A 144,179-nucleotide genomic window follows, 5' to 3' on the forward strand; every position below is an offset into this window, starting at 1 on the left:
GAACAATGGTTAGGATTTTTTTTCCTTCCTTCATCACCTTTTCCTTCTCAATACAGAGCAATTAGTAGAATTTAAGATTTAAAAGATCAAGGGACCATTTTTCAAACCCATTCCACTCTCCCAAATTCAACCTCAATAATTATATATACTTGTTTATGTAACTGTATTTAAAGTATTTTTTTTAAAGAGAGAGTGAGAGAGAGGGAGAGAGAGAAAGAGAATTTTAATATTTATTTTTTAGTATTTGGCGGACACAACATCTTTGTTTGTATGTGGTGCTGAGGATTGAACCCGGGCCGCACGCATGCCAGGCGAGCGCGCTACCGCTTGAGCCACATCCCCAACCCCTTAATGTATTTTTTGATGTGCCATATTTAAAGGTAGGTAACAAGATAGATTTACCAACTTGCTTTCATATTTTGAAGTTTGGGTTGTTGCAAGTAAATGAAAGAAAACCAACCCACTACCTCTGAATACCTTTTATCACAAAGTATTTATTCAACAAAAATAATATTACAGTAAAAATGATACATATATGAAAGTGAATGAAGATTTGCAATCATAGAAAAGATGTGTACAAAGAGACCAATGTTCAGGTTGTATAGTTCTAACAAACTTTAGCCATAGCAGTTTAACACTGATCAAGTAAACATTAAAAAGATGCCGGGGTAGGTAGGTGGGATGGGATTTGCTATTCTTTGGAAACTGTTTTTTGATAAAGTATTTATTTACAAACACACACACACACACACACACACACACACAGCATGAGGCAGCACTCTGAGAGTTATTCTTTCATATCTATAGTTCTCCCTGCATTAGAGCATTCTGATCCGTCAAAAATTATCTTTCCATTTCTAGTAAATGGATCTAAAGTTTAGTTAAACACAGTATTTGGAGCAGGAAAAATACCAGGAATCAGATTTCTGGCCATTTTAATATTTCCAATCAGCATTTAATTTCAAAAGTATGTTAATTTTTTTTTGGTTGAAATTATTGCACAATGACTTCTTTTAGTTTCTCTATAAGAATCTTACATTTTATATATATTATTTTATTTTACAATTTTTTAATGCTGTTTCTTTACTTAACATAGTTTTGGACCAGTTACTTAAAGATAGGCCTTGGGGAAATGAAATTGGAACACCAATTCACTGTTCCACTTTGAATGAGTTTGGTGGCCCCAGGCAACTCTCAGCTTCTCTTGCATACCTGTCCTGATCTAGAAAGCCGTGGAGGAAAGCATTCTCAAAGACCCTTTTAACTCTTCTAGCTCACACATTTTTCTTTCAGTAATTATCAGTTCCCTGAACCAGCTCCTCCTATTTTAGTAAAGAATTAGCCTATGAGGGAGTAACAGTAGTGTTTATTTGTAGTTTGGAGCCAGTACCATTACTTTATAGTTAGAGGCTCATTGGAGTGATTGAGTTTTTCCCATAAAAGCATATGTCTCCACATAATATAGAGAAGCTCCATTCCAATTGAAAATCTGAATTTCTAAAGTAATTTCAGTTTTTAAAAATTCAAGAATGTGTTTTCATAAAGTTTATTGTTTAATCTTCACAATCCCTGCCATTTAACGCCTGGTTTGGATCAGCTATTTAGTCACATTTTAAGTCGGTTTCTGTTACTTTTTAGTTAAGGATTACAGTTAACCTAATTTTAAATGGCACTTTCTAGTTCTGTTATCTACTTTGGAACATTCCTGCTTTGTGCATAGGTGTGGTGCCTCTGGAATAGTGCCTACTGATTTTTTTTTCTTTTTAATAGAACAGAAAATGTTTCTTTTATCACTGTTCTAAACTATACTACACAAAAGAATTTCTGTTATTTCTTCAGTTAGTTCCACAGTGATGAGATTCCTGAAGAATTTTGTCAAGTTTTCTTCCATTCTCACCATAAAAAGTAAAATACAAAGCAGTTTATCCTATGTCTCAGTTTCCACAAGCAATGCCTTCAATACCTATAGTACTGTATTTATGTTACAGTACATTTTTTGATCCATCAAAAATTGTGAATATCTGTCCTTATGAAGGTTTTACAAAATTGCTTCTTTGTTGTTTAAGTTGGCACCAGTGAGCTGCTTTCAAAATGTTAATTAGGTTCCAGGCATTTAGAGAAAACCTAACTCCTATTGATAGAGTAAATATATTGTGTGGATGTGATTTTTCTCTTGGAAGAACCAGGGCTAATCTTTTGAAATAAGAATATGCTAACCTAAGAAATACTATAGTAGTTTAGATGATATGGACTGGTAACTTTTTCCATTTCAGATTTTTGTTAGGGAGGAGAAAAGACATTATGGACATCTAAGAGGCTTCAAAGTTTAAAAAATGCACTTTAGAACATTTTCTTTTATGAATGTTTATTGTCTAAATATGGCTTAGTTTATTTTTATAAAAATGTTACTTGGACATTACATTTACTGAATTTCAATTCAAAAGATTCTAAGGCAATTCTCATACAACTGAAAGCAAAAAGGAAAAAGTGATACGAATATGCTTTCATATTTTTGCCTACTTGTGAAAAATAATGAAATTCTACTAAAGAGCTGTTTGATACTAATTTTTGTCTTTCAAACATTTTCTCTTAATACTAAAAAATATATAAATCATTTACATAAAACTAAATGCAAAGGAAGGCACAGCTGGTTATAGTGTGTATATAAGCACAGTTCAGCATACGCAGAATTAAGGAGAAAAAAGGTTCACATCCTTATTAGTTATATTGAAAACATTAAGTTCTTCACTGTCAACAGTGCTCAACACTTAAGAGCTAAGAGGATATAAAAACAAAAACATTAAAATTCACTTAATGCAAAACAGATTTCCATATATACTTGAATATATAAAAAAGTTTTTTAAATGCTAACATAAATGTAGACTATCCATGATATGAAAAGTGCAAACCAAATTAACAGAGGGTTTCACGAAGTCCTTCTCATGACACAGGTAAACTAGCCCATGGGGACAAATTTGATCAGTTATTGAGTTCTTAATTGTAGCCAGACATCATCAGGATTTCTGAGAGCTTGAAGAAAGCAGTACTGGAGAAGCAGCTCTGTCCAGACTGGGGATTGGCACTGGCATGTGGCTGTTAAGCAGTGTGGGGAACTGCAGGGCACACACACACAAAAAAAAAAAAAAAAAAAGATAATTATTACATATCACCAGGAAAAACTTGGGTTTCTTACATTCCCAAACAGACCACAGTAGTTCAGTTCTCTCATCACCCCTATAATGGAGCAGTTGCCAATCTATTTTATAGAATAATTTAAAGATGACAATTGCAAGATTACCTAGAGCAAAGAAGAATAAGGCCCAGAAAACGATAGGCTACTAGAAAAAAGTACATAAATTAGATGTTGCTAAAGCATATTCAAATATCATTTTTAAAAGGTTCCAAGTTATCTAGGAATGCCAATCTGCTTTAAATATTGAGAAACTTTTTTTTAAACAGACTCTTTATAAATCACTAATTTCTAATAATACATTTTGGAATTTGTCATCTGCTTTTCAGAGTACCACGAAGATGTTTCTCAGTAACTTAAAAATATTTACCTTGAAAGATTTAGAAGAAGTATAGAGTTGGAAAAGTATTTTCTTTGATAAATAATATCAAACTTATTAGAAAGATGACTCATAAGGAAAGAACAGTATAAAGTTAATTTCTGTACTGCTAAGCAACTAAGATGATAAATAGCAGGGTAAAGGTATATGTTATAGTGACAAGTATCAGGTCTGAAGCAAATGCATCATCTATGCTTCCAACTGAATAAGCAGACGAGAAGGCCTCCAATACTTGACTGTCTGCACCTAGATATTTTATTGCCTAGGATGGTATGTGTCAAAATGATTTCCTATACTTCCTTGAAGCTTAATTCCCATTTAGTCCAGAGTAAGTTTAAATATTAAACTTCAAAACTAAATGTCAGACTACAGAGCCTGGCACCTGTTGGAAGTACAACAAATATTTGTAGAACAAGTAAATATATTTTTGCAATGTTCATACTATTTCGGTAACTTATTTACGCCTGTGCCTTCTTGCTTATCAAGGGCTGTCATTTCATTTGATACCTAGGGGCTATGAAGTAAGTTTTGTTATCTCCATTTTACAAATGAGAAAACAATTAAAGTTCTGATTACCCAAAGGTCACAACTAATAAGCAGCACCAGCTAATTTTAAGCTCTGACTGGAATTTTTCTGTACTAAATTGCCCAACTTCTTATTTTGGCAGGGGTTAGGGGATGTCTAATTACTGTTTCAGTTTCTTTGATGGTTATTGGTATATTCACGGTTCTGTTTTGTTCCTGGTTCTTTGGAATTTTAATTTTTTCTAAAATGTTATCCACTTCAATTGTGTTTTCAAATGCTATACATATATTTATATTCATATTTACGCTCCTAACCAAACCACTGTTGTCATTGACTTGGAGTGAACACCAGAAGGAGAGCAGGTCTTAAAATTTTATTGTTAATCTTATGTTTTGGGTTTTTTCCATCCTGTTGATATTTTCAAAAGAATCCCCTGTAGTTTTATTAGTCTTCTCTGTTGTTTTAAAAAAAAGAGCTCTGATTTCTGCCCCTCTTATTTCTGTACACTCAGTTGTCACAGTTCTCAATTAGCCTGGTTTTATACCCATGTGTTTCTTAGTCATTTTTATTGGCTCTTTCCTACTACAGAAGTACAAGTTACAGTGAATACTGCAGAGATCCTACTGGTGGTCCAGAAAGTAGCTAAGGTCTGGCAGAAGCCACCAACAAAACTCGAGCCCAGTGCTCTAGATGTCCCTGGATTTTTATTCCCTTCCATTCCCTGTCCTTTAGCATTTAATCTACAGAATAGGAATGAACAGGTCAACGCTATAGAGTCAGAAGGATGTTTAGCATGGCTGGCCTGAGATAACCTGGGGCAGCTTTAAGGAACCAAAAGGAAAATGTGCTTGATAGAAAGGCAGACCAGGTCCTGACTGAGAACAGGATATATGTTGTGGGGGTGGGGAGGGATCACTGTCTTTTTTAAGTTGCAGCATATACCAAGCTTCTGTCAGCCATACTTGGATTTGATGACCATTTCCATTTTAGATGTCCCCAGCCAATGCTGCTTTTCCAAGAAAGCTGTTCTTCTCTGGTGCTCTAAGTTAGTGAGAGTAGTGGTTAGGGATACAAACTAAATTTGGACCAGGGTTCTGCTACTTGTCAGTGTGTGATCTTGGGTAAACTGAGCAATGTCTCTGCCTTATTTTTCTCATCTTTAAAATAGAACTACTGATAGCATTAAATGAGAAGCCATGAAGAGTGGCCCAGAATGTCTGACACACAGTAAGCCCTCAATACATGTTAGCTGTTAAGTGTTATCACTTAATCATTTTGCCTCTTCCTTATATTTACTACCTACTTACTCCTAAAACCAAACTCAAGGTCTTCTCAATCTTGCCTCTGAAATGTCTTCCAAATTGATTCCTATGTCCACCATTCTGTTCTAAAAGATGACCGTCCCTTTAGTATTTGAAGTAGAGAATAATTTTCTAGTATTTGAAGTAGAGAATAATTTTCTCCTATCTTCCTGATCTTTCCACTTTCTCTTGAATTCTTCCTTCACATGGATATCATACCTAACAGTGTAACAACGGATTAAAAAGGTGGAACTATTGAAGCCCACACCTCCTTTTCAGACCTCATCTATCATCGGGTCTCCTCCTGAGAATACTTTCCATATCCAAACCCAGGAGATCTATTAAGTTCTAAACTATGCTTTGCTCTCTATCAAAATCCTGTCCCTTCTCCCAGCTCAGCTCAGGTAGCACTTCTTCCTCAGAGTCTGTCCAGTCCCTGGATGCAAAGAACAACTCAGTCCCTCAGTCCCTGCAGCACTTTGTTTGTTTACTTTCCTGTTTACATTGTATAGCTCTTTCAGCCCTTGCTGCAGAACGTTGCAAATATTTACTGGGTTAGATTTATTGAACAAAAAATTTCAGCACACAGTCTCAAATGAAAATTTGAACTAGCACCACCTGGTTTCAACATGTATCCGTACCTACTGGGTACATTTCAAATTTGATAAAAATCTGTTTGAAAAGTTGGAGTAGAACAGAAAAGTAAGTTCAAATTGCCAAACTATCCAACTGAAAGACATTTCACTTTATTTGTAAATCTGCATCCTTGACATTCAACACTTAGCACAGTGTCTTTGGCATCTTGTCTCTTTACTGAAGTATTTCTAAGTTAGAAGCATACCTCTTCCAGACTGGCTAGTGCCTTTTCTTCTCCTTTGAAATTATTTAATATCTGCTATAATGATTGTACATGAATGAACAGTGAGTGTACAGAATGATCGTGTGCAAAAACTCCTCAGCTCTGCCAGCTATCAGGATTCCAGCCTACCTTTGCAAAAATCACAACAGGAAACCTGCCAGCATCACTTGAGTTTGTTGTAGGCTGAGTCTGTTTTTTTTTTTTTTCTTTGCCAATACATTAATAGTGTACATGAAAGAGGTTTGTTATTTTGAAAAGAGATGATTTTCATTAGTTTAATAGAGACTAAATCATAATCTGAATGCTGAAAATTTATCATTTGTAATATCTAGTTTCAGAAAATCTTCCTCTTACCATGTTTTGTTTACCATTTTAAAAATTGCTACATTCAACTACTCTTTTCATTTGAAGAATAATATTTTTAAAAGTACAAAATTGTTTTCCCTTAGTTTCATGGATCCAACCAAAAACAGAGGGCCGAAGGCCATATAACCCATCCCATTCAAACTGGAATGTGTTTTTTCGGGGCTGCCTTTTGAATGACACCAAGAGGAAAAATACTGGTCTATTTGGTGAAATTAAAATTGAAACTCATAGGCAAGTAGCCTTTAAATGCATTAACTAAGCCAGATGCAGTGGGACTTGGTTGTAATCCCAGTAACTCAGGGCTGAGGCAAGAGGATCACAAGTTTGAGGCCAGCCTCAGCAACTTAATAAGACCCTGTCTCAAAATAAAAAGGGCTGAGTGGGCGTGGTGGCTCTCTTTAGCTCACCATTCTTCCAGTGAGACCCTAAATCTCATCTTGTACATTATGCTTCTGACACAGAGAAGGTACTTGGCATATATTAATTTTGACAAGCAAAATGACCAACTCAAAAGATATAGAGACTTGATCATTTTAACACTTATCTTTTGTTGACATTTCTTTGAGTTTTTAGCATCTTTTCATTTAGACAGTCACTGATAATTACTGACATCATTTGTAAACCAAGCAACATGCTAGATGCTGGGAAACACCATAGGGAACAGGATACAGTTCAGTCTTGATGGCACACAGTCTACTGAAGTTTGCCAGTTTAACAGGCAAAATGCTAAGTGCTAAATGCAGTGGGAATGAGAGACCTGCAAACTAGTTTGCCATGAACCACACTGGGGACACAGGATGCGGTGTGGATGAGACAAGGCTAGAATTAGGTAGAGGGAGTTTGCACTGTGTTTATCCCTGCTTCATTCCTGTCCCTAGGATCTGTCCTACCTATATGCACATATACAAACAATAACAGCTTGAGTGGGTAAATATCAAAGAAAAAAATCACTAATATCCACATGATAGTGATACTACTGCAAGATTCTAGCATGTAAGTGAATAATAAATATATTTTCTGAATCCAGAGAGTTCTACAAGATAAAGCAACTAAGTCTTCATTGTTTTTTTAACCCAATTCCCAGGATACTTTTTTTTTAAAAAAATAACAGAATAAGAAGAACTTGATTATGATTCAGAAGTATTCAGGTAACTTTTCTACCCCAGTAAGGAGAAACTGCTATTTTTAGTTTTCAGTTTATTTCAAGTAAATCAGTACATTGAGTAACTGGATTATCACTTTGAGGTCTTTGATTAAATTTTTTTCTTGAATTTTATACTTTCCTAAAAAATTTACAGTTTTCATAGTCAAAATTTGCAAAACACTTAAAGAACTAATTGTTGCATTTATGGACAGCTGACCTACATACACCATTTCTGCTTCAATAAAAATGTCTGCCTCTTAAAGAGTATGCAGCCCTGTCCCTATGAACACCCTTACAACTGAACATATTAACCAAATATTAGGCAGAAACCACCATCTAAAACCTCTGCAAGATTGAGAGAAAGGATATCCCTTAGAAGTTCTGTTTAAAAATTCAGTTCCAAATGCTCACCTGGAACAGCGTGTTTGGCCCTTGCAGCCTGGCAGGACTCAGTGGAGCAACCGGACTAAGGCTGCTCCAGAAATGTATGCTGGAGAGCAGTGGACTTGGGGTCAGAAGCAATCCATTTGGTGTCTGGGAAATAAAACAAATAGTCAGTTCTTGGTAGAGGTTCACCTGACTCTATCTGTGATCAACAGAGCAGCACAGTGATTAGGTTCACTTCCATGGCCAAGAAGCAAACCTCGCCATCTTGAGAAAGCTAGGCAAGTTTATTTCTGCAAGGCGGTGAACAGTTTAAATTTTCTTCAATGCTAATTTTATTAGCAATTTATAGAGGAAAAGAGGTTATTGACATTCTGGTGGAAAACAAGTTTGTAGCAACTTTTGTCCAAAAGGTCTTTTCAACTTGCTCCTCTCCTAAATTAAAGAAAATTTAGTATACAGGCAAAATAGGACCCCAGGAAGGGGCTTGATTTTTTTATTGAATTGTTTTTTTACAATGGAAACTCTATTTAGGTCACAAACACACGAGGGCACACATACACATTTTAAAATTATTTCTTCACACCTTGCATTATCGACCAGCCCTTTAATAGATTCTGCTGTTAAAATACCCTACTGCAGCTTCTTAACAAGCTCTCAGCTGGGTTTTCCAGATTTTTACTCTGGAAGTGGGATTGGTGAGAATTCATTACCCTGGCAATGGTGAGGGGTGTATGGGGGCAATTCTTGTCAGGTTGGATGCAGACCCAAAACTCTTAAGAGAGTACCATGCTGGCATTTGCTTTCACACAGGCAGCAGGAGTCCTGGCCCACAAGCCAGAAAGAGGACAAGAAACAGCCTTCCTTGGCTGGTGAATCTGCAGGGCTTTTATTCTCAGCAGAGGCAAACTCCCCAGCCCAGGGTGGTTTTGCACCTCTGGTGACTAGAAGTCCCTCTGTGGATCTGTGGTGTCAATACGGTGCTTTGTGTGAGAACCATAGCAAAGGCGCCAGCATTTCAGACTGCATCATGCTGGATGCTAACGTGTTATTTTTCCCTAGAACTGGCCTCAGCAGCTTCATTAATTATCAAGAGCATTTGGGCTTAAACCTGAATTGAAAGTCTGCTCTGTTCAGTGGAATAGAGACAAATATCTAAAGGTCTTCAAACCATGAAGTGCTGAAAGGTAAACAAGTTTATACCAAATTATTTGACTCTGGCATTTCCTACATATTCAATGACCTATGAGGTTACTAGAATAAATACATGTTTTGAATAAGCTCTTCATTTGTTTTAGTCAAGGCAATTTTGCAAGTATGCCAGGACCATCTGGCCTAACTGTTGAGAATTAACAGCTCAGCATGAGCTCTGCCTGGGTTCCAATCTCAGAACCATACTTACCAGCTAGGAAACCTCAGGCAAGCTACCTAACCTCTGTGCCTCAATTTCTATATCTGTAAAATGGGGAGAATAAAAATTAGCTATATTACAGGGTTGCTGGGAAGATTAAATAGGATAATCCACACAAGCCCTTAGTATGTTCCTGGCACCCAGGAATGTTAAATAAGTTTTAGAGACTATAGTCACACCCAGTGTTTAATAAACGTGTTTGAATGAATAAATGAATCAGTAATTAAAAGTCTGCCTTACTAAATGTATGTCATCTATTTATGGGTGAAATTCTCAACTGTATATTGAGAAGTACTCATGCTCTGAAACAGATGGACAAAACTGAGTCAGCCGTGCTTTCAGCTCAAATCCCCAGGCTCAGGTGACCAGAGAACTGGTATTTGCATGTTACTTCAGAGCCATGTTCCAACCACAGCATGTTATATTAACTTTTAATAACCAGAGTGTTTGGGGCCTCCTGGTTTATTCATCAGTGAAGGCTTCTCAAAGTCTAAAAATAAAGACATTCTTCAGCCTGGCAGGGTGTCACACATGCCTGTAATCTTGGCAACCCTGGAAGCTAAAGTAGGAGGACTGCAAGTTCAAAGCCAGCCTCTGAAATTTAGCAGGGCCCTAAACAATTTAGTGAGACTCTGTCTCAATAATAATAATAATGAGTAAGGGATGAAGTTCAGTGGTAAAGTGCTCCGGTGTTCAATGCCTGGTACCAAAACAAAAAACAAAGACAAGTTTTTAAAACCACAGAACAGATACCTTTCTCTCAAACAAGACCAGAAATACACACCTATTGTTTTCAATCCTCTAGGTGATACTTAAGATTTAGAATTTAGAGGGCCAGGGTTGTGGTTAGTTGGTAGAGCACTTGCCTAGCCTGTGTGAGGCACTGGATTCAATCCTCAACACCACATAAAAATAAATAAAATGAAGGTTTTGTGTCCATTGACAACTAAAAATATTTTTTAAAAAAGATTTTGAATTTAGATATCCATAATCTAAAATTGGCACCCATAACTGTCTGGATGTGTTTGAACATTGGTTTCCAAGGGATACATACATCAGAATCCCCTGCCTTGTTTAATATGTTTGAAATGCCTTCTATAATGTATGCAAATAAACATGGTGAAATGATATCACCCACTCCTCTCCCACACATCCCTGTTCTCCCTAAAGACCGTGTGGCCTTAGAGAGCTGTTTGTTTGGTTATTTTTTTAAAGGAAAGGTCCTATAAATCCTGTTCCGAGTTATCTCTGGAACAGTGTGAGCTTTTATAATCTCTCTCTGTATGTTTGTGGAGCCAGGCAGGCAAGGCTGACCGAGGGAAGGTGGTAAAGAAAGTAGCCACAGGCAAAACCCATGCTTTCTCTTCCTCTGCCTGGAATGCCTTTATTTTAACAAGTGGCCACAGGGAGTTCCTGATCCTGGTGGCTGCCAGGGAAGGAAGCAACTGGGCATTCATTTACAAGGGGAAGGACCCTGCTACCAGATCTCATTTTTCATCTTCTCCACTCAATTCTTCTAGTTAATACTGAGTCAACTAAAAAGCCCACGTATTCTCCAAAACAAGGTGAGTTGGCCTTGTCCAGACTTGCCCACCTGGGCCCTTGCCCACAGCCCTTTGCCTGAATTATGCCCTCCAGTGACCTTTTCTACTCCTCCCTCCCTTTGCCCATCAAAATGCCACCTCCTCAAAGGAGACTTTCCTCATCTTCCCTCATCCAGATGGGCTTTCTCTCCCATTGTATCTTTAGAACACTGTAACCAATTTTTTTCCTTAACATTTAGCATGTTCTGCCTCATGGTAATTTGCATATCTTTCTGCTACCACTTTCTGTAGTCCTTAAAAGGTATTTGCTCATTGTTATTCCTCCTGTAGTACTCAGACCCTCAATATTTGATAGGCTGAAGCCATCTGCAACTCTGGGTATGTCCCATCCTGTGCCCTCACTCATCACTGTCACCTCTATTTGCAATGCCCTTGTTCAAACATGAACTCATCTTCTTTCCACATCCAGTGCTTCTTAAAACTCATCATTTTCTGTCAGTCATACCATTTATCCCCTCCATGAACACTGGCTGAGAGGGCAAGTATGTTTCAGGAGCCAGCAACAAGGTTGCTATACTCATGGCTCTGTCCACCACCCCAGGTCCCCATTGCCAAGATGCATAATACTGTGGCCTCTGGAGCCTTCCAGAACTCACACTTCTGGGGAGCTCCTCATTCCATTCCTTCTGCATTCAGGCCCCTGGCACTTTACAGAAGGCATCCTCCCACAGCTACCTAACCCAGTCCACCTGCCTCAGGTCCCACTTCCCCATCGGTTCTACACACTGCCACCAAACTGTTACCTTAAAACAGCATATTCCTTCAAAAGTCACAGTTTCAGGGAGGAAAAAAAAAAAAAGAGCCTCCTTAGGTTCCCCCTTAACCTGGTTTGGGTACTTCCTAACTTCCCTAGGTGAGTATCGCTTTGCTTGATGTATCCTGAGCTCCTCTAACACACTCGGAGAGCCACAGAATTCTAACCCAACAGTCATCCCACAACTTCCCTGACCACCCAGCCCCTAGTTCCCTGGACTGCAGACCCTCTCCAAGAGTGACAGTATCCATTTCCATGATTTGACCTTCCCTCACATGTCGATGACTCCCTACCTTCTCTTCAGCCCCAAACTCTCCTTCGCTCCAGCTGCAGCTGGATATTTCTACCCAAATGTCCTGCAGCCTCCTCAAACTCAATATGGCCCCAACTGAACTCTTAGCTCTTTATGCATAAGCTTACACTGGCCCTCACCCTCTTCATACTCAACTTCCAGCTTGCTCCCACCCCCAGGTTGGTCCCCATGTCCGGTTGATGGCATTCCTTAAGTCTCTCAGATCGACCTCCTCTGACCCTGTCCCACTGTTCACAGCCTTTCATCCTGACAGCCTTTTACCTGAATATTATGATAGCAACCTGATTGGATCCGGCCTCCTCCTTCCCAATCCATGCCATCAGGGTGATTTCTAAAACGGTATAGACTCGTGTCCCTTCAATATTGGCTACTGAATTATCTCCTGCACTCCCCTTCCCTTCTGATTTATCCTCCAGTCTTACCGAGCCACTGCACCTCCCCAGTGTGTCTTGTCTCTAGCTGTTCCTTGCCCATAATGCTCTCCTCACCCCAACAGCCAGAAAAATTCCTCTTGATTCTTCGACACCCAGCCCCCGTGCAATTGCACCCCCTCCATGAAGTCCTTCCTCCCTTCCTCCAGCAAAGTTAATGCCACCTTCTTAGTGTTCCTTGAATGCCTCAGTATCTTTCTGTATTGCATATGAGATGCTATATTAAGTTACTTGAGCTAAGTTATGGGCACCTACCAGGGACTATTTATCCATGTTTTTATACCCAGGTATAAGCACAGCAGCTTATACATGATAGGTGCTCAGTTCATACTTATTGAATTCAGCTGAGGTGCTTCCCTACATGGGTGTATCTGATTCTTGTCACATGTTATCTTATGTGTAAGTGTCTCGTTGTTATGGATGGGTTCCAAGGTCATAAAAAACACTTGTACTTCTGGTGTCTTTTCTATGTCTTGCAAAAAATGAACACTCAATAATTATTTGTTGATCAGTTCTCATAATGAATTTTTGTTTCCCTTTAAACTCATTTCCTGTCAAGTCTGAATTCCTCAGTTTTAAGGGTCCTCCATAAATTTACACCACCCTAAATTATATACTGCCCCATATTCTTTACCTGTTGGACAATAAGCTCCTGAGAATAGGCCTGTGTCTATCTATCCTCTGAATCCCTAGGTAGCTAAAGGGCCTAGAGGTTCAGTGATTATCTCCAAAATTAATTAATTAAAAATGGTAGGCATCTGGGGGGCTGGGGTTGTGGCTCAGTAGTAGAGCGGTCGCCTAACATGTGTGACACACTGGGTTTGATCCTCAGCACCACATAAGAAAATAAACAAAATAAAGGTATTGTGTCCATCTGCAACTAAAAAAAAAAAAAAATTTAAAAAATGGTAGGCATCTGTTAACTTGGTCAACTAAAGAGGATATGGATGAGCTGCTAAACCAGTATTTGCCGGAAACTAGTAAGTCATACAGGCTTTAGGAAAACTGAAGGAAAAAAAAAAAAGTCTACTGAGCAGCTGTACAAATATCTCTGATCTTATACTTAACACAGATGCCGAGAGAATCCATGACTGCCACCTTGGGATTAAAAAAACAAAATCTCAAAGGTGACTATGAATCTCTAGAAACCCCTACAGTAGTCTTGATTCAAATTAAGACATGGTTTTAAGAACTTTATCCAAACTTCCCACAAAAGTTTGTGTAGCACTGATCTTAAGGAAAAGGGGACAAAATGGAGAATCTCATATGAATGTAGAGTAGACATGGAAAGTGTTAGGAGAAAAACTGGGGACAAGGCAGTAGAACTATGAAGGATGAACAGAAAAGGCAAGGAGAGGGGAGAGGAGGCAGAGCCCCGGGTAAAAAAAAAAAAAGAAGAAGATGTCTGTTGAGCAGATTGTACAAACATCTCCAATCTTATTAAACTTAGATGCCAAGAGAGTCCATGACTGCCACCTTGGGATTAAAAAGAAAAAACCAACTCAATAAAAGGTTGCCATGATGGGCTGGGGTTGTGGCTCAGTGGTAGAGTGCTGGCCTAGCACATGTGAGGCCCTGGGTTCGATCCTCATCACCACATAAAAATAAATAAAATAAAGGTATTGTGTCCAACTACAACTAAAAAATAAATATTAAGGAAAAAAAAAAAGGTTGTCATGATCTATCTGGGCAACTCAGAACTGGAGAAAACCAAGAACCACCTCCTGGAGTGATACCCCCACTACACAGAGCTCTTCCTGTAAGAACATCCTCCGCCATAGGAATGACCAATGGAGAGAGCTGGGGCTGAGCTGGGGAAGTGTTGTAGAGAAGAAGAAAGTTATATTCCCCTGGGGAGAGGAAAAACAAACTTTTTCCTTTTAATAGCAGTGGCAAAAGAGATAGTAAAATGAGAAGCCACACCCAGATCCATAGGCTAAGGAAGGAAGGTCCCTACCCAGGGACAGGCTGCCCTTTTCTCTGACTACTGTTCACCACCCACATCTATGCTGCTCCAAATTCTCACTTTCTGACTTTGGCTCACAGCTGTTTCACCAGCCAGTAACCAAGGAAGGGAGTTTTAGCATTTTGGACCTCACTAGGCTGTCTCCACTCCCATCATTGCTAATCCTGGGCCACTGCTTATAAAACATCCTGGGGCATGCATATTCAGACCTTAATGGTGAATGCATGCCCAGTGCCCGCACATATCTGAGTTCAGCATCTTACACAGCACAAGTGATGTTAACACAGGTCTTGGCATACATGAGGGGAAATGAAATGTACCAGCCTCAGGTTCTGAGTTAACTTCACCTTGTTAAGATATGATGTGGGAGAAACGGCATACATGAGGGGAAATGAAATGTACCAGCCTCAGGTTCTGAGTTAACTTCACCTTGTTAAGATATGATGTGGGAGAAACTGCACAGAAAGCAGACAGTAGGAAGAGGGAGAGAAGATACAAAAGACAGAATCACAAGTTCCAGCTGGCATCTCTCCGGCTACCATGGTGCCTGGCCAAGGACCAGGAAGGCTTCACGTCCTGGCTCGTCCCCCATCTCAGTTTCAGTAGCCTGTGCCAACAGACACATCAGCCTTGCTTTTCAGCAATTCTCAACTGTGACCTTGGCAGCTGAGCTCTAAGGTCATCACTCCTTGGTACCTAGTTGGCTTTTAAGTTTTCCAGTCTCTGGCTAGTCCCATGTTTGAGGGGCTTTGGCTGACAGTCCTATCTACATTAAGAATCTTCTTTACAAACTCAAATCCAAGAGTCATCTCAACTGCACTCTGTACAGCTCCCAGCAGATGCGCCAGATATTTCTGATGCAAGCAGTGGTTGGGGGAGCAACAGAATGAGGCTGATTTTTTTTACGCACACTGTGTTGTGGATCCCAGTTTTTCACATCTGTATTTGGGCCTCCACGGAGCATGCGGTTCCATAAGTTTACTGCAGAGAACTGTTACCACATGCCACAGTCAAGCCCAGGGTCCTCCACCCTTCTTCCTGCCATGTTTGTAGCTAGAAATGACCAACCTTGTAGGGTATCAAGTTATTACATTTGTAGGGTACCAGGTTATGACAATACACTTTTCTTCTAAAACTAACTCTTGGGAAAAGTTTATAGGAGGTTCCCACAGGTTACCAAATGCCACGTGCTCAGACTACACCCAGCATACCCCAGAGGAAAGGAGCCAGTGTCTGTGATGGATGGAAAGTGCTAAGGTTGCAAGGAAGCCATGGGAGAACAGGCCTCAGGCCGAGGCCCAGTGAGACGCAGGATGCCAAGCTCTGCCCTACTGGTTCTGAAGGGTGAGCTAAAGGCAGCAGGGTGAGTTTCTGGGGTACCCCAGTGTCGGGGAGGGCTTCTCTTAGGACCCAGGACTTACATTGACTTCAAGCCTGCTCTAATTCTAAAGGGCCCAAGCTCATCAAGTCAAAGTAAAACCTCGTGAATATCCTGTTGGACCTCAGGTAATCACAGGGGGAGCAGGCTCAGATTTCAGCTTTGGATGCCACATGACTGGGTCCTGCCCCATCTCTGCCTCTTTCCCTTGGCCATCCACAGCCATGCCAGGTGCAGTGCCTCAGCGAATTTCAAAGAGGGATTTAGGTCCAGAGGCTCCACTACTACCCTCCTTCCCCGCAAGCACCGGGTGACTCTTTTAGTTCTACCTGGTTTCCAACACTACCTCACCTTCCCTGGGATCTGGAGGCCTGCCCTCAGCCTGGGCCCAGCTTCCGCTCTCCCACCCTTTGCTTCCATCCTTAAGGAAGCCCTGATCCCATTTCTGAACTTCCTGGCACTAACTCAAGGTTCGTGGCCCCACCCTCACAGTTCGTGCCTGCGGAGTGTTTGCTCCCAGCTGCCACTGCACGTGTCCTCCACGGCAGCCTGCCTTTCACACTCTCTCCTCCATGCTTTGGGCCATGCCAGTGAGTACTGTCCCTTGAAACTGCATTGTTTCCGTTAATGTGCATGCACCCTTGAGATCCCTCTCTCCCTCCTCTCCCTAGTCCAGCTATACCACCCTCAGCCCCACTGAGGGGAGCCACCTCCAAGTTCACAGCATGCAAGTCCACAACCCCAGGGTGAGGCTCAGCTGACTTCCTCAGACAGGGCTGGCATGATGGTTCAGGCTAAGAGAACAAGACACTGAAATCGGTGGCCTCGCCCAGGCCTTAGACCCCTCCCAACTTCATGGCTGCAAACTTAAAGGCAAGGGAAAGAGTGGGTTAGAGGGTCCACCTGGGCTCCTTCCCCAGCTCCTCCCCTGAGCTACCATGGGAGCCACTGCTCTGAGCCATTAAGCAGCAGGCTTTCCCACCAGGCAGTCTCACTTGGTTAGAGAAGGCCGGGTTTGGGAGCACTCCTTCCAATCTGCCAGTGAGGCAGGGACTCTCATGTCATGGCAGTACAAGTATTTCCAGCTCTTATAAGCTTGAGTTAGCAGGAAAGCTGTGGGAAGCCAGGTGGGGCTTTCAAGCTGCCCTGCAGACTCCCATAGATTGCCACAACAAGGGACGACATTTGGCTTTCTCCAAGTGGGACAGGAGAGAACATTTTACCTCAGGGCACACATTCACTCCTACCTACTAGCTGGGGGATGCTGGACAAGAAGAGTCACCACTGTCCACTCACCTCAGCTAGGCTGTGGGGTCTACACCATGGCTGCTAGGGGAGAGCTCCACACCTGCAGTTGCTGCTACCAAGGACAACCCTGTTGACAATGACAGAGCACAGCAGGAGTTCCTGCTCACCTCCCACACATCCCCCATGGGGAGCCACAGAGCTCCAGGATAGTATATCCCCTGGGTAGCGGGAGCTAGCTCACCAAGCACCGCCACCATCAGCTCATCCTCACAGTATCCATTTCACTTAAGAGAAAAATCATGTAAGGTCCCACTCTTAGGAAGCTGGGATGCCAGGAACTGAATCCATGGGGATCCAGGATTGGTGACCCCCAAACTGGTCCTCTTAACCTCATCCACTAAACTGTGTCCATGTTCAAGAGGAAGCAGAAACAGTTTGTCAGCAGCTAGCAGCTGGACCAGACAGCTGCTGGATGTTTCCTTTGAAGGAAAAGGCTGCCTTCTCCCAGTTAACTGCAACCAGGAAGGACATCTGCATCCTGCTTTCCAACACTTCCAAGAATCAACCTCCTGCTCAGGGTGGACCCTGAGTTTCTTATTAGAGACCAACGTGAGCACAGAGCTTCACACTCACAAATGCGATGATGGTATCCATGAACATGAACTTTCTTGTTAACAGGGAAAAATGGCTACTAAGTGCCCCCAGGCCCAAATGCTCCTGAAGTATAAATGTGTCCCCTCAATTTTCCTTGGGAAATCATTCCTTACATCTGCCTTGACGGCCAGGGTGCTTGTTCCACCTATTGGTCCCTTTAGACCACTAAAAGCAAGAACCCAATCAAGCATCCCTCTGTTGTCAACATACCAAACCTTCTCTCGTTGGTGAACCTCAGTCTGAGGATAGAAAAGTACCTTCCCTTCCCATTTACACCATTTCTGGGAGACTCTCCTGAAGGGTGGAAGGAAGTGGCTTTGCCTGCTCTTCTTCCAAGCAGTGAGTCTGGGTGTGGTCAGGACCACAGGAAGGGCTCTTACCTGTGCAGTGAAGAAGGCTGGGGTGAGGGATCCCGAGGGCAGGGCTGGGCTGTTGAGAGCGATGGAGCCAAGGTCGGTGCCAGAGAGCACCAGCGGGGGCGCAGAGATTTCCAAGCCTTTGGGCTTTTTGCCCTTTGGGGGAAGAGATGGAGACTTGGTCTTGGAGCCTGATGACAGGTTCAAGGGCTCCAGGGAATCCGAGTCATGACAGGCAGCCTCCAGGAAGAGGCTTCTGTGTTCAGAAGGGAGCGGTGAGTTGGGGGACAGGGATGGGGACCGAGAAGAGGAGGGTGAGGCTGAGGAGATGCTGGCGGCATTTGGCAACATTAAAGAGGAGATCTTGGCTGAGACGGACGAGGCCAGGAAGGCGGACGCCGCAGCAGCCTCGGGCGTGGAAGGCAGGGACACCACCGGCCTGGTGATGTGCTTCTCGGTTTTATTGGTCACAAACCTGATCACAGTCCTGACTTCTTCCACAGGGGGACTGTCCTCAGGCGGCTCCTCCAGCTTCTCTGTCTTGATGGCCTTGAAGGTCTCCGGAGTGTTCTGCAGGGAATTAATGGTGAAGGACGAGTACAGGCCTGAGTGGATGTATTCATTGCGGCTCGTGCTTTTGAGGGCGGACAAGCCGTGTTTGTGGGCCTCGCGGCCCTCGGGAGGCACCTTGCAGTCACTGTCCTGCAGCAAAAGGCTCTCCCTGCTGATCTCCACAGCGTGAGGATCCATCTTGAGGATCTCTGGGAAAGAGACGAACTTGTACACAAACTTCTGCCCAATCACCTTCTTGATGATATTCTGCAAATAAATACAAGAGTAGACATTGAAAACGTGAGTGCACCCGAGATGCCACCTAAGGGGCACACTGTCACGGCCAATGTTGCCAGAAGATGCCCCCAAATATCCCTGATGAGCACATGCTGGCTAAAGAGGAGGGGGAGGAGAAGTCAGAGGCCAAAGGACCGGACTTACTTTCCCATTCTGCCAACTTCAGCAAACTGCCATTTGTTGTTTCCTGGTCTGGAAAGTGAGGATGATTATTCCCAATGATACAGTAACAGTTGCTATTTAGTAGGTAATTACTATGTGGCTGGGATTGTTCATACCTGATCTCATGCAGTATGAAAAGCAATCCTAGGAGGAAGACGTTAGAATTCCTATTTTAAAAGTTAGGAGGGCCGGGGATGTGCCTCAGTGGTAGAGTGCTTGACTAGCATATGTGAGGCCCTGGGTGCCATCCCAGCACTGAGAAAAATAAATGAATGAAAAAACAGGAGATAAGCTTAACCCACTTAAATAACTGCACAGCCACCCAGCAGATGGGTGGTAAGGCAGCCTTTGCAGAACCATGATGTGGTACTGTCTTACCAGAAGTCAAGAGAAGAGGGTGAGACAGTAATGGGGAAGCACCCTGCAAACTGCAAAGCAGTAAAGAAAGACATCACCAAATGCTGCCATGCTTTCTCAAGTCACAGAGCCATTGTTGCCACTGGAGGAAAAACCAATCACCTACTTAGACATCTGTGACATTCATATGATGTTCTAAGTTCCTTGTATCTGCTTCAGGCTCTTCAGTGTATCAACCCTCAAACATTAAAATGCAAACAAAAAAAACAATTGCTGCAAAAGTTGAGAGCTCGTAAAGGCTATACTGTGTTGGAGATTTATGAAATCGATAAATTCCCTGCAGAGCCTTCCATATTTCACATTTATCTGCCAAAGGCTTGCTGTGTACCCCACTCTGTGTTTGACTACCGGGATCCCAATGCTCAGGGGAGACAAAGATGGCGCCCCTCTAGCACCAAGAGCTAGCACCATCCTATAGGGAAAGGAATGTTTCTTTGTAAACTGTTCCTCCTGCAACTTGGGTACTAGTTTCAGGAAAAATAAAATCATCTGGAGAAAAAGAGCTGTAGAAACAGCTCCTACTGAGTGCCTTGCTGCTCTGGTCATCCTGTGTGCAGGCCACCCCTCAGGGTCCCCAGGCCCACCTTCTTGGAAAGCAAGAGGTATCATGCTTCCACCTCTAAGTCATCACAAGCTTGGAGACAGGGAGTCATCTGCCCCAAACCACCAAGATCTATGGTTCTAAAGCCCGAGGCTTTTCACATTTCCATTCAAATGTGGAGGGAGAGCATCAAAGAAACCCCTAGGAGAAATGAGATTGAATGAAGTTTGTTTCTTTTGCAAACATGGTTGGGTTCTAGATATAGGCATGCATGTTGGGGTTTTGCTGTTCTCTTGCTACATATGGCATCCGATCTGCCTTTTGCTCCCTTAAGTGAAACAGGAAAAGGTGCATTTATCATGCCAATGAGATTTTCAAGAAAGGTAACTAAGAGAGGGACAGGAAATCCCACTCACTTGAGTCTGGGGAGGCCTTGCTCAGCACCAGCACTCAGGGGGTTTGTCCTTGCCAAGGGACATATTAGACTGGATTCCAAGCTGCACCGTCCCAGCCTCCTGGGCCCTGGCCTGTTACCTACACCACACCATCCCACCGCTCCAGGTGACCCCATTCCCACACTCACACTGGCACACCTTCAGAGAACTGGGGAACTGAAAAGTTCCACCTGGGCCTGGCAGTGGACAGCAGCAGCTGGCGAGAGAATGTGCCAGGGGACACCAGTTCCCAGCGGGACCCCACCTGACCCAGTATTGGTTCCTATTAGAAAGTAAGCATGCGGGCCTGGAGTGCTTCCCCTGAAAGAATTCTGGGGTATTTTTTTGGTTTACTCATAATATTTTCCTCTCTAGGGAAACACTCTATTTTTTCCTCAGCCAGTTTGAACCCTCATCTAAATTGAGGTTTTTGAGCCTAAATAATTATACAGAAGAAAGCAAAAGAGAAACCATACGTTCTGAGTTTTTTTCTTTTGGCAAATATAATGTTCAAAAAAAAAACCCACTTTCGTTTTCTTACAGGCTCAGAACATAAGGACTGAAGAAGGATTACATTCATGAGCAAACCAAGAGATAATTAAGGGCTGCGATAAGATTGATTTTAAAAAGTCTCTCCTTGTCAAAAAATGGTAGGCAGCTGAGCGTGGTGGTGCACACCTGTCATCCCAATGACAGAGGCTGGGTCAGAAGGATTGCAAGTTTGAGACCAGCCTCAGCAACTGAGCAAGAATCTTGACAACTTAGTGAGACCCTCTCTCAAAATAAAAAAATAAAAGGGCTGGGGATGTAGCTCAGTGGGAAAGCAACCCTAGGTTCAATCCCCAGTATGGGCCAAAAAAAGTTAGAAATCCAAGAAAAAGGACCTGACAAACATCCCATGTGACTTCCGACTGACCAATGGATAAATAAATGTGGTGTATCTGACAATGGAATATTATCCAACCAAAAAAAAATATCAATGCATGCTACAGGAATGAGAATTCATTATACTAAGTAATTATAAAGGCCACATATTACAATTCTGTTTAAATTAAATGCCCAGAATAGCAAAATCCACACAGTCACAAAGTAGAACATGGTTACCTAGGACCCAGGGGAATGAAGCAATGGAGGACTGTGGCTTAAAGGGCATGAGGGTTTCCTGTTTGGGGTGATGAAGATGTTCTAAAACTGATTTGGGTGATGGATGTGCAATTCTGGATAGAGTCAAAGCCACTGAACTGTATACTTTACATGAGTGAATTTTATGGCATGTGAATTATATCTCAATAAAGTTGTTTTTTAAAAAAAAAAACACAAAAGAATTTTGCATGTTTAAATGGAAGACAGTGGGCACCTTCTCCAGCTAGATGGTGACTGCTGCCACCTGCTCACCCCGACTCTGCAGATAAGGAAAGGAGACATGGGGAAGGGTCTGTATCAGTAGCTGCTGCTCTGCGGTAAGGGCAGGTCATCTGGGCAGGTTTCAAGAGCAAGTTCATGTGGCGATGGGCATGGAGCCGATGTAATAAACTGGCCAAAAGGAGGAAGTATGATCTTTGGAAACAACCAGGGTGGGTCTTGCTTCCTGGACACCAAAGGAAGAGGTGGATTCGATCTGGCTTCCAAAACCTTTGCAGGGGCTGATGGCTGAGAGTGGACCAGGGCAGGAGGACAGGAGGGTCAGACAGACCACACAGGTCAGGGGTGTGCAGCCCAGCATGGCTGGGAGCTCAATGCAGCCCCAGGGATGCCTGCTCCCACGACAGCAGCTGGTAGGGAAGTCCTTCCACATCAGTGAGGATGCCTGCAGCTGGAGAATGAGAAAGAAGGCGGGTGGAGGGGGTGCGTCCTGGCAGCCAAAACGATAGCTTCCATGTTTTTTATGGGGTGGTCGGGTGGTGGGGAGTACTGTGGATTGAATTCAGGGGCACTCAACCACTGAGCCTCACCCCCAGCTCCATTTTGTATTTTATTTAGAGACAGAGTCTCACTGAGTTGCTTAGCACCTCACTGTTGCTGAGGCTGGCTTTGAACTTGAAATCCTCCTGCCTCAGCCTCCTGAGCTTCTGGGATTACAGGCAAGCACCACTGTGCCCAGCTGATAGGTTCTTTTTACTTATCTTCCTGGGCAGACCCTGGGAATGTAGGGAGGATGGGTCATGTATGTTTGAAGGCCTCTGAGGTCTCCAAAGGGAAATTTCTTTCCAAGACTGTCTGCTGAGAAAGCTCACAGCATAAGCAATAATAACAGCTAGCACTTGCTAAGCACAGGTTATCTGCCAGGATCTGCTTGAAAAACCTGATGCCCATCATCTCATTGAATCCTCCGGGAGACTGGAACCTTATTATGCCCATTTGAAGGATGAACACACCAAGGCTCCAGAAGTGTAAATTATGTGTGGTTACAAGCAAGCACGTGGGGAAGACAGAGGGCACCCAGGCATTCTGACTCCTGAGCGTTTGGCCATGACGGAGGGTGATGCAAGTTAGCCCAGGACACCACAGCGCTTGGGTAGGGTTCGTATTATGTGAAGTGATGAAGACATTTAGAAAAAGTCTGCTTTTCACCCCTTCGATCCCAGCCTCACAAGTGTTTGTTGCTTCTAGTTGCCTAGCAACCTGACAAATCTGGTGTGTGTCCAGCTGGGCCAAGGGATTCTCAGCATGGTTTGAGAGAGAGGGCCGCACATCTGCCTCCTTTATGTGCATGGGACCAGCCTCTCTCCCATGAAGTGAGTACTGGCTACCGGGGCCACCCCCACCCCCCATCCCCCCACTCCCCACCCCCCCACCCTGCACTGCAGGTCAGCCAAAGGCAGCAAGGGCGGGGTCAACTCAGAGAAAGGCAAAGCAACAGCCTCCTACAACAGACCCGAAGGGAAATAAGAGCAGACAGGAATGACTGACACCATCACCACCACAGCCACAGTGTCATCAGGCAAAGCAGGAGCCCAGGCTGCAGGCAGTGCCCAGGGGTGGGGCATGGGAAGCCCAGGGAACCCTCCCCAGCTCACCTCCCGTGACAGAATCTCTGTCATCTCACCCATCCAGGGCACAAGACAGAGTTGGCAGATCCTATTTTGTTTATTTGTGTGCTGCCTACTGCCCTGACAGGTTACAGGCTTCCCTGCAGGAACAGGTGTGTCCGTGGGTGTGCTTAAATACGTATGGGCACACAAACCCACAAGCCTACTCTGCCATGTAAATCATCCCAAATAGAGTGATCCCATACCTAGGTATGGGGGGGAGCTGTTCAGATGCTCAAAATTCCTAAGGAACTTTAAAAAATATTTTCATTATATTTTATATAATAATTTTAATATTATATTTACATAAATTTTTTAATATTATACTTTATGTAATGAAAAATGGCATAGTATTTGCATGTCACCTATGCACACACTCCATATATTATAAGTCATCTCTAGATTAATGACAATCCCTAATACAACGTTAATGCCATATAAAGAGTTGTTATACTGTACCGTTTAGGGAATAATAACAAGGAATAAAATTCTGTTTATGTACACAGATGCAATTTTTTCCTCAAATATTTTTATTATTGTAGTAGACAGATAAGGAATATTTCTATTAAGTTTTATAATTAAAAAACAATTATATTCAGAAGTCAGTAATGAAGGGATGCTTTTAGAATTGAACTTACCTCCTTAGTTATAATGTTGTTAGGCTAATATTAAAATAGGCTAACTAAATGTTTATTGGATACAGGGCTCTTTAACTCTCTGTAGAGAGAGCTGAAAGAAGTTCGAAGTCAGAGGCTTCAAACCCCAACAGACACAACTTTCTAAGGCTCACTCAAAGTTCCGTGAGTATGTGTCCCACCTCCATATGCTTTTTTACTGGCATTTTAAAGCTGAACACTCCCAGGCACTGAGGCCATATGCACACCTACAACCTCACACCTCCCTTGAGAGCTTGATAAACTGTAATTTCATCCATCCACCGACTCAGCAAATACCTGCTGGATGTGCCTGTCCATCTGTGCTGGTGTGGCACCCTGATTCTGATCTAAGGTCATGCCTCTGTCTGTCTGGTGCTCTGACTTGTTACCAAGGCTCCCATTTCTTCCCCAGGGAGATTCAAACCTGCGATGGGATCCCCCTGATATGCTCTGACTGCCACACTGGTCCAGAGAGCTCCCAGCTCTGCAGACCTCCTGCCCTCTGGCTTTGCAGGTTTGCCACCTTGCTCTCAAAAGTGAAAAAAGCCAGAAGCTCACTCTGCGAATAAGAAAAATTACTTAGAGAACCCTTCCTAATGCCGCCTGGGCCTTTTACTCCACACTGATAGTAGACCTGGGTAACCGCGACAATGAAAGAGATCTTTCCAATAAACACCCACTAACCACATCACAAGGGCCGCTGCTAGGATTTAGTTCAAACACTACTCCTGTCTCATACTAGCCATGGGCCTCAGTTTCCTTATCTATAAAATGGGAACAAATCTACCGACCTAAAGCCATATCAGAATGCCCAATACATTCAGGCATCGTAAGTTCATAACATGTGTTTGGCTATGACTGTTACTCCCATTATTTTGACTCTTCCATTTAAGCAAAAACAAAAACACCTCTGTTAGCCCTGATGACAATTTAATAGTCCATACGAACCCTCTTAGAAGGCTGTGAATATGCCACTTGCTTTATCCACAGTTCTGGGTGACATGATCCATGGCACAGCAGGCAGAATTACTTGTGGTTCACATCCCTCAACCAAGCTGGAGAAACATGATGCTTTATTTATTGGGTTCAGACAAGAAATAGACGCAAGGCTTACAGGACATCATGCTTAACATGGCCAGCGCTTGATATTCACCAGGAAGAAAACCTCATACAACCCAGTGAATTCCAGGATGGGCGGGGGGGAGGGTAGCCCACAGGGAGCAACCCCTGAATCCAGGTGAGCCACACAGACGCCAATCGCATCCTACAGCAGAGATGTAGCACCAGGCCCTGGAAGGTGGCACAGACACTAACCAGTCAGCCAGCTGATCACACTGTTGTCCACTGCCTCTGAGAGCAGGAAACCTGCTCCCTGGCAGGGAGGAGGAGCCTGGCTTCATGGTGTCAGCTGTGGCCAGGGATTTTGCTGGAGCTCCTGGTGGAGGCCAATGGAGACCCCTAGCCCTAAGCACCTGCCATTAAGGTCCCTGGCACAGGGAACCAGGAGTTTGAGTGTCCATCTCTATCATGGTAGGTGTCCTGTGGGGAAGGAGCCTGTGGGTGGGGAGGACAGAGGAAAGCAGGGAGCACTCCTGGGGGCCCCCCTCTTGCTGGGCACACACAGCCATCTTGCAAGATGCACCCTCCTGCCCTGTTTTAAAGATGAAGTGGTCAAGGGTCACCACTTTTGCGTGGCCAGTGAGGTTACATCCATTTTCTACCACGTAGGGTGGGTTAGACATGGGGAGAGCCCTATAACGGAGCACCTCATGCTGTTTCAGAGGTGAAAGATGACAGTATTTATTGGGGGCACCCTGTTATTTTAATGAAATTATTTTCTTTATAGATCCATATGTTTAAATGAAAAGAGAAAGAAAAATTAATCTTGAAAGATGTATAAAATGTTTAACAGTGACTTTAATATTTCTTTTTGCTTACCTGCATCTTCACATCAAAAAAAATAAAACTAATATGCATGTATTCTGTATTACTTGTCAAACTAAGACCCTGCCCGGGATCGTACAGCTTGTACTTGGTGGGGCTGAAGTCTGAACCCAGCTGTTCCAGAGCAAAGCCCCGAGCCACTGCTATTCCACCAGCAAACCCTCTTCAAGAAGGCAGCGGCACGGGGCCCAGAAGCTGCAGCTGAAGATAATGTGCCCTGTGTTCAGAGGACAGCAGCGCAGGCCGAGGAGGGCCTGGGAGCCAGCTCTGAGCTAAGGAGGCTTGGCCCTGCCTTAAGAGTGGCCTCTTCCAGCTGCTCCTGAGGAAGAGCCCGACACTGGTCAGGCTGTTTGTTCTCCACACCCAAACAGAACTGCCACTGTGGGACAGAGCAGGGGCCTGCTTTGAGGGTCAATGCTGGCACAAGACACCAGGACCCAGCAGGTTTGCAAACCTTCAGAGGACAACCTCTAAGCAGCACAATATCCAATGGCTGACGGTGACAGCAAACAACAGGAAGCTCCTGTCCACCATGCAGAGTGTGGCTGTGGCCCCCACGGCCCAGCACCTCAGAGCACCCACCTGCCCAAGCAGAGCATCAGCTCACACAAAGGCAAGGCCAGGAGTCCTGATGGGCCAGAGGTTACTTGGAACCAATGCTGGCATAAGCAGACCAGGGTTCAAATCTTTGCCTCTCTACTTACCTTGGGAAAGTTGAATTTCTGTAAGCCTCAGTTTATACAGACTTAAAATGGGAATAAAAATACCTCATAGGGTAATTTTGTTCTAAAGAATTACATATGCCAGTGCCCTGCCCATACGGGTCCTTAAAACATGACCCTTCCCAGAGGAACCTGCTAGCGATGATCTAAGTGTACAGAATGCTCATTATGCCACACTGTCTTGTTGTATTCTGCCTTCAAGCAACCAGGATTCCTTAGACAGTACCTCACTTCACAGCTGACAGCAGCTTACACATGGTTTCAAGTGAGCCTCCATTTTTACACCTGAGGGACTGTAAGCTCGGAGATGGGTCCCCACCATTACCAAGCAAATGAGGTGGAACTCCAAGCTGGGACCCTTCTTCTGCTCCTAGTCTGGTTTCCCACCCAGAACACAGTCTGACTCCCACTTTCCTGACACAAAACCCAAATCACCCTCTCCTTCTCCTTAACACCTAAACACTCCTCCAACAAGGAGAAGAAACCTTCTATGGGGAGACTCCATACTAGGCTCTGCTTCCTCTCCATCTATGCCATCTGAGCTGGAGGGGACACCGAGCAGTCAGCTGGCCATATGGGGCTTGGTTACAAATTTGTTGGGGGCAGGGTCCCTTTCCACCTGTCCCAGATGGAGGATCTGATGACAGGTGCCTTCTCTCCATCCACCTGAGCTCTTTCTAACCAGGACAGTCTACCCGCCTCTCCCTTCCCAAAGTGAGCTGAATGATGTCCCCACAAACTCATGTCCACCAGAATCTTAGAATGTGACCTTATTGACAAATACAGTCTTTGTGGACACATTGATTAAGGGTGTCAAGTTGGAAGCCCGTGGATTCAGGGTAGGCAGTCAATTCAATGACGAATGTCCTTATAAAAAGAGAGCAGGGAAGGAGACCACAGAAAGACGGAGGCAGAGACTGGAGCTGCTGGGATGAGCAAGGAACATCCTACTGTGGGAGCCGCCAGGGCTGGAAGGGGCCAGAGAACATTCTGGATCCTGCAGAGGGAACTGTGCTCCGTAACTCCCTGACTTCACACTTCTGACCCCCAGAGGCATGGGAGAATAATGTCTGATGTTTCAAGCCACCAAGTCTGTGGTCATCTGTTATGGCAGCCCTAGGGGACTATTACACACCCTTTGTAAAGTCACCTCTGCACAGTGGGACAGGGGAGGCTGAGCCACAGGTACCTGAAGTGTCCCTCCTGCCCTTCCCTTTCCCCTGTGATGCTTTGACACTGTGGTCCTAAGCCCTGGGCCGCCCTTTGTCTAAAGCTCAAGTGTGGAATATGCACCCTCACACCTGCCCACACACTCCGCTTGGAACTTCTAAGCATACAGTGTTGCCAACCAAGGGCTCTAACTGCATCTCCAAATTGGCCAACTCCGCCAGCTCCCGGGGGAGGTTTTTTGGTAGTTTGGGTTAAGATTTCTTTCTTCTTTGGCACTGGTAAGCTGCAGTGTGAACTGTCACACCAAATTCAGCTGGCCTGGGGCTGGGGTGGGAGGGCTCCTCAGCCTTGCTGCCTGAACCACGGTGGTCCCCAAGGTGCTGCAAATGAGAAGAGCCATCTTGCTGGTGTGGCAGGACACCAGACCTGGGAGGCTCAGACTGGACACTGGACTACCTTCCTCTGTGGCAGCACTGACCTTCTCCGGAACTGGCAGCCCCTGTGGGGGGCCTCCGGGGACACAGGTGGCCTGGGAGCATATTCTCATCCTGGCTCTGCCACCTGTTTACTTAAGAATCGCCTCCCGGGCTGGAGACAGTGCTCAGGGTAAAGCCCCGGATTCAATCGCCAGCACCACACACACAAAAAGTAAAGAACAAAAATAAAATGAAATAAAAATGGTCTCCCCTCTAGGGTCCTGGGGTGGTTTCTTGTGTCCTTTCCTGCTCTGACATTTGAGATGACTGTTCCTCTGTGACAGAAGGACAGATGTCTGCTTGCTCCTCACCCATTCTACCTGTATCTGGCCCAGGGAGGTAGACAGAGTGACAGCAGGAGAGGGGAGGGACACAGAGCAGGCAGGTGGTCACTGAGTACAGGCCACCTGGAGAGGAGCAGGCAAGAAAGACAGAGGGATGAGGAGGCCATGCTGGGGGAGGGCAGCTGGGGGACTTCCGAGGCAGTGGGACTGGGGCTGGGTGGGGAAGGGTCTTTGGAGTCTATCTGGGGACCACAGGACCCTGGGGAGGTGCACAAGCAGAAGCCTGCCCAGTGCCGACCTGGCTTTCTTTAGGGTGTTATGGGGCCACCCAGACCAGCACCTCCCATGCTCAGCTGCCTGTGGATCCTGCCAACAGCCCTTCCTCTGTCTTAGTCAAAACATGTGGGAAGGGCGCCTCTTCTTTCTGCCGGCCTTGGGGTAGTACCCAGCAACACGAGGAGTGTAAGATTCCAGTCTGAGCCCTGGGACCTTAACATGGGATCCTGCAGCTTCATAATCCTGAGTGTGGACTCCTAGGCTGCTGGGCACAGTGGCACAGGCCTGTAATCCCAGTGGCTTGAGAGGCTGAGGCAGGAGGTTCACAAGTTCAAGGCTAGCTTCAGCAAATGAGCATGGTCCTAATCAACTTAGTGAGACCCTGTCTCAAAATAAAATATAAAAAGGGGTTGCGACTCCCTGGTAAAGCACCTCTAGGTTTAATTCCCAGTACAAAAAAAAAAAAAAGACTTCGAGGTCGAGGCTGAAAGCTCTGTTGCTGGCCAGCTGCTTCATCATGGATCTGTTATAAACCTCCTGGAGACTCAGTATCCCCAGTCTCTCAAATGGGTCCACTACTGACCATGAGGACAAGTGCATCAGGACTTAGAAAAACGAGTTAATAAATGTAAAAATACCTAGCGCAGTGCCTGACCAAAACCACAGCTCTCCATACACGTGAGCTTCCCTCCTTATGTTACCAATTTGGGGTAGGAACTGAGCGCAGGCAGGAGGTGGGACAAGGCTGCACGGGAGGAGCAGCTGGTAGATGGTGGGTGGCGGGTGGTGTGATGTGAATGTGAGGGTTTCTGTCACTTTGTCTACACAACCCCTCAATTTTCCTGCAGCTAAAAGCCTAGAAGCAGGACCGCTGGTGCTGGCAAACGCAGACTCGGTGTGGGCTTGGGCAACAGCCTGACGCAAGTGGATCTGGCAGGCTGCGCGCGGGAGCTTTGGCAGGAGCCTGCTCATCAATGCGGTGTTGACGGTGCTCCCAAGGCTCCGGCTCATCCTTGTTCCTTAGCAACTGCCCTATTTGGGGGAACTCTGTGTGCCGTGGGGAATCTGGCTTGGAAGCCCAGGCAAGGCAGGAAGCACCCCCAGGTGACATGCAGTGTCTGTCCCCTCCCCCTGTAGCCCAGTCCCCTTATGCCGGCTGCTATATCCCAGGGCAAGGTGACCAGATTGGAAAACCTCCATGAGGCAGCTCAGCCACTCCACAGGTCTCAGGCAGCTTCCTGGCCCAAATGCTGCAGAGAGGCCCTGGCTACCCCTTTGGCCCCCAGACAAAAGCCCAGTTGCCATCTGTTGTCCTCTGAACCATCTGAGCAACGGAAATGGGAAAAAGGGAAAAGAGACACCCAACAGAACACACAGGCTCTCAACACTTGGGCCCATGGCTAGGCACTGAAGGTTCCGTCCATACACAGGACACCACCAATGGAGTCCAGGACAGATGGGTCTTCCGTGGAATTCCACAGCCAACAAAGATGTTCTCGAAAGTTCTGTGATATGAACATTTGCTGGAGTTTTGTTCTTCCTCTGTTGTGACAACGTACCATTTTATCTTCACAAAATTTATTTGGGGGATTTAAGAATCCCACCAGGGCCAGGATTCTTGGCACGGGCAGTGGAACTCGGGACTTGTAATATTAATACTAACGTTCTCCTGCCCTGGGCGCACACCCAGTTTATAATGAATCACCCAATTAAGTTGAGAAGGTGATGCGTTCTTCTTCCAGGAATACGTTGGCAATGACTTTGTCCCCACTGTTGTCCCCTAAACCCCTTCCAATGAAGTAAAGATGACCCAGGACACTGTGAGGCTAAGCGGTGGACAGGGGAGGATTTCTCATTCTATCACCGTAATCATCTGCTGATAAGAAGGGAACTGGCAGAGTGTCCAGCCTCCTCCTGGGATGAGCATTCACTGCCAACAACCAGGACAAATGGTCTGTTGGATGGAACAGGATGAAGGATTGTCTGAGCTTCCAGGTCTTTCTGCAGCCACCTAGAGAGCCTGTGTCTCTGGCCCCTCGTGAACAGAAGACAGCTGCCCACCTCATGTGACGCCAGCCTCCACCATCTTCCTCTCCCCGCAGGGGTTTCTGGAGCAGGGCCCGAGGGCCCTGGCACTGCAGGTGTGGTGGGGCCAGCTCACCCGGTGGGGAGAAACGGGTTCGTAGCCAAAAAGATCAGAACAGTAGGATCTGATGTGAAATGGTCAATGCCAAGAAGAGGAAGAGGAGACGCAGATTTTTATTTCTAAAATGTGTAATCTGATCACGGGGCACTCCCTTGCTTTCACGGCTCCGTCAGATCTCGCCAGAAAGTGTCAACGATAGCATGATGTACCCCGTGTTCCACTCCCCACTCACATTCCAACCTCGTCTCTCCCTGGGTCCCTAAATAAATACTCTGCGCTTGGAAAAGTCACACTCTTTCACACTCCCTGCCTTGGCCCAGGCTGTTCCATTCTGGTATATTCCTTTCCAACTTTTCCCAGCTGGGTAAACTCATTCTCAGGCCTGGAGGCCCAGGCCAAGTGTCCTGACCTCGGGAAGCCCTCCGTCTGCCTTCTCGGCCAATCCCCAGGAAGGCCGAGTTATCATGTCCACAGAAGCACTTCCCATGATTGGGGGGAAATTTTTGGATTTGCACTGTTCTCATCCCCCATCAGCTTCTGAACAACCCCAGGGTGGGGAAGGGTGTTGTCAGAGGAATGGCTGAATGAACGGCAGAGGTAAGGGAAAGGGACCCTGTCAATCAGAGGCAGAAGCCGGCTAAAAGCAACCCAGAACTTCTTTAAGAAGTGCAGAGATGCCGTGAATCCCAGGAGTCCCTCCTGCCCCTTGGATCTGGTGCACAGGTGAGTGGCGGTTGTGAGGGCCAGATACAGGCACGCTCCATCTCACCCTGAGACAAGAGATCCAAAAACTGATCCTGCCCAATGTTGTTAAGCAACAGCAAAAAAAGGAGCTGTTCGCCTGTTCATAAATACAATCTCTGGAAGAGATCCCTAAAATTACATCGGTAAATTCACCTTTCAGAAAACTCCGTTTAAACCTAAGAGGGGAAAAGAACAACCCCACCCCAAACTGCCAACAATCGCCACTACATTAACAAACCCATCTCCTAGGACTTACAGTGACACTGAGGAAAACACGCTGTGCGGTAGGGGGCGACTGTGAGATGCCCTGGCTCAAAGTAAATGCCCTGTGCAGTCTCCACCAGCTCCCGCTTCTGCACCTCCATGTGCAGCCACAGGTGCTTTCTGTGCCTACCTGTGCCTCGGAGCTGGCCAGAGGTCCTTCAGTCCCCAGCCCCCCAGGAGAATACAGCATGCTGCTCCTGGCCTGGGCATCTCTCCTGTCTGCAATGCTAACTGGGTTTGCCCAGCAGCCTTGTCAAAAGCTGCGCTTGGGGAAGGTCATCTTTGGCAGTAAAACCCTGACCCTCTGACCTTCCCTTGTATGTATGTAGGGAGTCCGAGAGATGCAGGTGGAGGAAGGAACTGCAGAAACTGGAACTAAATCTCAGCCACTGCTGACCCAAGATTGGAGCCCACGGGGCCGGCTTCTCCTCCCATTTCAGCTGTCCATTAAAGTCTTTTGCTGTTCCAGATCAGCCCAGTTCCCAAAGACTCCGAATCCCTCCAAGCCACCTGGTTCTTCTCCACCCTGCCTCACTCTGGGGACCTAGTGGTGGCACAGTGTGATTCACCTGCTGTTGAACTATGGCTCCTATCACCAAGTCTACTATTACCCCTGCTGCTGGGTTGAGCTGCTGTTTCTCATGAGGAGCAGCTTTCTTTTAGGATTCGCTGAATCTGAACCCTCATCTGCAAAGCTCTCCTTTTACTATGTAATTCTGAAAATCCAAATAAAAGCCCAGCAGCATCTGAAATGTAGGGACATGTTATAAGTAGAAATGTGTCACCCCTGAAGGTCCTAACTGCCGGTACCTGTGACTGTGGCCCTATTAGAATCTTTGAGTAGAGAGAAGTGATGGGAGGGGAGGGGAGGGGATGGGGGGAATGGAAGGGCAGCAGAATAAAACAGACATTATTATTGCTGTGGGTATATGGGTGACTGCATGAGCAATGTGATTCTGCAACCTGTACACTCAGAAAAATGAGAAATTATATCCCATCTGATTCAAATGTATAATATGTCAACATCATTATACTGTCATATGTAACTGATTAAAACAAATTAAAAAAAATAAAATACAAAAAAGAAACAGGATCTTTGCAGATGTGACCAAGTTAAGTTGATTCATACTGCATTAGGATGGGCCTTCATCCAATGACTGTGTCCTTACAAGGAGAGTCACAGAGACACAGAAGGAGAACACCATGTGTCAACAGAGGAAGAGAGAGTAAGGTGGCTACAAGCCAAGGCATGCCAAAGACTGACGGGCACACAGAAGCAAGGAAGAGGCCAGGAAGGCGCCTCCAGACATTCAGAGCAGCCCAGCCCTGCAGCTGCTGACACCTTGACTTTGGACGTCTAGTCTCTAGAACTGTGGGAGAATTCATTTCTGGTGCCTGAGTCCACCCAGGGCTTGTGGTCATGTTACAACAGCCCCAGCAGCCTAATGCAGCCCAATAATCAAAAGGCAGTGAGGTGTTTTTTTTTTTTTTCCTTAATTGATGCAACTTCTATGACACGAGTGATTTGTACCTGAACAGAACACATCTGCACCTTTGTTCAGCATTTACTGAGCAGCTAATATGTGCCAGAGGTTGTGCAAGGTATCAGGGCAACAAAAGAAGTTCTGCAAGAAGGACACCTGTGTAAACAGATGACTGTGACATAAGGGAGCAGGATTGACAAGCAGGAATGACAACTGGCATGCACTTGGTGTGGCGTGTGGACCTACTGAGTACCTGACCCTGTGCTGAGTACCCTGCACATATCCTCTCTCTTAATCCACAAGCCAGGCAATGAGGGGAGGCGCTGTGATTGCCCCTGCTTCCCCTGGGGGAACTGAGATGGCTGGGCTCTAACTGGGGCACTGAATGCACAGCCCACAGGGGCGCCATGGGGCCCAGGAAGCTGGGAGCTTGCTCCAACTTAGGGTGCCTGGGGAAGTGTCCGAGCTTGATTCAGAGGGCAGGAAGGTCATGCAAATTTGAAAGGGCCTCTGTGGAGCTGTCGCAGCAGTCCAAATAGATAAACAGATCACAGATAGAGAATGGCTGCTGTCCATCGTGAGGCACTAAGGAGCAGGACAGGGCTCCTGACATATCCACAGTGAAGGCAGCCGCCGTTCCCAGGATCTGGCACCCCCACACACATCTGCGTGCCTGTGCAGGAAGGGGGTGTAAAGGTTTTTATTTCCTTCTCTATATTCATTTGAATTTTGCAAATTAGTCATAGAAAATATCACCACCCACATTATTACTCTGGCTCATGCTTTGTCACCCTTACTGTGTCCTGGTCACTGTTCTCATCACTGCATGTGTGTCATTGTGGCTTATCCCCTGCCGCCCCATGGGGTAGACTTCACTGAGGCCCAGAGAGATGGGGAGAACGACCTCCACCAAAGCTGGACTCCACCCCAGACCACCAGCCCTGCGCTGGAAGCACCTCGCTCTAGTGACCCCAGGGTGCTGGTGCCAGTTTTAAAGGAACGATGATGAAAGCACCTGAGCCCAGTGTGACGTCAGGAGCACATACATTATGTCCCTCTGTCTTCAGCTACACATTTGCACTTTTTCCCCCCCTCTGCCCATTTTTAATATTCTGGAATGAGCTAAAAATATAACATATAACATATAAAAATAATGATATCCTCATGCTTGTCTACTCTGGCAGGGAAACTTCCCTATTAGGACAAACCCAGGGGTTGCAGTTTCAGCCAAGAGTGAAAAGATTAGAGCTAGCAAAGGACAGAAAGGGAACTGCCTGCCAGGCTAGGGAGTGACCCCCTGTGTCCCTCGAAGGCTCTGGGAAGAGTGAGGGAGACGGAGGAGAAAGAGGGGGAAGAGGAGAGGGGGGAAGGGGATGAGGGAGAGGAGGAAGAGGGAGGAAACTAGAAGGGAGAAGGAAAGGAGGAGGGAGGGGGAGGAGGGAGGGGGAGGGGGAAGAGGGAGGGGGAAGAGAATGACCACAACACTGACAAGTTGGATCAGTGTTGTGTCCTCAGGGTCAGCCTGAGGACACCAAGGGCACCCACATGGCCCTGAGCTTCACATTCACAAGGACCCTGCACAGACATGTCCCTCAGGTTTGAGGTGCGGCCATTACTGTAGGTCAACAATTGTCAGCCACTGGCAGTTGGATCCAGTTTGGTCAGTTATGCAACGGCTGAAAGTGTTCACCATAAAATGTAAAATAAAGCATCCCTTATGTCGCCTCCCTTTTTCCTTATCTCTCCCTTCCCTCTTTCCTTCTTCCTCCTACCCTCTTTCACTCACCTTCCTTCTTCCCCTTTACCTTCTTCCCTCTTCCTCCTCTTCTTTTTAAACTGTATGAAGAGTCTGCTACAGGGGGGCTGGGGTTGTGGCTCAGCGGTAGAGCGCTTGCCTAGCACCACATACAAATAAATCAATAAAATAAAGGTACTGTGTCCAACTACAGCTAAAAATATATACGTGAATGAAAAGGGTCTGCTATGGCTTGCAGATGGCTTGATGTGTCCCCCAGGAGTCTGTGAGTTGGAAGCTTGGTCCTCAGTGTGGTGATGTTGGGGGCAGGGAACCTTTAAGAACTAGGCCTGAGTGTGAGGTACTAGGTATTGGGAAGGCTGCCCTCAGGGGAGATTAATCCTCTTATGGGACCTCAGTCCTGTGACAGTGGATTGTTATAAAAGAGTGAGACTGACCCCAAATATTTTAGACTTCCTGTCTTATCATGTAATTTCTCCCTCTCACACATGTCATCTTCCATGTTGGGATGCAGCCAAGGGGCCCCTCACCACATCAAGTGCCATGCTCTTGAATCTCTAAAACTATGAACGCAATAACCCTCTTTTCTTTATCTAGCCCCAGGTATTTTGTTATAGCAATACAAAATGGACTAATAAAAGTCTAACTTTCAACCTTACTCATCCCTTGAAAGCCCTTCATGTGGAAGAGTCAAACTGCCATGTGGGCATGCATGTGTACATGTGGGATGTGGAAGGAAAGAAATGGCACATCCTCTTCTGGTGTCCAAGCCTGAGATGACATAATAGGACAACAGGCTTCTCCTGCCCAAAGAAGCTCCTGTGGTCACTGTGAGGTCCAGGCTGCTGCTCAAAGGCTGCTCCAAAGTCACATATTAGGTCCCTGCTTTGCCCCAACAGGAGGGGAAATGGAAAAGACTGGCAAGCAACCCCCAATGTCTGCCCGGGCCCCAAACCTTGGGCTCAACATTCTACACAGCATGTGCTTGGATTTTCCAATACTGGAGTTCTTGACAACAAAGAACAGGTCCTTGTTGTAATTTCTAGGTTCTGATGCCCTTGGGCAGCCTGACTGCCTATCTGGAACTCAGATGTACCAAGGAAGAGAATGGCCCAGAAGGCAGGGTGTGCGCGTGCCTTTGGCTAGGAAACCACGCACACCAGCTGGGCTCAGATCTGGGCTCTGCCACTCACAGGCCGCCTGAGCAGGGGCAGGTCTTTCAATCAAAGCCCCATGTTCTCTCCTGTGCAAGGAGGCGGCCCTGGCAGCATGGGTCTCATGGTTTAAAGCCGACAGGGGTAGGAGGTGCTCAGCACGGAGCCTTGGACGCCTAGTAGAAAGTACCCAATGTACTTGAAGGCTACGGAAAGCACTTTCTCTACAGACATGAAATATCTGCAACGGGGAATCAGGTGCCGTGGAAATGGCAGTGAGCTGTCATGTCCACCAGGAGATCCCTTCCCACTGCAGAGACACCCCTCAGCCCCACTCCAAGCCCCAAAGAGGAAGAGGTGAATGGAGTTGCAGACAGAGGCAGCACTGCTCTCCTTTGACACCTTGAATTAAAACAATGAAAACACCAAGCTTTTAGGCACGGGGCCAGCAGGGAAGCCGGACTGTTTTCCTTCAGGGCGCCCCCGATTCCCAGGGCAAAACTGAGAACCTGGGGGAAATGCAAGGCACCACACCATCTGCCGCTTTCAGACAGTGCAATTAGCAAGAAGTGCTCTTCCCTCTTAGTGGGACTCTGCATTAAGTCAGGGTTAATTAATTGCCACATTAAAGGAAAGCACCTTTAGCATTTCAATGACATAATCATATGCAATTACGATCATATAAAGGCACACTTTATAATTAAAGATGTCTTCACTTCCTGAAATGTGTAATCCTTATGTCTTCAATTCCAAAGAGGTTGGCAGACAGAAGGCACTAAATATAGATCAGGGTCTACTATTTAAATCAGTTTTTAATTCACCTTTCAATAGGAACGGTAAACCAGAACAAAAGCCGACCATTACGATGACTGTAAGTCTTCATGTCTATGAGGCTAAATATTCAGCCACAAAAAGATTTGAATAGAAACGGTCAACAATTACAGGCCTAAAGTGGTTCTCCTAAATGGCGGTAGCTCTGCCCCAGAAGCACTTGAACCACTTGTCCAGGAATGCATTAAAACTCATCCCAACTGTCTCTGGCAATTATGCTGTATTTTCACTTAACCAAGCATTCTGTTTTATCTCTGTGACTCAGAAATGAAAATAGGCTTTCTTGTGATCAGAGAAGCTTCCCATCAAATTGCAAACACCACGCACCAAACACGGTTCAAAATACCCAACCCGGAATGGACAGGTCAGTCTTCACAACCCAACCCGGAATGGACAGGTCAGTCTTCACAACCGGCCTGAGATGGGCACTCTAAGGATCCCTATGTTGTACATGGGGACACTGAGACTACGGAACCTTAAAAATCATGTGTCCATGCCCCGACTGCTCAGGAAAGAAGTTCCTGACCGAACTGCAAACCAGAAGGGAGAAAACAGACTTTCTAGATTTGAACACTCCTTACGTCCCTGGAGCAAGTCAATGTTAGAGAAGCCCCGCAACCTCCTGACTTCTAATTCCTGTGGCTAGTGAGATTCTTCCACCAACTGCAGGTAAAAGACAGAGAGAAAATAAAACCCGACCCACAGTAACCTCCAAAAGGCTCCAGAGAAGGGAGAGAGATCCTCCAACGGGTCTTGTTAGGAACGGCTCTAGGGGCCCCTCTCTCATCTTCTAACTTGATTCATGAAGCACCACTATCTGCTTTCATCCCCGGAATAGGAAGGGGACCCCCTCCCCCCAGGCAGGCTCACGCAAGGTCAAGGGTTTACCTTGTCATAATAGTATCGCAGCGCTCTGCTCAGCTTGTCATAGTTCATGTTTGTCTTGTTTTTGCGGAGTCCCCACAGCTTGGCCACTTCTTCTGCTTTGAGGAGCTTGAATTCACCATCGTTGGAGGTCCAGCAGATCAGATGCTCGTGTTTCTGGTCCAGCAGCAACTGCAACAGGAACTGCCACAGCGTGATTGCACTCTCCATACCTGGGGGGACAGGGGGCCAGGTCAGGGGCCACCCGGCTGGCAGGGGACAGGGGCTGCAGGATGCCCCACCTCCTCCAGTGCGCCTAAGACAAAGCCACCTCCCTTCCACCCCATCGGAACCCCATCGGAACCCCACCTGGAACCCGGTGCTTTCTGGCTGCATTTTAAAAAAAAAAAAAAATTTGTTTGTCCTTTTCATTATCCATGACAGCAGGGATTCCTTTCAATATATTCATACAAACATGGAATATGATCTCTGCATTTTTGTAAGCAACTTCGATCCAGAAGTACAGGGAAACCCTGTGACCCTGGGATTCACTACACATGTCCCAGCAAGGAGCAGTAGGGCACTGGGATTGATACAGAAAAGATGAACGAAATGAGCACATGCGGAATGAGTCTCCAAGGTCTTCCTGACTTAACGCCAGGGCTATTCCTGCCCATACTGCCAAAGCCTTTGTTGGCCAGTCTCTAACCAGTTATGTGCTGAAATGCGGTATATGTGCTAAGTGCATTTATACAGGGGCCTCTAAGCCCTCTGTCACAGCCCTGGGTGTGACTGTCCCCTCCTACAACATGCTGAGCTTCCAGAAGAAGGGACTCTGCACTGCCACTCTGTACTGCTGCCATCTCATAACACAGCGCAAGGCCCGAGCGTAGCCTGTGCCACCAGCAGATGCATAGAACTGAAGAACCAGTCCTGGCCAACGGAAGCCTTCCCCAGGCACTTGTCCCGTTTGCAGGTACACACATGGAGAAGTGCTTTCTCCCACTGGGAGAAGAAACACTAAAAAAAAAAAAAAAAGGCTTTGCTTTGACGATGGAGGAGAGTTTGTAGGTGCTGTTCCTTCTTCCTAAAATGCTGTTCCCTTACTTCAGAGCCTGGTGAGAATCTACTGGTCCATCCCGACCCAGCTCCTGGGGGACCTGCTAGAGTCTCTCAACTTCTGTCCCTGGAGGACATTTGTTATCGATCAGTACTGGTCCTAAAATAATTACGAAAACAACAATAATGACCCATTTGTTTGATCCTTGTTTGCTTAATTAGGAAGTAGGAAATGGCTGGGCTGGCCTCAAGGGCTTCACTATAGGTCGGCTGTCGGGAGTGGATTCACAAGAGCCCCCAGTTTTGATCTGTGCAGGATGGACTGACGTCTCAGCACCGGGCCAAGGAAACCAGGGCAAGACCAGAGGGCAGAAATCTGGCTTCCAGAATGGAAAACGCACCAGAGAGGAGTCAAGCCTGACAGAAATGAGGGATTGTCCTCTACTAAAGTCAGGGGACAGTGAAGTCCTCAGGACAGTCCAGGGGACAGCAACGGGCAGAAGAAAGAAAGATGCATGACTCTGGGAGATCTGGCAGCCAGAAAATGGCCTTGGAAGGGTTGTTTGTTCTAATTAGTTTTTATTGGTGCATTACAGCCATACAGAATAGTGGATTCAGCGGGACATGTTCACACACACACACACACACACACACACACACACTAAAATGTGATCCTCCTGCTGGGCGCAGTGGTGCACACCTATAATCCCAGCAGCTCAGGAGGCTGAGGCAGGAGGACCGAGAGTTCAAAGCCAGCCTCAGCAAAAGAGAGGCACTAAGCAACTCGGAGAGACCCTGTCCCTAAATAAAATACCAAACAGGGCTGGAGATGGGGCTCAGTGGGTGAGTGCCCGTGAGTTCAATCCCTGGTACCAAAAAGAAAGAAAAATGTGGTCCTCCCAGCACGGGAGGGTTACTTGTATCCATCATCAACACCACAACTCCCCACTCATCCGAGACAGTGACGACCATCATCCTTCTCCCTCTGCACAAGGGTGCAACACTAGGGAAGGGAAGCAGATGGAGGACGCGCTCCTAGTACCCCTGGGGCCTTTTCTGTATGGTATTTTTAAGGGAGTTTATTCCTTGATCCAAGTCAACATTCGCCACAATGGTCATTCGGTCCACACGACAGTAATTCATTTCCCTGTTGCTCAGAGCCACCCCCGAGTCCGGTCAGGCCGACTGCTGGGCTCCGCAGCACCTCGTGGGCTCCAGCTCTGAGCGTGGTCCGCCCTGCTGCTGATCTGCAAGGGGGCCACCCGCGTTCTTCGTCGCTGGTACTAAGAATTGCTAACCGTTGCCTTGGCCAAACACTCCAGACTGAGCTTTTAAATACCTTGAAAACTTCAGGGGATGCTCAGAGGAACTCACCTAAAAGCCCATCCCGTGGGCTTGGGATGTGGGGGGAAGGAGGTGCTGGGTGGGAAAGGGGTCGGCCACCAGCCCCCTCTCCACCTTCAACTGACAGGGACCATCAAGTTCCCAGTGGGACAGGAGGCCACAGAAACATTGATGCAAATGTTTGACCCTGTGCTTCCACCTGCCAGGCCTCCCTGGAGCTCTGGGAATTCCTCATGGTGTTCCAACACTGTGGATTAGAGCCTGTAGGGTAGGCCCTTCTCTCCTTCCCAGGGTCAAGCTGCTGCGCAGTACCACACACGACAGTGGACGTGGTACTTTCTTCCCACCATGTTAATACCGGGGCTTGGCCACAGGCCTTGATTTGGCCAATGGACAGTTGGGTATGTGTAGCACCATCCTCATTCGGAGTCAAGGTCTAAAAAGTGTCACATCTACACTTTTCCTCCTGAGTTGTGTGAAGTTGCTGACCCAGAATGAGACCCTGGAGCTGGCCTGAGCTCAACCCAAAGCCTGGAGCCCAGGTTTACCAACTCAGAATGTAAAGCAGTTCCCCTGAGGCTGACTGGTGAGAAAACAAATGCCACCGTAAGCCGATGATTCTCGGGACCATTTGTTACGCGGTACTGTGACAGCCAAAGCTGACTGTTACAACACCCAGCCCATTTGTTCCTCCCTTCACGGGGTGCCACTATCTTCACACTCCTGAGCTCACGAGCGCAAGGCTGCAGTGTGTCCGGACTCGTAAAAGCATGCTACCAGATGTGGGGGCACCAGAGTCGTGTCTCTACTCAGAGGCCCCAAGTGGGCTGAGTGGAAGCCAGGGATGCGAAGGCCACAGCCTGAGGCCAAGACAGAAGGGAAGTGGGGAAGGAAAAAGGAGGCGCCCAAGAGCAGAAGGGGAACGGGCAGAGGAGGGCACGGTGAGCATGAGGACCTCCTGCTTCAGGGGCTCCCTGCCTGGATGAGAGGAAGTGGGCCTAGAAGACTGGGAACCAGGAGTCACAGAGCGGCCCCTGACAACTCTCAGGCCCCAGCAGGGCTCGGGTGGTGGCTGGGTGCCTGGGGACTCATTGGAGGATCATTCAGAGGGGCGGACAGTGAGCGACTCAGTCCACCGGAGGTGACTCAGGGAACAGGCCCCAAGTGTCTGCCGCGGCCTGCCCAGTACAAGGGCCTGTTCTGCTCCGGAGCTGTCTTCAGCCTCTCCTCAACCCTCCTCAGTGAGTCACTTAAAGCTCCTCTATGGGAAATCCTGCCATGCATTACTCAGAGACCCATCTCAGGCGGTCCCCTTGAGCTGATAATCCTATCTGCAAAGATGAGGCACTCCTTCCTGCTCCCAGCAGAAGGCATTCTGGGAGGGAGGCCAGGCTGGCCCTGGGCAGCTCTGCCCCTACACCTCCCTGGCCAGAGCCATCTGTGTGATTAAAGATGGGTGCTAGGGGGGCGGGGCACAGTGGGCAGCAGGCCACCAGCTGACCACAGGGCTCCTGTCCTCTCCCTTTGAGGGAACAGACTGTGTTTCTTTGACATCTAGTTCCACTGTTGATTCTAATGATGATGAAACTGAGTTTCATAATTTACTGTTGTTTTCACACATAATCACACGTTCTGTTCTATCACACCTCTGCCAGCTGTGAATTTTGCCCTCTGGGTTGTTGGAAAAGAAAAAAAAGTTTCAACACTGTGACTGGGGAGGATGCCCTTCTTCTCCGGTGAACACGGTCCACGTGAGCAGATCCATCTGAAAGAAATGATGTATCTCCTAAATGAATTCCTCAACACCTATAGTCCTGAAGATACCTTAACACACTAATACAATAAAGTCGCCTTTATTCTGAAAGCCACTAGAAAGGAATGTACTTCAGACCACCTCCTGTGGCGCCAATGAATAAAATGTCCAAGAAAGCTGTTGAACTTGAGACTTACATGTGACACATGATTATGTCAATGGAGGCCTGAAGTTAAGAGATGTCATGAGCTTAGATTCATTTAGTTCACTGTCAACAAAGCCCAGCTTAAAATCTATAAAACATATGAAAGAAATGCTACAAGGCTTTAAAAAATGTTTCCCAGATAATTTTCTTTTGGTCTTTAAATTAACATGTATTAACTCACACATTAATGGGGTTCAGCGTCTCAACACATGCATACGGCACACAGCGATCAACGGGGTAACTGGCATTTCCCTCTCATCTCGGTTTATGGTGGGAGCATTGGAGCACCTCACATAGGTCTTCATAAAATACACCCTAGGTTGTTGTGAGTGACAGTCAGCTTTGGGCTGTAGAGCCCCCAAATTTATTCCCTCCCTCCATCCGTGTTTCGGCCCCCACCTCATCCAGCCTTTTTCCCACACCCCTAGCCTTCCCTTCCCAATCTTGCCTTCTACATCCAGGTCAAGATTTCTTCATTTCTACATTTGCCCAAATGAACTCTTTTTTCCTAATTAGAAAATGTTTTTCTTTCCCTTCCTCTGTCCAGACCTGATTTTGAATGCAGGAAATTTTATCAAGTTTTTTTTTTTTTTTTTTTTTTTTTTTTTTAGGTACCAGGGATTGAACTCAGGGGCACTCAGCCACTGAGCCACATCCCCAGCCCTATTTTGTATTTTATTTAGAGACAGGGTCTCACTGAGTTGCTTAGCGCCTTGCCCTTGCTGAGGCTGGCTTTGAACTCTCGATCCTCCTGCCTCAGCCTCCCCAGCCACTGGATGGCAGATGTGTGCTACGGCGCCCGGCATTGCCATTCTTTATGGAAAATCGAGCACGGCACTTTCCTATGAGGGAGCATCAGTCCACTTTAAAAGGCACATGGCTCCTACAGGAAGAGAAGCCCCTTCTTTTCTGACTTCCTCTGGCCTCACCTCCACCTGTTCCTGCGGGGCCTTTCTATCTCTAGATGGCCTCTTGCCATTTCTACTGGAGCTGACCACAGATGACCGGCACAGCAGTTGGCGTGGACCCCTCTCCACTCCCACTCTCCAAAGAGCAAGGCTGCTGCTCTCAGCCCCCACCCCCACCCCCGCTCCTTCTCCTTGCTATTGGTCAGCTCTTCGTCACTATGACGAATACCTGAGAAAAACGACTTAGAGGAGGAAAGATTTCCCTGGGCTCATGGTTTCAGAGGTTTTCCGCTGCTTCCCAGGCAGAGAGACAAAGAGAAAGGGGGGAGGTGCAGAGGGGCAGGCCAGTGACAAGAGAGAGTTCCCAAGGGCATGTCCCCAGTGACCTACTCTACCCAGCCATTCCCACTGACCAGTAGTTTCCACCAGCTCCATTCAGCCTTCAGAGTCCTCCGACTGTCACTTCCCCAGCTTGGTGGAGGACACTGGCTTGTCCAGTGCTGGACAGAAAATGGAGAAACAGGAACCTTTACACCCTGTGGGTGGGAATGTAAATGAGCACAACCACTACGGGAAGCCCATGGAGGATCCTCAAAAAACTAAAAATAGAACTATCATACAACCCAGCAATCCCACCGCTGGGTACAAACTCAAAGGAAATGAAATCAGTGTGTCAAAAGGACATCTGTCCTTGCCGGTTTATTGCAGCACTATTCACAACAGCCCAAGATCTACAATCTCCCTAAATGACCCAATCTGCAGATGAACAGTCAGACAATGTGGTGTATGTACACAACGGAGTACTATGCAGTTCTAAAAAAGTGAAACCCTGTCCTGTGTGATACTAAGGATAGACCGGGAGCACATTATGTCCAGTGAGATAAGCAGAAAGACCAACACTGCATGATCTTAGTCACAGGAGAAATCTAGACAAAGTCAGTCTCACGGAAGTGAAGTAGCACAGCGGTGAGCAGAGGCTGGGGAGAACAGGGACAGGGAGGGGCACTCGGTTGCAGGTAGACAGGAGGAACAAATTCTGGGGCCCTACTACACAGCTGGGGCACTGCAGCCAACAATAATGTATTGTATATTTCCAAATAGCTGGAAGGGGATGTTGGATGTTCTACCACAAAGAAATGGTAAATGTTGGATGTGATGCATATACTAATTATCCTGATTCAATCATCCCACAGCTACGCCTGTATCAAAACAACACACTGTGCCTCATAAATATGTACAATTATGATGTCAAGCAATTAAAATAATAAAATAACTTGTCAAGTTTGAATCATATACAGACCACCTTTAAAAGAGCAGGGAAACTGACAAGTTCTCCCTATTATAATTTTTATTTTAGTCTCCCTTAAATATAAACAACAAAACTAGATATGAAGCTTCTCAAGATGATTCGCTTTTTGTTTTGTTTTTGTTTTTTTGGTACCAGGGATTAAACTCAGGGACACTCAGACACTCAACCATTGAGCCACATCCCCAGCCCTTTTTTTAGTTTTTAATTTTGAGACAGGGCCTCACTCCTGGGTAATTGGGACACATCAGTGAACAGAAAGCACAAGGGCTTCTGTCCCTCTAGAGTTCACAGTCTGGTAAAAGAAGCAGGCCATGAGCAGCCAGTCCTGATGAACTTAACTACATATGCGGGAAGATAAGGGCTATGGAAAAATGAAATCAGAGCCAGGTAAGGGGCCAGGAGAGCAGGGCACGCCCGCAGGGGGTGGCAGAAGGATCGAGGTGGTCATCAAAGGCCTCATTGAGAAGGTAAGGGAGGAAAAATTCCTGTGTTAAAAAAAATAATAATTTTCAAAAGGTTGTAAAAGCATGGCTGCCGTACAGACATAGAAATGAACACATGTCAAAGACGGTATTTTACCCATTAGCCATCAAGGGAACCGGCAGATGTTATAATGGGTTCAGGAAAGAATTTGAATAATAGAGGCATTTATAGATTAGAATTGCTGAAAAAAATATGCTAATGGAGACAAAACTGAGGTTGGGAGGGGAGTCAATGAAACACTGTGAGACAGTACAGAATTTGCATATCTATAGAAAAGAATTATTTTGCTCCCAGTTCTCTATAATTAACAAGGTTGTAAAATAGCTTCCACAAAATCAGAATTATATCAGGGGTCTAGACAATGCAGAGTCTAGACATGACAATAGTTTTGGGGTTTTTGTTTTTAACTAAAACATTATTTTTTATATATCTGGAAAGTGAGAGAAGGAACTACTTTTGTCTATCAGAAAGGCTGCTTAGTGGATAAGAACAGATTCTGGAGCCAGACCGTATGGGTTCAAATGCAAGCACTAGTCCCATCTGGCTGCTGGTCTTTGGGAAAGGTACTTAACCTCTCTGTGCCTCAGTAGCCTCAAGGGCAAGATAAGGATAGTGATGAAAGTATCTCCTTTACAATGTTGCTGTAGGGATCACAGAAGTTACTGATACTCTGTACCTGGTACACAGTGAGCGCTACTTCGATGTTAACTGCTACTACTGTTTAAGAAACAAGGAGCCCTCTTCATAGAGCAGGCTGATATCATGTGGCCTTCACCTGGCTCACAGGCATCATTCAGAAACTGTATCCAATGTGGTTCTTTGTTCATTGGCCAATGACCCCGATACGGGCACCAAGCACCCAGGAGAGCTCTGAACAGCATGGCGCCTGCTGTGTGTTTATCAGGTGCCCTAGTGTGTGCTTCTGTTTATTTTTTCAGACTCTCAACAGAAATGAAAACACCCTTGTAAACTCTTGCAGATAATCCAGATTCCAGAGCACCTGTTCTCTGGCTCCAGCCTAAGCAGCTCTGGTGAAGGTGCTGCACCTGGTGCGGTGGGGGTCCCACTGTCCCCGGGGCTAGCCCTGCTCCCATTCATCTTGTCCCCTGAAAGGGGCCAGGGAGCCAAGTGGATGAGTCTGTGGGATCAGAGAGAAAAGATGACAAGGGCCAGTGATGATTAGGAGGGATCCGGGGAGGCAGTTGTCAGGGCAACAGGCAGAGAAGTGGGGAGGTGGCCCACAGTCAAGAGGTGGTACCCCTGGCCCCAAAGGGGACATTTCTGTAGATTCTAAGTGATTGTTTTCTGCCTTCTGTGTTTAAACCTCCTGGATTCATTCTTTAATCTGGACAGAGTCTCAAAGTGAAAGAGGCTACAGACGGAACACGGTGTGTTGTCCCAGTGTCCCTCTCTGCCTACTGGAGCTCTGCTGGGTCACATGACACTAGCTCATCCTCAGGTGGCCTACCCCTCTCTGCCTCTTAGGAGTCGCGCTCCTCTTCTTGGAGGTGGGTCTCCTCCTGTCCGCCACAAGGTGGCGCCAGACGTCCTAATGTGCTTTGGCTGCACAGAATCCTTAGGCGAAGTGGGGTTTTCGCTTCCATTCTCAGATGTGGAAATACCCACCTATTTGCTTTTCTATTGATGGCAACCTGGCACTTCTCCTCGCATGTTCCGGGTTTCATTTTTCAAGTTTCACTGGGGTGGGGCTGAGGAGGCAGAATGATCATCTTTGATTTTCTTAAATTTTTATGTTGTGAAAACTAAAGAAATTAACCAATTAAAAAGAAAGAAAAATTAGTTATGAGAGTCCCCAAGAAAGGAAGAATATTCCTGTGCAAATACACAGAGTAGGTGCTCAGTAAGCATGTGTGGTTTTGTTTATTAAAACTTGCAGGGTTAGTAAAATGAGGAGTCTGAGCTCTCCTGCTGAAAACCGACCAAGGTTAACTTTGTAGTTTTAAGCATCTACTTGTTTCTTAACCACTATGTTATCACTGTCCAAGAAAAAGGGCAGAAACCATTTTGTATTATAAAACAAACCACACTGGAACCAAGGAACTGGAAGAAAATATTTTGTATTATGTGGAGTTTGCAATAACTAAGCACAGAAAAACCTTAAGGCATTGAGTCAATAAGGATAACTTGATAAATAAAGCAGCCCTTACAAGTTTAGAATTGTTTTTGTTATAAATAACAAAAAGTCTGTGAGATGAAGCTAAGATTATTAAAATTTATTTTCAAAAAGCATTGTAATCATTGTCCGTGATCACACGTAAAAAAAAAAATCTATGCATGAGACCAAGTTCACGTCCCCCAAAGCTTTTCCATTAATTAAAAAAAAATTGTATTCTCCTCTGTTCTAAAATATCTACAGATTGTTCATTTTTTAATGAACAATGGGAATAGGAAAAAAGGAGTAGATACACATGGGTCCTTCTGTGGATGTACCCTTTATAATTTGCATTGTCTTTTAAATAACGCTTTCAACTGAGGAAAGAGAGACCTCTCAGAAGAAATCACTGACTACCGCTGTCATAACAAAATACAGAATTTCCTGTGTGTATGAACCATCCCTCTCTCCTTCTGACACTGGGTTGTTTCTGGGTAAATTAGAAGCAGTTCAGTTAGTTCACTGGTGACTTTTATATGGGTGAGTTTTCTCTGGAAAAGTAAATGGATGGTTACACTGACTTCTGCTGAGAAAGTATCTTTGGGCCCTTCTGACTTCCTCCGGCACCCTGAAATTCATGCCCCTTCCCACCCCCACCCCTACCCCTACCCCCTGCACCACCCAACCCTCTCTTATCCCACATTTTCAGAGAAGGCCCACATCAAGATGGGCAAGGGCCTATTCTCAGTCCAGCTTTCCTCACCAGGTACCTCTTTGATCTCTAAACTTGGCAGGTTCCCCAAATTTCTTAAGGTTCCTGATATAGAGTTTATTCTTCCTGGGCTTGGAGAAGAAGAGATACTCATCTACAGAGTAAAAAAATAACTGCTTGTTCCAGAAGCATACACCTGTTTGTGCCTCAAAGACGCAAGTCATTTAAATAAGATGGTGTGTGGGGAAAGTCAGAACAGTGTCCTGTACGTGACATTACTTTGCCTTCACATTGCCTTCTTATCTGCCTGATGGCAGCTTCCAACAAGGTTCCACAGCTGAGGCTAAGCTGGGGCTATTTATGTATTTATTGGGTACCAGGGATTGAACTCAGGGGCACTCAACCACTACCATATTCCCAGCCCTATTTTTGTATTTTATTTAGAGACAGTCTCACTGAGTTGCTCAGCACCTCACCATTGCTGAGGGTGGCTTTGAACTTGAGATCCTCCTGCCTCTGCCTCCGGTAACACTGGGATGACAGGCGTGTGCCACCGTGCCCAGCTGGAGCTATTTATTTTCATCCATCAGCATCACCCAGCAAATTCCAAAACAACACTGACATACAGCAGGTGCTCAATAAAATGGTGTGCAGTGAGTCAGTTACTTTGGACTTCAACTTCTTTACCCCTACAGCGGGACTGCACAATCCGACTCCTCAAAAGAACTAAAGAGCCTGGAGGCTTAGTAATTTCCCCGCTCAGAACAAAGATGGACTCGCCCACTTCCCCACCAGCTCTGATGGCCAGAGCCCTGCATGTCCCCACCTGGATCGCCAGGTAGCCATACAAACAGAGCGTGAGAGATGTCACCGTGAACATTCACACCTCCGTTCAATCTCTTATCTGAAAATATCAGGTGAAGATGTTATGGGGCAGTTAAAGGAACGCAAGCCTGCCAGATCAAAGCAGCCAGCAGGTCACCCAGGATTCCATTCTGGCCACTTGGTTAACCACATCCACCTCCCCCATTCACCAGTGTGCCCAGGAAACAGATTTAGAAGGCCTGGTCACTGCAGGGAAAATCTTTTCAAGTAACCCGTCGCATTAGAACAGCAGACCCTGTCTTGAAACATGAGTCGGGCTGTAAAATCCTAGGTCAGCCCTGCCCCAGGGTCTCCCGGGGAAGAGCAGGTCCGTGAGAAGGCTTTTTCTTTAAGCAGATGGGCTATAACTTCCCAGCTGTTTTTTGGATGAAATCCTGAACATTCACTTTCTTTGCAGGGGCTTTTGTTGTCCCCGTTGTTGGCATGAAACTTTTCTGGCTTGAAGCACATCCCCCTCCAGTTCTCGAACTTGGTGACATTAAGCTTCCTCTTCTTCTGCAGGTTGCAGGCAGGAAACTGGAAAATGGGCCACAGGAAACCTGGCCTCCCACATCTGTCCCACTTTGTAACTGCAGCTCTAGTTTCATCTGTTCTTGTGTGTCAGATGTTTTAACCCTCAACACGACAGCCAAACCCTGCTTTCTCAAAGATCACTGATGTGCTGAACTGTCCGAGAGAACTCTGAGGATTTCTGGCCTCCCCAAAGGACTTAACCATATGAATTCAACAGGGGGAAAAAAAAAATCCTAAGCAGATTCTCCTAAAGTCATTTGGATCAAGAGAGCATGGAACTAGGAACAGGATTCATTGGATGTGTTATTTACACATAGTTAAATTGATCTAAAAAATCTTATTTTAGATAGCATTATATATATAAAATATAAAAATACTAGTGGTCCAAGGCTGCCTGATGGATTTTAATTTGGTACATTCGGATAGATAACATGAAAATAAGCTGTGATCATACCTCATTATAATTAATCTCATTATGATACTATTACAAATTGTTTCCTATCACCACAATTAGGTTGAACTAGATGAAATTACAGTTTTTAAGACCGACAATCTTAACACTTACCCTAAAATATGTAATCATACACATAAAACAGATGTGTGTAGACATACACACACAGACACACACACACTCAGTCACAACCCCAGAGCAGGATCTTCTTCATGTATTTGGTTCATGGATCCTTTTGAGACTGCAAGAAAGGGGGAAAAATGTGTGTATACATACAGACACAATCCATGTATCAGTCAAGAGCCCTGTTCTAAGGAAATGTTGGTTCTAGCCTCTACCACCACCAATACTGAGATTCCGTGGAATTCTCAAGGCTCAGACCAAAAAAAAAAAAAAAAAAAAAAAAATCCACTCATATAGAAGCTTTTCCTTTTTAATGCTGACATGTAATGACCATGTATGTACCAGGCATGGTGCTGAGTGCTTTATACATGCCACCTAAATTTCATGCTTAGTTCACTATGCTATGAGAAAGCCAGGACTTAAAATATGAAAGCAGACACTGGGCCCCAGGAAGGAGAAGGACAGACCGACACACATCCAGGAGCATCTGACTCACAAGTCCACGTTCATGATCACCACGCATCCCCCGTGGAGGATTCCCTTCTTATATGCATGGCCACTGCTACTCGGAGATGTCTCCTGCTAACGTCAAACCCAATGCAACATTCCCACTGGGGATCAAGACAGGAAATATCCTTGTTCCTCTCTGGGTTTGCCTCATCTGTGACTCCAATGACTCCGATTGAGTTATGTTTCAAGAAAGAACCTTTGAACTGATCCCTGCCACTCCTTTCTGACCAATTCCCTCTGTTGGAAGATGTGAATGCCGGTTTAGATAGGTCAGGTGAGCCTCACGTGAGATGATCAGCATTGGCTCTGGAGGACAAGAGATGCTAAGGATTCTAGAACTCGGTTCCTCCTCAGATACAGAAACAGCTGTCCTTCCACGGGGCGTGTGCACACAGAACAGCGGAATCATCACGGAGCTCATAGGTACCTAAGGGAGCAAGCCTGACCCCTGAGAAGGGCCTGAAACACATGGGTGTGTCCTGTCACTCTGAAATGAATCATGGCCACCACTCCACATGGGAAGGAGGCCATGCTGAGAACCCTGAAACTGGGCGACAGCACCTGGATGGCACCCGGCCCCCCGCGGGGCCTCAGCAACTTTCCTGGGAAAAGAAACACCTCAAAGAAAGGCCTGTCCCAGGTTCTAAGAAAGTGGTGTCCAGGACTGCATGGAGAAACCAGGCTGCCTGGCCAGCCAGTGAAACTTTTGAAAATCTTGCCAACTGTCCTGAAATCCAAGCTTGAATGAGTTCCCCCATCTCCAGCACTAACCTCCCCATCCCATAATACTCTTGACTCGTATGTTTTGGAGGCCTTTGCTTGAATGGAAAAATCTTTTGCCCATTTTCTGTACTATTAACATTCATAAAGCTGGATCTGTGCATTCAGGGGGAAAGGGGGAAGTTTTACTCATTCTCACACTGCCCAAGCCTCAGCGTCTGTGCCATCTGAAGCAGAGGGGTCCCCTCCTCCCCTTGGGGTCTTCTTGCTCGTAAAAGGGCAAATCAGGCCAGCCCCAGTCCTCTCCTTACATACTAGCAAATCGTTTTTAAGATTATTTTGAAAGTCATCTAGGCTAGAGATGTAGGAGTGGTAGAACGCTGGCCTAGCATGAGATCCTGGGCGCCATCCCCAGCTCCGCCAAGCAAATAAACAAAGGAATCCTTTTGATCTATACATTGTGGAAATGATTTTTGAAATAAGAATGGAAGACTGTCTTCAGCTCCAAATAAAGCCTTAACAGAGATTTTTGGTTTTTTTTTTTTTTTACCCCCCTAACATCTATGGTTATCTTACCATTGAAAAGGTATTTACTTAGAAATTTTAAGATGGCTTTACAAAAGTCAAAATAAAGGCAATCTCACATCCCACTTCCACAAGAAGGAAACCATAATAATCTTTTAGATAAACTTGAAAGCTGGTAAAACTGGTAAAGAAGCTGGTAAAACTCAAAATATATCCTCGGGGCCACGAGAACACTTCTGTGTGATACAGAATGATGGTGGTTTTTCCACATTCAGAAACTGAGCCATTTCCTGCCAGAGCATCCTCCAAACTCTTCTATTGTGTAGAAACTGTAAAATCTTTCTAAATCAGGACTTCCTCCTATTATGCTTCAGAGGCGTCTTTCTGGGAAGGGTAGATCCAAGGCAAAAGGTAGGAATTCCTGCAGCACCACCCAGTGGAAACATGAGAAGGGGGGGAGAAAGATAAAGTGTGTTTCAAGAAAGGAAAGCCATGTCTCGGCTCCTCTAATGGAGTCGGTCTCTGCTTCTCTGCATCCATGGTGAGTCTGCAATGGTTTCTGCCTACATGTGTACACACCCGGGGCCACACCTGGGTCAGGAAGGATGGATGGCACAACCCTGGGAGGAAGAAGTCCCAGGTGGGGTCAGGTGTGAGCTGTGACACCGTCCTTTCCTTTCAGAAGGATCCCCAAGGGACCCTGGGGATCAGGAAGTCTGCACAGCTGTGCTCAGCACCCCAGTCCTGCTGCAGCAATGGGCGGGGGTTTCCTGGCAGAGGTACCCAAACATCTGTGCGCCTTCCTCTTCCCCTGGCCCGGCTGCACCTGGTCTGAGCCACCTCTAACATCTGCACAGTGATTATAGCGATACCCCAGGTGAGAGAATTATAGAGCCTCCCCCACCCATCTCCATGGCTCAGACCTCCAGCTCCCCCCCCCCGAGCCTTCCTCCAGAATGAGAATCACTTCTGCCCCCGTCTTTCCAAGGCCACCGTGGGTCCCACAGTCAACCCACGGGTTGGTTGTTTGCCTCCACTTCATTTCTTGTCACCTCCCAAGCACGTCTCTCTTCACCAGCGCCTTCTCATGCGTGCATGACACATCAGGCTACAACTTCTAGGGGAATGGATGGAGCAATAGGAACCCTTGACCTTCTCCTTCCAGCCTTGCTTCATAGAAAGCCCTGGCAAAGGAGAAGGACACGCTCTTCCCAGAAAAACCTGGGACTATCTTGCTTCTCCGCAGAACTTAAAATAATAAAGTTTCACTTCTTCAATCATTTCAGGATGGACAAAGTCACTAAGAAATCAACCCTCCTGGAAAACGTACCTTTCCCTCTTCCTGGTGTAAATTCCTTGAACCCATTTTAAATTTCTTCTTAAAAATGGTACAGAGATATAGAAAAGGACATTAGTTAGCTAATCCTGACATGGTATAGAAGCGTCTGATCAGGGTTAAAACTTCACAACACGGCATATTCGAACACAGATAATTTACAAAGGGCTATTAGAATTATAAATTTGTTTCTTTTTCTGAAATCAAACATTTGCCAACATATGTTCCTGGTTCCTGATAATGTCAAGATTTAGCTGGTTAATAACGGACATCGGCTGGTCTTTGGGTCCTGCTACATATAGTATTCTCACAAAAAAAATGGTTATGAACTACTGGTATTTGTGAACAAAGGGCCAACAGTGACATCATGTTTAGAGATTTTTTTTAATATGTAGTTTTTAGTTGTAGTTGGATACAATGCCTTTACTTCACTTATTTATTTTTATGTGGTGCTGAGGATTGAACCCAGGTTCTCGCACGTGCAAGGCGAGCACTCTGAGCCACAACCCCAGCCCCATGTTTAGAGATTTTTTGAGAAGCACAAAGAACCCCCAGCAGAGTTGGTTGCCTAGGCCATGAACTGGACTCTTCGAGCCCGAGTCTGTGGTCACTTCAGCGCACTGCTTTTCTCTGGTGTTCTTCTCACAGCAAAACTTGTTCATGGTTTAGGAAACGCAAATTCTAGACATGAACATTCATACATAAATTGTGTATGATAATATATTCACTTTGGAGGAGATCTATTAAAAAAATATAACAGAGTCTGCAGACTTCAATGTATCATCACCTGCTCATGTGGTGGACACGTGTGGGGATCTGCTGCATCTCAAGTCCCAGAGGTGGTGACTGCCCTGGTTAGTGCTGCTCCCCCCAGATGCAGATGTTCCTCACATTTTCATATGTTAATATGAGGTCCAGCTACAGATGACAGCTCTGGTGCCAAAGGCAGAGGGCTCTTCCTTCGAAATCTAAGTAACTTCTCACAAAGTTCTTTTGCACATGAAGTGAACATGTAATGGTGTTAAGGTAAGAGAGCAGGCAAAGGGCCTCTGGTGTTTCACTGAATGTCTATTTAAAACCCCGCCTGACTTGTAGACAAACCACAGTAAGTGGAACGCATTTAAAATATCTTGGTGTGCTGGTGGGTGCTGTTGTTTCTAAGAAAACGGCTGCAAAAATGCACAGTGAATGATTTCAAAACTAAACCATCTTCTCCAGCACTTCCTACTTAAAAATCTCTTTTTTTCATGAATCACCAAGATGCACCGAATATGTGAACGAAAGCACGTTAAATCTGTCACCAAGTGGCTGCCACGGGCTCCTTTACGCATGTGAGATGAACGCTGCTGCACAAAACAACGGAGAGGAGAACGCCTGGGCGTGGAGCATCAGACCCGGGGCCCCAGCGACCTCACTACCCTTGCATCCCACACAGGAATCTGCCCTCTACTGACTTGGCCAGGCCCTTTTGGAAATGCCACATACAACCTTTTTCCTCTTTCCTAACTATTCAGCATGAATATATTAACAAAATAACAGCCAGACATGAATTGAGATGATTTCCCCTCCAGCTTGGTAAAGAAAATATTAGGTAAAGTATTTGAATCATGAGGTGCACGTATGATATGCTACATCGAGGTCTTAAAACTGCTACCTTCTTCAAGACAATTTACTAAGTCTTAATATTTAGGTTAGAAACAACAACGGAGGAAGTGGCAAAGGCCAAAGGATACAGCTCTTGTGGTTCAGCTCTGATTTAAATCAAAGCACGGCAATGGCCTTTGTTGAAAGCAGTGACTCCAAGCCTTAGAGGGTCACTTGGTTTGATTCAAGATATCTTCCAACTTCATCTTTATTTTAAGACATTTTTAACATTCTTCCAAGTGCTCCATTGACCCACATATCAAAACTGCAGAGCTGGGGAGTACTAGTAAGTAATAGTAAGGCAACTGATGAAGTGAACTCAGTAGTATGTCAAGAGGCTGACATCTGTTTTTACCTTCACCATTAGATGAAGGCAAAAGACGCAGTCCATCCAGCCATGCAAGCCAGGCATCCAGCGCAGATGTGAACACACCTCTGCAGTTAGAGGTATGTTTTTAAAGAACAGAAAAAAGATGCCATCCAATGCCTTCTGGTCTAAATGATCAGTATCTGGGGTCTGGCTTAGAAAATAGGCAGGGACACTAGGAGAAATCACTTCCCTACTAATGCTCGTGAATTCTGGATTCCAGAGGATTTCAAGTTCAAGATCACACCAGGAAACCAAGGCAGGGCAACTCACACAGTCTTTCAAATAGTGCTAAATGGCTTCAGGTCTCTTCTTTGTATGTTCATAATAGGACTTGATGAAATTATCAGGAATCTAAACTTTCTCGTTTCCTGAAAATCATATAATAAATCCAGGTTCTCGCCTGACTTCTCACAATGAAACAATGATCCTTCTGGGTGGAGAAGCTCCGTAAACACTTTAGGCACCCAACCTCTGAACTAGGGCTCAAATCTACATGGGCAGAGTGACTCTGTACGGAGCAGCAGCAGAGACCTAGGCCACACATTGTCCCCTTTTCATATCTAGGCGTCCCTCTTGCAGCCTTTATTCACAGGCACACACATGCGACACATGTACACACACACACACACACACACACACACACACATGCCTTCCACACCGATCTCTTTCACCTTAATACACTCCACCTTTTTGATGTACTTTCCTGGTGTTAGGAAATTATCCTAAAATCAACACCAGCTTTTCTTGCCTAGGATACTGCTTAAGGGAGCATTCAATCATTCTGGGCCTCAGTTTTATCAACTCTGAGGATGATGACCACCTACAGGCACAAAAGGGCCGAATCCCCAAGTCCGCCAGGAGCGTACCTGGGAATGAATCCCTGGGCTTATCCTGCTATTTCTGCTGCGTTGGCCACATTCTTCTAGTTCAGTGTAGGGGGACAAGTCTGCTTCCCCCATACATTCTGGTTAATCAAGGTTTGACTGCTCCTTGGCAAAACCCAGGTGAAATTAATCAGTAGAACTATCATTCTTTCACCAACACCAATTTGGGTATTTAGTCCTTGATCTTTTTCATCATCACACCAGCAGAGGCTTTATTTTAAAATTCAATCAGAAACGTCATTAACCTCAAAAAGTTAAGGACAAAACTTCACACTTTTTTTTCTTGTGTAAGTGAAGAAGGGAACTATGAATATTATGGGACTCAACCCTGACTATCCAAGGTCACTATGAATACTCACTTCACTGAAGTCTGCAATCAAGAACTAAGGATAGTTACTTTAGATTGATTTCATTCTGACATGGACAAAACTTTTTCCAAGCTACAGTCTTCCTATGATGACTGAACTGTTGACCAACCCTTCTTGGAATCACAACACTAGCTCCAACCACAGAACTAGATTTTGTCCTCTTAGATATCAACAAAGTAGCCTGATTGCCTGACAGCTCCTACTCTTCAAAGTCCAGACCAAAACTATGGAAAACAACATGGATCCTCTGGGCTGTGGACGGTTTAACCAAGAGATCTGACTGTTGTTAATCCAAGAAGTTCACTGACTAGGAAAGCATTAGAGTCACGCAGAGAAACAAAGTGCTTTACCCTGACCAGCAGCAAAGGGACAGCAACTGCACAGACAAGCGTCCCCTCCACTGAGTGCCAACTATGGGATGGGTAGGAGGAAAAAAAAAACAGATATAGCCTGATGGGCACCCAGGTGTGGGACACGTAGGTAGGTGTCCAGGTATCCCCGGCTATCTGAAGCTAATGGGTTCAGGGTTTGGACAGTGACCTCAGATAACACGGCCACCAGCCACCACATGTTTGGTTCCTGAGGGTTGGATAAAGAACATGAATGAAGAACGAGGGACAACAGCCCTATCTCCAGAAATATGTATCTTAAACTGTCCTGTGGCAAAGGTTCTGAAGGCCAGGAGAGGACGATGGAGGGATTGTGAACTGGGGGACAGCAGAGGCCTCCCTGGAAAAATGCTAACTGAGCTGAGAGGGAGCTTAAGGGGTGACGACTCGATGGCTAGACCCAGTGGAGGGAGGGGATCCTCAGGAGAGAGGAGGGCACTTAGGAAGGCCCAGAGGCCAGGGGCATAGTGAGGATTTAAGGACTTGAGGGCAGGCCAGAGGGACTGTCCCAAATCACAGCTGGCTGCTCCTCTGGGTGAGGGTCTAGTTCCTTATACTAAGCTACCACTAAAGGAATTTCAGGAGGGGAGCGACAGGTTGGTGTGATTTGAAAGAACTGCTCCAGCTCCTGAGGAAGAAGGGGTGGGGGGGGGTGAGAGGGAGCCTCAAGACTCTGGGTGGAGGAGGAGGAGGACATCCTCAAGACCATCAGCGGGAAGGAGCAGGAACTCTGCCTGGCAACCCGAACCCTACCTGGGCCTACTCAGCACCCCAACCCAGAGGCCATCACTGCTATCTCAAGAATGGGGGGACTGATGGTCATTAGAGATGGGTGCTGCCTGTCTCGAGAGAGGACAGAAACAAGTGCAGCATGTGATCCTTGGGGGTCTTCCCTACCCAACAAAGGGCCAACACAGAATTAAAGGGGACACAGTCAGGGGAACTCCTCTTCCCACTGCAAAATCATAGAGTTTGTTTGAAAAACTGCTGTACGTTTTGAAGTCAGTTGTTTGGGGCTTCGCTTTGCACTTTTACAACTCAGAGAAGTCAAGTTTGACTCCAAAAAAAAAAGGATTAAACACAAATGGGACTTCTGACTGGAAAGGGGCTATCTCAGCTTCTCCACTTCAACCACATTACCATCTCGCCCAGGAAACCGAGGCCCGGGAAGATTAAATGAGAGCCTCTCTGCCCAGTTAGTTTTAAGGGAATCGGTCTGTATTTATAGCATCCAGATTACTTTCAGTTAACTATGTCCTGGATATTCAAGACTGTGAGAGAGATTTTTCATTTCACTGTGCAATGAAGAAATCCACACATTCTGGTGATTTTTTTTTTTTATTTTTGGGTACTGAGGATTGAACTCAGAAGCACTGAACCACTAAGCCATATCCCCAGCCCTTGTTTTAGATTTTATTTAGAGACAGGGTCTCACTAAGTTGCTTAGGGTCTCAGTAAGTTGTGGAGGTTGACTTTGAACTTGTGATCCTTTGGCCTCAGCCTTCTGAGCTGCTGGGATGACAGGCATGCACCACCAGGCCCAGCCTGGTGATTTTTTTTTTTTTTTTAACCACACAGATTAAATAAAAATACTGCAGTATTTTACCAAGGTGTTCTGGGGTTTAAGAATTTACTTAGGGAAGTCATGAAATTACCATAATGGAATAAAAAATAACCAAAGATATTTAAAAATAGCTGAGGGATACATGTATACATAGAATAACATTTAAGATCTGTTATTCTAATATATGTAATTATGCCTCAATTTTTTTTAATTAAAAGAGTAAAAGATGTCCAAAGTCTTGTATTTTTTTTTTTTTTTATTCTATTGCTTGAAGCCCTAATCTCATCGGGCTTTAGAGAGGTTATCAGATATGCGTGTTTTAAATCCCATCACTTCCACATTCTGCTTGGATAACTAAGAACTGTTCTTAGATATAATCATTTTAAAAATACTATGATGGCCAGGCATGGTGGTACATTAACTCAGAAGGCTGAGGCAGGAGGATTGCAAGTTATAGGTCAGCCAAGACCACTTAGTGAGAACCTGCCTCAAATAAAATGGGGATGTCGCTGGGGATGCAGCTCAGAGGAAGAGCACCCCTGGGTACAGAGAGGGCAGAGAAACTTATGAAACTAGGATACTTCAATCCTCTTTTTTAGACTGGACATCTCAATCCAAATTAGAATGCACTAATAGAACTATCATCTTCATTTCTTTAAATATATACAAGTAAACCTCAGCCAAGTTATAAAATAATCCTTAGAATGACTTAGTAATTACTTTCTAGGAAGTGTAAATTAATAAAGTAGTCAAAGAATACATTTCTAGTGGCAATTCAAACCAAATCACAATTTATTAAAATGACCCATGTATAATGGATGCTGGATGTGAATGAGAATCCCGAAGATTCGAATTTCTGCAAAGGATAGTTACCTCAAAAACGGAATGATCTACTATTTGAAGGCCTTTAGGATTTGTTAACAGAAGGTTAAACACACACACACACACACACACACACACACAGATAATTCAACTTAACAGGGTGCATTATACATGGCAAAAACAGTTTTCACAGACTCGGCCATGGTTTTGATCAAAAAGCTAAATAACCTCAATTTGAACTGGCCATGGGCAAGAGTAATCTTGAACTAAAAATCAATTTAAAACAACAATTTCAAAGTTCGGAAACTCTACTGATATAAAACCAAAAAGGACAAAATGCATCCTCTGCCCCTTCATAACTAAGTGATTTCAAGGTGCACTTTGGTGCAACCTCGTTTTTCTCCTTTCATCACTTAACATTCTATTTTAATGTGTAGTGCCCTGTACTTCCTGTTACTACATCTTGATATTCAACTGCAAATCATGACTCATTCTTAAATCATAGAGAAACTCATCAAAATCCCAAATTTCACAGCACATAGGAACTCGGTCTTTCAACAGGGCAGCATTCTTAAAACATTACTTGAGCCACAGAGGACGAGAAAGCACTGGACAAGACCACGTAGAAATCATGTAAATCCATCACTGAGTCAACACATTTATGAGATCAATAAATACAAGCTTTATGTGTGGTGATTTCAGTCTCAGGACTCCTTACTAAAATGTGTTACATGATAGGCTAAGTGAAAATAAATAACAAACAGTATGTACAGTGTGATTTCAAATAAAAAATTTTATGTGAGCACATGTTCATGTGTGTATACACATACACACACACACACGCATGCATTTTTAAAGACTGGAAAATACACAGCAAAATGTTAAAAGGAGGATTATGTTAGATGTTTGTTTATTTTTTCCGAGTTGTGGTTTTCTTATTTTCCTAAGGTAATTTGTGCTAATATTTTTAACAGGAAAAAATAACTAACCTTCAGAAAAATACCTTTAGGCTAGCATGATCCCAAGTATGGCTATAAATCAATCTATAAAGGCAATGAGGAATTATGAACATCTGAGACATAAAAACTTTTTGCCTAAAACATACAAGAAAACCTGCCAAGAGTTGGGGCCTTCATGCAAATCGCCCATGCCACTCAGGGGCAGGTGTAAAGACAGGTCCCTCAGGAGGGCATCAGAAACCAGTCCCCAGGGCAAAAGGAAAATGGACTGAGAGATAATTTTTTTTTAAGATGTGATAAGGAACCCCAGATCTAGGAAACATGGAGATGACTATGTCATTCCCTAGGCCTGAAACAAAGCAAAGCTTGCAATGAGTAACCAGTACCTCACTCTAGGAAAAAAAGACTACTCCAGGAAGCCACATCCTTGGATAAATGTCCATTAAATATTTTGAGTTTGTCAATAGGTCGCGGTTTATAACATTTCAAAGCACCATATCAATCTTCTGAATCAGTTATATAAATGTAACTGGGTGGCACCGAATGCACAAAATCCAATATCTGACAGCTGAGCAGGAATATTTTAATTTATATACACTGCCTGGAAGTCCTTTAAAACCAGTTGCAGGAAGAGAGTCAAGTTCCAAAAAGTTATTACAAATATAAATTTTAATATATGATCTCAGAGTTACATTTACTGTATATTAGCAGTTATGAATTATTTAATTTCTTATATAAGAAAAAAAGAGGTTTTATAATAAATGTTTAGGAAACTTCAAAATTCAAATGGGGCTGAAAAAACCCACTGCTTCCCTGACCTGGGCTGCCACCATTCTAAAAAGCATTGGTACCAAGTGCGAGGAGACGCGCTGAGCTCACTGAGTCTCAAAAGTAATCCAACTCAGCTCACAGTGTGTACATAGTCACAATGTCACCATGTGCAAGTCACCCTACTTCACACGACCGACAGAAAATTCATGAATAGCACGCTACATATCTAACAAACAAAAAAAAAATACAACTGACCACTTTCAAATGCCCTAGTTGTTGAATGAATGTGTATGAGTTTTATCATCATCATCATTTTTAAGGGAAATAAGAGTTTCTCAATCCGGGCATGACTGACATTGGGGCAAGGAAATCCTTTTACAAGGACTTTTCTGGGCATGGCTTGATGACTGGCAGCATCCCTGGCCTCTGCCCACTAGATGCCAGTAGCACCCCCTCTGGTTATGACAACCCAAAATGTCTCCTGGGAGGCAAAATGAGTCCTGGTTGAGAACCACAGATATAAGTGAAACTTACACATCCCCAATAACAATTTGCTGGAGTGAGGAGCTCTAATTATCTCCTTTTTATTCAAAGGAGAGGTATATACAACCTCCAGCCTTAGGAAACTCTCATGAAGAACGATGCAAACTTTTGAAAGCCTTTTTTTCACCTATGATAATATAATATTATACATTTTTCACCTATGATCAATGTTGTCACCCTACTCACAGCTCCAAGACAACAATTTATTGAGCACCTACTCTGTCAGGCATGGTATGAGGGACATCCTATACTGATGTCCACTGACTCAGCCTGTCCCACTGGCTAGGCTGCTTTTAGGGCAGGCTTTGTCAGGTAACAGAAACACCAACACCTTAAAAACCCTCAAGAGAGGGCAATGTGTCCTTGTCAATGGAGAGGCCCCATGGTTCCAATGGGGTTCTTTAAAATTCTTTGTCCTTTTTAGTAACCCTACACATTTCTAGACAACATTTAGAGGCTTAAAAAAGAAAAAAAAGGCCAGAAGGCCTGTGCTATATTTGGCCTAGAATGGCCATGGCTTTTCATGCTCAGGGGGTTTTGCAGGCGGGACCCTTACTGGAAACTCTAAGAACACTGATGGACACTTTCCTTAGCTGACCCACATGCCCTCCTAATACAATTTGTAATTTTATAATCCTCATAAATTCAAACTCATACTGACCTTTTCCAAATAAATGTGTGCCACAGACTCAGACGGAAAAGGAGAGAGATCAGAGGGTATTTTGTTGGGCTATAAGGCTCAGAAATCGATTTAAGCTCATTAATAGATGCCCGGAACATGCTGGGTTTCTCAGACCCCCAAGCACAGATGGGAGAGGATGGGTGTGTGTGAGCTGCATGGGCAACAACCACAACACACACACACACACACACACACACACACAGGAGAAAAACCTATAAATTTAAGACCCAAAATGGCCAAAGTGACTTCACAGTTTTTCAGACACTGCCCTGAAAAGGCTCACGGGGGCAGAAAAGGCACCTCTAAGTAAATAAGGCAGTAACTTGTCTCTGTCTCCAGCACTGGGCTCCCCAGGCTGACAGTCGCTGCACAAAACCCCTCCTGTGTGGAGCAGCGGAAACTCCTAATGAGATTAGTTGGTGTGTGTGCAGACATTACTTAGCAATGACTAAAGGGGCTCTCTCTTCCTGCAGCAGCAGTGGAAAATTCAGGGAACTTTTTCCCCCTGCAGCAGCAGAATCCCTTTAACCCTCTCCCTAGCCAACTCCAAAAACAACTCGGCCTCCCCCAGTCTGCCCCCACCCTGGGCTGGGAGATTGGAGGGGAGTTAAAGACCCACCAGGGGCTTTCAAAGACGGGAGGGCCGGAGGGGGCTGGCGGGGAAGGGGCGGGGGGACCCTCCAACACTACAAAGGAAACTGTAAAAGGCACAAATACATAAACCTGAGAAGGAGCAAACCACAGTTTCTTTGTGAGCTCCTCTAGTGAGTCATTTTCAAGATGCTGTCTGCTGCCAGTTTCAAAGCGGAAGCGCATGGCAATTAGTCTTGCCGTTTCCAGACAAGCCAGAAACTCTCCCGACACTCGTTTTTTTTTTTTTTTAAAGCCCCTTTTGCAGTTTCTGAAATAGCATTTCTTGCTCCCACCCCCACTCGCAGCCTAACTGCAGCTTGTCCCCAGGATGACTGGGTTCAGAAAACAACAAAACCGAGATCTTTTCTTTTTTTCTTCTTTAACCCTCCACATTTTAATCCACCCTCCAAAAGAAAAGTTACAGTAACATCACAGGCCAGCATTCGGTAAGAGGCTAAAGAGCTGGGAGCGCCCAGATCATCTCTTGCAGGGTCCATCTCCCAGACGGGGCCCAGCAGACTCCACGGGCTTTTCGATGTCCGATTGATACGGTGTGAGCCTGGGGCGGTGACCTGGGCGGGGGTCACCTGCCCAGCGAGAGTGGACGCACCCCCCAGCCCCACATCTTCGCTGTCCATGTCCTCCACCTCCCTCTCCACTCGTGTCCCCTTCTCTGAATCCAAGCACCGGTGCCCTCTGCCCACCCGGAGGGAAGCCCGACCGCAGCCCCCGCTAGAAGGTCAACGACGGTCCAGCCTACAGGCACGCAGCCCACTCCAGTCACGGTTTCTTCATTTCAGGGACCTGAAGTCTCGCCGTCCCCAACTCCGCCCGCCGCCTGCAGCGGTGCCCTAGTTTGCACGCCCGGCGCCCACTCTGGGCTCGCAGCGCAGCCCTAGAGCTGGGAGACACGGGCGCTGGGTCCCCCGCCGGCCCTGGCCCAGCGCTCAAGCTCCGGCGGTGGCGGCGGTGGCGCGGGCGCAGCAGCATCCTGGCAGCGCCCCCTCCCGCAGCTGGCCCCCTCCCGCGCGGACTCACTCCCACCCACCTACCCACCCTGGCCCGCAGCCCACTCCGTGGCGCCCACCGCCCCACCCCCCACCCCACCAAAGAAAAGAAGAGTGGAAAAAACACCCCAAAGGAAACTTTGCAAGTGTCCCAGCAACAGGCAGAAGCCCTGTTACCTACCCAGATGTGGGGGAGCTTTCAAGATCCTTCTCCGGGGGAATTTCTAGGAGGACCCGGGCGAAATCCCCCGACTTTCCATGCTGACAGGCGTCTGCAGACGGTCTGTTGCTCTTGTAATGAGATCCTGATTTTTCCCCCTTTTTTTTTTTTTCTTTCTCTCGCTCCTCTTTCTTTTTTTTTCCCCCTCTGGTGTGTGTGAGAGCAGGAAGTTGGAGCAGTCAGGCCGAGCCGGCTCACTTCCTTTACTGCATTATTCCCCAGGCGGTGTGCAGTCTGTGTAAACAGGCTTTTCCGCCCCGCGCCGCGCGCCCGGGCCGCGGCTGTGAGCCGGGGCTGCCCGCCGAGGCCCGCGCATACTCCGCCGTCCCGGGCCCCGCGCGCCCGCCCGCACGCCCGCACGCCCCGCGCGCCCCCGCCAGCCGCCCTCCCCGCTTCCTGCTCGGCCACCCCAGGGGAGGAGCCTCCAGACCCGAGTGGCCGCAGCCCCTCCCCACCGGCCAGGGGGGCTCGGCCAGCTACCCGCAGCTACCCCGGACGCACCGGGCGCTGACTCCACGCAGCGGCAGAAACGGGGGTCCCTCCTCTCCCGGGGGAGAGGGGCGGGGGTCTCTGTCCTGCTGCTACATGGGGCACCACGGTGGGGGTCATGTCCTGCTGGCTTGGGAGTGGAGGCCCACTGTGGGGAGGCCGCTGGATTTGCTATTTTATGACAGCTAGAAGAGTGGGGGGGCAGTCAGGCATGAGTGGGGTTCAGGGTTTGGTTGTTCTGGGCCAAGGGCTGTTTTTATTGTGGGCCAGGCATGATGGTTTAGGATGAGAAGATACAGGATGTACAGAAAGGGAGGCAGTTTTTGTCTGGGGATGGATAGTGTTCTTGTCTGGGATTTAATTTTTTTTTTTTTTTTTTTAAAAAAAGGAAATAGAAAGCCAGCCTCTAAGTGTGTGTGTGTGTGTGTGGAGGGGCCAATTTGGGGGAAAAGCTGAGAAGCTATAAACTTGAAGCGACGATTCTCCAGTCAGAAAACTTTTTGGCAATTCACTCTGCAGTCGCAAACTTCCCTGCCTGCTCCAGGTGGTAAAGAGCCTTGACCACTGGGCCCCAGTGACTGAAGCATCTGAAGGAGCCTGTGTGGCCCCAGGACTAGAGTCCCACCAGTGAGGGCCCAGGCTAGGCTCTGAGTACAGAAGGCTTCTGCACTGCCCTGAGCCTGTGACAAGGAAGAAAGATGCCTGTTGAAGAGTCCCTCACCCCCACCCCTAAGCTCCAATCCCAACTGCAAACTTTCCAGAACCTTCCAGTCCCATGCCTGTACTCCCTGGCCGTGCAGAGCAATGGTTTCCAAGCACCACTGTACTGTGCAACAACTTGATCTGGGAGCTCCTTAAAACACTGGTTTCTGGGCCTCACCCTGGAAGTCCCTGATTCTGTGTGTCTGGGGTGTTTCTCAGCCCTGGCTAACATTCGAATCACCTGGGGAGTGCTTTGAAAACCATCCAACAAGGTACTCAACCCAGACCAATTAAACCAAATGCTCTGAGGGCAGGGCTTGAGTCCTTTCAAAAGGACCACATTCTAACATTTCCTCCACTATTTTTGTTTCTATTTTTGCAACCTCTCTGAAAAATTACTTATTTACAAGGCTCTCACTACTATTAAGTGTGAGCTTCTAAAAAACAGTCCTGTATTATGGCAGAAGTTATTACTACCCCCACTCTGAAGTACCTATCAAAGTACCTAACAGGTCCAACATTTTTGCTTTGTGACTGATGCAGATAGACCTCTTGGGTGGAACAAGGTTCTCAGACCTCTGAAAAGGGAGGAGAACATTTTGGAGAGTGGGGGGTGGGAGGTCAAGGTAGAAGAGTACAGCGGGGAGGGGGGGGGAGAAGGTGTGGGAAAGAGGACTGTTTATCAACCCCTGATTCTCCACAGCTAATTTTCCACTTTGGGGATTATCGTTTTAAATCCCTAGTTGGCTTCTCCTGTCACTCAGCAGAATTCATACTGTGTTCCTATATGATCCAGCTGTTTGTGGACTGAGAGAATGTAAACTTATTATTGTTCTCAGAAACACACACACACACACATACACACACACAATTAAGAACCCATGTTGCTTTATTTTAGAAAGTAAATGCCTGAAAGAAACCAGTCTGAAACAACTACTTATCATAGGATTCCAACTATATGGTAGTCTGGGAAAGGCATAATCTATGGAGACAGTAAAAAGATCAGTGGTTGCCAGGGGTGAGGGTGAGGGAGAAAGGAACAGGCTGAGTGCAGGATCTTAGGGTGGTGAAACTACTCAATGTGACACTGTAATGAGGGATACATGTTATTACACATTTGTCAGAACTCACAGACTGTATATCAGGAGTGAACCCTAAGATGGATTTCGTGGACTTTGGGTGATAATGTGCCAACGAATACGTTTATTATTGGTAACAAATGGTTGGGAATGTTAATAATGGGAGAGGCTATTTGTGGGGCAGTGGGTATTATGGGAAATCTTTGTGCCTTCTGCTGAGATTTGTTGTGAATCTAACACTGCTTTAAAAAAAAATAAAATCAAGACTTGAGAGGGTGAGGCAGGCGGATCGCAAGTTCAAGGCCAGTCAGAGCAATTTAGCAAGCTCCTGTCTCCAAACAAAAAAATTAAGAAGAGCTGGGGTGTGGCTCAGTGGTAAACTGCCCCTAGGTTCAATCCTTAGTGCCACAAAAATAAATAAATAATAAAACTCTGAATTTTTGAAAGTATATGCCAAACTCGAAATATATCTTAAGTTGGTGGCTTTTATGCTTTTTATTTTATTTTTTCCCCAATAAATCTTTGTAGAACCCTAATATGTAAGGAAGCAGAGGTATACACATATTTTCATCAAACAACTTAATTGTCATGAAGAATCGCCTCTGTGGCTAAAGCTTTTCTGAAACACTTTTGGGGGCAGCCATAGAGTTTCCTGCCCAGAGGAAGTTTCTCTGATATTCTGGATAATCTGTACCATTACTCCCAGCTCTTCATATAAATGAATAATTCAGAGCCAACTCCAGTCTTTCTCGAAGCCCAAGGAATAGCTTGTGCTTTCAGGTGTCTGCAGTTTCTGTCCTCTGCATTCTAAGAGAAAACTGCCGTTCGTTTCCATGATTTCCTTCCCATAATCAAAAAGCAGACAAGAAGTGTGGAATCTTGTATGGCATGATCCACACTCTTCTGCTTTGCTGTAGAACAGTCAGGGCTTAGGATTATGTGGGTTATGAGTCAGATTTCTTCAGGAGCCCTTTATAACAGGCGGTAGAGCTTAACATCATATATTTCTGCAGATCAAGAGGGGCTCTCTCAGTTTTGATAAGAACAGCTGAGAGTTCACCAGAGATGATCCACAAAATCTGAGTGATGAGAAATCAGAGTTGGGTGTACCCAGGACAGGGTGTGTACACTAACCCTGAGGATGAAGAGTGTTAGAGGGCTGGATCTCAAAAGAAAATCAAAGCCCTGGTCACAAAAGAAGGGGTGTGTTAGTCAGCTTATGCTGAGATCACACTGTGTGACAAACAACTCCAAGACCTAGTGGTGTGTACTTGAAGAAAAGCTGAATCTCTGAGGAGAGTCCCAGGTGGTTAATTGGGACTCAATTCAGAATGAAGTCGGGTAGCCACTGCTGATGGGGAATCATTCATGTACTCTCTATTCCTGGAGGGACCAAGACCTGAACCTTTAGGCCCTGGCAGTTCTTGTTTCAAATGCGAAGATGAACATCTTCCCAAAAGTCTCATTTTGCTCCCTGGTCCTGACCAACGAACTATGACCTACAGTCATATGTAAACATCAGCCTGTCAGGAACAGGCTTGGTTGCATCCCACATTTGCATGAGTAGACCAGAGTGAGAACCTGGGTGGGAAATTCCTCTGCACAAGCCAGGCCCTCTCTTTGTTCTTCAGAGCGGGCTGTGACTCCCAGTTGGCAAACAGTTTTTTTTTTGTTGTTGTTGTTGTTTTTCCTTTAACAAAGTCCTCTTTTTCCTCTTGAACTCTTTCTTAGTGGATTCTGGTTGACAGTAGTTTATAGTAACACGCGAGTCCAGCTTGGCAGGCCGAGCGCATGTCTGCTTCCCATGTCTTCTCATTCTGGGACCCAGGCTAAAGGAACAGGCCCTACTGGGGACACGTGGTTCTCCAGGGGAATAAGGAGCTCCAGAGGAGGGACACCTGTTGACACGTGATGCTTATTAAACCCTCAGCTTAGGACTCACACACTCTCATTCTACTCACATTCCACTGGGAAAAGCAAATCATATGGCCAAGTCTGAAGTCACAGGGCAGGGAGAGGGTAGGGAGGGAAGGCAGCATTCTGAACAGATAATCCAATCTACCACAGGAGAAAATGGATGCGGGGAGTACAAAAACCACAAATCTTTCAGGCTCCTCATAATTTAACCTCCCGTAATGTATAACAGAATGCACTAAAAAAAAAACAAAAAGTAGATAGATGAGAAAGCATAGTTACAGCAGGAGGAGAAAATGAGTTTTAGAGGAAGACTCATTTAAAAACATTCTAGAACACTGTCAAATATTAATATTTGAAACTGATGAATTGATGATTTGGGGTAGAAACTCAAAATTGGATTTGCCATTGTTACTTTGAAGAATGCTTCAGTAGTTGTTGGGGCTTGGGAATGGACAGCCAAAACCTGACCAGAAGGCAGCCCTCTCTGGTGGAAAGTGCACAGTGAGAATCAGGAATTTTGGAGATCCAGTCCCACACCTGCCTTGCTGTGGCTCTGTGACCTTCACTAAAGCATTCACTCTTAAGGAGTCTGAACAAGCACAGTTTTTACTGGTTTATCCAGTGGATGCCAATTTTACTTTAAAACAACATGCCTTATGGACTAGGATTTTAAAATGTCCGTGAATTTCATTCCAAGGAGTATTTAAAAGAATTTTATAGACGTGCAGTCAGCCCCCCGTGGGAGTTGACATTCTTCTCCTAATGTTGTTAGAGGTATTTCACTGGGAAAATTTGAGAACATTGATTTGGACCATCTTTTTTGCCCTTCAACTGGCCACCCGTAAGCTAAAGGTTGGCACCACTACCCCTCAGAGTCCACTGCCTGTTTCCACAAGGTTCTAGATTGAAAAAGGTTTACTTTTCTCTCTTTTTTTTTTTTTGTAGTTGTAGTTTTCCAAAAAAGAAATTACCATCTTAACCAGTTTTAAGTGTATCGGTCAGTCGTGTTAGGTGTATTCACCTTGTGAAACTCCTCTCCAGAACTTACTCATCTTGTAAAACGGAAACCCATTAAAAGCAGCCCATTTCCCCTTCCCCAACCCCTGGTGGTCCTCATTCTACTTTTCATTTCTATGAATTTGACTACATATTTCATTTTAAGCAGAGTCACACACTATTTCTCTTTTTGTGACGGGCTTATTTCACTTAGCATAATGATCTCAAGTTTTAAAGCTGAATAATATTCCGTGTATCTGCCACATTGATGGACATTTGGGTTGTTTCTACTTCTTGGATTTTGTGAATAATAAGAATTTACATATTTAGCTAGGCACAGCTCACACCTGTAATCCCAGCAACTTGGGAGGCTGAAGCAGGAGGATTGTGAGTTCAAACTCAGCCTCAGCAACTCAGTGAGACCCTGTCTCTAATAAAATATAAAAAGGGGTTGGGGAGGGCTAGGGTTGTGACTCAGTGGCAGAGCACTTGCCTTGCACATGTCAGGTGCTGGGTTTGATCCTCAACACCACATGAAAATAATGAAATTTTTAAACAAAATTTTTAAAAAGAGGTCTGGGGATGTGGCTCGGGGATTAAGCACTCCTGCGTTCAATCTCTGGTACCAAAAAAAAAAGAAAAAAAGAAAAAAAAGAATTCACAGTTCTAAAAGTTGAAAACAAATCAAAAGAAGATATTTTGTAACATTTCAGTGTCCATAAAGTTTTATTGGAACACAGCCATGCCCATTCATTTACATATAGTCTAATGATGCTTTTGTGCTATAATGACATGGTTGAATAGATGTGATAGAGACCATATGGTCTATAAAGCTGAAAATATTTGTTTTCTGGCTCTTTACAGAAAAAGTTTGTCAACCTCTGGCATAGACAAATGAGATTCCACAATGTTTTTTGGGTGTGGATTTTTAACTGCATTTTATCCCTTGTTCCAGAGTAGGACCTTTCTTGCCACATTGGGTGAAGACTTTAGTGTCTTTGAACAAAATTTCATATTCAGGAATTTCATCTTCAAAGAAAAGCAAGCCCTCATTCCCCCCCCTCCTTTATTTGGTCTCCTGAAATAGTTGACTCTCACAGTCCCAGACCCAAAGATGGCCCTTTAGTACTTTCTTTGCTTCTGATCTCTGAACAGACCTGAGCCCTTATTCCAGATGGTTCCCAACTGTTTGCACCTAAGAACCATATGTACCAGTGCCTCACCCCTGAGAGGCATGCTGGCCCCCGAAACCTCCCAACATCTGTCCTCATAAAGCCCTTATAAATATCTTATCCATCTTTTAGACTCCCTCAAACCCTGCTTCCTCCAGAGAGCCTTCTGAGATCTGTCAGATAGAGTACATGACACATTTTCTCCTTATCCTTACAATATTGTGTTTGAACTTTATGGGGATCAATTAAATACTCTGTACTTATGGGTCAAATTCTCTCCAATTGATTCTCCAATTAAACAATTTGTCTCTGACCTGCAGGTCAAATTCCTGGAGAGGATAATTTTTGTGTGTGTGTGTGGGGGGGGTATTGTAGATATTACCCCTCAACTGGCCATCAGTGATTTTGAAATGGTTACAAAACCATTCTGCTCAATTTTTGCTGCTTGTTTTGCAACGCATAGTTGAGCCTGGTTCTACCATCTGCTCTGATTTGTGGACCATGGATAATAACAATCAGCCTTTCCTTGGTTTCCAATATGCTCAGGTTAACCCCAACCTTCATTGCATGTTACCTTCTGATGTACAGACCCAAAGCACAGAATCTTGTGAAACAAATGTAAAGCAAAATACAAGACCATGAGAGGAATCATCATGTCACAATATGTTGGATTCATATTTGGCCAAATTTATGTGGCATGATCAATTTTGGAAATAATGCTCTCAATTACATTTTACTGCACTTATCAGAACAATTTTCTGTTAACTCCTTTATATTTCCTCTGAATAGATAAGAACAATTTCTGTTAACTAATATGTTGTCTTTTCATTTTAGTATGTTTTAGTACAAATATCCAGGGATAAATTCTTCAATTGAATCTATCTGAGGGACAAATTGTTCAATTGATCCCTTTATGGCTTGGAGTAATTTATATGACTTACTCCTTCATGAATCCCAAATCTCTATCCTTAACACCTGTCCAAGAAATGCTAAAATTTTTGTTGAATTAGTCACTCATTCGTTAAAGGAATGATGTACAATAAAAATTTTGTAAATGTTCTTGTATGGTAATAATTGAGACATGAACAATTACCAGGAGGAAGAATACTAACGACGTTTTTGGAGAATTAGAACTAACTCCAAACTTCAGATCAAAGAACTGATTGAAATTTATTAATACCCTGCCCTCTCAGACCTGTCCCAAATCCACATTGCACCCTTAGAAGGGAAGACAGAGAAATGGGCAGTGATAGGGTGCCACAACTCCAAACACTGAGTCACTGCCATCGCTTCCAGGACCAGTACAGTTGAAAACCTGCACGGACCAGCCAGTCACTGGTAAAAATCACTTCCTGCATGATACTTCCAGAAAAGTGCCAATGGTCTCCGGCCTTTTCCCTTTCAGTGATCCCCTGAGTTCCTGCACACACAACTGCTTTGAATTTTAAATGTGTAGATCGAGAAAAATGGAGAGCTTTTATCTTTTGTTTTGATCCTAGAAGGTGTTGGACAAGGCTTTGTAGAAAGGTGTAGGCTTTCTCTTATTCAGGCAGGATCCCGACAATAAGCAGGAGTTCAGAAAACATCAGGATGTCAGGATGTCTGTCAATGGTAAAGATGGGGGAGGTATAGTTAGGGGGTCTCAATACCAACTCCTCGATGGTGGGAAGAGCCAAGAAATTGGAGTATGATTGTTACATTTAAAGAATCCCTGATGTTCAAAGAAGAATAGTCAATTGAGAGCAGTGTAGGAAGGTCTGGGGCCATGGCAGAGATGATTGCAGAGTATGGTCTTTGGAGCTCCAAAGCCCATGGGTGATGATTAAATCCCTCCTCCTTGAGGATCTATTTGTATGGGTTGATGGGCTTTGTCTTGCAGTCTGAAGCCAAGGGGGAATTTTGGTGCAAAAACAGAAGAGAAAGAAGTTGTTTCCTATGAAACCTGAGGATATTCCGAACCCAAGCACTTCCTCACTTTGGGGCCCAGCACTCAGGGCAGGAGAGGGGATTTCCCCACATTGGCATGGGACCTGGTATTCCTCAGAACTCATAAATAACTGGAAAGACTATGCTGGTGGGTAGCAGGCACTGAGTCCCCACACAAGCAGGTAGACTTGAATGTCGTAATTGGGTTATCCACTCTCTTAGAGCCCCCTGTGTACCCAAGTAGCATGGTGCAACCCAGAAGGAGTGGAAGAGAAACACCGTTCTGCCAGCTTCTTTCAGGAGCCCTCCACTGTGGTTTGAGGTACAGGATGCTGGGTGATGGTGAGATTGAATTAGCTTTAACTATAGGCCACTGTGAGGGCTCTGAGGATGGAGGAGATGCTGAGGAGAAATGAAGGCTGGAGAGACATCCTCCTCCCGGAAAGCGTCAGCAACTACTCGTAAGAGGGTGAGATTGATGATAGGTTCAGACTCCTTTCTCCCCATTGCGATACATATTTCTTGAATAAATGCTACCGATACTCAAGAAGCAAAAGTCGTCATTACTGAAAAGATCCATTAAATAGATGAACTCCATTGATCCCTAATATCATTGACCCTGCTTTCCATTTCTTTCAGCTGAGGCGCAGAGACATCAAGACTTTTCAGCTCACATTTACATAGTGAGTTAAGGATGGGTTTGGCACTAGGGTCTGAATTTCCTGATTTAAATTTTTCCTGATGTTCTTTGCTCTATGATCAAGGACCATAAAAATATTAAGAGAAGGAGCCCAGGCAGGGGAGTCAGGGAAACTGTATAATCAGAGTGCCAGTTTTACCAAAAATTTGTCACATGGCCTTTCTCAATTCAGCCTTTTCACATGTAAAACTGTAAACTGAGGGCTTTCGAGAATGTGTAGGATGCTGATATGCTGAAACGATCCAGGATGGTTCTCAGCATTAGGTCAGTGTCTTACTCCGTACAGGCTGCTATCATAAAATGCCATATACTGGGTAGCTTTAAATTGCAGAAGTTTCCTTCTTATGGTTCTGAAGGCTGATCAAGGTCTTGCTAGCAGATTCAGTACCTAGTGATGGGCAACTTCTGGTTCATAGATAGTGCTTTCTTGCTGTGTCCTCACATGGAAGACATTGGAAGGAGTCTTCCTAGGGGCTTTTTTTTTTTTTTTTTTTTTTTTTACAATACCTTTATTTTATTTTTTAAGTGGTGCTGAGGATCGAACCTAGTGCCTTACACATGCGGGGCAGGTGCTTTACCACTGAGCTATAACCTCAGTCCCATCCTAGGGCCTCTTTTATGAGGATACTAATGCCATTCATGAAGGCTCCACTCTCATGAGCAAATCACATCCCAGAGGCCCGACTTTCTAACACCATCACCTGTGGGCTAGCATTTCAACATTGTAATTTTCAGAATTTAATAATAACCTCCTATGACATCATTCATAGCAATTCTGCTTAAGAAACACATGATCACAGTACCCTGTCTGCAAAGGCCTGGGGCATTTTAACCAGCCACCCAGAGCACTGGATTTAAAACATTATCTTTTAACTTACAGTTGAAATGTACACCAAAATTCAATACATAGCTGAGTGCATGCCTGTAATCCCAGTAGCTTGGGAGGCTGAGGCAGAAGGATCTCGAGCTCAAAGCCAACCTCAGCCAAAGCAAGGTGCTAAGCAACTCCGTGAGACCCTGTCTCTAAATAAAATACAAAATAGGGCTGGGGATGTGGCTCAGTGGTTGAGTGCCCCTGAGTTCAATCCCTGGTACCCCCTCCAAAAACAAACAAACAAACGAAACTCAATACACACATATATGCAATTGAAACAATTTCACAAAACAATAGTTTTTACTGTCATTTTACATTTATGGTGTTTAATATATTTGAATATTTCCTACTCTGTTTTATTTGTTTATAAAATGTTGGTTGCAACCCACCAATTTGATTTCATTACCAATGAATGGTTTGAGACACATAGTTTGAAAAGCTGACAATTAAGGTGGGTAGTGTTGGGACAAGGCCTGGGAAGACCCGGGATCCCTAGCTAGACAAAATCAAATGGGAGAATTGGCATAATAGGACATGGAGAGTATATAGCTGTGTATGTATGATTCATGTCCTTGTTACCATGTCCTGATACTTTCACATGGTCTGCCATCTCCCCAAGCAAGTCTCACCTGGGTCATGTAGCTATCTTCTAAAACGAAGTGTTTGGATGATACCTTGAACATCTGGAGCTTTGTTAGTCTCTGGCTTGGTTTATCATCCAGTCAGCCCACAGGTTTCTTGAGAAGCAAGTGACCCCCAATAGACTGGTATATAGGACAAGATGAGCTGTGTTCATTTAAGGAGGCTCACATGACAGTGTCAGGATATAAGCAGGAGAAGCTCAATTTGGCCAGTGGCCCATGGATAGCATTACCTTGATGATGGTCTGAGCCTTAGCTGACAGATTGAGAAGGTGGATCGGATTTACACTGAGCATGCCCATTTGGCCTCGGGCCTCATCACACAAGGCCTCCTATTCATCTCTAAAATTATCTCCAAATGATCTTATTCATGCAGTTGCATAGTAGCTGTACTTGGCAAGATTGGGAATAGAAAGTGTTTATTGCACATTTTTAAACTTATATTCCCATCCTCTAGCACATTGCATAAAGTACATGAGGACTAATATCTTTTTTGAAGCTCCTATAATTTTATTGTCACTAGCACAATAGTCTCACATTGTATTTTGTTAGTCACTGGCTAAGAGCATCGATTGATTCACCATAAACACTTAAAAATACATCACATATCACATAATTGTCTTTTATCTTCCACAACTTTAAAATAGTGGTGGTCTGAGCCTTTCTCAACTTATGAGGCCCCACCCTCAGAGAAGACTGGATTTTTGGTGACAGTTTTCTTGGAACATCTGCAATGAGTGATTCCACTTAGAAATAAGAAGAGAGAGCTCCTTTCTCAAAGGGACTGATGAGCTTGCAGCTCCTACCCTGTCCAGTGGTCTTCCAAGGCAACCAGGGATCCAACTTCACAACTTAACGTTCGAGTTTGTTTCTCAAGCATCAACCACGAAAGTGTCACGTTGGGATTATCATGAGGACCGTTTTCTGTAGCCCGTGATGAAGTTTAAGGAGTCAACTGTTTTGCCCCACTACAGGGTCCTCTCTGGAGACCAGAAGGCCCCCTTCCCCTCATCCTGTGCACCACACCCCCACATCTGCTGAACAGTCAAGAAAAGATGGCTTTTCTCTTTGTGATCCTTTCCTGACCACACCCTGTTCTTTCTTTAAACATGAAACTTTTTGAGTAACTTATTTTAGGAGACTTGGAAGGTATTCCATATCCCCGGCTCCCTCATAACATGTAGACTTAATGTGTTTAATTTCATTTTTGGAGAGGAAAAAAAAAACAAGCTGATGTCGTTTGAATAAGTGACCCCCAATGGCCCCCATGCTCAAGGCCTTGTCACCAGCCTTGTCACCAGGAGGTGGTCGAACCTTTAAATGGTAGAGCCTAGTGGGAGGAGGGCTAGTAAGGGCAGGCCCTTGAAAGAAATATTGGGACCCTCAAACCTTTCTGTCTGTCTCTTTGTTTCCTGCTTTCCATAAAGTGAGCAGCTTCTTCCACCTTGCACTGCTCCCATGATATGTCACCTTACCACAGGCCCAAAAGCAATTGAACCAACCAAATGTGAACCAAAATCTCTGAAACTGTGAGCCAAAATAAACCTTTTATCTCATTGAGTTTATTTATTTCAGGTATTTGTTACAGTTATGGAAAGCTGCCTAACACACAAGGCCAAAACCATCCCAACTTGGCATAGTACAAAACAGACACTAACTCTGATCTTCAGGTGTTGACCAAACTAAAAAGAAAAGGTAAATGAAAAAATCTGCCCTATACACATAAGCTTGAGGCAGGTTAGTAAGATGGAGAGAACCACAAATTCAATAGCCCATCTCTCTTTTCAGCCTTGTCTATGATTTTGAGAAAACACTTAACTACTGTCTTGAAAATGGTACCTCCGAGGTAGGGAGTGATTTAGAATCTCTCATGACCAGAGCTCTTGCCCCTTCCTTCCTCCTACAGAAATTGTAGTAATGCCTACTATGGGCCAGGGACTGTGCCACTAAAAGGCAAGGTGATTAGATGTGATTTCTGCTTTCAAGACATTTCTCATCTCTAGTTTCCAGTTCTAACATTTTATGTTTCAAAATATGATGATAATTGGAAAACTTTATTGGCCCAGAGGTAGGGCAATGATCTTTGGAAGACACCATGTGGTACATGAAAAAGGCTACCATGAATGGAGTCAGTGATCCTGGGTTAAATTCAGCTCTGTGACCTTGGGCAAGTTCCTTTATCCCTTCCAATCTCCATTTCCTTGTCCATAGCAAGGACAAAATAAGATCTTCTCTGAAAAGCTGAGCAGATTACAGTTAAATTCCCCCCAGATAGTTAACCATCTGTTTTCAAACTTCAACATCCATTCTCTATCCATGCAGCTGGATTGATCTTTTACGAAAATGTAAAATCTGTCATATTGCTTAGGACCCTCCCAGTGCCCACTCAGATGTGTAGAATCCTAGGAGTCCTCTGATACAAGGCCTTGGTGAGGTCGTCTCTGCCCCCTACCCCTGTCCCCCTGCACCCCCCTATCCCCCAGTCTCCCTTCTCTCTACTGCTCCTTCCCTCTCTTTCTTGAATAAGTTTGTCCCTTATTTGGGGCCATTGTACTCTGTTATGGTTTGAACCTAAAATGTCCCCCAAAAGGCCATATGCTAAGGGCTTGCTTGCCAGACTGTGGCACAATTGAGAAATGGTGGGAACTCTGGGAGGTGTGATCTGGTTGGAGGAAGTAGGTCACACCAGGACACTGTGTCCTTGAAGAGTTTATCTTGTCCCTGACCCTTCCTCACCTCCTACTGTCTGGCTGCCATCACGTTCCTTCATGATGTTCTGCCTCAATTCAGGCTCAGAGCAATGGAGTCGGCTAACCATGGACTGAAACCTCTGAAACAGCCAGAATGTATTTTTCCTCATTTAAGCTATTTTTCTCAGTTATTTTGTCATAGTGAGGGAAAGGTGACTAACACTCTTTCTTCCTTTCTTGAAGAGTTATTGGTTATCTGCCAATCTGGGCTCAGTTCAAATGTCAAGGCATCAGAGGGGCCCTTCCTGACCATATGTTCACCAGCCCGGTAATCTTTATCCCATTGTTTTCTATAAACTCGTGTTATTTTTTTTCTTATTTATATCTTATATATATATTCTTATATAATCTGCCTTCCAAGAAAGGAAATTTTACTTTCTCAAAGAGAATAAATTTCTCACAGGTAGATTCTTCATCTCTCTTATCCACTATTTCCCCCAAACTGAAGCAGAGCCTGGCATATGATAGCTGCTTGATGACATATTTTCAAATCTACAGTGTTGATATAAGTACCATTGCCATTTGGTGGTCAAAATTTATCTGAGGGACAAGTTCTCAGATAATTATGAAACCTTGAGCCAGAAGAGGAAACTGGTTCATGCCTGAAGTCCAAACAAAGCAGGGAAGGATGAGGACAAGTTTGGGGATCTGGAGAAAATAGCAGCAGAAAGAGCTCCAGATTTGGAGCTAAGGGGTCTGAATTAGGGGACTAATTTTTCCCAAGAGGTAGCTCTCTTTCTTAATTTCTCCAGACTCTCCTCATAAGATACTTTTTAAAAGGTTAAACTAATTGGGCTTTAAATGTCCTCACACTTCTCTTTGGGTCCCAGGTGTTGCGGGAGCCATGGGTTATGGTGCAGACATGGCCAAGTCCAAGAACCACTCCCCACACAACCAGCCCTGAAAATGGCTCAGAAATGGCAGTAAGAAGTCCCTATCACAAGGATCTGAATCTTCTAAGGGGGTGGACTCCAAATTCCCAAAGAATATGCATTTTGCTATAAGAAGCACAAAAAGAAGAGCCTGAGTAAGATTCAGGCCAAGAACAAAGTAGGGACAGAAGGACTGGTATCACCCATGGGCTGCTGTCTGCATGAGGAATGATGTCCTCCTCTGCCATTTGTACAAATACCGTGGAGGCAGAGAAAAAATGTGACCTCAGCTCTGAAATTCCATACTTTTAAAATGAGGCCACCTCTGGGGAAACCCTGAAAATGCTAAGGAGTGATGAAGGAGCCCCTCTGACCAGTTACCATCCACTCCACAAGCAGATCTTTCCCTTATCCCATCACATCCTGAGCAGAGGCTGGCACACTGTAGCTGCCCTAACACCCAACTAATACAGCCTGATTCCTTTTTGTAAAATATTGTTTAAGTTGTCAATGGGCCTTGATTTTATTTATTTATATGGGGTACGAGAATCAAACCCAGTGCCTCCCACATGCTTGGCAACGGCTCTGCCACTGATCCACCACCCCGACCCACAGCCTAATTCCTTTTTAAGAGCAATGTGGCCATGTGAGCACACCTGAACTGGCCTCCTGGAGGAGAGGAAATCCTGTGGGGAGAGAGGTTCAGCCCGTAGTCAGCACAAACCACCAGACATGTGAGTGAAGCCATCGTGGGCCCTCCAGCCCAGTCACTTGCCAGATGAACAGTTACAATAGCGATCCCCACAGGATCAGGAGAAGAACCACTCGGCTGAGCCCAGCCAAAACTGCTGACCAGTAGGATCGTGAGTAAAGAAACTGGTTATTGCTTTAACCCCCCCAGTGATGATTTGTCACTCAGAAATAGCTGATACAGCTCCTTTTATAGCTGACATTCTAAAAACTAATTTTATTGCTCTTAAAAAGAAATTGGGCTCTATGATCTTAGTTGTGTGTGAGGGTTTGCTTCAGAGAATGGAAGGAAGGTTAAGTGACTGTTTCATCCTCCTGCCTTTACCTAGAGGGCATCTCCTTGAGAGACTGTGGTGTGGACTTACTGCCCCCTTCCCACTAAGGGAAGCTCAGACTTTCCCTCCAAAGGTGTGAAAATTAAGAGTCTTTGAAATAAAACTGACAGTAGGCCAATTAAGAGAAGAAACATAAGCATATCGATGTGTGTTCTCACAAGAGCCACACAAAATGCAAAACTCAAAGAAGGAGCCAGGTGGTTGAGTATTAAATACCCTTTTCTACATAGAAGAGAGGGAAGTGAGGACCTGTAGGCAATTTTAGAGGGGTAGTATGTGATTTTTAGTTTCTTCTATGAATTTCTATGAATGCACTTGGAAAACCGAAAATGTCCCAGGACAAAGTGGGGCTTTGGGTGGTGTTCACCCAGTTTCTTCCTCTTTGGTTTAAGTTTGATATTCCTTGGTGAATGAAATTTCATAAGAAGACTGAAGACAGTTGTGTTCCTCTTTGGTGGATCTGGTCTGCTGATGGAGAAGGGAACTTCAAGGAAAGCCCTTTCTTGTGCTTTGGGAGAAAAATAGGATCAAGAGTAAAGAGGCTCAGAAAATGTTACCCTGAAGTGTGGCACTTTGACATGCTGAAGTGAAGGAACAGTCTCAAGTTCTCTCTGACCCTCCCTGACACCCACTTCTCAGTCTTCCTCTTCTTAGGCAGCCGATACACTTACAGATTGAGGTTCAGAATACCACAGCACAGCCCTGTTCCCAATGCTGGATACAGCTGCCTTCATTCTGAGTCTCCTTAATAGGAAAGGAGATTCCACTCCATCTTCTCATTCCTTGGAAACCAACCAAGCGATAGCTAGATTTGACAGACAAATCTCATTTCATTGGGTTCCATAAAAGCCATTTCATCAAACAGTGCTTTGTAGTTGTGATCCTTTTTAAGGTAATATTTCTCTAGTATGTCTTGAAAGGGTTAGAAGTAAATCCATTAGACACAATACCACTATAAAAATTATTTTATCAGAATTATCTTCAGGACGGGAAGACTACAGGGAATAATAAGAGTTACCTAACATTTATTGAGCTTAAACCACATCCAAGCACTGGATACATTTACATACAGTAGCTCATTCAATCCTGTAACAACCATGTGACACAGGTATATCATATCACCATTCCTAAAATTGACCTCTCACACATCACCTGTGTGTCCAATTGCCAGATCCAGAGATTTTTTCACAACCTTCAACCTTTTCAACTCTGCATCATTTGAAAATACTTATTCATTTGTCCACACATACATTGTCCTAGGACCTGTCCTAGGAATAGGAAATATAGCAATAGACAAACCAGAAACATTTCTTGACCCTGCGGACCTTCCTGTATAGTGGGATAGACAGGCATCCAGTCCGTAAGAGCCCACAGGGTGGGTATAATGAAGGGAGCTGGGGAATCTCTCTGAAAAGGCCAGTTCCTCTTCTGGGAGTTGAAACATTCCAGATGCTAGTTCCTGTTTCTCTTTAGTACTCCTTGGCTGATTCCTTTTCCTCCATATGCCCTTTAAATCCTGGAACCCCCAAGGATTTGTCCTCATGGCTCTATCTTTTCTCTTCTCTGGTGAACTCAGCCAGCCAGTCCTCCGCTTTGGCTATTGCCCTGGTCTCCATTCAACATGTGGGTCTTGTCTTCTTCCCTCTGGATGGATAGGCTGATCTGGGAGCCCTCCCCTGCTCCATGGCTTCAATGCCTGCTGAGGATTCCCAAACTAGCTCTCTAGTCCAGATCTCCAAGTTCTCCTAGGATATCGTAATCCATGTAGGTAGAATCACATTTTGGCCATTCAAATCTTCTGGAAGATAATTTCAGTTCTGCCTTTTCCCCCAGGCTTTTCAGCCTAATAAATCCTCTTTACCCCTGAGGCACACTTGATATGCAGCTCCTCAGGAAAGTCTGCCTACCCTCTTCAGCTGAAGCCAGCCCCTTCCTCCTCTGAGCTCTTCTGCACATTTCCTCCTGGCTTATCAATGTATTGACTAATCAAATTTTTCTGTGGTTGGTGCTGCTGGACTAGAGTGCTTGGAGGGCAAGGACCAAGTGACATTCATCTTTATATGCCCGCGTGTTGCACAACAGTAAATGCTCAAGTCTATGGTTCATTGAACTTGTGTTAGTCAGCTTTATGTCATTCTAACAAAATACCTGAGATAATCAAATTATAAAGAGCAAAGGCTTATCTGGGCTCACAGTTTTGGAGGTTCCAGTCCATGATCAATTGGCTGCATTGCTTTGGGGCATGTGGCAATAGGTACCACGCTATGGCAGGATCATGTGGCCAAGCAAAATAGCTCACCTCATGAGCAGGACGCAAAAGAGAGAAAGAACAGGAGTTTGGTATCCCACAGTCCCCTTTAAGGGTACAACCGCATGATCTAAAGACCACCTGCTAGGTCTCACCCCTTAAAAGTTCTGCTATCTCCCAGCAACAACCACCCAGGGGACCAAGACTTAAACATATGAGTTTTGGGGGTATGCTCATATTCCAAATTGTAGCAGAACTACTGCACTACATTTAGGTCTAGGAAATGTTTTCAATTTTCCCGGTTAAAAGCAGTGTGTTTGGGGACTGGGGTTGTTGCTCAGTGGTAGAGCGCTCGTCTAGCATTGTGTGAAGCACTGGGTTCGATCCTCAACACCATATTAAAAAAAATAAATAAACAAAAGAAAGGTTTTGTGTCCATCTACGACTAAAAAAAAAAATTCTTTTTTTTTTTTTTTTTAAAAAAAAGCATTGTGTTTTAATGTGGCTGCAATGCTTCTTTTAGAGTTTCTATTAAAGATAACCGATTGCGTTTGTCTCAGTCACAAGATTGCAGGCAAATAATCTCTTTGGGGGCAAAAAGGCCTTCTCCCACATTTTGTCATTTATTTAGCAACACCCCCAAGACCCTTCACATAATGGAAATGCTTAGGGTCTGCAGTCATTCTGTGACCTTGGTCCATCCCTGGGAAGAAAGACATCTGTTCTTTCATTCCTGTATTTACTGTACTTATTCAACAGGTATTAACTGAGAGCCTTCTTTGTGACAGGCTTCATTCAAGACCAAGTTCCTGCCCTCAAGGAATTTGAAATCTAGAGAACAACAGGAGCACTCAGCAAAAAATAAATGCATGCACAAGAAAATACCTGACTGCAAGAACTATGGGAGGAAAAAACAGGTTGATAGGATAGACTGTGACAGGGAGGGCTGCTATTATAGATGGAATTTCAGGTTAGGTGTCCCTGAGGAAGCAACATTTTGGCCGAGACCTGAGTAACAGAAGGAACCAGGCACCAGAAAGCCCAGATGAGACTCTAGGGTAAAGGGGACACATGTAAAACATCCCAGGAGTGTGACACACATTGAGGGGAATGAACAAATGGGACAAGATGACATTGAAGAAGTAAGCAGGGACCTGGTTGGGGGTTCTTGTGGCCATGTAAGGACTTCCAATTTTATTAAAAGCAAAACAGACATCCACTAAAGAGTTTTATGCACAGGAGAGACACCATCTGATTTCTTTTGTAAAAATAACTCTTTAAAAAATATGGAAGGCCAGGTTCAGTGGCACACACCTGAAATCCCAATGGCTCAGGAGGCTCAGGCAGAAAGATAGCAGGTTCAAAGCCAGCCTCAGCCATCCAGCAAGGCCCTAAGCAATCTAGTGAGACCCTGTCTCAGAATAAAAAACTTAAAAAGGCCGGGGATGTAGCTCAGTGGTTAAGCACCCCTGGGCTCAATACCTGGTACAAAAAAATGTAGGGAGGCTGTAATGGGAGCAGAAAGACTGGTTAAAAGATTTTTATAATAGTCCGGACGAGTGTACAGGGTCTCAGAACAGAGTGCAGAAAGAAAACATAATTGTGCTACATACACCAGGCTCCGTTCTGTCCCCTCTTGCTACCACTCCATCCATCAGTTCAGCAAGGGGAGTTCTCAGAGATGCCATTGCATGTCCAGCACCCATCAGAAATTCAGATGCCACCAATGAGAGATCCCCAGAGTTGGCCAGGAGCCAACCATCTTCTTATCTCTCACTGTCTCCTGGTCCCTCTTCTCCAGACTCAGTCTCCCAAGCAGAGCCCTGCCTCTGGGCCAGCCCTCTAGAGGTCTGGGAGATTGTTCTGGCACAGGAGTGCCTAAAAGCCAAGAGGGCTGCAGGAGGTGACAGGTGTGGGGTCATGGTGGTCTGGCTCCGACTGGCTACCTGACCTCACCCTGTTTCTCTAGGTCAGTTGTCTCTGTCTTTATTTATCCCCAGACATCTCTGAATGCTTCATTGTGGCCCTGACTTGGAAAACACCCTGTTATTGTTTAAATTGTTATTGTTATTGATTATTGATTAAACTGAGGTGAGTGAACTAGACTCTGTTAACAGGAGCCCAGAGCTGCCCTGTGGCACCTGGCCTCTGCCTCCCTCTCCACCTGACCACTCACCGGCCCTTCCTGCTCCTCCAGCCAGCTCACCTTCTGCCTGCTCCTCTGGGGAACAAGGCTTCTTCCTCCTGAGGGCCTTGTTGTCCCCTCCCCTGCTTATCTAACCCCTCCTTCAACTCAGCCGTAATATCACTTCCTCCTAGAGGGACACAGAGGCCACTTGCCAGTCTGCATTATGTGCTTTCAGAGACTAGGGACTTTTCCTACATAGGGCACACAGTCACCGTCATTACCTACCTACCCAGCAGGACAGAAATGTTCACAGCTCAGTTTTTTTTTTTAAAGATACATTAATTTTATTTATTTTTATAACTAGACTCATCTGCTTCCATTCCAGCTGATAATGTGGGGGGGGGAGAAACTCCCTATTGAAGGGTAACAGCCTCTTCCGGTTTAAAACAATCTGTTTCCCCCCAAATAATCAGCTAAGTCAAAGCTGAAATTCCCTATCAGGCTTGCTTCCTTCCCTCTTTTTTTTTTTTTTTTTTTTTCAGTGCTGGGGACCCAACATAGGACCTCACAAACGCCAGGACTTCCTCCTCTCTTCAGTGTGCTTTCCCTGCTGGTCCTTCTTCTCAATTACAGGGTTTGACTGCAGGAAAGGAGCCCTGGCTACAGGGTCAGGGGCCCTAAGGCACTGGGCAGGGCTCAGGTGAGTGACCCACACTTCCTCTCTACCTGGGCGTCATCTCCAACACTGGCCTGCACAGCCATTGCTCTGGGAGAGCCCAGCAAATCCTCCTGCTCACTACATACACAGCCCAGCCCTTGCTGACCCTGGATACGACCTGAGGCCACCTGAAGCCACCACGACTTCTCCCTGGATGTGAGGCACAGCTCCTCCCACCAACCCTTGGCTAAGAGGTCACACCTGAGTTTGCTGTGGCCCCACCCCCTGCCCCACCAGGTCACCATCCTGCCTTCTCAGCTCACCTGGGAGAATGTCTTGGGGGAATTTCTTTGTCCCCTATAGTCCACACAAAGGCCAAGAGGAAATGGAAAATAATCTCAGATTCCTTTCAACACATAGTGTGTGTGTGTGTGTGTGTAAACACATCCACCACCATTTTTTTTTTTCTTTTGAGTACAAGGGATGGAACTCAGGGGCATTCAGCCACTGAGCCATATCCCCAGCTCTATTTTGTATTTTATTTAGAGACAGGGTCTCACTGAGCTGTTTAGGCCTTGCTGCTGCCGAGGCTGGCTTTGAGCTCACGATCCTCCTGTCTCAGCCTCCCCAGCTGCTGGGATTATAGGCATGCGCACCGTGCCCGGCTCCACCACCATTTTGACTCTGCTGTGGCTGCCCTGTGGTTTGTGCGGTGCCCTCAGAGAGAATTTCCTCTGAGTTCCAAGCAGAAAGAAGAGCTCAGTATCCTCTGAGCTGACCTTCTCTCCACCATCCTTGCCCTGATGTCTGCACCTGGGGAGAGCAAAGATACTCTCCCCCCGCCTTTCTCTCCCTCCATTGCCTTCTGTGGCTCCCACTGTGGTACAAGGCCCAGATCTAGGTTTGCCTCTCCCCACATAAAGGCAAGCTTCTGGAAATTTGCCACTGCCCCCTGAATACACACACACACACACACACACACTTCATCTCCCTCCATTCTAAGGGCTGCCTTTTAAGATTGACCTCCCAGAGCTGAGTACTGACCTCTTTTTCCTACCTGGCATCCACCTTCCGTTCAGTGAGCAGGGACTATGTGGTTGTCAGGAAACAAAGAAAGTAAAAACAAAAACACCTTAGCTTAGTGTTTTTAAAAGTAACTTCCTTTTAAGCAATTTGTATGACTCTTCATGTAAGGTCTCTCCAGAGATCTCCTTTGCTCAGGGATTTATACGTCATGACTAACGTGGATTTGGTCTCAAGATTTAAGTGGATGGTTTCAGTTGCTAAAAATCACAAGATGTCTCAACTGCCAGGGACTATTTTGTCCAATTCCTTTATTTTAGGAGACAAAACCTGCTAGAGTCCTAATGTGTTCCTTAAAGTTCATGTGTTAAGAACTTTGTCCCCAAAGCAAGTGTCGAGAGGCGAGACCCTTAAGAAGTAACTGGGTTGCAAATACTCTGCCTTCACAGACGGATTAATGCCCTTATCTCAGGATTGCAGGAGCGGGTTCCAGATAAAAGGATAAGTGTACATCTCTCTACCTCTCTCTCTCCCCCACCCTCCCTCCATCCTTTCTTTTTCCCTTCTACCTTCCACAATGGGATGATATGTGAGAAGGGTCTCCCAGATGCTGGCATCTAGGAATTGAGTTTCCCAGCCGGCAGAACCATGAGAAAGAAACCTCTATGATTTCTAAATTTCCCAATCTGTGGTCTTCTGTTATAACAGCACAAAATTGACTAAGATAGAACCAAAGCATAGAGTGACTAAACTGATTATTCAAAATTTCACAAGTACTATCAGGCGTGGATCTTAAACCCAAATCTTTTTACCCACAGTTTTTTTATTAGTTTCCCAATTCACCCAGACTGTGAAATGCTGCTCACGTGGGATTTCACTGGCTGTGCCTTCCAAACCAAATGATGTTCTTTCATAGAAAACTGGTTGCCCCAGTAGATTGATATATGTAGAGAGACTCTCCCCTCTCATTTTCTTCAGCTGACAGATAGATATATAGATATATAGATATGCCCTTTACAGAATGGAAATATCTTGATTTTTATGGTTACAAAAATTATACATTCTACCTGTAAAACAAAACTGAGAAGAAATCTTTACACTGTCTTCCTAGCACTTATCACAGTGCCAGTAAGCTCTGAATTCTCACTGAATGAATATTAATGAAGAAAATAAAAATCATATGCAATTGTACTACCCGGAAACAACTATATCTTATAATTCAGTGTATATGTTTTCTATTTGTGTACACACAAATAATTTTTTTAAAAAAATAGCATCATATATTTATTATTCTCTTTCCAAATTCTTTAAACAAACACATCAAAATGTCCCCACAAGTTGTGGCCCATTGAAGGAGGCCACCTTGGGAAGCAGTGACCTTTTTTCCATGATTTATCACTGCTGCTGCAATTACAGAATTGTCTTCTGAGACTGTTGCTAATTATTTTTCTCAGCAAGAACAAATATTCATCCTTTGGTGGATTTTATTTTGCAACAGGAATATTATTTGGATAATGATGGGAAAGATGGATGTTGGATTCTTGATCAAAACCAAGATGCAAATATAAAATTATATGAAATTATTTTCCTAAATATCTCATGAACTGTCTTTGAAGATGGGCTCCCACTAGGAGTCCCAGGTGTCCTACAGGGGCATCACGGGAAAAGGGAGCAGGTCTTCCAAGGGGACTATTCTGAGGTCAGCGAATGGGCAAGTTCCAACAAAGGCAATCATTTTGATTTATAGTAATATTTGTTCGATGTTGGACTTTTACTGGAAACTATTTGTAATTGTAAGGAATATCATTTAACAATCAGATCATTTTGTTTTCAAGGAGAAATTTGAGGTCTTCCATGATTTGGGTTTGTTCGACCAAGGACCTATCTCCCTAGTTGTTGCAAACTTTCTCCAAGAGTTGTTTTGAATTTACCCACCGTTGCTTTATTTATTATCTCACTGTTCTTGGATCTGGTTCTTAGTAACAATTTATAAGAGAAGTGAGCCCCTTGTATATATGTGTTGTCAGGATAACAATGACGACCATCCACCCTCATTTAAGGAAAAAAAAAAATTAGATGGGCTCAGACCTAGGTGTATAACTTCTGGCTTTGGGCCCTAAATACATCCTATTTTTAGAAAGAGTCAGGTTGAGGAATTGCAAATGTCTACAGGGACCAAGCAGCTTTTCATCCTCTAAGGTATTTTGGTCACAGCAAAGAAAACCTAATACAATAACCTAAGACAGTTTGTATAAAATCAAACTCATCTCAGCTTATTCCAATGCACGCTAAGTTTTGCAATGGTCTGTAAATGTCAAGCCAACCCTTAGTAACTCTGCAACCATGTCCCTAGTCATTCAGCAGCCAACAGGAAGGGGGCTTTGCAGTTCACCTGGACAGGGCTGCACAGGCACGGCTGTTTGGTTGTTAACATATTGAAATTCTCTGTACTGGTTCATAAATAGATGCAGGCTTAGCCATCCTCATCCCTGACTTAGCCACCTCAGTCTCCCCAAGGGCCCTGAGCTGGGATCCTGCGCCAGCGCCCTGGTCTGGCATCTGCTCTGATTGGTCAGTGTCCAAACCATGGCAGGTGTTAAATATTTTGTTTACCACCCTGAACTTAGGCTCAAAAAAGCCAAATAAGTGGCAGATTCAACCATAAGAAGGTTTGTTTTCATAAACTTATTAACTTTTCTGAGCCTTCGTTTCCTTCTCTGTAAAACGGGGATGATATTAACTACCTCTTGAGTAGTGGTAAGTGAGAGGATCCATGTGAAATACTCAGCACAGTGCCTAAAACACAGGAACTGTCCCCTCCCATTCCCAAATATAATACTATTGATATTAATTTGGCTATTCTGCACAGGTGAAGGGTATGTGTCTTGATTATCTCTTATCCTCAGGAAGACTTAATTTGGCTCGGATGCTAATTGTTCAAGGTCTGTGAACTTAGAACTATATATGTTCACATTTTTTAACCGTAAACACTGTATTACAACAAATTTACTTTACTGATTTTAAAAATCAATAAAGTAAGCTGGGCACAGTGGTGCACACCTATAATCCCAGGGGCTCGGGAGGCAAGGCAGAAGGATCACAGGTTTGAAGCCAGCCTCAGCAACTTAGCAGGGCTGTAAGTAACCTAGTGAGACCCTCTCTCAAAATAAAAAGTAAAAAGGGCTGGAGATGTGGCTCAGTGGTTAAGTGCCCTTGGGTTCAGTCCCAGGTACCAAAAAAAAAAAAAAATCAACAAAGTTATATTCTATTTCAGCTTCTAAATAGCATTTAAAAATATGATTATTTAAAAAGAAATCTTCAAGTGAATCAAGAACAATTTGATGTCTGTCTGTCATTTTGTCAGATCATTGTCTCCCTGAAGGCAGAGGCATGTTCATCTTGGGTACTGCTGTGTTCCCAGGAGCTGACACAGTGCCTGGCCATGGTAAGCCCAAGAGATAGCTGAAAGGTACCAAGGTTCAGGACTTCTGGGAAGGCAAAGTGGGGAAGAAAGATGGACAGTCAAGTCCAGAAGTCTCCATGGAGACAGAAGAGAACAGGACCTCCGTCTGGGTGAGAAGCCCAAGGAGCACTGGGCTGGGAGCTTGGAATTGAGAAGTCGCTGGACCTGCTGGCCTCAGCATGTTTGGAAGGCCTGAGTCGACCTACAGAGGTGACACCCCTGCTGTGCAAATGGGAAGAAGAGCTGAGTTCCAGGGCATTTCTTATCTGGTTCTTCATCCTTAACATAACTCACAAGCTTGTTCAATCTCCATCCAACACTTGAGCCTTTGCTCAGCAGGAGGACCCTCCCTCACTGGCTGCTCCCATTTTTTCCCTCTGGTATTGAAGATTGAACCCTGCACTATATCCCCAGTCCTTTTCATCTTTTATGAGACAGGATCATTAAGTTGCAGATGCTGGCCTTGAACTTGTGATCCTCCTGCCTCAGCCTCCGGAGTCTCTGGGATTACAGGCCTGCATCACCACTGTCTTCCCCGCTTCCCTTTTGTGGAAGTTGAGAATCTGCTGAGACCTATGCAGGACTTTAGGCTAACGTCAGCTGGATACTCAGAGATATATCCCTCCAGAAGTAGCTTCTAATTAAGAGCAGCAGGCCCTAGGTGGTTGGTTTCTGGAGATGGTGACTGTGTTTTGCATATCACTGTATTCAGGGCTATTGGCTCTCTGGATGTTCTGCACAGATGTAGTGGTTACTAAAGTATTCAAATGCACCAGGTGACTCAAGGGTCACAGGAGTGGGCAACCTCCAGCAGAAGTGTCCTTCCTGATAAGTTAGAATCAATGCCTTGCGGTTAAGTACATTCAATCCACCCCTGATTAACCTTGAAATGGAACCTGATACCTTATGTTAATGAATGAATATATAAATGAAGGAATTGTGAGGATGGAAATGACAGTTGTTCAAAACACAAATGTTCCATGAATGAGTTCTTCATCTCCTGTTTTCTGAAAACGCAGGTCTCCCTTACATACAGCAGAACTTTCTGGTTCCATCTTGAATGGCATTTTAAACTGGTCTTGGAACTCGGGGTCACTCTCTTAGTTGTACCTGGGCTTTTATACAACACGCTTCCATCACCCGTTGGGGCTGTCAGACAAAAGCTTTCTGTTGTGAGTAACACAACCAGAGAACAAACCATATTTTGCTTTACATACTTAAGTGAAGAATTGGTCCCTGGCTGAACATAATGGAAGTCATTTGTTCTGGAAATAGCAATTCCCTAAAAAGCTAGAGTGGTCCACTTGGAGCTCCCTCCTCAGATGGGCTGTGAAAGATACTTGGGCTTAAGAGCTGTTTTGACGGGGGCAGAGGGGGCTTTGATTTCCCATAATGGTTGCAGCGTCTAGGAAGTCTATCTATTAGCTGTAACTGTTCACTCCTGAAATGTGTGATTGGCCCCATCTGAGAAGTAACGGATGCTCCTTTCAGTGCCTGGCAGCCCCCATTAGAGCCAGTTTGGAAGTGGCTTCTACAATTCTTAGCTGGAGCTGTACAGCTTTCAATCAGTGGGAAACGTGGAGAGCAGCTCTGTGCATTTCAGAGTTTGCCCTTCAAGCCTCACAGCAGGGAAGCAGATCATATTTTGCTACCATTTTTTTTTTGTCACCCATCTTTGCAAGTCCCCAAAGGGAGCTGTTTTGGCCTGGTATACAAGGTCTAGGCAGGGGAGGAGCTTGCCCAACGGGACTCACTTTTCTTATCTTGGCCTTTTTTGTTTTGGTACCAGGAATTAAACCCAGGGACACTCAACCACTGAGCCACATCCCCAGCCCTTTTTGTATTTTATTTAGAGAAAGGGTCTCACTGAGTGGCTTAGCGCCTCACCAAGTTGCTGAGGCTGGCCTTGAACTCCAAATCCTCCTGCGTCAGACTCCTGAGCTGCTGGGATTCTAGGTGTGTGCCACCGCGCCCAACTCATCTTGGCCTGTTTTTCTGACCAGCTCATCTTGGCCTGTTTTTCTTTCAGACTCCAGGATGGAATTGCCTCTCCCTGTTAGAGCCAGGGTTTTCTCATCCCTAAAACCAGAGCCGCAGGGCCTCAGGGTAGGAAGTGGGGGTGATTAGAGTACACACAGCAGAGGAAAATCAGTTAGGAGGGAAATCCATCCCTCACCAGTTACTTGGGAGCAATGGGGTGCAACTCTCCCTGCGTCCTTAGGAATGAGATTCTCAGAGAGCATCTCTGGCCAAAACTAGGGAGTCAAACTAAACCCTTGCTTTATGGTGGAAAGTGACCATTTAGCCACTTTCAGCTTTTGTTCACATCTTCCTAAAAGGGAGCCGCCCTGCCCCACACAGGACCTCAGGGAAGCTCATGCCCTCCCCAGCAATGACAAATGGAAAAGACAGAACAGACTCTGGCCAAGCCAGGATATGGTCTCTGGAAAGAGGTTGTTTTTGTCTCCATTGCCATAGAAAACACATCCTCTCGACTTATTAAGGAGGGAAACAGCATGCTCACACCCGCTGGAGGTTACCAAGGTGAACAGAACCCAAGATTAAAATCTGCCAGCCCAGTGATGCGTGGAAGCATGGAAGGCCCAAAGAGGAAATCTAGTTTGCTATTGGTAAATTTTTTTTGGATGCTGTTTACGTTTGAACTTTTCTCTGTTTTCCTGTAGAAACTTCCGTACCCTCTTCCTGAGTCCCACAAAGGCCTGGACAATGCAGTCCCAGCACTGCAGTAGGACACAGGCGGGGCCCCACCTTCCTCCTTCCTGCAGGGATATCCTTTCCTATAGAAGAGGTAAGAATGCAAGGTTCATGTGAAAATGTTATTATATTCCTTATCTCAGTCATTTCGGGCTTTGCAGTTTGGCGACAATAAGTCCGCCTGGCCACATTCACAATAGCGGTGGCCCCAGTTCCTAGTTTTGGCTCTTGCTGTTTTCTCAGCTGAAGAGGGCAAATGGCTGTTAAAAATGCTGCTTGTTTTCCAGGATCTTATCAGGAGTTCATGTCTAAGGCCAGAAAGAGAAGGGAGGGTTCCATTTTTTTTTCTCTCTCTCTCCTCATTGTTTCCAACTGAATTGGCAGGAAATGGGAGTCCTCCACCTGTCCCTCTTGGGAACAAAATTGATTCGGTTCCATTTTTCAGATGTATCCGCTACCACCAGAAGTTGGGGACATTTCCGCTCACCCCCAAACGAATGTGTCCTGCATTTACACAAATGACATCTTTCAGAATTGGAAATAAATCAAAGCTAAATGGAGATCTTTGGGATGGGTGACTGTCACCCGTTACCTCACAAGATCTCATTCACCCTTCATAAAGTGTATTTGGGGACCTTGGGACCTTGACAACTCCAACAAATTTGTGTGTGTGAGAGAGAGTGTGCAGATGCGCCATCAATAGCATACACACTCTGAATGAATTAAAATCCTTTGCCCAAGGTTTCACATAAATCAAAACAGGTCGCACTCACAGCTGCCTGAGAGCATGCATTTGAGGTAGTGTGTAGAATACAATGGAAGCTAAGTCCCTGTCTCCAAAATCCCAGTGTGTTTGTGGCCAACCCCATATTTTCCAATTCACCTGGTCCAGCCAGTTCAGTCATTTGGACAAGAATCGGGATCTAGATGCTTCGTTTCATATTAAAGCAGTCCAGATGATCATGGTTTGAGGGATACAGGAATTGTGTAAACCACAGCACTCCAGAAGCAGAGGGACCTTCCTATTCAATGTTAATGCTCCATCTTGGAGCTTAGACTCAGAACCTGGGAAGTTACTAGACAGAGTCATGACACAATTTCTAACTACTGCAAGAGTACATGAATCAGAAAAAAAAAAAACATTTCAAAGTATGAATGGAACCAACTCTATGGGGGTCTTGGTCTCCCTAGGCCATATCATGCTCCCAGGACCCTGCCTAGGACCAAAGAGGCCGTCCTTGCACCTCAACTTGTTCTGTATGGAACTCCCTGTGTATCTCTGTGCTCTTCTGCTTCAGAGAACATTTGCAGGCCAGGAGAAAGTCTTCAGCCTCCCACCTCCCTCTGCAGCCTCAGGAGTGGTTGTTGCTCCCAGACCACCCTGGAACTCTAACCCCCTGACCTACGTTCGATGAGAGCTACCCCAACCCCCATGTCCACCCTGAAGTACCCAAATGATGTTCTAGATACATGAGCTCAACAGACCTGCCAAGAGCCACTTGGATAAAGTGTTCCCATCCAAGAGAGACAAGCAGCTTGGGCAGCCTCTTGGGAGTTAGATCCAGGAGAGCAAACCATTTTAACATCCCTACAGTGTGTTAGCCAGTGCTTCCCCCAAACCCAGTGTTTCCTTTCTCTAGTGGCTCCCCATGTTCCCTCCCCCATTTGGGTTCTTCTGTGCTGACTGGCTCCGAGAAAGGATGTTACAATAGAAAACATGGCCAGGAAAAGTCTTTTCCTGACTTTGAGTTTCAAAAGCTCAGTCCTTTAGGGAAATGGAAAAGACCCACAGCAAGGATAAAATATTTGGCAGAAATATCAAGAGTAAGAGCAAAATCCCTTACCAGTCACACCCCTGAACTTCAGGAATTAGGGAGAGTCAAAAGGAAAGAGAAATCAGTGGCAGGTGAGATCTGAAGGGACTCTAGGGGCACAGGCAGAGTCGGCCTCCACAGACCACTGATGACTTGCTCACGGAGCCTGCGCATCACAGGAGTCAGGGGCTATAGTGCTCCCTTGTCTATTGGTATCCAAAGGGGACTTCCTAGGCAGCTTCTGGCATTTTTCTTGCTGGCCATTAGCAGAAATAACAACTATCCATGACCCCAGACTTGGTATGTCATAGTTAGACTTCCTCCCTATGTAGTCAACCCAAGGTGCCACATCTCATGGTGTCTCTAAACCCTCAGAAGGAGGTTAGCTGGGCTCCTGGAAAGTGCCATGGAGGGAAAAGTCCTTCATGTCCACAACTGAAGGCTGAATGGAACCCACTTGAGATGTTCCCCAAATAATAGTGATTAAGCCTCACCCTACCACCGTTCCTCCTGATTAGATGACTTTGGACGTCACAGGGAGCCACACTGCTCTTCCATGTTGAGAAGCCTTAGACTTTTCCCCACAGAGCCATTCCAGTGGTCCACGTGGGTGATTTCTCCCCTGTGCTGAACTCCCAGCCTCTGACCTAACCTTAGCTTTGACCCTCATCTTGGGTTCTGGCCTGGTTTTCCAGATTCTCATGTCCCTCACCGGAGAACCCTAGCCTCTCCAGTTCCCAGACCAAGGTGTGTAGTGACCTCCATTTCTCCTTCACTAAGATGTCCACCTCAGTCTCAGTCATCTTCCTTATTTCTCACGGGACCATCAGTCCCGTATTTAAAGGTCCCAAACCTGCAAGGAATCCTCAACTTGCACCCCCCATTTGCTGAGATGAAGCGTGTTATAGATTAAATGAAGTTTTCAGGGGCCACACCATAAATACCAGAAGGAGAATATTCTGCCTGGGCTGGGTCAGCACATTATATTACAGATTGAGTAAACTTTATTCAAAATATTTCATATGTACATATCCTGAAGGTGATTTTATTCAATATTTTTAGTAATTTTGTACATGCAGTCAAGTTTGTACACATTGAACTATCTGAAAGCCACCAAGCATCACCATCTCAGCCACCTACGGGACATTGGTGGCTGTTGGGTATCACCATCATTCCTGATACTACTAATAAGCAATTGCTGGCTTGCACTGATGATCGTGTTTTGACTGCAACCTGTCCCTTGGGATCGAAGGTGGAATTTCCCATCATGGTATCATGCTGACACTCAAAAAACCTCAGGGCTTTGGAGCATTTCAGATTTTGGTTTTTTTGGACTGGGAATTCTCTTCCTGTAATAGAACCAGGTTGGGTCTGTGGCTGGGTGAGATCCCTTTGCATACATGTGGAGGCTCTTCTCTACTCTCTTTCCTCCCATGTAACTGGTGGAGTTCGACCACCATGGGGACATGGTGGCCCTCCTCTCAATGGCGGAAGGTGGTGGATGGTGCGTGGACTAGAAGTAGGCTCAAGAGAGTCACAAGAACAAGAGCTGAGGCTTTCAACTAGAGAAGAAAGGGGGCAGAGAAACCAGATCACTCTCCAGTGCTCATGTTCTCTGATCTAGTCTGCACCAAAGACAAAAATGGGAAGCGTCAAGAGGAACCATCACGCCTGGCTTCTGTCCCACACTTGGCCTATCGATCATTTTCATCTTTGTCCTTCTCCTTGCCCTTCTCTGCTTCACAGAGGCCTTGTGAATGTCTACCGAGTGTTCTACAGGTCTCAGATGAAAGTTACTATGACAGGACAAGAACGAGCATCATCATCCTAGGACCATAGTTTAAAGGTACATGAATGTTGGTGTGCATTTCAAAGGTGGCCACTACCTGGGGGGAAAATGCACCATGGAAGGAGATTTTTTTTTTTCATGGTGAAATTACAAAAGTATTTAGAGATGGAAAAAAGAAAAAAAGAAAGAAAAGTAAAAAATCAAACATCAAGGGATTATAAGTGACAATGAAAGCATACCACTTAGCAGAAACAAAGCAGGTCCTCAATCAGGTGACAGCATGACTGATTTTTATGGAACGTTTTTAGGTCAAGTCTATTAAGGCTCTGTTGGGTTTATGAGCTTTCACTGTGGTGCCATTTCTCTGAATTGAATACTGGCTAAAATTAATGAGGTATGAGTTAGGAAATATTTATTAGAATACTGAGAAATGTGGTAAATGATGATGGCCATGGGGTTCAGATTGAGGAGAGGGATCTTCCAGACCCTGAGACCTTCTGGACCCTAGGCCACATACCATCCACCACCTTCCGCCAGATTGCCCTAGCAGCAGCACACATCTTTGCCATCTGGACTGCCTGGCTTCTAATTCCATGTAAACTTGGGGCAAGATATCTAACCTTCTGTGCCTCCGTTCATCATTTGTCAATGTAAACGGTGAACATGCTCACTTTATGGGGTTGGTTGCAAGGATAAATGAGTTCATAAATAAATGAAAAGCACTGGTGCTGGAAGGTACTACTAAAACGTTCAGTTTCACAATTACTGTTATCATCATAGTTGGCATTTTATTCCGCCTTTGGAAACTTCTTGAATAGGAAATGCGCTGGCACCTGAATGTGCCCCACAGCAGGTCTAGGAACTCGGGGAAGAGGACACTGAGAAAAGGTGGAAGGAAGTGAAAAGACCACAAAGATTTTCTTGGACAGGTTTTCACGTGTTCCAAAAGCTTCTTCACACTACTCCACCTCATTCCACCCAATCTGAAGCCATTATCAAAATGAGATTTGGCCAATCAAAACTGGCAGCTTCTAAGCATATTCAAGCCCTGCCTTTAGCCAGTCTTTTGAAGTGGCATTGGCCACAATAGTATCATCAGGCCCTTCTCTCTTAGTGGCCATGGGATTTTCTGAGAAGCAGATTTTAGATAATAGAAAGGAGATGTGAAGTATTGATTCTTGACAATTGTTTTTAGTTCTCTTCCTTTTGGCAGATGAGATTATTTTTCTGCCCCGCCCCCTTTAGGTGATTAAATGGAGTCAAAATAAATAAAAATAAAATAATAAAATAAAAATTAAATTGTTCTGGTCAATGAACTATTGTTCATTCATACTAGGTGTGTGCATGAAGAGTGTCACTTGCAGGCTGATGCATTTAATAGCTACAGCAAGACCTAAAAATGCTACTCTTCCCCCCCCCCCCCCCCCCCCGGGCATGGAAGCCCACAACACTGAATATGGCAACTGTTCCATCAGCTTGCATCCCTCAATGATTCCCATAAATTATAAGCAGAATCACTTCATTCCTAGACCCTTTCTAACAAATCTCCAATGAACAGGCAGCATGAGTGAGAAATAAACTTTTATTGGTTAAAGTCACCATTGAGGATCATTTGTTATTGTAGCCCAACATGGTCTCTCCTAACTGAGATGAGGTGTCTTTAAGTGTAAGATGCTATTTGCATACAGAAGCAGTGAATTACAATGTAATTCTACAGTCCACAGGTAAGACTTTATAAGATACTTTTTTTTTTCTATGTGATACATCCTATGGCCTGGTGTAAGATCTCAGCTCCTTAGTTTTGCTCAAACCTGGCTTTCTATCCTGCCCACAACTTGAGTAGCAAAACCATCTTCACAAGTTAGGCTGGGCTCTTTACCATGGACCTCCATCAGCTTCCACTTCCCACAGTGCTCTATTTCCCTAAAAGAGTAGTTCTTCCTACCATTTCTTGTCCACTTAAATCCTATCATTTCCGTGTAACAATTACCATTTTTTTCAGAAGACAACTAAGAAACATCTATGAGGGCTGAGGTTATAGCTCAGTGGTAGAGTGTTTGCTTAGCATATGTGAGGCACTGGGTTGGATCCTCAGCATCACATAAAAATAAATAAATAAAATAAAGGTATTGTATCCATCTATAACTAAAAGTATATAAAAAAGAAACATCTATGAAACTTTACAACATGATTGTTGTACTCATTAATTATCAAATGCAGATAAATGAAATATAAGACAGCCATGTGGGACCAAGAGCAATAGCATGGGAAGGACCAAAGATTATGATGTGTAACCGAGGCCCTTGCACTTGAGGATGAATATTCTTCGTAGATGTGGTCTCAGTTCCCATCTAGGATTCGATCCTGCGGCTGCACTATCACAGGTGTGTAACATGGCACATCAGAGATAGTCGCTACACAGTGTTTACAATGGAAAACTAGAAAAATATAGGTTAACTCCAATACGGTACTGAGTGAATTAATTATCATGGATCTTTAACCTGTAATACTAGGCAAGTGATAAAAGGGACAGAGTAGAATAATATGTGCCAACACCAACAGTTAAGTATAATATATGGTTGTGTGAAAAAATCAACTTGCAGAATAGCACATGTGATATGATTCTATTGATATTACTTAATATAATTTGTATTTATAAAACCTCTAGAAGTATATTCACAAGGCCAGTAGCAGCAGCTCTGTCTGTAGGGGCAAAATTGCTGGTGTGGATTCAGGGAGCAATTCTACTTTTACTGTAGTAGTAAAATAAATATATTGTGTATTTTGGGGGACTTCATGCAAGAAGCATTTATTACCTCTGTGATAATAGTAATGATGGCCACTGTTGTCTTAGTACTTCTTAAGTGCCAAGGATGTCCTGAAGTTCATGTGATAATCTTCACAATATAATGCTGTGAAGAAAGATTTTATGATTCCTAATGGGTAAGAAGACTGAGGGACAGAGAGGTCAGGTCATTTGCCCAAAGTCATAGAACTGGTAAATGTCAGAACTGGGATTTGAACCCAGGTAGTTTAGCTACATGACTCAAGCACTCAATCATTACAGTACAATCAAAATAAATAACAATAATTTTTAAAAACTTATTTTTCCTTCCCAACACAGCTCAACTCTCACTCCTATGATGCTATTTCTGACCATCTCATTCATTATACAGACATTTACTTAAATCTAAATATGAGCAAAAGGCTTTTTTTTTTAATATTGCAATGAATACTAATCAAGTAGATCACAATTGTCACCATGCAAGAGCTGGTGGACACTCTAGCAGGGGAGAATAAAGGGACCTCCAAAACTGGAAAGTAATGTGCCAAAAGATAATGACAAAATCTGATAAACGTTCAGAGAAAGGGGAAGGTACTTCCAGCCCTGGGTAGTGGAGTCAAGTTTTGAAGGCAAGAGGAGTCTCCAGAGAAGCAATCATTCTGTTAGGCTGGAGCACCGGGAGTCACAGACACAGCTGCCAGCATGGGTGACAAGGGCTTGACAACTTGCTGAGGTCTTTTCTACTCTGGTAGGAAATGAGGTTCCATGAAAAATTAACTGAGTTCACCAGGGATAGGAGCAGAACAGCAACTTAATGATAATAGCAAAGACACAGGAGTGCCATTCGTGACACTGAGCACTTTTATCTATGTATACCAAACCCACTCAATTCTCAGAACGATTATGAGGGGAGGAAATAGGTACATTCCAAAGTCTACAAAGGGCTGAAGTAAACTGCTAGCTGGGTAGCAGAGATGGGATCTGGTCCCAAGCAGTCTGTCTCCAAAGTCTGCCTCTTTAACCACTGAGATATCCTACCCTTTTGTTGGAGGTATGTCTGATGGTACCTTACAGGGCGACTTGCAGAGAAGAGAGCCTGGAGGGGCAGGAAAGCTGGTTAGAAGGCCGTTGTAATACTCCAGGCAACTGTGCTAAACTCCCACAACACTTTCTCCAAATAACTCATTTGGTCCTTTGCTTTACTATTAGCTTTTCACTTGTGTATTTGTGTTCTCTCCTAAAAGGATGAGATATAACCAAATGCAGGATTCTCTCTCTGTCTCTCTGTCTCTCTCTCTGTCTCTCTCTCTCTCTCTCTCTCACACACACACACACACACACACACACACACACACACACACACAAGGTAAAAGGGTTTGAATTAATAGTTCCTAGTGTTCCGCCTTTCTCTGATTCAGTAGGGAGTGGATCATGATGTTTATAGTAACAAACCACAATGTACGGCCCTTACAATTTTACACTTTCCCCAGAGCCATTCCAATTCTGACTTTTAAAACGACCTTCTGCAGTAGGTAGAACAGCATTACTTTTTCAGAGATGAAAGCACATAAAGTGAGGTTAAATGTCCTGTGCTCTCCAGTCTGGCCTTAAGCCCAGGTCTCTGATTCCAAGTCTGATGCTCTTTCTAAAGAGGGAGAAAATTCCAGATTTCCTAGGACAATATTCTCCTACGAGCACAATCTAACCTTTGTGTTTAACATTGATTTTGAGAAACTCGGCGTTTCAGAAATTCTACCCATCTCTTCGGCACAGAAGGGGGCAGGCAGGCAGGCCGGAACCTGCTTTTCAGGTGTTTAACCTTAGCACCATTTATCAGTGTGTCGGAGCTGAAGTCAGCAGTAGCTGCAGTGTGGCCCCCATGGGATGCTGTCACCTTCCATTTTAAGGCTGCATTATATTTTGCTGCCCTTGCATTCATCCATAAACACTTTGAAGTGGACTTGAGTATGAAGTCATACGCTCTCTGACTCACTTCTACTTCAAAGAAACTACTTAGGACTGAACTCACCCCAGGTATGTCAAAACCCTGGAAATCATTGACAATTACCTACTAATTGTTGCAAGGAACCATTCTGGACAGGGAAACGCTGTGAACATGTCTAGCCAGTGTCAGGCACGTCTAGTCACTCAATAACTGATCATTTCTGAGCACTGCCTGAACCAGGCCTCGTCTGGGAGCCAGGGATAGAGAGCCATCAATGAAACAGGCCAGATTCCCGTTCTCAATCAAGAACAAGAACAAGAAGACAGAGAATACACGAATAAACAGATGAGAAGTTGTATCAGGTTCTGAAAAGTGCCACGAAGAAAATAAAACAGGTGACAAGATGGGAAGTGACGGTGGAGTAACTTTGGACATGGTGGTCAAGGCAGGTCTCCATAAGGAGGCATCTTTGAGGGGCCAGCGGTACAAAGAGCTGCAGGAAGGGCATTTGAGCAACAGAATAGAGGTCATAGCTTGTCAGAGACTGAAAAAGTTAATGTGACTGGAATATGACAAAGAGGGAGAGGGTTAAGACAGATTTCTAGAAAGGGGGTCAGATCACAGAAGGTCTTTGTAGGCAGGAAAAAAGGGTGGGTTATAGTCAAATGTGATGGGAAGTCATCAGGAAGGTTAAGGTGAAATAGCTTGATGCAACTGTTATAACAGATGACTAGTTGCTAGATTGGGAGTGGAGTGTAGGGGAGCCCATCCTAGTCGGCTTGGGTGGCTACAACGTGAAGCTTTAGACCCGGTGGCTTGAACAGCAATCATTTACGTCTCACAGTTCTGCTGGAAAGTTCACGATCAGGCTAGAAAATTTATGATCAGGGTGTAGGCAGACTCCATTTTTGGTGAGGATTCTATTCCAGGCTCGTAGCAGGCTACCATCTTGTTGCATGCTCAACATGACCTCCCTTTTGTGCACATGAGCTCAGAGAAAGAGACAGAGGAAAAGAGAGAGAGAGAGAGTCCTTGAGAACTGTGGTGTCTCTTCCTTTTCTTATAAAGATACTAATCCCATAATGGGGAGTCCTGCCCTCATGACCTCAGGAAACCTAATTCCTTCAGTAAGGCCCCACCTCCCATCATCCCATGGAGAATAAAAGAACTTAATCTATGAATTTTGAGGGGATGCAAACATTCACCCCATAGCAGGGCAGATGTAACCCAGTGGAGAGATAGGCTGGTCCAGGTTGTCCTTTGGAGTCAGAGCCCACAGAATAGGTTCCCAGTAAACTTTTTCATGTGTGTTTACTTCTTTTCCTTTCTTCCAGGCCTCCCTTTCTACCTCCTTGCTTTATTGGTCGAGCTTTATTGTTGACATAAGGTATTTCTTAGACAATCTGTATGTTTTCTTAATTATATCCAGAGCCACAGACCTGTGCCTTGTCTGTGCCTGTGGCAGGTCAGCGCCACAGAACTTGGTTGAGAAGAGAATATGCAGTGTGGGCAATGTCCGACCTTCCCATGTCAGATGCTCCTTCTACTGGGTTCAATTAAATCTAACAAATTAAATTTAATGGGTTTTGATGGGTGGTTCCGGGCCCAGCACTATGACTGTTTCTGGAAGTTCAGATGAAAAAGACACAGCCCTGGTTCTCAAAGATGCCATGGTCCAATAATGGGGAAAAAAAATGGGCAAGGAAACAAAATAGAACTCAGGAAGATTGGTGAAACCCAAGAAGCATGTAAGATAAAGAGCACCACAAGAGCCAGGGACAGATGGGAGAGAGCAGAGGAGGAAGCTACCCAGAGCATGTGCTGGCCTGGTGCCAGGGCGGGATCAGGTCCCTGGTGGACAAGGGAGGGAAGGGCCTTCTGGGCAGGAACAGCACAGGCAAATACATGGAAAGCCAAGGACCTGGGGTATCTGAGGGACAGCAGGCTGCTGGAGTGATGGGACCGGGAAGGGGACGAGGCTGTCGATGTCAGCAGGACCCGGGCCACAAAGGCCTCCTTGATTATTATGAATGAGCTTGTGCTGGATCCTGTGTGGGGTCGGGAGTCATGGAAGAGTTTAAAACAGAGAGACCCTCAGATTTCATCAGCTCTCTGCGTCTGCCAAGCATAGGTTTAAAGGTCCACACAGGTAACTTGGGAATATCCGTGAAGGTGTGAGAAGGAGAGACTTTAAAAACACTCAACCCCAAAGAAATGGCCTAATTTGAAAACAGGCAGAGAATGAGGAGAGGGAAAAATCACAGCCGCTCAAGGAAAGATTCTCGGCCCCCTTCCAGCCCCTGGGAAAAGTCCGACAGGGGAAAAGCAGTCCGTCTGTTCTGTCTGCCGGCCTCTGAGGCAAGCCCTGCTCCTCCACAGAACGGGCGATTCATGCAGAATGTAAAGATGAGAGGTGCCCATTTTCCAGGGGCTGCGATGCCAATTCCAGTTACAGTAAGAAGGTGACAGGAACCTGGAGGCCCAGCTGTGCCAAGGTATACATTTCCAGTGGGCACACCATGAAGGCATCCAGGAAAAAAAAATGCTAATTGTGCTCAGAGGACTTTCATGGAGATTGGCAGCTTGGACAGGGAGTGAAATGTGCAGTTCTCCAGGCTCGCTGAGTCTCAGAGGGTCTAGCCTGGGCATGGGGTGGGGGTGGCATGAAAGTCCGAACCAATGCACAAAAGCAATGCTAATTTTAATTCATATATGTACGACTCATTTATGAATATATAGGAATACATATATGAATATATATATATATATATAAATTATTATATATATATATGAATTATATTTATGACCTAGAACTCGGTAAAGAGAAAATACTGCAAACTCAATGCCCAAGAGAGAGAATGGCACCACTGTGCGATGATTCTCCTGTGCAGAATGAACTGGAGATATCAAAGTCAAAATCCACCCAAGCCTTTCACATGATGTTATTGGCCTTTGCTTGTGTGTAGAAATGGTAAAGGTGCATCCCTGGTCTCTGCCACAGGTAGACCAGGCAAAACTGGGCCCAGGCCATGGCTAGGAAATTAAGTGGGAATTGCTTTATGATTTGGAATGAAAATGCCTCATCTCTATTACCAGCTGTTACCAAAATTCTGTAACTCTGAGTTGGCCAATAATCTTGTTTAAAAAAAGACAGTTTTATTTCAATGTAAATTGAATAAAAATTAAATAAAATTTCCAATTCTGTTTCACAATTTGCCACATTTCAAGTGCTCACTGGTCAGCTGTGAAGTGTTGTAGCTCTTTTAGAATTTGTCAATGGCCAGGTGTGACTGTTGGCTACTAATGGAAGTCGAAGTCAGAGAACAACTCCATCACGGCACACTGTCCTGTGGGACGGTGATATTTTACACACGGGCTACTTGGTGCTTTTCCCTCAGGCCACAGACTCTGAAGCTGCTTCTTACATGACGGCAATGTCAGTAATAATTAAATTAACAGTCATGATGATGACCGGCATTATTGAGCTCTCCCCCCATCGCACACTGTGCTAAAGTCTTCTTGTGTCTGGCAGGTTAATGATCAAGAAGTTGATTTCCCCATTGCATTTCCTTCCTGCCCAGTCCAACACTCAGGAGGGAGATGACATCATGTGAGGAGAGGTTGGTGTTGCAGAGCCAAAAGTCAAAGTCGGTGAAGGCAACTTGTCTGCCTCTTTTCTGTACCAAAGCTAAGCTTATGGATGAGATTGTTCTGGGTCTCATGAAGGGGAGAGGGAAGGAAAAAGAAGGAGAAAGGGAGAACTAGGCAAGTCCTCCATACCAAAGAGGAGGCAACGCTCAGAAAGTCTTTGGGGGTAGATTCATACAGAATGTAAAGATGAGAGGAAATGAGGCCCTGTTTCCTGGTCTCGGGTACTTAGGTTCCCAGTGAGATTCCCAGATAGGAATATTTGTTGGTGGCTTACTTTGGTTTCTGTTACTATAACAAAACAACTGCAACTGGGTAATTTTTAATGAAAAAAAAAAGTTTATTGCTTATAATTCTGAGGCTAAAAGGGGCAAGGGCATGATATCTGCATCTTGTGAGGGCCTTCTGGCTGCATTAGCCCATTGTGGAAAGATGAAGGGCAAGAAGCATGTGTGACAAGAAAAACACAAGGGACTGGGCTTGCTTTATAGTACATCACTCCCATGCTAAATGACCCATTCTCATGGTAATGACATTCAGCCATAAATTAAGATAGAGGGATAGAAGCTCATGATGTAACCACTACCTACCAGGGCCCCCTCCCAACACTGGAGATGAGCTGTATTGTATTCTCCCCAAATTAATATGTTGAAGCTCTAACCCCAAGTTCCTTAGAATGTAACTGTTTTTGGAGGTGGGAGCTTTAAAGAAAAAAATTAAGTGAAAATGAAGCCAATAGGGTGAGTCCTAATTCAACCCGACCAATGTTCTTCTCAGAGGAAGAACTGCACAGAGAGACGTCAAGGGGTGGCATGTGGAGAGGAAGACCAACTGAGGAGGGAGCACACAGGCAGCCACTGCAAACCAAGGAAAGAGACTTGGAATAGACCAACCTGTCAGGGCATGGTGCTGTTTACCTACGATCCTACTTTCTCAGGAGGCTGAGGCAGGGGGATCACAAGTTCAAGGCCAGCCTGGGCAACTTAGCAAGATCCTGTTTCAAAATACAAATTAAAAAGGGCTGGGGATGTAGCTCAGTGGTAGCTCAGTTCCTAGTTACACACACAAGAAAATGAACAGGAAGAAGGAGAAGGAGAATGGGGGTGGTGGGGAGGAGAAGAGGAGAAGAAGGAGGAGGAAGAGGAGGAGGGGGAGAAACCAAACTTGGTAGCACCTTGATCTGGCACTTGTAACCACTGGAGATGTGAGAAAATATATGTCTGTGGTTTAAGTCCCCTGGTCTTTAGTACTTTGTTGTAGTGGCCAGAGAACCCTGACATGCTTGCTGTTTGCTCTGACCAGCTCTCCCTGTTTGGTCTTTCCAGACCTTGCCTGACTGCAGCCTGGTCTGCTCACATGTCAAGGTGTACTTTATACCTGGCCATGCAGTACTGGTAGGTAAGGAGACCTTGTCAGGTTTAGAAGGTGGGACACATGGGAATGCAGCCTCCAAGACCTGTGAACGGGAGAAGAAAGCAACTGCTGGAGTAGGTGGGCAGGGCCTGGTCCCATTGGTGGGCAAGTGTATGTTCTACTGTGTGTGTACACAGTTGTACTGCTCTTGGTACAGGACTTGCCTGAGAAGCCTGGAATCTTCATGACCACCCCCACACCCCTCATAAACCTCAGTCTAGGTTTCTAAGTGAATGTCACCCCTTTAGAGGAGACACCATTGTGTGATAGCACAACTTGACCTCAGATGGGCTTGAACAAGGAGGAAACAGGCAGCAGCAGTGAGTTGTGGAGGGAAAGAGTACAGTTCCATTGTCTAGGGAGACCCCAGAGAAGAAAATGGGCTCAGATATCCTGCCGATCCAGTGGAAGGGGAGATGGGGCAAACCTAATTTTGTTCAACAAAAAAACAGATTCTCTGACCCTTCTTTCACATTTAAGTTTCTGAAAGGAGATAAATGTTTTTATGTGTGATTCAGGGGCAGAGTTCCGGCAGGAAATCAGTGATGGATTCAGGTGGAACTGGAAAGGGATTAAGGTGACTATTTGCAAAGATGTGGGTGGGGTGAAGGGTAACCAGGAAGGGGTGACGAGGCAGCTTGGAGCCAGTGGCAGCGGGCATGGTCACACCCCTGAACCCAAAGCCTTCCTGGAGGAACTGAAGCTGCAGGAGATGGTTATTTGGCCAGAGCTGTGACCACTGAAGGAGTGAAGTGCTCCCCAGAAATCCAGGAGCCTGGGGAAGCGTGCCCAACCCCACTGTCCATCTTCTGATGTTTACCATGAGGGTTTAGAGGGGGAGCAAGCCTGGGTCATGCCATCCACAATGAATCAGCTTCCCAGCCCAGAGCAGGGTAAGAAGAGGGAGAACAGTACTGTGGGGACAAACAGGAAATTCCAGCACCTCTTCCTTCTAGTCTTCCAGCAGGCCTCTAGTCTGTCCAAATGCTATCTCCATTTAATTATTTAATTAATGACTTATTTTTTGATACCAGGATTTGAACCTAGGGCACTTAACCACTGAGCCACATCCCCAGTCTTTTTTTTTTTTTGTATTTTATTTAGAGACAGGGTCTCGCTGACGTACTTAAGACCTTGCTAAGCTGCTGAGGCTGGCTTTGAACTTGCGATCCTCCTGCCTCAGCCTCCAGAGGCGCTGGCATTACAGGAACATGCCATGGTGCTCAGCATTACCTCCATTTAATAGATAAGGAAGCTGAGGTTTGGGGAGGAGTTTTAAGTGATTTCTCACTAGATTCTAGAATATGAGCCCCCAGGAGAGCCATCACCTTGTTTATCTTGAATCCCAGTTACATCCTCAGTGCCTAGAATGGCACCTGGAACGTAGTAGGTGCTCACTGTGTTTGTTGAATGGGGAACGAGTGAACTCCTCCAAGATCACACAAGTACTCATGGTAGTACCAGATGCAAACCCAGACAGTGTCTCATGGACCTAATGATTGCACCAGTATTCCTAAACTGAGTACTGTAGATTCCTACAGGTTTTAGAATCTGCCAAAATCATTCCAAAATTTGGTGATTTAGGGGCCCAGGATGCAGTTCCGTGATAGAGTGTTTGCCTAGCATGTGTTTAATACCCAACACTGCAAAACAAAAATAAAACCTTACATTTGGTGATTTTTGTGTCTACATTTCAGTAACAGTCTCAAGAAGCCTGTCCTGGATCACTTATAATCACCCTTTCCATCGACAGGGAGAGGGCAAGATTTCCAGGCCCAACCAAGTCTGTGTTTGTATTCACCATCCTATTGGCACACAATAGTGCCGCGGTAATTATTTCAGGCTAATGAGAAAGGAACATGAGTGGCCTTGATTCCTAAGTGATTCCTAAGTGAAACCCGTGAAGGCCAAGTGACATCATGAAATGCTGGAAAAGTCGGGGGCCACATGCAGAAGAGCCAGCACCCAGGGAGGTCAGCGCTGTAGTCTCCTTGTGGTCAGTGTTCATCCAAACACTGTTGCCCACATACTGGCTGTTTTCTGAGTTGTGCTAGTTATGCAGAGGGTTTGGTTTTGTTTTTAAAATTCAGTTTGGTTTTATTGTTGCATAGGAGTTTGGGTGTAATTTTATGCTTATAGAGTTTGGGGCAACATATAATTTAAAATCAATCCCTAAATGTTTTTATTTTTTTTTTCCTTTAAAATATGCCCAGGCCTTACTCAAGTGTAGGAAAAGCTTGTGCTATGCTACAAACCATGGTAGGAACAGCTGGCAGGTGGAACCCCAGGGAAAAGGCTCAGACTGAATTAGGTGTATCTAGAGGGGAAATTAAAACTGGAAATAGTTATTGTTTATTGGTCACAGCTTTGAGTTCTTTACATATTACATCTCGAATCCTCTTGACAACTTTGCAATGTAAATACTGTTTCCCCGTTTCACAGATGAGGAAGCTGAGGCTCGGGGAGGTGTGTAACTTGTCTGATACACAGGACGAGAAAATGGAGAACGAGGATTCAAGCCCAGTCTGCTCAACTTTGACCATTATACTTTTTAGTCTTTTTCTCCCATCAAAATGCTTCTCAAGACCACAGAAGAATGGCAGAACACTTTTTGATGTGAACTCCAATTTTCAGCGTATGGCTGGTTTTTATAAATATGTCTAGAGATTTGTGGGAGGAAGAAAGTTCTCTACCCTCTGAGTCCTTATTAATAGGTGACCAGGGTTATTTCTGTCATCTCCAGTGAATGTCGTGCTGTTAAGATTGACAGAAACACTTCCCAGTTCCATATGGATGCCATCTAAAAATTTCCTCCACTTTGTACTGATCTGTGGACCATTTATTAAAATGTGAGTGTTCACTGGGGGAGAGCAGACAGTTCAGCTTTAATTATTTTGCATTTTGAGAGTCTTTGAATCTAGCTCCTCTTCCCACTGAAAAGAATTTCTGTGTGAGCAGAATATTATCTGATGAATCTCCTCGAGTCTCCCAGCTACAGCTCAGATGAAGGGGACTGGAGCAGCTCAGCCTGACCTTGCACAGACCTGGCCTCTGTAACTCTTTGCAGAGATTTGCCAAAACAATGGTGGTTCATCCAGGCGGGGAGGCTGCCTTGTGGGTCAACCTGGTGCACAGAAACAATTAATGACACAATCCCTTAGGTGGGTAGTGCCTCAGAGTCCACAAATTCACATACACCAACTCATATATATATATATATATATATATATATATATATATATATATATATATATATATACTTCACATCAGGAGTGTTATTCTCAAACTAGAGAACAGAAAACTGAGTCTCAGAATGTTAAGTGCATTGGAAAAATGGATTTCACCCCTGTGGCTTGCATAATGGAATGGCATACAATAGGTACTCCACAAATATTTGTTGTTGATGATGAATATTTTGTGTCTATTTGGGGCAGGAACAAAGGGGAGGAGGGCGTCACGGTGTTCACAAAATAATTTCCCCCAAACCAGCCCAAAGCACACAAGGGTCAGTCCAACATGGCTGACGTTGTCTGGATGCTTCCTGATGAATGTCCATCTTCCTATTAGGAGAGAGAAATGCTATCTTGAGAATGGAATTGCAAGAGATCATTTTTTGTCCCTTTCCTAGATTTAGGATCTGTGCTTTTCCCCCTGGTAATTTAAGAATTAAGAAAGCAGGAATAGAAGTGTTTTTTCATCCAGGCGACACGTGTAAACCTGGACACACAGTACACCTGGGCAGCATTGTACATCAGATTTCCAGAAAGTTCTCAGTTTCCAGCTTTTGGGATTCAGAAGAGCCCAATAATCACAGGTGCACATTGACAGCCAGCCGGCTGATGGTACATGTGAGCAGCTTTTCTATTTTATATATATATATATATATATATATATATATATATATATATATCAAAAAATATTGCTGCTTAGGGAATCTTTTGTTTTGTGGTGTGCTCTTTCTCCCTGGGCAATCACCTTTGCTTCCCCATCTTGTTAGCCTTTTGTTTACTCTTATGAATGTGCTTAGAACATGAGATTTTTCAGAGCCACGAGAATTCCTCCTTCCCAGATGGAGTTGATCCCATCTTTTCCTCCCCCACTGGGAATTTTCCCCAAGACAGGTTTTCAGAAAAAGCACCCGGAGTCTTTTCAACACTCCGTGACTGTTCCCAAGGCACGATTGTTTGTTTTTGACTCGGAATTCATCTCCATTTTGAGCCAGGAACAAAAATCAAGGCGACAGAGGCTTCAAAATTCAGACAGGAAATTCTGCCCTTTTGACCCGGAAAACCAAAAGGAAGGTGAGGAGGAAGATGATAAAGAAAAATACCAGGAGGAGGTTTGTGTGCCTCTTCCACACCTTCCACGTTTCTTCAACAGACGTTTACATTTGCAGATGGAAGCAGTCTTTTTAAAGCCTCGGGGGGACACCTGTGAACCAGGAGACACTGTCACCCACTCCAGGCAGCCTCCTTCTCTGAAGATCCCTTTTGCACAGATATAACTAAGGAGAGTCATTCCCAGACAGAGGTGAGGGAGGACACATGGAAGTAAGAGTCCTGCCCTTATCACTCACATCTTTCGTCTCTCTCTTGTCTTCCTCCTCCACGTGCCCATGCCTTGTCCCTTCCTTCTGTCTGGTGGCTCTTCCCTCCTGCATATTTCTGGTTTACTTTGACCCACTCCCTCCTGCAACTCTTGTTGCCTCCTTCCTCCTTGGGCTCTGCCCTGTCAGTCATCCCTCAAATGATCAGTGTCTCATTATTTAGACCAGCTCTTTCCCAATTCTTTCATTTCTATATGCCATCAATCTTCCTCATCAATCTTCTATAATTGATTTGCAGTAGGATTTTGAGAACCAGCGTCTCTTTCCTGCGTGTGGTATCAGAGGTGGCTTTATAAGTTGTGGTTTAATAGGTCCAAGGGTTACACACACATCTGGGTCAGTGTCCCACTGATACCTGGGGCTAAACTAGGCTAAAATTACCCTCATCACCTTCGTCTCCAATTTCTCTCACTCCCACTATGGCTTCTGTGGTCCTCCTTTTCCTCATCCACCTGGTTTCCCCCAAACTAGATTCTTCCTTCTTCTCCGTCCCCCAGATCTATTGATACCACTGGAAGTCTTTTAAATGCTTCTCTTCACTTCTGTTCCCATTGCCCTAATTCAGGTTCTCATCATCTCTCCCCTGAGACTGTTTTTATATTTCCTAACCCTGCTCTGGTACCTTTAGTTCCTCTCTCTGCCACCAAATGTGGCTCTCTAAAACACTGATCTGTTTGCCTTACTTCCCTTGCTTCAAAACCTTGCTCACAGTTCTTGAGAGCCAGTCCACATCCTACAGCAAGACATTCCAGGATCTTCACTGTTCTGCTCAGACCTGCTTCTCCTGCCCCATTACATGCTAGGTTCTCAGCCACCAGGCATTGAATTAAAAACTGCGTAGTCTGAAGATGTTTTGTTCCCTGATTTTAATAGGTGGGTTCATCACCATGGTCCCCGATTGAAAATACACAGATTCTTGGCCCGGGTTGTCAACTGAGTTGTCAACTGAGTCCTAGACATGTATCAAATACCATCTAGCTTGTGTGACCTCTGGCCAGCCTCTTGAGTCACCTCAATTCTTCAAGCCTAGTTTTCCTCATGAATACCAGGAGGCTTAGATGACTTCAGAATTCACCTCTAGCATTAAAAGATGATGAATAAGATGCACAGAATCCCCAAGCCATCTGTCATGGGCTGTGGTACCTTGCTGCATCATCCTAGTATGAGCTCTGGCCTCGCCAGAGCTGGTGTCTGTCTGGAGCCATCATCTCATCCAGGATGACATCAGACCCTGGGAGAACTGACTCATGCTGCCCAGACTCAGACAAGCCAGGTTTAGACCAGAAAGCTCTTTGAGTAGTAGGCAGTAGCAAGCAAACTTCCATCTGCTCACCAGAACACCTTTTCCTTAGATGAGTGGTCTATCCATGTTAATATATTCTCTAGATGTTCTTCTTGGTAAATTAAATTAGTTATCGAGAGATTGTTCGGGCAAGTGGATTCAGAACGAGTAGGGCTCATGATCCAGAGGTGATGGCTTCCAGGCTGTGCTAGGGTCTGATGAATTCTCTTTTGTTCCATGTGTCTTTTAGGGAGGATTGGGTTGAAAGCAACAGAAACTGACCCTGGCTGCATAGAGCAAGGAGGGAGGATTACCTGGAGGATCCTGGGCAGCTCTGTCTGAAGTGGCCTCCCCACTGGGCTCCGTCCCACCCCCTGATTATTTTGTCCCCAGCACTTGTGCAGTCTGTCTTCGCCTTGTTTACTGGCATGCCATCAGTCTTCCTCATCAGGCCGCACACTCCATGGGGCCAGAGACATTGTCATTCTTGTTTGTCGCTCTGTCTCTGGAACTTAGGACAGGGCCCAGATCACATGGTGTGCTCAAAGATATTTATGGAATGAATACATGAATAGCAAAGGAGAGCTGAACATGGAAGCCCTGGGAGTGATTGGAGACAGGGAGGATCAGTAGCAGGAACTTCTAAACCTTGTTTTTAGGCATTGCCACGTCACGACTTCAACTGATTTGACCCTGTGTTTGTTTCTGCTCCGGGTTCACGTGCCTAGAAGAGAGAATCAGTTGGCTCAAAGGAGGATCACGTGTCGACCCTAGAGACCTTGATTTTGGAGGCTTTGGATTGCTGTTAAGCTCAGCCTCATATGGAAAGAAGGAGGGTAGGTAGATCATCAAAAAAGCACTGCCAGGCCAACTCCTCCTGCATCTCACCAGAGCAGCTGCTTTTCTTACAGACCTGTCCTTTGGACCCAGCAATTCTGCTCTATGGAAAAATCTCCCTAAAACTTGCCACCCATTGGCAGGGTGGGCTTCACTTACTTCAAAGTCTCACCTGCTCAAGGGAGACAGACACTTGGGGTCTGCAGAGGCAATCGGTGTCCTCCCTGCTTAGCAAATTCTTGTGCATCTTTTTATACATTTGTTTCTTGTTTTCTAACTTAATGAATAAAACATACATCTACTTCACATTTGAAGAATGCGTGCCTTCGTTTAACTCAAATTCCTTGTTTTCTGTAAACCCACATTTGGACTACTTTGTTGTGGCTGACGCTGTTGGTTTTCTACCCAGCAGCCACTCAGGGCTGCAGTTCACTTGTCCCTGGGGATGAATCATTATGGAAGCTCCTCCCCCTTGGCTTATGATTGGACTAGAGGTGACACGTCACCTGGTTACCTAGGTTATGAAAAATAAGGCAAAGCCTACTAAGTGCTTCTGGAAGGATTTTCCACCCTGGTGAGAGACTCATAGGAGAGGGGTTTTGTCCTCCTTTTTCCCTTCTTGGTGAGCTGACAGTATGTGAAGGTATGGTATCGGCAATATCGTGGTAATCATCTTGCAAATATGAGGTCATAAATATAAGGGCAAAAGCCAACATTCAGAAGATGGTTGGGTGGAAGAATATAAAGATCTGGGTCCTTGATGAGATTTCGAAGTGTCGAAATCAACTCTGGATTGTCCCAAGTATGCGAGGAGGCCACACGGCCTGCTCTCTCTGTCAGGTTGACTCTGTGTCCTAGTCACTAGGGGTCCTGCCAGGGGGCCTTGTGAAGAGGGACTCTTTGATTGTAAGTCTCACTCCTTGGCTTGAGCATGCTGGAGAGGCTTCTGTGGCCTGGTAACAAGTGTTCAGGGAGAGTCATTCTGAGAAACAGCCTGGAAATTCACTGTGTTCCATTATAAACCCTCTTCACTACTGACGTCTGCTTCTAACAGAGTGATCATCCTGGGGAAGAATCCTATGACTAGTCATAGAAGTTTCATACCTACAGTAATTAATCTATTATCTAACTTAAAAAAAATATTCACGGTGCCAGCTAACAGGCTGGTCTGGTGTGATCTTAGAATTTCTGTACGGAAGGGAGTTAAAAATGGCAATTCAGTGGGAAGCGGAAATGAGGTGTTGAAACTGCATTTGCATGATTCTTTTGAGATTGAGAGGCCTGCGACTGTCCTTGTGGTGGGGTGGGGGAGGAGCCCCGGCAGGCCCTGGCACCCCCACCTCCACCTGGTCACCAGCACTGCTTCCATCCTGAAGACAAACTGCCTGGGCATTGTAACACACCCTTCCTGGAAGCCAAGGTACCCATTTTGGGGGTTTATAACACTGATCTCCAGGACTGGAAACTTGGGAGAATAATATGACATTTCGAGAGCATTGTCACTGATATGGTCCAAATCCTTAACCTCAGGACACCAGATTATCACTAATGTACAACATAAACAGAAATTTGGGGGCTGGGGTTGTGGCTCAGTGGTAGAGCGCTCGTCTAGCATGTGGGAGGCACTGGGTTCGATCCTCAAGCCCCACAAAAAGATAAATAAATAAAGGTATCATGTCCATCTACAACTAAAAATCATTTTTAAAAAGAAGAAATTTAGGTTCAGAGGATTTAAGTGACTTCACAAAAACACACAGCTAAGGGACAGAGTCAGACCTACAACCTTGGCCTCCTGATCATTACTCTTCCCCCTGCAGCAGGTGGTTCTCAGTGTAAAGATAAGGTCTTTAGGATCTAGAACAGCTTAGCTAAGAAGGACCATCCCTCCATTAAAGCTGCCTTTTGTAGAGCACAAGTCATTTGTCCCTAGAGAAGAAGAACGGAAAACAAGGGCTCGTGGGAATACATGGGTGGTCAATCCCTCAATGGATCTGGAAGGTGGCTACCAGGGTCCAACTCCATGTACTGACCTTGTATTTATCCAGAATACTACCTGTCTTTGCTCCATGTTTGCCTAAGTGATGGTGACCCACCTTGATTCATCCAAGAACTTTGGATCTTTTTTTTTTTTTGTACCAGGGATTGAACTCAGGGGCACTCCACCACTGAGCCACACCCCCAGCCCTATTTTGTATTTTATTTAGAGACAGGGTCTCACTGAGTGGCTTAGTGCCTCACGGTTGCTGAGGCTGGCTTTGAACTCACGATCCTCCTGACTCAGCCTCCCGAGCCGCTGGGATCACAGGCGTGCGCCACCTTGCCCAGCTGGATCTTGGAGTAGAATGGAGAAGCGGTCGGCCATCCTTCATCTCATGTGGCTTGAAGGAGAATGTTCCCAATGCCTCAAGTGGCAGCTGATCACAGAAAAAGAGTCTGTGTCCCAAAGAAAAGGAAGAATGTCTTCAGCCACCGTCTGGAGGACCAAGCGAGCAGAGGTTGTCAAGTCAAAGGCAGCCCAGAGGGGACCCGGCTTCAGAAGGGACGCGGAGAGTTAGAACAGGGCCCGAATGGAGTGGGGGGAAGAAGTAAAGGGAAAACTGTTGACAGAGACTGAAAAGGTTTCTACATAAACGTGAAGAGAGGGCGACTCTGACTTCTTCACTCAGGACCGGGGCGATGATGTCATCAGGGTAAGTGAGACACAGTGGTCGGGCAAGCCTGCCAAGAATGTGGGCCGGAGGGGCCTGGGTTATTCCAGGTTGCCATGGTTTTCAGCCAGGCCAGGAAAGAGGCGGCCTATGCCTCAAGGATGTCAATGCATACTCTGAGGCCCAGGACAAAGGAGTCTTGTTCATTCCCTTACTGTGTTGGCCAGTGAGTAGAGCTAGCAGCACTTCAGCACACAAGGTCTGGAGTCAGACAGACTGGAATTCAAATCCTGGCTCCACCACTCACTTGCTGTGTGACATTGAGCAAGGAACTTAACCTCTCTGCACCTCACAGATTTCATCTGTAGGCTGATCCTAGCACCTAATCGTAAGATGATGGTGAAAACTAAGTGAGATATGATCTAAAGGGTGCTTAACCTAATGCCCAGTACACACTCAGAGCTCAATCTTTGCCTATTCTTTTTTTTTTTTTTTAATAATAATGAAGTAAATATTGGGGCAAAAACAGAAGAAGACTAAAAGAAGTAAGAAAGTAGTCAACACATTTTATATGCGTAATAAAAAATGTGTTGAGTGAGTGAATGAGAAAGATCTAAGGTCCAAGGAGTGGACCTGGATATCAGTCAGACAGAGGGAAGCAGATGGAGCTTTCTTGAATAATTTCATGAAGGTAGTGTTTGATTTGTGTTAAGTCAGATTTCAGGTGAGAAAATTTGAACCTCCAAACTACCACCTATAGAAAAAAAGGCACCATGTGACACAGACTTCCAAGTACATGCTCACAGGTAGAGATATTTTTTAAAAAGCAAAAATGTAACATTTTAAAATAGGATTCCAGAAAGGGCTATGCCATTGAGTGACCTAAGGCAAGCTATTAAAGTTCCTCGAGTCTCTTCCTCATTGATGAGAAAAGGGAGGCCAATAATCATACCTGCGTCACAAGGTTGAATTTATTCATTATTGATTGTCCAAGCTCTTAGTAAAGTGCTGCTGCACCTATACGGTAAGATGAAGTGAGGTCAACAATGTAGACATTGTGTTGTAGTGTTAGGCTTCTACAGAAGGGTTCCTTGAACATAAACACTGTAACAGTCAGTCTGATAATAGAAACAGTACCAAGTGATTAACAGGCAGGTAGCATATACAGTGTGGATACTCTGGATAAAGGGATGATTTGCATTTTGGGCAGTACAGAGGGGTGATACAAGATTTCATCACACTACTAAGAGTGGTGGGCAATTTAAAACTATTAATTACTTATTTTTCTAATTTCCCAGTTAGCATTTTCAGACTATGGTTGGCTATGGGTAACAAAAACTGTGAAAAGAAACACACACACACACACACACACACACACACAGATAAGGTGGGACTGCAGTACAGCCATTTAAAAAAAAATTTATTTGCTTATTTCTTACAAAAGGGATGAGCTTAACCTTTTCTTATGATCTGTTCTTCCATCTCACAACACATGGTGAAGATCTTCCTATTTATGAGCCTCTACCAAGGGGTCATGTTCACCCTCTCTGGGGGTTTGACTGGGCCTCAGCAGGGGTAGACCACAGCTCAGCTGCTGCCTCCCGTTGCCTGCTCACTCTCACTCTCCAGCTGTACTGGCTTGCTTACCTGTTGCCCTCTTTCTTTTTCTCCAGGCCTATGGACCCCTCAAAGTCGTGCAGCTACAGCACCCTAACCCCAACGCAGGGCTCAGACAGCAGACTGTGACTTCCTTTAATTGCTTATCTCTCCATTTTTCAAAACAGTATCAACCAAGTCTGTGTGTGTGTTTAACAGAATTTCCCAAGGGTTAAAAATAAGAGGATTAAAATTAAAAATCCCTTAAAATGTGTTGCTAACTCAGTTTGAATCCAAGTGGGTGGGTGAGAAAGGACATCCGTCCCCCACAGGAAGTCCCTTTGCTGGCAGATCGCAGCCTCAACCCCCTGCCCATCACCAGGCTAGAGAACAAGCTTTCCCCTAGTTTCCCTCGGCCGAGTCCACACCCTTTACTCAGGCAAACCGGCAAACTTGAGGCAACATTCAACCATGAGCAGTGGTTTGGCCAATAAGATGTCATCATTTAAAATCCAGGAGACTGGATATGGATTTCTAGCTTTTCTGGAATGATGAAAAGCTCTGTCAGCACGGAGCCCACATTCCTGAATGGCAATGACTTTGGAGCTGAGCAGGTTTTGCCCCACATAGAGGGAACATCTGTCCACCAGGTAGCCTTGGCTCCGTTCGTCTGTAGCAGATGGCACTGGGTGGCATCACTTATTACACCTGCTGGGCTCCTGGTGGAATTTTGTTCCCAATGAAGAAGCAAGTCATAGGCTCTCAGCTCCCCACATTCTCTGCCTCCTAGTCTCACTCCCCACCCTGATGGTCATCACCTTCTGGTGGTTTCATCTCCATGAGGTTTGTCCTCTCCCACCTGCCACGGTCAGCAGGGTAAAAGCAGTCCACATGGGGTGATGTCCAGGAAGAAGGGGCTTGGGGAAAAGGGATACCTGAGGAATCTTAAAATGTCGATCATCTCAGGAGGCCTCATTGTTGGGAACAGTCAAACCATCACTTGGGAGTGGAGTAGATTCTTCTACTCCATGCAAGAAACCCAAGGAGCACCCCTGTAATCCCAGCGGCTCGGGAGAATGACACAGGAGGATCTCGAGGTCAAAGCCAGGCTCAGTAACTTAGCAATGACCTAAGCAACTCAGTGAGAGTTCTAAATGAAATGTTAAAAGGGCTGGAGATGTGACTCAGTAGTTAAGTGTCCCTGGGTTCGATCCTTGATAAAAAAAAAAAAAACAGTAGATAATAAAGAGTAAATCATTCAAGACTTATCCTTGGGACAGCTGGCAAGGAAGGCTTTACGCATTTTACGTGACAGTTAGGAATCTTAAATTAATCTCGAGGTTTCAGACCACAAATATCTAGCCTTTCTGCTTTCTCACTGAAGACGCGATCCAGGTCTACTAAATTCCTTTGCTTTGACAGTTAGTAGTTGAACTTGTGTGTTCAGCTCCTACCCAGCCTCTCTCCCTACGCCTGCCCTCCCAGCTTCCAACTGTCCCTCAACCAACAACTGGGTCACTGAGGGCGCTGCATCGACCAATGTTTGACTCAGATGAGGACCCTAAGGTCCTCCTTCTATCTTGTCTCCCACTTGCCTACAACATGCCCGTCTTGTGTCTGCCCTTCTCCTGTCAGAAGGTCCTTGCTCTCATTCTTGGTCCACTGTCTCTTCTGGGACTTGGCTCTTTCAATCATCCTTTCTCCTTTCTCCATCTTGAACCTGGCCATCTCCCTCCTCAGACCCTAAACAAATCCACATCTCTCCCATCTTTGAAGAGAAGTGCCCGAGAACTTCAGTGGAAATGATCACAGAATGATGACCTTCAGGGTGCTCGGGAAGGGAGGAGAGAAGTCAGCGAGATAAAGAAAATGAGCCACGGGAAGGTACATTTCCATGAGCTCAGGATCTTAGCAAGAAAAAGCCAATGGGAACCAAATCGGAGGGACAAAGGCTCTGAGCGAACAGGATGCCCTTCTCACATCCCGCCCGAGTTCCTCACGAGGCCCTTCTTGACACAGAGCTGGGCGACCTTCCCTCCATTTCCCAGGTCGAGTCCAGCGAGGTGATCCGGGGTGAGACGAGGGAGTGATGAGAGGTCTGGGGAGCTCCAGGTAGTGCTGGCACCAAGCTGGGGTGAGTTTGACATGCACCCCAAGAAAGAAGGGGAAGAAAACACACCCCCCCCCAGTGACAGCAGCCAGAGGGGTGGATCATTTGCCTGCACAGATGCAGCCCAAGCAGGTTTCTTTAGAAACCGACTCCTCTCAAGGATGAGGACCACTGGAGGAAGAAAATGAGGCTATTTGCAAAAAGTCTGTGTGGCCACTAAGGAAAAAAATCTTCAGACGATCAGATAAAAAGAGGATCCAGGGAACCGGCTCTCGGAAAAAGATTGAAACAAAGGGACCAACAAGAGCACAGGACCTTACATCTGAACAGAGCAGATGTGCCTCCTGAGAGGCTCTGGAGGTGAGGCCAGCAGCCTTCACCCTTCCCAGGGCCCTCCCTGGCCTCTCCCTGCTGTGCACTCCAGAGCTTCCCTACACCCCTGTTTTCTTCATCTCCAAAATCCTACCTCCCAGGCTCCCTTCCTGCAGCAGAAATCAGATGTGACCGTGCCTGGGAAAGTCCTTTGGAAATGACTGTCCTCCCTGCTGGCAGGGGAAGGGGAAAAGGTCTCTGGGGAGCTTCTGCCCTGGACTCCACAGGGCCACGTGGGTCTGGGTGTGAGGACCAGGCAAGTAGGGAGGACTCCAAGGGGAAGTGAAAGTCTTCAGGCGGAGGGAGGAAAAAGGAACCGCTTTTTAAAGATGCAGGAGGCAGCTGTCATCTGCATTAATAATGGAAACCCTGGGTTCTCAAGGTCAACCCTGGCAGGGGCTCTCCACCGGGGCTTTCCTCTAGCTGCCTCAGTGGACCCGGGTTGGGTTTTATTTGAAGTTCGCCGAGTTCTTTATTTGAAGTTCTTACATCTTGGCGAGAAGGAAAGGATGATCAGCTGAGTCCTGGTGGTCTGCCTGCCGGGAGAAGGAGCCGCGTGAGAAGAGGGAGAGGGCACAGGTTTTGGATCCTGGCTGGTCTGGCTTCGCGAATACGCCCCTCGGTGGCTGTGTGGGACTGAAGTCACAGCTCAGCCGCTCTCAACCTGTAAAAGGGCAAGGATTTTGTTGATCTCAAAGGATGAAATTAGCTAGCTATATGAGTAATGAGTGCTCAGTCCAACCATTCTTGGGATGCCGGGTAGGGAAGATGGAATTGTGATGAGCCCATGTTTTCTGAGCAATCTAATTTTTGTCTGAAAAGACAAGATCATAGGGCAGTCACATATTTACAGAAGTTCTAGGCTGGGGGTGATCTTGTCTCCCAGGGGGTGTCTGGAGACAGTTTTATTTGTGAGGGTTGGGTCCAGGGTCCTACTGGCTGAGAGGGTAGAGACCATGGATGCTGCTGAATGGTCCACAACACACAGAGCAGCCCCCTCTAACACAGGACTGCCAGGCTCCAAACTTCAATAGGGACGAAGTTGAGAATCCCTGATCCGGCCCAGACCTGGTCTCTGATGTTCTTTCCACAGTATGAGTGAGTAAGTGAAGCCCACGCCACGGCAGGGGGAAAGGGGCTCATGTTCTAAAGCAGACAGTGAGCAGAAATACTAGTTGTCGGCCCAAGTGTTAGTTTAGGGCTGTTAATAATCTTTATCTGAGGCTGGAGTCATCGCTTCCTATGTTTATTGGTCCCAGAGGACGTGAAGCTTGGTGGGTGTATTAACATATTGGAGGAGGGAAACCATGACCTAAACAAGAGAAGTCGTTTTCCCCCAAAACAGAATGAAATAGTTATTGGGGGGGAAACTGGTAATACTTAAGGGTCATGGAATTGCCCGAAGGCCACCAAAGATGAACCTGGTCTGTGGTCAAGATGAGGAGGTGTGAAGATGGAGACGGGACCCTACAGCATGCCTCAGACTGAGGGGGCCATTCTCCAGTGAGTCAATGTTGGGCTTTGCTCTTAAAAAGAAGACACGGAGGAAGCCACAGAGAAGCCACACTTATAGTTGGGAAATAAAGAGATGTTCCGAAAACAGTGAAAAAGAGCTTGGATTACTTAACAAGGAAAAGAGAAGTCTGTGCCTGGATTTGAATATTACAAAGATTATCACAGGGAGAAAAATGGCCACCTGTTTTTCATCTCCACGGAAGAGCAGATTATAGAAAATGGGCTGAGATTGCAGCGCAAGGGTGGTTATGAATATGAAAGCGGTCCTAATTGGACCCTGGAACAGACTTCAGAGAAAGACAGTTCAATTCCCGTTACTCAAGTTTAAGTACTGACCTGACCACACACCGGGGATTGGTGCGATGACTTCTTGGGCCCCCTCATTTTTAACTTTTTTTTCCCAATGTCTTCAGGAGCCCTGACTAATTAGCCGATGGACAGAAAACTCAGTTGTTCTGCAGTAGGGCCTGTGCAAGCTAGTTTTCTAAACAACCCGTTGGATGAATTTGCATCTCTTGGTTTATTAGATTGACGGGTGTTGTGGGGTCATGTTGACATAGCCTGCCGTTTTATAACGTTTTACTCCACGGAGCATGGATATGAATCTATAAATTATATTATGCGTGTGGGTCATTGAGTAAGCCTGTATTGATCACACTGTTAAATAGCTCACTTTTATGAGCTGACTGATAGCAATAGACCCCTGAATGTTATATGAACCAGTCATTCAGATCAGAGTAAACAAGGCAAGGAAATGGTCTCAGGCATTCAATTTGCTCCAAGGGTGTGCTCTTTGTATCAAGAGTGCATTGTGATATTAATATTGAAGCCAAACATCCGAGTTGGAATGTGAAGGTGGGGGTTGGAAAAGGAGTTTGAAGTGTTGCACGGTAATAGATCCTTTCCATTTTTAGGTGAATTCAGAGAATTGCTGATAGAAAAGGAGCAAGTCCTTGGAAACATAAGTCCTACACCCACCTTCTGTGTGCCACAGGCTCTATGGTGCATACACCTGAATTTTTTGCTTGATCTCACCCCAAGTGGAAGCAGGAACATAGATGAACTTCACCGTCCATTGAGTGTTGGACTTCTTTGCTAAGAAAAAAAACAGTTCCTCTGCAAATGTTCACTTAACAAACACCAGCAGCCACTGATTCCCTGGAATCCTTAAAAGGTACATAAAATTAGTAAAATCACTGGTAGAAATACAACACACATTCAGAAGTAAAGAAGCCTCATCAAGGCAGAATCCTACACTGGGGCCTCTTATCTGGCTTTGTCCCTGTGGCAGGATAGCTGCCTGTCCCCTAACAGCCAGTCTCCCCTCTTTTCTTGGATAACAGGGTCTCTGAAGCTTAACCAGTCCCAAGATTGACCCACTGAAGACTATGCTGCTCAGCCTTCCTTGCACTTAGGAGATGTAAGAAAAAATTTTGAGCGATAGGATGTGGGAAGTAACAATTTGGACAAAAGTAGTGCTATTTCCGGGCCATGACCTTGAAGGGAAAGGATAACACCTTCCACTTCTTCCTTCTCCCCTTCCTGCAGATTGGGATGCAGACATGATGGCAAGACCTGAGCCAGCACTGTTCAATCTTGAGGTGGAAGACCTTTGTTGAAGATAATGGAGAATCGAGATGGGAGAAACTTGGATCTCTATTATTGTGGATCTACCACATTGGTCTTGGGCTATTTATGTTTTCACTGTTACCAGACAGAAAAATAAACTTTCCTTTGCTTAAGCTATGATTATTTTGATCTTTGTAACAGTAGCCAAACTGGCATCCTGACTAAGATCTTAACCTTTTAGGCACCAGGGTTGTGGGTAGCTCAGTTGGAGCTCAATTGGAGCATGCTCAAGGTCGTGAGTTCAATTCTCAGAACCACCAAAATAAACCCTGGGGGTACCAGAACCTTTAGTTTAGGTGCTTTTCATTCAGTAAAATAGATTTGTGTTGTTCTACAGATTTGTTAACTAGGGACTCAGTGAGGATCACTGCAGACTCTGTTGTAAACTGCTCTCCCCACCCTCTGGAATGTGAAAGATAAAGGACTCACATCATGTCTTTGGATGCAATGAGCTACAGGATGCAGAACCAGGGATGAAGAGCTCTGTCCTGGTGGTGAGGAGCACGGGCTGTGGAGCCAGCAGACCTACCGAAGGGGCAGGAGCCAGGTGCTCAGCCTCTGAGTGTCCACACACCCCCTCTGTGCTAGAGGTAATGACTGTTCCTGCTTCAGTGGATGTCATGAGGGTGACATGAGATGGTACAGGAAAGGTGCTTAGAAGCCAGCCTCAGAGCCTGGCACATGCTCAGCGCCAGAGAATATTAGCTGCTGTCGTTGTCAGTTTCTCTTTACTAACTGGTAGTGATGCTGCCGAACTGTGGCTACTGGGATCATCCTAGACTGCTTTGTGTCTGCTTGTATGAATCATACACGGTCTTATTCAAGATGTCTAATCAAAATCGTCTGCTTGTCTGGAGTCCCTTAGTGGTGACTCCTAATCTTGGTTTATGGGCACACTCCAGGTAGTATGTGATTATTGTACTTCTGTAAAGTGATTTCTAAAGGAAGTTTGAATGACAACCAAATTCTAGATACAGTTTGGGGCCCTCTGTCTTCTCTCTCACTAGAACCTTCTTCTCTAGGTTCTCTTTGCTGTGGACAAGACTCTAATTGGTTTCAATTATCCTCCTCTCTCCTGGCCACTGTCCTCTCTGCTCATGGTGACAGGGACTTGGAGAGGTGGGTTGCCTGAGAAATGGATGAGAGGGAACCTAAAGAGCCCCCTCCATTTACTTGGGCTCCTTCTAAAGTCCCAAGGGTTCCCTCCAGGGTTACGGAGCCTGCTCTGAGTGACTTGCAGGTGGTTCCAGCACCAGGAGGAGGGGACTGCACACACCATGCTCACAGCCACCCAATCTGGGGGACCTCATGGACATTCCAATGCTACCTTTGATCCAAAAGAGAAAGATTTCAATGAGAAGCTGCTCTGCTCCCTGCTCAGAGGTTACCACCAGGGTCCTTCAGCCACCCCAGGACTGGCAGGAACATGGAGTGACAAGGAGCTAACTGAGTGGTACCAGCTGCTGTTGAGACACCACTGGAGCAAGAAATCATGGAGGGTATTGAAGGAGAAGCCTTGCCATTAAAGGATTCTGACGCACAAAGAAACGTTTCTAATCGACCCAGGTTAGCGGGAAAAAAAATAAAATAAAAACCTTGCAAGGGGAAAGTCAGGATGATTAAAACCGTGGGGGGAGATCATATTCTCAAAGGCTTGCAGGTAGTTAATTAGCAAATAAAATATCGTTGTTTTAATGGATTGTGTGGTGTTTCTGGTGTGCCTGTCTGCTTTTTAAATTTTGCAAATAACTCGCTTCCTACGTACACTTGGAATTTTGTACCCTCTCCCAAAGGGGGTTAGCCTCAGGACCCACCATGCCTGGATCTTCACCCAGGAAAGAGTTGACACCCGCCTTGGGTGAGAACGCCTCTCTGCTGGCATTTTAGATGAAGAGACATGGACTGTGTGGCAGCTTCTGCGTAATGTCATTAACCTGCCCCAAGAAGCAGGAGTTTAGCTGGTGGAGAAGCAGCTGATGGGCAGGCCTGGAAGGTGTCACGCGAGCTCAGTGATTAATCTCGGAGACGTGATGGAGGGAACCGTGCACTTCCTTCCAATCCCTTGCAGTTCCCTTTCTAAATATCACCAGTGCGCACAGTTCCTTCCTGCCCAACTGTGACTAATAGTCAACTCAGAAACCTTTCACTGTTGACCTCTCTGGCCTCCAAGGCCCAGCTGGACGCTCTTGGGTGGCCTTGAGAGTGGAGACTCTGAGCCCATGCCTATCCCCACTCCAGCTAGTCTCCTTACAGAGCCACAGTGGCTTCTGATCATCAGATCACGTCACCCTTCTGCCCAGAACACGCCAATGGCTGCCCTTTGCCATCAAAGTGAGAACCTGTGATCCCAGGGACTTCGGAGGCTAAGGCAGGAGGATCGCCAGTTCCAGGCTGGCCTCAGCAACTCACCTGAGACGCTGTCTCAAGACGAAAAGAGCCTCGTATGAAAAAAAAAAAAAAGAAAAGTAGCTCAGAGGTAGAGCGCCCTATGTTCAATCCCAGGACCACAATAAAAAGAAAAAGAAAACGAAAACCAGACCCCGTTGTGGTCTTCCACAGCATGACCACAGCTTCTGTTTCTGATGACTTGGTCCCCTGGGACCCGTGTCCCCAGGCCTGCCCATGCTTGAGTCTCCGCTTCTCCCTCTCTTTGTCCTTCCCTCCTTTCCTTCCTCCCCTCCCATCTTTCTTTCCTGATCAGCTTTTATTGAAGTTTCATTCACATCCCACACAGTTCCCCCTGTGGAGTGTGCAAGGAGTGGGTGTTAGTACATTCACGGTTGAGGGCAACCCGTGTGCCATCATCAATTTGAGAACCTTCCCATCACTCCGAAAAGAAAGTCCATACCCACTGACAGTCACCCTCCATTCACCCTCCAACCCTTCCCAGGGATCTGTTTTCTATCTGTCTGGTTTGCTTATTCTGGATTTCCCTTATACATGGAAACCACACAGTATATGGCCTTTTACGTCTGGCTTCTTTTACTTAGCCTGATGCATTTATGGCTCATTCATGTTATAGCATATATCAGTACTTTATTCCTTTTCGTGACTCGGTAATACTCCATCAAGTGGATACATTACCTGTTTTTTATCCATCTGTTGACAGCTGGGCATTTGGATTGCTTCCACTTTGGGGTTTTTATGAATAATCTTGCTTTGAGCATCTGTGCCTAAATTTTTGAGTAGACCTATGTTTTCCATTCTTCTTGGTAAATATTCAGGAGTAGAATTTCTGGATCATAGGATAATTCTAACATTTCAGGGACTGCTGGATTCTTTTTCAAAGTGGTCGCACCATTTTATGTCTCTACCACATGTGAGGGTTTGGGTTTTCTCTGTATGTTCATTAAAACTCATTATACCTGTCCTTTTGATTAGAGTCATCCTAGTGGGTATGAACTGGCACCTGGTTGCATTTGATTGGAATTTCCCCAAGGTTGCGGCTCTTTTCTTGTGCTCTCTGGGCATTTGGACACCTTATTTGGAGCAGAGTCTATTCAGATCCTTCGCCTATTTTGAAGTTGGGTTGTTTTTCTCTTGTCATCGAGTCACAGGGTTCTTTATATATGTTATAGACCAGACCCTGATCAGATATGTGATTTGCAAGTCTTTTCTTGTGCTCCGTGGGTTGTCTCATTTCCTTGATGGTGTCCATGGAGGTACAAAAGATTTTACTTTTTATGAAGTCCAATTTATTTTTTATTGTGTTGTTTATCTTCCAGGTGTCATATCCCAAGGTCATGAAAATCCACTTCTATCTTTTCTTTTAAGCATTTTTTAGTTTTTGTTCTTACATGGCTTTCAGGTTAATTCTTGAAGAGAGTAGGAGATAGGGGGTCCAACTTCATTGTTTTACACATGAATATCCATTTGTCCCAAATCCATTTGTTGAAAAGACGGTTCTGCCTCCCATTTGATTGCCTTTGTATCCTTCCCCACACTGCTTTTCATTCCTCCAATAGACGAGTGGATTCCTGCCTCAGGACCTTTGCACCAATAGTTTCCTTTATATGGAGCCCTCTTCTTGGCTTGACCCAGTGGGTGGTCAGGATGCCCAGGAGCTCCTCCTCTGGACCAAACCTTACTCTTTCTGCTTTAGGCCTAAGGCCTTCTCCATGAGGCAAAAATTCAAAGAGCCCCCACCCACCTCAGTCCCAAGAACACTATGGGGAAGCTACTCGATTTTCCCGAAATGCTGAGGACAGCCGTTCCTGTGGCCTAGGTGGCACCTGGGAGTTGGGGAAGAGGGCGCCGCGTGGGACACAATCCAACTAGGAGAGTCTCGTTTTTAAGACTCTGAAGCCATTTTGGCTTTTGGTTTTGGGTTTCACAGAATAACTTTGTCTTCGTCCATTTTCTGCTGCCCTAACAGATACCGCAGGTGGCGTAAATCACAAACAAGGGACACTGAGTTGGCTCCTGGTTCTGGGCTTCAGGAAGTCTGAGCCCGAGGGGTTCCCATCATGGGAGGGCGTTCTTGCTGTGGCACAGGGTGAGACAGAGTGAGCCTGCTAGCTGGGGTCTGGCTCCCTCTTTATAAAGCCTCCAGTGCCAACATGGGGACCCCCCCATGACCTCATCTGACCCCGATTACCTTCCCAAGGCCTCCCCTCCAATGACCACCCACCTATGGAACGTGGGGATTAAGCTTCCAACACAAGAACTTTTGGGAGCCATCTCCAGGCCACAGCAGACTCTTTAGAGGAGGTTTTAGAATTATAGGCTGTGACCGTTAGTTGTCATGACATCCGTTAGTGGATTACCACCATCCGTTTTTTAGCTTTATTGAGGTATAATTTACAAATAAAAATGGTACCTACTCAAGGTATATGGTATTCGACAACAGGCAGTTTTTCAATCTAATAGAATACATGGGGATAGGCAATTTCAAATACAGTTAACTATGAACTCTGAAGTCAGACCCATGGAATTTGTATCTGCATAGTACTATCACTTACTAGCTAAGCATCCTTAGGCAAATTACTTAGCTTCTCTGTGCCTCAGTTTCTTTGCCTGAATAATTTATGTACCTCACAGACGCATTGTAAAGATGGAATAAGTCAATAAATTGCTTAAAATAAAATACCTGACAGGTACTATCGTAAATATTTTGTAAAAAATATTGAAAATATTTAGTTATAATTAGTTTTGTGAATCTGAATCACAAAGCATGCTCTACATTGAGTGTTTTTGTATCGGTAGCTATTACCACAATGATGCTGCATAACAAACAATCACAACAGAACATAAAACAATCCAACATGAAGCATTCATTGCTCTCAGTTTGAGGGTGGCTAAGGCAGCTTTACTGATCTAGTCTGGGCTCGCTCAGTCATCTGTGGGTCCACTGGCAATAGACTAATTCAGGCTGGGCTTGGCTGGGCCCCTATGCTTCAAGCTTCCCATGTTGCCAACTGGGGCTGTGGTCTTCTCTGTATGTGTTCTATGTTTGGCTGGGATAAGGGGCAGCAGCTGCCTAGAGTAAACTCTTCTTCTGATAACGTTTTGGTCCTTTTAAGGGCCCAAAGGGCAAACCTGCCCACCTAAGCACATGTGCAGTGTCTCCATCTTCGGGTCTGCTGGCCTCTCTCCCATTAATTAAATGACAAGCTGCAGAGAGCTGTCCTTCCACCATCCCATTGGCCAAACTCAATCTGGCAGAAAATAGTATCTATTGAAAAATAATTTAATAATTCCAAACAGTTGGAGAAGCTCTGCTCCAAAGCATAAGTCACAAACTACGGCCTGTAGGCCAGATCCGACCCACACCTGATTTTGTATGTTTTTTTGCTGGAACAGGACATTGCCCATTTACTTACAGGGGACTGCTTTTGTGACACAATGACAGAGCTGAGAACTTTCAATCAATCATCTGACCTGCAAAGCTAATATATTTTCTACCTACCCCTTTACTAGAAAAGTTTGCCCAACCTCGTTCTTAAGAATGAAAGGTTCAGGAATTAATGAAAATTCAGCATCAAATCAAATAATCATCGAGCTCTGTCTAGGCCCTGGACACTAGTGAGCACAGCTCAGTAGCCTTTGGATTTGATCCAAGGCCCCATGTTCCTCACTTTGGGGACCCGGGCTATGCTGCCTCTCGTTTGCCACAATCCCTTGTGAGCTAGAAGGAGACGCTTCCTGTTCAGAGCTCCACAGACCCACCTTTTTATTCCTGAAGTGTAAGGAGTTCAGTATTGTGAGCTTTGGTTAAAAGACATTAGCTTTACAATAATGATCCTCAGGGTTTTCCAAAAAAATTTTTTTTTAATTATACAATTGTCCAAATAAAACAAACTATTTTGAATCTTTATTGGGCCAAATCCTACCCCCCCAACTCTCGCCCCCCCCCCACTCCCCCTCCCACACACATACCAAACTGAAATTTTAGGTCAAAACCCAATATGGAAAACGGATCTAGTACCAGGGCCAAGGCTGTGGTGGGGGAGGGGAAGAACGCTGGGAGCCACACCCCATTGAGAGGCCTCCCCCAAGTCCCACTCCCAGTTCTCTCAAAAGCCCCAGGAGACCCCAAGACACTAGGGCTCCCTGGAAATTAATGTGGCCATTTTCCCAGGGAACATATTTGGTGTGCAAACAACATTGCTTTGAGGCCATTTTTTTTTTAAGAGCAACACTTGATTTATTGGAGAAACAAATTTTGAATCCCTGTCTTACCTTTAGCTTCTCAGTCACTTTTATAAATTTTGTGCTATTTATAGAGAAAATCTTAAGGATCTGTTTTATGGGGTACTTGGGGGTTTAGTTCCACCCAGATTTAGTTAAACAACTTTAAAGTTTTTAAAAAATATATATACTGATAAATTTAATATATTTCATTTGCTTTTCAAGTCCCTATCAAGTTTAGATCTCAACAATTTCTATCATTAAGGAATCATAGCAGCAATTCCAGAAGGTGTTCCATATTATTATCACCCCCATTTCATGCACAGGGAAACTGAGGTACCAAGAGTAGTTCTCTTGAGGCCATACAGCTAATAATATCAGAACTATGTTTTGAATCCATAAAATTGGGTCCCAGAGTCCAGGTTTGGCTCTTTCTACATTATTGGCTGCCTACAAATTAACTAACTAAAAGGAAAAGTCCTGACTGTATCAGTCATTCTTGTAAAAATTAATTAAATCAAACAGTACAGTGTAACAGGTCTTGTGTGTGCCATAACTGGTTACAAACTTACTTTTATAAAAATGACTGCCTGGTCCCTAATTCTTTCCAAGACTTCACTTTTATTTCCTGAAAGTCAAAGCCACGGGAGAATCAGTGGTCAGGACTGCAGAGCCAAACCCAGCTGGAGCCCCTCCTGCCACAGACCTTGACAACTAACAAAGACATCTGGCTTCATCAGAAGCTGGGGGCTGCTAGGGACAGGTTTTGGGTTGACTAATTTGTCCTTAGGAGACGTGTACTGAAATGTGAATATCACCAAAAGGGAACTAACTAAAAATAAGCAAGCTAGATTTGCTCATAAAAATTCCGATTTTTCTCTTTGATGCCAAAGCTGCTCAGAATAGTTGTTTCCAGTTGCTTGACCGATCATTCCGCCCCATTCCCGTCCCAGCCACACAGTTAACTGACTCAGTTCCCTTCACTTTCTTTTCTTGGCAGAGATCTCCATCTAGTCCCGGGTTTCTCAGTCTCAGCACCATGGACATTTGGGCTGGATACTTCTTCATTTTGAAGAACCATCCTGAGCACTGCAGGGTATTTAATAGTGTCCCTGGCCTCTGTACACTAATGACCCGTAGCACAACTCCGTACTTAGATTGTGACAACAATAACAAAAAAATGTCTTCAGACATTGCTAAATTTAACCCTAATCAAGAACTATTAGAATTGGGGAGAGTGGTGCCCCCAGGTACACTAATTTGAGCCTCATCTGGAATTTCCCGTGATAACCCTGACAGTATAAATTTAAGTCCCTGGAAGAATGGGGTAGGATCTGACAACTGCAAAGGTGAGAAATTAGACACGTTGCCTTTTGTATAGAGTGTGTCATTCAATGGCTAATACCACTTAAAAAAATTGTCACATTTCCAACCTTCTCACCAGTTGCTGTGTAGATTCCCAGAAGATGGTCATTAGATACCAACTATATGACATATAACATGCACAGAATTTTAGAATTTGGAAAATGCCAGGACAGAGAGGAAAAAAGATATAAGAAGGGAGAGAGAGAGAGAGAGAGAGAGAGAGAGAGAGAGAGAGAGAAGAAGAAGAAGAAGAAGAAGAAGAAGAAGGAGGAGGAGGAGGAGGAGGAGGAGGAGGAGGAGGAGGAGGGGAGGAGGAGGAGGAGGAGGAGGAGGAGGAGGAGGAAGGAAGAGAAAGAGGAAAAGAATCAGAGCCCAAACATCAAGCTAGAATCGGACCGTACCAAGCCTTCATCTATGATAGTGATAGGAAACAGAGAGATCGGAGACGTAGGAACATGAGGTTAAGGGAATAAATCTACGAACTGAACCCACAGTGCTGACCTTCACGTGCTTTCTTCTCTAAAAAGCAATTCACCTGCAGCTCTGCCTGGCTTGCGTTGACAGGATATGTTGCATGCCTTAGGAAACCACCTGCTATCTGCAGGAGAAATGCAGGTCTCAAATGCTGATAAGAGGAACCCAAGTGACCCTGAAGGGGGCGATTTTTGTGACCCTTACATAGACCAGATCCCAGAACTCAGGGAGATAAGGATAATTCCCCCTCACCATAAAATCTGTAGGAACAGTTTCCAATTAGAACCAGTAAGCATGGGCCAAAGTGACCTAGCGTTTTCACAGCAGAGGGGACTTCAAAGTCTGATGTCATCCGGCTGTCAGCCAAAAGTCAAGAGACAGACCTGGGCTGAACTCTCTGGAAATTTTTCTGGGATCCCCGCAGTGAAACTCAAGGCCAGGAGGTGTGCACCATCCTCCTCTCTGAGAAGACCTGCTCTCTCCCCTGAGGGTGTCCCCTCTGCCCTGCTCTTCCATCCCTTCTAATAAACTCATGCCCGTTGCTCTGAGCGACAGGTCTGAAATCTTCCTAACGTGATGGCAAGAATCGTGGTCTGAAGGCGGTCCTTCACCCTGCCTCAGTTTCCCAGAAGGCCCTAGCCCTGTCATAATAGGAAAGCAATGTCTTTGTTAAAATTCAAATCTCTACTAGCTACAGGATAAAGTTCACGAACTCCTAACCTGGCCACTGAGGCCCTACTCAACCTGACCCCCAAACCTCCCCCCGCCCATGACTTACAGGAAAGCTTCCCTCTGTTCCATTGGGTCCACTCACATTTCCACAAAGACACCTCGCTACCTACTATTCCTGAACCATAGCCTTGAAGTCCCTCATCAACCCCACCTCGTTGGTTCATTCACACTCCGCACACCCAGGAGCTGGGACCCTACTAGAGAATAATAGCTAGCAGCTGTCTGGCGGTTCCTGGGGAGCAGACACCATTCTAAGCAATCTTTGCTTTGAATGCCAAAGAGGATTTCCTCTTTCCAGGGCTGCCCACTGTGCTGCCCGCTGATGCCCCCATGAAACAGAAGCGGGCCTCCTGGGACCAGCCAGCATCTGTGGCTGGGACCTTGGCTTTGGGCTCCCTTTGCCTCCATGAGCAGAAGGGCAGACTCGCAAGCCCAGCCAGGGGACAGGTGGTGGAAAGGGCCTCTGTGATTCTGCTGAGGGGCCAGGGAGGGCAGGGAGGGGTGCGGGAAGCTGGACCGCTCAGTCGTGGGGTGGGGGAAGGGTTGGTCTCCTCTAGTGACCTTCAGGGTTGGAGAGAGAGGGGAAGAGGAAGCAGATTTTTGCTGCTCTTCGCTCAGGGCTTCCTGAAGGCAGGGCTCCCGTCTGTCCGCTGCTGTTCTTTTGTCTTCCTCTGGGGACATGTTTAGCCCAGGAACTCACGTACCCACACGTGGAGGAGGATCTGAGCTTGGGACACCCGAGACTCTCTTAGTGACTCTGTCCCTAAATTCTGGTCCCTGAAAATGAGACCTTGATTCCTAGCTTTAGGCTTTGACTTCACGGCATCTTCATTTCTCCAGCTTGGAAGCAAGCACCCTCAGAGTTGGGACAAAACCCTTGACCTGTGCGAACTTCTCTGGTTTCTGGCCTCAACAGCAGAATCCACTTTGAATTCAACGTTGCTCTTTTGAACACAGCATGTCTCTTTTCCTTTCTCCTCGTTTCCGGTTTCCTTTTTCTCCATGCCTCCTTAATCGATTCGTTTATCCAAGAGCTGCACTGCTACTTTCAAGAACATTCTCAGGTGGAAACAGCAGCATGAGCACCAGGCCTGGGCCCTCTGGTAGACCCCAGCCAGGTCCCAGGTCTCATCTCAAACCAAGCACCATAACCCTGACCCCCTAGGACCACTGTGTTCCCCTCAGAAGGAGCCTGGTCTGTCTGGGCTGTGTGTGATGAGGCCAGTCCTGACCTGTTGTCTCACTCTGGAAGAACAAGAGCAAGAAGGTTTTTACCTTCAGACTGTCGAGATTTAAGTGATTCAAAACTAGTGTCTCTGGTGAAATTAATATATAACTCAGCTGCTGAATACATTCTTCCTCCCAGATCTCCCTCCCAGGTGGTCTCCCTCAGCACATCCCAGACTCTGAAGAGCAAGAGGCTGAACTAGGAGGTTTGGGATTCAGATTATCCTGCTTTAAACTGCTGACACCATCGCTTGGGTTAGTTACTCAGTTTCCCCGTCTATAAAATGGGGACAATAACAGATGTTCCCAGAGGTTTGCTTGGAGGATTGAATGCATAAAAACAGTGGATGCATAGAGAACTTTTTCATGCATCAGAATTCCTCTCAAGAAGGTAGAGCTGTCTTTGTTGGGAAAATACTGTGCTAAACACCAGAAGTAGAAACCTAGATCCTTTTGGCCGGAGGTGGTTGGGACACTCCCAGCAAGACAAAGGGAGGATTTTGTTTGCAGCTCCAGGGAGGAAGTGGGGGGCCATGGGAGGGCGGAAACCCAGTGCTCCAGATGGGACCCCTCCTTGGGACACCCCCTCCCTTCACCAGAGTCTAGAGTCAGGTTGACCCAATTCATAGGCTATTTCAGTAAGCAATGAGGGAAAGGGAGAAGAGACTGAGTTCCCACTCCAGGGAGCTGTGGGTGTGAAATGGGGTAGCATTTTAGAATGAGAGATGGCAGAGGGAAAGGGCAGCTGAGGGCAGCCAAGTCACTGGCCATCAGTGGCAATGAACCTCGGAACCAGCTTTCTGAGATGTGAGAGATGCCAGCAGGCAATCTGGTTAAACAGGTTAAAAAAAATCCTGTAGATTAGTATTATGATGCCCTGCTTCCTGTTTCTTGGGCCCTTCCTTGAGTTTCTGTTTAACATTTCTTCCTTAGGGAAACTGCCTCTGATTTCCCAAACCTGGGTTAGAGTCGTAAACTCTGAGGCTTCCTGTGCCCTCTCATTGTAGGAGCATGGCCCTGGGTTCTAGTTGCTCTTTTGAGTTTCCCACTAGGCAGTCTGTTCCCCAGACCAGCATGGGATGTTGTATATCACGAGTTTTCAATAAAATACATAATCAGTGAATGACGGTATAGCTGAAAAAAGCAAAGTCTTAGTGATGTATAAAAGCCAGATCCAAATCCTGATCCTGCTACTTAAAAAACTGTGCAATTCTGGGCATACCACTTAACTTCTCTGAGCCTCCCTCAGCTCCATAAATGGGTGTGAGGTGCAGGGTTGGTGTGAGGACTCCAGGGGTGGACTTGTAGAAAATGGCACCTGGCCACTCAGTGCTCAGTAGACGCTGGTCCTCAAATCAATCGGTCTCTTACATTTAATGCATCTCTTGTGTCCCCATCAAGTCAAAGCTTTATAAACCCTTACCTGTGTCCTTACTTACATCACTTACCTCTGATTTATGACACTCTTCCTTTGCCCCAGGCAATGTTCTGAGCTAGGAGTCAGCAAACTGCAGTCCGTGAACCAAATCTAGCCCAGCATCTGTCTTTTGCATGTACTGTCCATGAGCTAAGAAAGGTAGTTATATTTTAGAATGGTTGCAGAAAAGACTAAAATAAGAAAATTTCAAGACACATGAAAAATTACTTGAAATTCAAATTTCAGTGCTCGCCAGTAAAATCTGATTGGCATGTAGCCACATTCATTCTGCTCCCTGCTGTCTGTGGTTGCTTTTTCTTAGTCCATTTGAAGTGCTATAATAAAGTGCCACAAACTAGTTGACTTACAAACAACAGAATTATTTCTTTCAGCTTCGGAGCAGAGAAGTCCAAGGTCAAGGCACCAGTGGATTAAGTGCTGGTGGGGGTTTGAGTGTGTGAATATACAGTACCTCCTCAGGGGATCTTCACATGGTGGAAGGAGCCAGACAGCACTCTGGGTGCCTTTTAAAAGGGCATTAGTGCCATTCATGAGGCTCCACCCATGTGACCTAATCACTTTCCAAAGGTCCTGCCACTCCACACCACCACCTTGGGTTAGGGCTTCACCGTTTTGCAGTGACACAAACATTCTACTTTGGGGCGACAGTGGCAGTATGGATCAGCTGTGACAGAGACCATAGCTCACAAAGCAAAAAAATATTTATGCATCTGGATTTTTATAGAAAAAGTTTGTCACCCCTGTTCTAAGTTACTCCCATGGCTAATCGTGATCAAGTCCTCCTATGTGGCTGCAAGAAGTCAGTGACCATTACTATCCTCAGGTGACAGCTGAGGATCCTGTGTGCACAGAGGTTATGTGACATAGTCAAGGTCCCATAGCTTGTAAATGGCAAAGTCAGGATCAGACCCTTCCTGTCTCTGAGGTGGGAGGTGACTAGACAGGGGCCGGGGACAACTGCAGACACTATGCCACACTGGGAATCTGGCCTGGAAGGTTCCTCATCAGAGGAGTGGCATGATAAAATGAAATCCTAAGTGACCATTTCGTCATTGACTTGCAGGAGAGAGAAGGGGTGAGAGAAGCGGCGTAGAGTGAGGATTAGAAACTTGACTTGTGGAGCTGAGCTCCCTGGGTTTGATGGTAGCCGGCCACTTATCTGTGTGACCTTGGGGAAATTACTTAACTTCTCTCTGCCTCATCTCCTCAACTCTACAAAGGGAGTACCCATAGAATCTAGACTCTCCCTTAAGAGGTTGTTGTAAAGTTTGGAAATGGAGACTCTTGTCTTCTGTATCTGCTGGGGGAGGGGTCCTAAATGCCTGCTACTTTTCTATTACTTATCTCAGTTAGTATGTGCTGTTCCCTCTCTGTTCCAGAGGCCAGGCCACCAGGATACAGAAAGGAAGAAGACAAACTAGCCAGAGCCAATGCCTGCTCAGAGGGAGCACGGGACCCACGGAGGCAGGCAGGAGGGCTCCCTGGTATGAGGCAGGTGTGGGGCAGGGGCCATGGCGGCTGCTGCAGGAGCAGAGAGAGCAAGGGCCAGGGCAGTTTTCCAGGGCCCTGGCACAGGGCTGTGTCTGGGAGACTGTAAAAGTACAAACCTGCCCAAGTACAAGGCCCCTGGGAGAACCTGGGCTGGGGCATAGCTTGGCCACTGCCTCTGGCCGAATCACAACAAATTCACAGTAAGGGTTATTGATGGCAAAAAAAAAAAAAAAAAATGTCATCAAGTTCTAACCTGGAAACTCGACGAATGTGCCGTTGAGGGGCAGCAAGAATCCAGAGCAATTCAGAATGTATCATATTATGTGCCAGCATCTCTGGTTTGTATTTTAAAACTAGTATGCATTCGTTTTTGACTTGTCATTTACAAGTGGGCACGTGTGTATGTGTCTATGAAGCTATGGGTAGAAGAAAGACTGGAAAAGATAAAGGGGTGGCTTCCAACTGGAGTGGTGGAGTGGCAGTGGGACAACTGGGGAGTGGGAGGGAAATCAGAGTCTGTTTATTAGCATCACCTAAATTTTTTGACCCAAATCCCCATACCTGTCCTTCCTCCTCAGGTAAAGTATTTTCAGGCATATACATTATTTTAAAAGCTCCCCAAGTCACTCTGAGATGGGCTCTTCCCTTCCAGCTCTATCCAGTGTCTGATTGATAACCATTCATATGCACCAAGTGTTAACAGCAGTGAAGTCTGAGTATTGGGATTATTTTTAGTTTTTTCTTTTTGCTGGTGTTATTGAAATTCCACCAGGAACATGTAAACACTGTAAGAATTGTGTTGATTCTGGAAACCAACCACCTGAGTCTTAAACCTAATGGTAGCAGGTCACTGGCTGAGCTCAGTGTTGTCCTCTTTAAAAGGAGAAAAATGAGAGTAGCCATCTCTCTAATTGGGTTGTGGTGAGAAGGAAATGGCTTGAGAAATTTCTTCCAACTGTGCCTGGTACATTTGATATTCAGTATGAGTTTGGTGTTCAGTATGTGCCCGTTATTATTAAAATATAAGGAAAATTAACAATGCATTTATAATTATAAGCAATTTTTGAAATCAAGAAAAGTTAAAGAAGGAAAGAAATGGGATCCATGACCTTAGCCTGGGTTTGGGTCTTATCTGAGCTGAATGGCCAGCCTGGGCCCTATTCTCACCCACAAAGTGGTAAATAGTGGACTTTATCTGAGTCTATTGTGGGGATCAGAAGGGAATACAACGAAATGGGAATTTACAAAAAAGTAAAAATAAAAAGTGAGAAAGGCTGAATATTATAGGGAGGAGGTTGTGCAGCATTAAAAACTAAAAGCCACATCAGCTCCTGCTGCGAAGGCTGGTGGCACAGGAAGGGGATGGCTGGGCTTCCCCTTCCGTCCCTCTGGATCCAGCCCAGGGACTCCACCCTGGCTGGGGAGAGAGGACTGAGTCTCACTGAACCCTAACTGTTCCTTTTCCTGTCAGACATTGAATGGCATTCTGCTTTGTACATGCATTTCTCCTCCTTTGTGCAAACTCATGTTTGGAATCTCGGTAATGCTGCTTATCAGCGAGTTTCAGGCAACCTAGGAACTAATAGTCACTGAACGCTTACCAGGTGCCTGTGATAGACTAAATGTTAGTGCCCTGCCCCATCCCCAATCCCTGAAAAAATTCACAGCCTAAACCTAATCCCCAATGTAAGGAACCTGGAGAAGGGCCCTTGGGAAGTGATTAGGTCATGAGGATGGAGCCCTCATGAATGAGGTTAGTGCCCTTATCAAGGGGCTCCAGGGATGTCTGCTTTCCACCATGTGAGTAGACAAGGAGAAGATGGCCATCTGCACCAGGAAGCTGGCCCTCACCAGACACTGGATCTGTTTAGGGCCTTGATCTTAGATTTCCAGCCTCCACAATTGTGAGAAATAAATTTTGGTCGTTTAAGCCACTCAATAGATAGTATTTTGTTATAGTAGTCCAAATGAAGTGCCAGGCATTGTTCTAAGATGACATGTGATTAGAGTTGCTTATCCTCCAAGCAACTCTAAGATCAATACCTTTGTATTATTTTCACTTGAGAGAGGAGGAAAGAGGCACAGAGAGGCTAAGTAATTTGTGCTGTCTGCAGTGGTGGATCTGACCTGAGACTCAAACTCCAGGGAGAAGGGGCTCCAGAAAGCTCCCCAAACAGCAATCCCCCAACATCTTGGGACCACCTAGGCAGAGGATTTCCTAACACTGGGGGGGCAGAGCCTGTCTCTGGCAGCTGACCTCAGCCCCCAGACCCACATCTAGTTTTACCAGCTCTGGCAGAGGCAGAAACCCGGTGGTCGGATTTCACAAAGTGTCCTTGTTCACCATGAATCTTAACTGTCTTGTAAGGAGCACAGAGTGGTGCAGAACTTTCAGTTGGTCTTCATGGAGACTCTGCTTTCAGAGTCAGTTTCTTCTCCATGCTTCTGGCAATGGGTCCTCCTGTCAGAGTCCAGGAGCAACTTGCCAATGGCCCTCTGCTACAGGAAGAGCTCCAGGCCCCCTCTGCTGGGGAAGCAGCCGAGATGGTCTGGTGCCAGGTGATGTGCTCCGGCTCTGACAGTTCCTGGAATCCATTCCTCCAGGATTTTGGACAGCGTATGCTCTGAAGGTGGCCTTTCCTCCCAGAGTGTGATGTCACCCTCCAGTCCTCAGCCCTAAATGGTTTACAGATTTTCTGGGGTGACTGTTTCCTGTGTTCTAAGATTCCAGGGGGTGAGAGCAGCGTTCTGCCTGAGAACTGTGGACAACATTCGCATGAAAGTTGCTTTTACTCGTCAGCATGTGCTTGGTGGCAAGTAACAGAAAACCCTCCAAATGGCAGAAATAATGTAGAAATGCACTGACTCATGGGATGGAACTTTCTCTGGATGATTTCAGCTGGATGTAGTGACTCAAACATGTCACAAAAGACCTGGCTTTCTTTTCACCTCCTTTCTCTCTTTCCAAGATGTCAAGTTTACCCTGAGGCTAGCTCTCCCCCACAGGGTGCTATTGGAGGGCTCAGGGAGTATATTCCCATGTTCATCTCTAGCAGAAGTATCTCTCCTAAATTATTAAATGCAAGCCCTGGGCCTCCGGTTGACTCATCTAAGGTCATAGGTCCACTCCTGAACCAATCACTGAGACTGTGAGCAATAAACAGAACATCATTGATTTAAGTCCATCAAAACCTACCCCTGGATCTGGAAATGAGACACTCTGTCTAATCCAGCACCTTGTTCCTTTGCTTTCTAACAGGGAATCTTCTGAAGTCATAAAAATACCAAATATGTTTCCATGAAACCATAAGTAAATAGCAACTGCATTCTCCCAATCACTCAAATAAAAAATCCTTTTTTGATATTGATAGACTTTAGTCTTATTCATTTATTTATTTATATACAGTGCTGAGAATCGAACACAGTGCCTCACACACGCTAGACAAGTGCTCTTCCACTGAGCCACAACCCAGCTGCTCAAGTAGAAATCTTGAAATCATTCTTGATGCCTTCATTCAACCATTATGCAATTTTCCTCCTTCTCCCTTTGTAGCCAATCTATTGTGAAAACCTATTAGCTCTACCATAAAATATATCTATATCTGACCCCTTCTCACTTGGCCATGGGTCACCCTGGTCCAAGTTACCATCAACGTCCATCAGAATATTGCAATAGTCTTCTATCTGGTCTCCTTATTTGCTCCCCTGTTGTCTTCTAGGTACACTGAAACCAGAGTAATTATTTTAAATAGTAAGCCTTATTGTGTCACTCCTTAGCTCAAAAGCCCCCAGTGGCTCCCATATCACTCCAAAGAAAAGGCAGAAGATGTAACAAGAATTGACAGACCCTACACGCTCTAGCCTCTCGCCTTCCGCCTCACCTTCTACTGATCTCCCCTCACTCACTCTGCTTCAGCCAGGTTGGCCCCTTGCTGTGTCCCCCAAATATCAAGAATGCCCCTGCCTTGGGCCTTGTGTTTGCTCTCCTTTGCCCTGGCCCACCCTCCTTCCTGGTACCTGTTTGGCTCATTCCCTCTGTTCAGGGTGATGCTACCAGAAAGACCCACCCCACCCCCATGCCCACCTGTGTGATAACACCCAGGCAAGCTTTAACCGCTCACCTTGCTTTGTTTTTCTCAGCACTACCTAAGATAGTTAAGCATTTGTTTGCAGGTCAATAATATGTGAAAATACCCAATTGCATTGCTTTATCATTGCCTGGTCTCATTGATCATTTGATAGATATTTATTGGGTTCTTACTATATACCAACCATTATGCAATTTTCCAATATATATGGTAATCATTGTAAGGTTCAAAGTGCTTCTATCAATCAAGATAGACTAGGGTAGCTGTGGTCACATGTTCCCCAGGAGAAGAGAAAAACAGATGCTCATAAACCTTAATAATGCCTGCTGCAGTTCCTGCTCCAAAGTTCTTACCACCCTACTGGAATAATCTGAAGTACGTAAAAAGCTATAGTAAGAAAAATGTTCCCTGGTGTCTTGTTCATTGCTTGGATAGGTTGAAAGAATCTTAACAATGTGCTGACTAGTGAGAAAATGGGAAATGGAATTATAGTTTATCCATACATATTATGGTATGTCATAAAAATGATAATGAAAAATGAATGTTTTTATCTGTATCTATCTGGAAAATAATATATAAAATGGTAAGTAAAAAATTAGGGACTAAATGAAATGGATACTATGATCATGACAACATAAAAATATGCCTAACTAAAAAAAAGATATGAAGGAAATACATTCACATATCTTCAACAGATACCTTCTAAGGTGCGAGACTCTGCACGTTCAGAGATAAAACACATTGCCTTTGTCCTGATAATCTTATAAGAATATTGATAATGAGCTAAAAAAAAGACTCCTGCCTAAATTCAGCTGAGTTATTGTCATAATTTTATGTTCACACTTAAGGGTGGACTTCCATTCCGTTTTAACTGGAAACACCCACAGAGTGAGAAACGGTGAATTGCCCTTCCTTCCACACATAGTTATCAAACATATTCCAACTGGGTCATGAAGAGGATCAAGGCCCCATACCCTGCTTGTGGGCCTCAGCTTCTGGAACTCTCTTATGCAGTATTCCACATCACACCTGTAAGAGTTCCTGGTACTAAAATAGTGCCTGGCCCATGGTTGGTGCCCAATAAGTTCAAGTATTTTCCAAAATCTACTCTGTCTACAGGCTTCCCATCTCTGTGAGTGACATCTACATCCTACATCCTGCATTGTTCAGATCAATCTTGGTCTCTCTCTCTCTCTCTCTCTCTCTCTCTCTCTCTCTCTCTCTCTCTCTTTCTCTCTCACACATACACACACACACACACACACACACACACACACACACACACAATAAACCAATCCTTTAGAAAATCCTTAATGTCTCACTTTCAAAATAGATTACAGAATGGAGCCACTTCACACCCTCAATACTGCCACCCTGGTCCACCCCACCTTCATCTTTTGCCCTGTGAGTTCAGTAACCTCCTAACTGGTCTGTCGGCATGGAATCCCCTGCCCCTGGAGTGTGTTCTCCATACAGTCCTCTGAACAAAGCTCTCGGGTCAGAGAGTCAAATCAACAGTCCTTACAAGGATCTTTGTGGCCTCTGTCCAGAGCTGTCTGCACTGTTGGACTCAAGTCCCCCCTGGTCATAGCAATTCGGCACAACACTTGCTTTGCAATTAGAAATGGAATTCAGAGATAATACGACCTGTCCTACACACAGTGTTTGAAAGCAAGAATCATATAATGCTTGATCCAAAATAGAAAGCAGAACTAAAAGGACATTCAGCATAAAATGTTTGTTTGAATATGAAAATACCCCAGGGGCTGGAGACGTAGCTTAGTGGAAGAGCATGTGTTTAGCACGGGCAAGGCCTGGGTTCAATTCCCAGCACCCCAAAAAGAAAAAAAAAGTAAATATTTAAGATTAACTCTACCAGATAACAAAAAAATTATCTCCATGAATTACAGAAACACCTGCTACCAAGGGGACAGTGCCCCATTGAAAACCACTGACCTCTACCTTCTGGGCTGGCTTCCTCTCTCTGACCTCATAGGGACCTTCTTGCACCTAGGCTGCTCCAGCCACTCCTGGCTTCCCTGCTGTTTCGGGTCCAAGCAGAGGATGGCCCTGCCTGCATCTTTGCAATGGCACCCTGAGCTCCGGGAGCCATGTGACCCATTCCTTTGCTCCCTCAGGGTTTGCTCAAATGCTCCCTTCTCAGAGACGCAGTGTCCCTGACCACCCTCTTTAAAATAGCAACCTCCCCTCTCCCCAGACAGCACCCTCTGCTGCCTTCCCTGCTTAGCTCTCTCTATATATCACTTATCTGACATACCAGGTATTTTATTTACATGATCTTGTCTGTGTCTGCTCCATGAAGTCACAGATTTTTCCTGTTTGTCTTTTACTGTATCCCTATTATATAAATGGATGCCTGGTACCAAATGGTTGTTCAATAAATATTTGTTGAGTGAATGAAAACAGAGCAGGGCTATGGGTTGAGCAGTGGAATGAATGAATAGCTACAGACATCTTGCAATCGTGGCATTAAAAGTGCTCCTCAACTTACATTGGAGTTTATGTTCCAATAAACACCTCATAAGTTGAACATATCATGAAGTTGAAAATGCATTTAACCCTATGGAGACCACTGGGCTAGACAGCCACAGAGGACTCCCTGGTCTCTGGCTCTGCTTTCTTGATGCTGGGTATGCTCACCAAGGAGGCTATCAGAGGTTCACCAAAGCCTGTTTCCTCTTCCCACTGAGCACGTGACTAGGTGACATCCCTCAGCCTCCTTTGCACTAGGGGACACTCATGGTGGAACTCTGGCTGGTGGAAGGTGAAGGGAACTAATGTCCACCACTTCCAGGCCTGGACAATGGAAACCTCCCACAGATGATCCTCCTCTAGCCTGAATCATCATGTGGGAAATGTCTACATGGGATCAACTGTGAGGAGAAATAACTTTTATTGGGTTAAATTATGGAGATGTCTTGGTTTGTTATTGGGTCTGACGTTCCGCCAACCAATACAAAGATTGGTACCCAGAAGTGAAGTGTTTCCATAGCAAGAATCCTAAACTAAAATGGCATTGGCTTAGTAGTTGCATGGTGACTTGTGAGGAAAATAATATAAGAAACTAGATAGAAGAAAACACCATTTTTCTCTTATCAAAAGGATAAAACTCAGTGGAGCAAACTACAGGGTATTATGAGAAAGTTGTTTTTGTTTTTGTTTTTAAAGGACACTTTTATACACTGCTGAAAGGAATGTAAATCAGCCCAAAGCTTCTAGAGCTTTCATAGCTTTATTCAGCAAATGAATCTGAACCGTACACGGCTTTGACACATTTCTTCATCTAAGAATTTTACATAGAAATGATCATGGAGATGAGAAAACTTAAGTTAGGAAGAGGGTCACTGCAGTGTTCTTTAACATTGTGAACATTTGGGGAATAAGCTACATGTCCAGTGATAGGAAATTAGTTAAATAAATGAAGTGATGCCATTTTATAGGTTAATAGGCAACCACTCAAAATAATGTCATCAAAGCGTATCTAATGACCAGAAAAGTGTTCCTCTTGCCTGAGCATTAGAATCCCCCAAAGAAACTCATCTGTTGAAGCCCTGATCCCCAATGTGATGGTTTGGGAGGTAGTTAAGGCATGAGGGTAGAGTTGTCATAGTGAGATTCATGCACTCACAGAGACTTGAGAAAGGTTCTCTCTCCACCACGTGAAGACACCGCAAGGCAGCCATTTGCAAACCAGGAAGAGGCCCTCCTAAGGAACTAAATCTGCTGACACCTTGATCTTGGACTTCCTAGCCTGCAGAACAGTGAGGAAAAAGTTTGTCACTTAAGTCACCCAGTTTACAGTATTTTGTTACAACAATCTGAGTCAACTAACAGAAATTGGTACTGAGAAATGGGGCACGCTATAACAGGCATCTTAAAATGAGGAACTGGCTTTGGAACTGGGTGATGGGTATGGGGCTAGAAGAGTTTTAAAGTATGTGTTAGAAGCGGGGATTATAAACAAGGGACTTTTGAAGGCCATTCTAGTGAGGGCTCAGAAGGAAAAGGAGAGAGTTAAGGAGAAAGCCTGCATCTTCTTAGAGAACTCAAAAACAATCCTGAAGAGGAGGATGGTAGAAATACAGATAATACAGGCCATTCTCATGATATCTCAGATGCAAATAAGGAACATGTTTTGGAAACTAAAGGAAAGGTGATCCTTGTTATAAAGTGTCAAGAAACTGGGCTGAGCTGTGTTCAGATTTTCCAGTGTTTTGGGAAGGTAGACCTTGCAAGGGTCTGGATACTTAGCTGAGGAGATTTCTATGCAGAATATTGAAGGAATGGCTTGGTTCCTCTTGACGCTGATAGCAAAATCTGAGAAAGGAGAAATGAATCGAAGAAAGGATTTTGAGCAAAGAGGATTCAGAGTTTAAAGATTTGGGAAATTTTCAGTATCCCTATGTTACAAAATAAGAGAAAGTATATTTGGAAGAGAACCCTGGGTGTATGATGGATGGACCCTTTGATGGGAGGAGTGGACGCCTTACAAGGACACTAATCCCTGATCCCCAATGTGATGGCTTTTGGAGGTAGTTAGGTCATGAGGGTGGAACAGTTCACTTGTGTGAACCACAGGGCAATCGGCCAATGCAGCAGGAATAGCGCCACAGAGATAGGTTGGCATGAAGGAAGGGCGTCCAGTTTCTTGGATAGTTACAAAAGGGGGCCATGGAAGTAGTTGGCTGCAAATACATACTATTCTTCAAAACAAGGAGGAGGACTGATCCAGAGGTGACTCAGAGATCATCAGAGATGCCCCTTTACTTTCACAAAATGGGGTGGGACCATCACCTCACTTTCAACAAGCCAGATGGTCCCTACCCAAAGCTATGAGTACAGGGACACTTGGAGCCAGGATGTCACTCACAGGCAGCAGAGCCCAGTGGGGAAAAGACCACCAACTTCAGTGAGTCTGGAAGGCCAGACCTCAGCCTCAGTATATCCAGAAAGAGGGACCTCCACTCCAGTGGGTCCAAAAGGTAGACCAGAGAGCCAAAGATTATTCTTGAAC

The 144,179-nt window shown here is 45.2% G+C and overlaps 1 protein-coding gene across 1 annotated transcript; it reads right to left on the reverse strand.

Annotated features, from left to right (window-relative positions):
• Positions 1 to 520: 520 nt before the first annotated feature.
• On the reverse strand, positions 521 to 64,597 carry Elk3 (ETS transcription factor ELK3). Its single transcript, XM_026398045.2, has 5 exons — positions 64,234 to 64,597; positions 38,492 to 38,700; positions 18,289 to 19,083; positions 8,177 to 8,299; positions 521 to 3,113 (listed from the first exon to the last, which is right to left on the reverse strand). The coding sequence occupies exons 2-5, from the start codon at positions 38,696 to 38,698 to the stop codon at positions 3,015 to 3,017; spliced, it is 1,224 nt and encodes a 407-aa protein (XP_026253830.1). The 5' UTR covers positions 38,699 to 38,700; positions 64,234 to 64,597; the 3' UTR covers positions 521 to 3,014.
• Between the last annotated feature and the right edge of the window lie 79,582 nt (positions 64,598 to 144,179).

The sequence above is a fragment of the Urocitellus parryii genome, chromosome 5, assembly GCF_045843805.1.
Source record: "Urocitellus parryii isolate mUroPar1 chromosome 5, mUroPar1.hap1, whole genome shotgun sequence".
Taxonomy (NCBI): Eukaryota; Metazoa; Chordata; class Mammalia; order Rodentia; family Sciuridae; genus Urocitellus; species Urocitellus parryii.

Coding starts and splice junctions, on each gene's coding strand:
- Elk3 (XM_026398045.2), bottom strand. CDS start 38,698: ATGGAGAGTGCAATCACGCTGTGGCAGTTCCTGTTGCAGTTGCTGCTG. Junction 19,084..38,491: donor TGCGATACTATTATGACAAG/GTAAACCCTTGA, acceptor ATTTATTTGCAG/AATATCATCAAGAAGGTGAT. Junction 3,114..8,176: donor GGCCAAACACGCTGTTCCAG/GTGAGCATTTGG, acceptor TGTGCCCTGCAG/TTCCCCACACTGCTTAACAG.